General features: G+C 32.8%; 10 protein-coding genes across 20 annotated transcripts; 5 read left to right on the plus strand and 5 right to left on the minus strand.

Moving 5' to 3' along the window:
• Nucleotides 1-1904: 1904 nt before the first annotated feature.
• Nucleotides 1905-19516, minus strand: LOC116771996 (protein Gawky). Of its 3 annotated transcripts, none has more exons than XM_032664016.2 (18): nucleotides 19301-19516; nucleotides 18344-18443; nucleotides 17247-18254; nucleotides 17055-17156; nucleotides 16849-16974; nucleotides 16580-16758; nucleotides 15924-16493; nucleotides 15402-15844; nucleotides 15070-15324; nucleotides 14690-14846; nucleotides 13145-13267; nucleotides 12783-12920; nucleotides 12382-12539; nucleotides 11624-11762; nucleotides 10990-11322; nucleotides 10791-10910; nucleotides 10565-10702; nucleotides 1905-10415 (listed from the first exon to the last, which is right to left on the minus strand). In XM_032664016.2, exons 3-18 carry the CDS (start codon nucleotides 18028-18030, stop codon nucleotides 10299-10301), a joined length of 3882 nt encoding a protein of 1293 aa, XP_032519907.2. In that variant the 5' UTR covers nucleotides 18031-18254; nucleotides 18344-18443; nucleotides 19301-19516; the 3' UTR covers nucleotides 1905-10298. The 3 variants fall into 3 exon arrangements, with proteins under 3 accessions (XP_032519907.2, XP_032519916.2, XP_032519924.2); XM_032664025.2 differs by lacking the exon at nucleotides 19301-19516 and adding an exon at nucleotides 19111-19163; XM_032664033.2 differs by lacking the exon at nucleotides 19301-19516 and adding an exon at nucleotides 18849-18930.
• A 2091-nt stretch (nucleotides 19517-21607) lies between these two features.
• Nucleotides 21608-26761, plus strand: LOC116772027 (transmembrane protein 104 homolog). 2 transcript variants are annotated; one of them, XM_032664053.2, is made up of 6 exons: nucleotides 21608-21751; nucleotides 22063-22206; nucleotides 22530-22742; nucleotides 22951-23204; nucleotides 24718-24923; nucleotides 25167-26761. In XM_032664053.2, the coding sequence occupies exons 2-6, from the start codon at nucleotides 22129-22131 to the stop codon at nucleotides 25922-25924; spliced, it is 1509 nt and encodes a 502-aa protein (XP_032519944.1). In that variant the 5' UTR covers nucleotides 21608-21751; nucleotides 22063-22128; the 3' UTR covers nucleotides 25925-26761. The 2 variants fall into 2 exon arrangements, with proteins under 2 accessions (XP_032519944.1, XP_061377077.1); XM_061521093.1 differs by lacking the exon at nucleotides 21608-21751 and having other exon boundaries at nucleotides 22003-22206; nucleotides 22505-22742.
• A 473-nt stretch (nucleotides 26762-27234) lies between these two features.
• On the minus strand, nucleotides 27235-44230 carry LOC116774042 ((E3-independent) E2 ubiquitin-conjugating enzyme). Of its 5 annotated transcripts, XM_061521091.1 has the most exons (25): nucleotides 43907-44229; nucleotides 41649-41876; nucleotides 40437-40679; nucleotides 39740-39851; nucleotides 39531-39662; nucleotides 39322-39458; nucleotides 38575-38747; nucleotides 38154-38267; nucleotides 37352-37559; nucleotides 36593-36718; nucleotides 36266-36366; nucleotides 35660-35795; nucleotides 34967-35065; nucleotides 34667-34841; nucleotides 34404-34546; nucleotides 34074-34163; nucleotides 33505-33696; nucleotides 32838-32934; nucleotides 32339-32447; nucleotides 31857-31946; nucleotides 30533-30648; nucleotides 29772-29965; nucleotides 29300-29497; nucleotides 28926-29076; nucleotides 27235-28729 (listed from the first exon to the last, which is right to left on the minus strand). In XM_061521091.1, exons 1-25 carry the CDS (start codon nucleotides 44129-44131, stop codon nucleotides 28401-28403), a joined length of 3918 nt encoding a protein of 1305 aa, XP_061377075.1. In that variant the 5' UTR covers nucleotides 44132-44229; the 3' UTR covers nucleotides 27235-28400. The 5 variants fall into 5 exon arrangements, with proteins under 5 accessions (XP_061377075.1, XP_061377073.1, XP_061377072.1 ...); XM_061521089.1 differs by having other exon boundaries at nucleotides 34967-35053; nucleotides 39322-39662; nucleotides 43907-44230; XM_061521088.1 differs by having other exon boundaries at nucleotides 34673-34841; nucleotides 39322-39662; nucleotides 43907-44230.
• Nucleotides 44231-44910: 680 nt separating this feature from the next.
• Nucleotides 44911-55645, plus strand: LOC116772017 (TBC1 domain family member 16). The gene is made up of 7 exons (XM_032664043.2): nucleotides 44911-45973; nucleotides 49861-50057; nucleotides 50928-51429; nucleotides 51709-51853; nucleotides 52542-52648; nucleotides 53485-53666; nucleotides 53964-55645. Exons 1-7 carry the CDS (start codon nucleotides 45108-45110, stop codon nucleotides 54155-54157), a joined length of 2193 nt encoding a protein of 730 aa, XP_032519934.1. The 5' UTR covers nucleotides 44911-45107; the 3' UTR covers nucleotides 54158-55645.
• A 604-nt stretch (nucleotides 55646-56249) lies between these two features.
• Nucleotides 56250-57838, plus strand: LOC116773598 (zinc-type alcohol dehydrogenase-like protein SERP1785). Its single transcript, XM_032666082.2, has one exon. It carries the CDS (start codon nucleotides 56250-56252, stop codon nucleotides 57351-57353), a length of 1104 nt encoding a protein of 367 aa, XP_032521973.2. The 3' UTR covers nucleotides 57354-57838.
• LOC116773608 (nudC domain-containing protein 3) lies at nucleotides 56457-59910 on the minus strand. Its single transcript, XM_032666094.2, has 5 exons — nucleotides 59692-59910; nucleotides 59214-59620; nucleotides 58509-58688; nucleotides 58290-58405; nucleotides 56457-57997 (listed from the first exon to the last, which is right to left on the minus strand). The coding sequence occupies exons 1-5, from the start codon at nucleotides 59802-59804 to the stop codon at nucleotides 57845-57847; spliced, it is 969 nt and encodes a 322-aa protein (XP_032521985.1). The 5' UTR covers nucleotides 59805-59910; the 3' UTR covers nucleotides 56457-57844.
• Nucleotides 59911-60369: 459 nt separating this feature from the next.
• On the plus strand, nucleotides 60370-81585 carry LOC116773230 (uncharacterized). Of its 2 annotated transcripts, none has more exons than XM_032665653.2 (7): nucleotides 60370-60758; nucleotides 68257-68386; nucleotides 77511-77616; nucleotides 78742-78884; nucleotides 79804-79901; nucleotides 80811-80976; nucleotides 81348-81585. In XM_032665653.2, the coding sequence occupies exons 1-7, from the start codon at nucleotides 60633-60635 to the stop codon at nucleotides 81449-81451; spliced, it is 873 nt and encodes a 290-aa protein (XP_032521544.1). In that variant the 5' UTR covers nucleotides 60370-60632; the 3' UTR covers nucleotides 81452-81585. The 2 variants fall into 2 exon arrangements, with proteins under 2 accessions (XP_032521544.1, XP_032521551.1); XM_032665660.2 differs by lacking the exon at nucleotides 80811-80976 and adding an exon at nucleotides 80077-80242 and having other exon boundaries at nucleotides 60372-60758.
• A 730-nt stretch (nucleotides 81586-82315) lies between these two features.
• LOC116775946 (pre-mRNA splicing regulator USH1G) lies at nucleotides 82316-91457 on the minus strand. Its single transcript, XM_032669013.2, has 9 exons — nucleotides 91079-91457; nucleotides 88099-88242; nucleotides 86938-87159; nucleotides 86275-86501; nucleotides 85734-85888; nucleotides 84661-84815; nucleotides 84302-84427; nucleotides 83742-83860; nucleotides 82316-83604 (listed from the first exon to the last, which is right to left on the minus strand). The coding sequence occupies exons 1-9, from the start codon at nucleotides 91099-91101 to the stop codon at nucleotides 83333-83335; spliced, it is 1443 nt and encodes a 480-aa protein (XP_032524904.2). The 5' UTR covers nucleotides 91102-91457; the 3' UTR covers nucleotides 82316-83332.
• Nucleotides 91458-100057: 8600 nt separating this feature from the next.
• Nucleotides 100058-101708, minus strand: LOC116775588 (V-type proton ATPase subunit e-like). Its single transcript, XM_032668501.2, has 5 exons — nucleotides 101618-101708; nucleotides 101118-101319; nucleotides 100995-101042; nucleotides 100781-100868; nucleotides 100058-100322 (listed from the first exon to the last, which is right to left on the minus strand). Exons 1-5 carry the CDS (start codon nucleotides 101637-101639, stop codon nucleotides 100302-100304), a joined length of 381 nt encoding a protein of 126 aa, XP_032524392.1. The 5' UTR covers nucleotides 101640-101708; the 3' UTR covers nucleotides 100058-100301.
• Nucleotides 101709-121335: 19627 nt separating this feature from the next.
• Nucleotides 121336-142371, plus strand: LOC116776608 (homeobox protein unc-4). Of its 3 annotated transcripts, none has more exons than XM_032669843.2 (4): nucleotides 121336-121754; nucleotides 133335-133507; nucleotides 139692-139831; nucleotides 140185-142371. In XM_032669843.2, exons 1-4 carry the CDS (start codon nucleotides 121532-121534, stop codon nucleotides 140699-140701), a joined length of 1053 nt encoding a protein of 350 aa, XP_032525734.1. In that variant the 5' UTR covers nucleotides 121336-121531; the 3' UTR covers nucleotides 140702-142371. The 3 variants fall into 3 exon arrangements, with proteins under 3 accessions (XP_032525734.1, XP_032525741.1, XP_061377347.1); XM_032669850.2 differs by having other exon boundaries at nucleotides 140194-142371; XM_061521363.1 differs by having other exon boundaries at nucleotides 140197-142371.
• The last annotated feature ends 1808 nt before the right edge of the window (nucleotides 142372-144179 follow it).

Below are 144179 nucleotides of genomic sequence, written 5' to 3' on the forward strand. Positions count from 1 at the left end.
AAGATATTAAATTACCTGCAGAAACTTATTTTATTGTTCCTTGTTAAAATGGATTACTTTTTATTGTTAAAATGGATTACATTTTATTACATTATTGATATAATATTATAGTTTATATTTAAATTTATCCGAACAGACGGAAGGCCGAAGAAAACCAAAAAATACTCTAAACCAATAAAAGCAGGGGTTCCTAAACTTATTTTGTCTACTGCCTACTTTGGTAAGAACCCCATTTTTTCATCTACTGAAAAACAACTATAACTTATCCTACCTGAATGAAATTACAAATCACCCCCAGGTCTGTAGCGCCCACATGGGGTTGTCATCGTCCACTTTGGAAAAGTCTTCTCTAAAAACACTTTCTTTTTAAATAAATTTTACCAATTAAACTTAATTTACGACATACTCAATGTAAGTCTATACAATATAATAGTTACTTGTTTATTGAAATTAAACTTGATGCTACTGATTGCTGTACAACTTTACTCATCAATGAAAGCCTCTACAATACAACAGTTTGTAAAGTTACAATACTAAATTTATATAATTCATAAGTAACGTTTCGCATACCCGCTAAATATGTGATATTGATCGGTTTAAGCGAATTTTATATTAGTTAAAATATTGGATTACGGTGAGAAAAAAATATAAGTAACGATATAATTCCAATGTTAATTTATCATTCCTGATAAATGTACCTACATTGCTTCTTTCTGGGAATCTATATAAGCTCTCTTCTATAAATACGTGTCTATGTAACGCACATATAAATCAAACAAACGCATTGTCCGTTAGGGTCCATTTTCATTGGTCGATAAGGCCCGCATTCGGGGTGCGGGAGATTTCTGTAACGCAAGCCATAGGGCCCGCAAAGACTTTATCGTTTTCACTGGTCGTCAGAGCCCGCATACGAGGTGCGGATGATTTCTATAACGCATGCGATAAGACCCGCATGCGGGGAGCCATTTTCACTGGTCGTTAGAGCCTGCATTTGAAGTGCGAGAGAATTAGGTACCTACAGTTTGACAGTGGGTTTTGAGATAAGCAGACGTACTTACCATGGATCAACAATTATTGCTTTGTTAATAAATATATATAAACAGCGTAAATAATATAAATAATGCGCGTAGTATTGATGACGTCTAATAAATGACTGAACGAAGGCGAGTCACCGCATGCTTTGTATCGACCGAGTTATCGACTGACTAGTTTCATTGGTCGTTATCCCGAATGCGGATATCACCCGCACACGTTTAATCGACCGAGTTATCGACCAGTGGATTTCATTGGTTGTTAGCTCGCATGCGGGTACTCCTCACAATCGGGCTAACTACCGACTTATCGACCAATGAAAATTCGCCTTCAGACATCTTTAACGCTTTCAATGCTGCATTCTTAAATTTTATTTCAGTTCACGTTTGCTTCGTATACCCTTCAGAGTATGAAGGAATAGTTATCAATTTTTCCCACACCATGTAAAATTTAACTTTTATCTACAAAAACGCATACTATATACAAAACGTATATCTCGTTCGTTCCTGTCGTAACCTTTTGCTATTACTCGCTCACTGCAACGATAACTTTTTTATAACACTGAAATGGCGAAGGAAAGGTGAGGCGAAATAAAACACACATTTTTTTTATAATTTTTTTATTTTTTTTTTTACAATTAATCAGATAACATACATATCAAACCAGCCGAAGTATGGCTAAACCCATTTATTATCTAAACTTATGAACAATACAAGAAATTGATACATCTCAAATTCACCTTACTTTAAATATATAGATATATTATATATGCATTCACTCTACATATTATCTACAACCTACTTATTCATAATCTAATTTCGCATAAATTCAAAGTAAATATGCCCAAAAGAAATATTGTTGAACTATGAATATACATATAACTTTTTGGCAATTAATTGAGTATCATTTCTGTGCATAGCAAAATTAATTTTTTTTTTTCTTTAACATTGTAACTTAGATCTTATTCATAAAGAGGCCACAAATATAACAGCGTTTCTGTCGTCAGTTCGATTACATAGGGACTTTTGTTAAACATTATTGCCTATACTATAAACATTACTCTTATATGAAATGTAAGAAAAATATCCTTACACAACTGAATTATACTAGCAGTGCTGTGCAGTAAGAGTTCAGGGTTTACGTGAGCACGCCCGCCCCTCCCTTGTGCGTACACATTGCGCTACGTAACGTAAACACGTACGACACGTTACGATACTAGACTTACATAGACAACTTATCATATCATATCATATCATAAATACCATGCAACACTTCACATAATGATCAAAACAACTATCCGTCATCTACATAAAAACTTTCTCCAAATGTTTATATTAAAATATTTCTACTTAAACGTAACTTCTAATTAGTTACAGCCAACTTTACAAATAATTGATACATTAGACTCTCAAATAGATCTCTACTAACTATTATTTAATGGTAAAAAATAAAGAATAAAATACTTCTAAACATTGCATTTCAATCACATAAGGTTATTTTTTTTTTTAATTATACAATAATAACATCTTTTTCTTTTTTTTTTTTATATAAAAAAAAAACCCGAACGTAAGTATTATTACATGAACATTGATATTATCGTTGAGTTCTGGAATGGAAAATAGCACACTTAAATTCACTAACTGTTACACTTACATAATAATTATTGTTCTCCTGTTTGTTAAAATACATTGCTTTAGGTAGTCTCAGAAAATAACGATTAAAATATATATATATATATATATATATATTTATATATATATTAAACATTTGATACGCTGACACAAATTCATGATGATATATCTTAAAATAACTTAAAAAAAAAAATAATAATATTTTATTAAAGACAAATAATAATAATTAAAACAGGTGGGGGGTGTACCAAATAACAGTGCAGTGCGCTTTGTAAGTACGGAAAAATATAAATTATATACGTGAGGTTATTTATATGAGGTAATAAAGACAAGGACGATATGACCGGCGGTGCTATGCTCCTCTTATTTGGTACTAGGAAACGGTTTGTTAGAAGCGAGCTCTGATCTGAACGCCGGCTGTTAGCAAGGCACATGTATCGATCGTGTTTACAATGAGAGGGCTGAAACCTCTCCAGGCGACGCAGCTATACAACAGCTCGCCTCGCACACCCCGACTTACACGAATACAATTTATTATATATATGTGTGTATGTTGAGAATATACGTGTTACAAATAAATGCCGAAAAATATATAAAGAACTTAAGGAACACTACAGAAGCAATCAAATTGCGAACACATTTGTACTACATAAAAATTAATACACAACCCTTTGCGCGAAAAGATCTAAAAAGTTCAACTTTTTGTCACAATGAAACAGGCAACACTTATAGTGAGACGTGGTTACATTATCGCCCCGATGCCCGCCGACTGCGACATCGGGAACGAGCGACGTATAAATATAATATAATTTTCATTTAATCACCTGTTTCATTTACCTGTTAATACTAAATGTTTAGAATTAAATTTCTCTCATCACAGAGACTTACGCAGAGAAATCTTTTAATTTTTTCACTCGTCTAAAGTCTATTGATATTAAAAGTTTAGATTTTTTTTTTTGTATTCGCCTAAAAATACGAGTCATGTACAGAATAACGAGAGGAGTACAAGTTGGTTTAATGAGACCAGCCAGCTTAAAACTATTAACTTATTAATTTAAAAAAAAAAAAACCTATTAGTTATGATATAGTTATGTATTAGGTTACTGAGACACGCTTTAATATAACTACGTTGTACTTTAAATCAAAGGTGGTACCGAAAAATATATTTTATTATACAAAAAGGAAACGAAACGGCAATTATTCATTACTTTAGAGAGAACCAACACTACGAATACTAAAGGCAATCGATTAAGTCCTTCCATTATTATGATAACAAATTAATTAATTTTTTTTTTCCGCAAAATCCACATCCGATATACAACGGATCTTTATGGATACAAAAGAAAAATATATTCGATTAAGAAATGTAGGACGATATGCAACGTTTAAGATCCGAATCCAATAGGTTGAGGGAGAGATTGTTACAAAAACAAATTGCCGGTTATATGACATCCGTCTGCGCGTACAGCGAGTACCTTACAACAAGTTCGCGTCGTAACGATATACACGGAGGTTCTATAGTCTGTCATTCATAAACGATTTGTGAACGAACTCGAAACTATCCGTATGAAGTTTGACGTGGCAAACTTACGTTGTAGGTACAGATGTCACGTATATGACATCTGCTAACAAAAAAAAAAACTTAACGAACGATTTGATTTGTTCATACATCTAAAACTTATTCCAATTTTATTTATTATTAATTTTCTTTTTTAAACTACTAAGTAAAAAAATATGCGAAGCAGTATGTATCGTCATAAACGTGTCGATGGCAGTAGGAAACCTCTATTAAAATAAATATTCCGCATCCGACTCACTGGTTAATATTAAAAATATTCTTCTTAATCACAGCTATCAGTCTGTCATAATTTAAATTAAGTATATTTTTCAGAATTGGATTAGTCGTTCATCACTTACATAGGTTTTTATTTTATTCAAGTACATAAGAAGGTACAAAAGTGACTAATTTTAAGACGGTTGGAGTATTTGTGTACACAAGACACGTCTGTACGTATAGAGATACGGAACAAGGAAAATCATATAGCTATCTGAACGGATCCCATTTGAAGGTAGAAAAGATTGGTCGTAAGAGATAATTTAATTAGTTACGTATATAAAGAACGGCGCGATTCTAGAAATACGCGAAACGTTTAATAATTAAATCATTTTTATTTATTTTTTTTAACATTATTTTTTTTTCTTTTATTCACACAGGTACAACAGAGATCTAGATAAAGAATCATAGGAATAATCTCCCATATAAGGATATGAATAATAATTATGCAGGATAACAAAAGCTCGTTTAAAGCGATGTCCTAATGCTTGGAGACTAGAGCAGTGTGTCGTGTAGTTAGCGAGCAGCAGCGAGTCTACTGCATCAATTAACTGTGGTGGGGGGTTGGCCATCATTCATAAACTAGGAGGAATCAAATGCGATCAGTGACATACTCGTATATATATCAACTAGCTTCATATAATAACATTACATCGACCGGTTAAAAATATCCTCAAGCGATCACATTCATTATAAATTATCATATAGAGAATTTTAGCTTACATTCAACATATTTTTTTTTTTATTCAATGGCCCTCTGTTTACGTGTAAAGTCACCTCAGTACATTATTTTGTATTAAACAGTTGTGTCGTTCAAGAACACCCTTTGTCTTACAGCTATATACCAATAATACAAAAATCCATTTACTATATAATTAAGGTAAATTTTAGATATTTTAAACACTAAAATGTAAAATATGAAACATCCTAAATAAACTCTGATATTCCAATTATCTTTGTTTTTTTTTTCTCTTTTAGACATTAGCTCAATTAATAAAATATATTCTTGAGTGACTATGACGACGAGAAAAAAAATTATAATTACAAACAAAAAAAAAAAATTATAAAGAGGAGTAATAAATGCAATACAATAATACTACCCAACCATGAATTCCCTTGTAACATGAAAATGTTTTATTCCAAGCTGCTCGGGACGCGCTACCTTACAGTTTTACATCCGCTACAACTACATAGAAAGCCCTCGTTAGATTATATTTGGTATTCAATTAAACGCACCACGAAACAAGACTAGAGGAATGATTGCCTCTTGCGCCGACTGACCGCCGATAACCGCGTCGTTAAGGAAGACTAGTTTCATTCAAGATATCACCTACGAATCTATTGTTAGGACATCAACGTACAAAAATATATATAAAAAACAAAGTTAACAAGCGAAAACTACTTTTTTTTTTACATCTTATAAAATAAAAAGGCCATTTTGAATATTGTTTAGTTACAACTATATAAGAGAATAAGCTTACGACAGCGGGGAGTCCCCGTCAATAGCTACAGCTGTCCTGATGTCATCTAGTAAGCATCGTTAAGCGTTGATACGTCAAACAATTAAATATCCATGAAATATTTGGTCCCTATAAGAATTATATATTGAAATAATTATCATGTCCGAGATCACATTCAAATGCATACTAATGAAACTGATGCCACACTTATATGAAACTAGTAGTTAATATATATATATATATATGTATGTATATAAATTATTCTAGATCTCGTTGGAAGTCCAATAAGGCAAATAGTATGGCATCCAATAATATCGAACTAGTTTCAAGAGGGCGGTAGTGTACGCAATACGATGCATTACTTAAAACAACAATGGTCCATTTGTTAAAGATCATCAATTAAAATCTAATGAAAATCACGAACATAATTTGTTTTTCGTTTTTTCTCATTACCGTTAAAACATCGCTCGTGCCACGCGGAGTTTATAATAAGAATAAAATTATAAAAATAATAATAATAATAATAATAACAACAATATGAGCAAACCAGTATATGAAATACTTCAGCTAAATTAACACCAGAGCAGCTTGGATAGGAAGCCGATCACGACGACGGCTGTTATAAAATAAATGGCTCCCGTTTGTACGTTCAATAATTATTGTGATGCCAGAGATCCCGGAGCGATCGTCCAAGGCTATACGACAGGTGTCCGCTAATGGCAATAGAGACATCGACTTTGGCATACAAGTGTTATGGAATATATTATATGTATATGAACGGCCAGCAACACACGCACGACCTCCGACGGATCAGACACGAGATAAATAAAATTATATTAAATATTAATTCGGTTAAACTTCATGGAAACCAAGAAAATTATTATAAATAAATAGATAAAAATATTTACACGTAAGTATATATAAAATGTTGATTGATGTCATAACACTTATAATAAAAGTAAAACATAGCTAAGCTCATTAATGATTACACAAGGCGAGGGAGGCCCCGCTGCTCGCAGCCTTATATTGTCTACGGCTAGTCACGACTCCCTTCACTCGACTTCACCCGACTCCACTCACTCCACTCCGTGCCTAGCGCACGATTCATTAAAATTACTTCAAGGAAACTATTTAACCTGCCATCGCTTACGGTAACGTACCACAGTTCATTGAGGCACAATCATTGGTTTTTTATTAATTGCTTTTTATTTTTTTCATTTTTTTTTTGTATTTTTTTGTATTTTTTTTTTGTATTATTATTATTTCTTACATTTTATATCTATGATAATTATTATAATTACTTTTAGGTACGTAAATTTATTCTAAATAACAGAAACAAGTCACGAAAAAATGTTAGAAGTGAAAGCGTGAAGCGTATTAAAAATCTTTTAAGATTATATAATTCCACAATATATACATATTACAGTATAGGTGTAAGGTATAAATATACAACAACATAATAATAACACAGACTGAATTGCACGTGGCGCAATAGTGTGCAGGATAATAGAATATGCAGTCCTTGAACCGAGAGGAGATTCAATTAGTTGTCACAACCTGGCCGGCCGGCTCACCGACGCACACCGACACACGCCGACACATGCCGACACATGCCGACACAGGCCGGCACGTGCCGACACGACGACACACGCCGACAAACAACCACTACACAACTAAACCACAACACCTATAATATTATGTCTCTTTATAATAACATCATACTCATTACTTAAGTTAAGTACTCTTTACATTATAACTGACTAAAAAACTTCAAGGCATGACTTCATCCGTCTTTATACTATGGACAACGTATTCTAAAGGGCACTGGTTCACTATACATTCGGTTACGGCTCGTCTAGATTCATTAAAAAATGGAAAATTTTTATAAAAAATTAATTTATGAACTTTATTGCTGCAATAAATTCACGTTACCACCAGACTACTGCGTTGAGGCGACATCGGATATCTGTGACGACACTAGACAATAAAATTATTTATCCTATTAAATCGATATCATACAAAAGAGAAAAAAAAAATAAAGAATCAATAAAACAAGAGAATCCTCACATAGATTGAGCTCGAACAACAATAGAATTGACATCTGGCTGTTATGTTAACGTAGCTTCACTATTGTTGGATTTGACAATAACAGTGTCATAGGAACATCAGATCATAAAACCCGTACCGCAAATCAATTTGGAAGATATGTCTAACGATAAGAGGATGCTGTCAATGTACCGCACACCGCGCACATATCTTTGATAAACATTCTTTGGCACCTAACAATAAAATTTGTTTTCATCGTTTTAGATAAGATCCGCAAGGCCTTTCGTCTATTGCATATACCGTGCCTTCAAAAATACTATTCATTATCCAAAATTACTATTAATTTGTATTAAAAATATTCATCGACACATATAGAGTGACATATAGCTGGTCACGCTACACATAGTCGGTGATCCTTCTGTAACAAGCGATTCGAAAAAGGCGTATTTTTTTATCATTAATAATAATAATAATAATAATAATATGCAATCGATAAAGTGGCAATATTAAAAATACCGTACCGATCGGTCCCTATGTGACAATTATATAGTAATGAGAAAAAATGCTAATATTGTTACTAACTGAACACATCATACACCAAACATTAAGAACTAGACACTAAGGATCCGACGCGAGCTGCGGGCGAGGGCGCAGGCTCGCGCTCCGCTGCACGCAGTCACCATTGACTTATTACATTAATTTGTGAAGAGTCCACGAGTCGGGTCTCGATAAGGTACAGCGATCACTTAACGTCTAACTTAGCACTACCATACAATAGTAATGTTTAATTAAAAGATCACTGGAAGATGCTCGAAATACTAATAAATATATACATATATATTGATATATATGTATATATATATATATCATGTACATTATAGAATAGTCAATCGCTTATTGTGACCGAGACAGGTCGAAGCGTGGTGGGTGGGAGCCGCCTCTACTTAGCCATTCCCTTCATATATTGGTAATGATATATTTTGGCAGAGTATCTCTGTGGCACACCATCAATAAATTAAATATTAAATAAAAATAATGTAAATAAACTTTCATCATAACGAACATTTACAAGTGCGATCGTTGCCGTAAAATATCAATAGTACGCTTATCGTAACCTACGATAGGACTTAACGTTAACTTACACCTAGGATGATTTAATACCGAGAGAACTACCGCTACAAGTATATTATTAACAGAATATCTAAAGCATATGTCACTTTGAATAACGTTCAAATTGAGCCTATAGAAAATACCACAAATCTTTTATTAAATAGATATTGATATGGCTAAATTTAAGTTAGAACTTTATTCTTACCTATACACAAAAGTGTAATATTTTAAATTACCGTCAATTATTATAGTACTTTATAACACTTCTCACAAATGTATGCAATATAAAATGATAAAACAATTTTCAATTTAATATATTAGGTTACCCTTACATTAATCGTATAATCTAGATAATCGTTTCATATATTAAACATAAAGTGGCACTTGAATCACAAATACTGGAAAAAATTTGGGGAAACATTAGCATCGGCGGAGGCCGAGCCCGCGGCAAGACTGCGGCCGAGGAGACGCTACGGTGCTAGACGCTACGGCACTACGCGGTACGCACTAAGCACTTCCAATCTCATCCGTTACGAGTTTGTTATATTCGTTACAATTACAACTAATATAATAAAAACTTTCGATTCGGGCGAAATGCACGTAATTTTTTTTATTTTATTGCTGAATAAAAATATCACTATAAGAAAAAACGAAGACTCGTCTCGAGTGAAAATTTAAAAACGGAATAAATAATCATATAATACGACAGCGTATGAGATAAAACCACAAAAAACACGAAAGAAAATCGGAACGCAACAGCTCGAAGACGTAACAGCAACAGCCCTCGAGAGCAACAAAAATAAATACAGACTAACATAAGGCCACGGGACGTGTGACTGAGGTAGCCCGCGACTCAACTACTCTACTCCGACACCTCACGCTATTTGGTTACACGCGGCGCGCCTCGCCGCCCTAACAACGATCATTAATCACACTAAATCTACATGAACACTTACGAAACAGTAGACTATAGTATAGGACAGTCGGCTGAGAGCGCTACGGCGCGACGCGTCCGGCGACGTGACTAGGCGATTAATATAAGTAGTCCTCCCCCGCGGGGACGGTAAAGCGTAATACAACTAGACAGAGTGGCTCCGGTGCTCAGGACACGGACAGGCAGGACTCGGCCAGGCGGACGGCCAGCTCCCGGGGGTCGTCCGAGCCCGTGGGCGCCGGAGTCAGCGCTTAGATGGACTCGCCGCCGAGCAGGTCCGGCGGCAGGAACGAGTTCAGCGACGACGGAGTCGCGCGCTGCTCGTGCTGTTCCTGCCACAGGCCGGGGAAGGCGCCGTTCCAGCCGTCCTGACATCACAACAACACCTTAATACCTTATATACGCAACTTTACATACTACACATTTAGTATTTTTATACATTATAATTTTAACAACCAAAACTAATCGGTCGTAATAGTATTTTTTTATACTTCATAATTAAATTTATCAAGGATACCTTAGAGGCTCCTCCGCGCCAGGCGCCGCCACCGCCAGAGCCCAGGTGTTGCAGTATCAGCTGCACGTCAGACTCGGCCGGCGACTCCGCGAAGATAGTCGTGTTGCTTAGAACGCAGTTGTTTAATGCCATCTGGGCCTAAAACACACACACCGTGTGAAAACCCTATCTAGAAATCTAGGTTTCATTAACTCCTGATTAAAATACAATAGACGTTATTCATTACCTTAGCCGCCTCTTCGCGAGTCGAGTAGCGAGCGAGAGCGAGTCCCTGGTTGAGGTAGAGGTGGAAGTTTTGCAACGGGCCGTGTTGCACACATAAAGTCTTCAAAGTTGATCCGTCGATCTATATAGGAAAAATATTTTTTAGGTTAGATCTTTGGGTGTACAATTATATACATCTTTTGATATTGAACGTGATGTACCTGAGCAGTGAGATTTCTCAAAAGCAGCCAGGTAGATGTCTGCCACGAGGGGGCAGCACGGGAGTTGACGTGGTGCTGTGGCCACTTATTGAGTCCAGGCGGGGCGGGACGGGGCTTAGCCCCCCAAACGTCTAGCGGCTTGAGTCCGCCGGCGCTGGTGGCTGGCGGGGCGTAGCTCCACGTGGCGGAGGATAGCGTCCTCTCGCCGCCGGGCGGCGAAGTCTTTCCTCCGAGCATGTCGCTGTCCTTGATATTGGTCAAAGATATCGGTGAACGTACGACTGATCCAGGTGTCATGGCTGGGTCGTCTTCTACATTCTTCATTTGATTGCCCTAATGGAATGAAGAATCATTTGATGTTGGTATTAACTATTACGTGATCATCAAAACAGATATGAAGTGCTAAATAATTAACCTTCGTTAGACAAAAACCTTTAAGTTTTGATATTCTTCATCATTATACATACATATTTAAAACTAAAGTGCTTTATTTCCTTAACTCTATGGAGGTAGACATTTAGGTAATTTTTCTTTTTTTTTTCACTATAGAAGAAAATCAGACTTAAAGCACGTTATACATACGAGGTCAATTAAAACATACTTAATATCCAACTAAAGATTATATTGTAGTTACCTTCCAAGGCTTCCCAGGTTCGAACTCAGGGACCAGGTCGTATGCGGGCGGATGCGAGGGGTGTGAGGGCCAGGCGTCTTTTCCGTCTGCCACATCTGAACCATCGCCCCAACCTTCCGAGCGACCCATACCCCAGGTACTATAACAATGGCTCATATTATAGAAAATTGTAATTTAAAAAGGCATATTCTCTCAGATAGACTTGAAACTTATCTATACAACTTAAATCCGAGTATTTGATAGCAATGACTACTATTTGCTAAAATATGATTAAGTTCAGCAAAATAAAGTTTCTCAATCATCCAAATGGAAAAGACACTCGAGAATTTTTTTATTGATTATGTCACACAAGACATACATTTTATAAGTCTGGCAATTTTTATAAGTTGGAAAATAGTTTTCTTTTTGATGAGACTTAGTTCAAATCAATTTCCATATTAATATTCATCTATTAATATGTTGTACATTCACATATAACTAATATATACATTTTTTGTATATTAATCAACAATATCTACATATAAGTTGAATTTTATTTTCAAAGTATTTATTTTGGATATCATCTTTTTTGCAGTATCCAATGTTCATTGCAATGTTTTTCTCCTATTAGAATTGTATGTATATTATCGGTAATAACAATTACTCCACTTTGCAAGCCCTGTATTCTTTTTTAGGTTATAAATATATATGATGTAATATCATTTTTATCTGTATACTCTTTTGCATAAAGAACAAATGAATACTATTAATATACTCACGTATCAGGCTGCAAACTAATCTGATTGAGTTGCGGGCTCGTGGTAGACTTGGCGGTGCCGGGGGCGCGGCTGAAGTCGGTACCCTCACCGTCTTTATCCAACGATGGAAGCTTCCACTGGTTCAAGCGGGACTGCTGGTTACCGCTACTACCAAAACCCTACAAGAAAGAATTTACATTTATAGGACTACAATGTATATGGAAGTACAACAATCTACATTTGTAAGAGCATTGTAACCACACCAAACTTGTGAAAAATCTAACAACAATATAATTATCATTGCAATAAAAAATAATATAATTTATTTTTAAGAATTTCTTGACAAATATGGAAAGAGAGAGAGAGCATAAACAAATAAATAACAATTATTTCTGAAGTATATGGTGCACTAATTAACTCACAGACTGAGAATCCTTTGAGATAGCCATCTCGCTAAAGTTTTGCTGCATGTTTGACAAATGGTCATGGGGCTGCTTAAACAGATCTGATGCTGCAGCTTGCTGCTTCATGTACAGCGCTTGTTGAGTTGTGATTTGGTTCTATTTAAAAAAAATCAGAAAGAAAGATTAATAAGTCTTTTGTTAATATAGCATAAAAGGTATTCTCTGTTATAAACTTAAATGTCTATAATATGCTTCTAATTTTTTTTTATATGTGGAAGTTATAAAATAATTTAAAAAAATTATCTGTTCCCACTTACAGACATAAATCTGAATATTTGTAGCAAAAAAGTCAAATTCATTTGATGAACATGTAAACATACCTGTAAGGCTTGAATCTGTTGTTTAGCTTTAGTTATTTGCATGGAATATTGTAACGTCAAAGTGGAGTTCGCTTTCGGTATGGCCAGCTGGTGCTGGTTGACAAGTTGCTGCAGGACTTTTATCTGAAAACATTATCATGTTTGAGTTGCTAGATAATGACTGTCTTAGATATAAATCAGTTATGAACAAAAATTATCAACAGATTTTAATTAAAATTTTACATCACATAGTATAAATTTGAGAGCAAAAAATAATATTAATAAAATTAACAAAAAAAAATACTGAGTCAGTTTTAAGGATTCACAAACAATGATGTTATGTCATACTGCAATAAAATAGTAAAAAAAAAAGATAATTAATTATTACAAACTTATTTCATAAATAAAGGTTATCAGAGTTCAACCAATTTTTTTCTACAATGGAATCTATAATCTATTTGCATACAATAGACAATCGGTATAACAACCATAGACTGGCAATTCATACAGACTTACTTAGTATTCATAAGATTGAATTACATGATAAACAACGAGGTTACTAGCAGGTTCTTTTCAACCATAAAAAGTAACTTTATATTAATACTAACTTAGTTTCTAAGCGATTTGACCTATCTTTGTCAAAAACAACAAAAATTAAAATTTCAATGTATTTCAACTTATCGAGATAACGAGTTGTACAGTTTATTTACTAAGAAAAAGAGGCCGAGTTGTGTAACGGAAACCTAAGAAGCGATGTGCGCAAATAAGGCAGAACAAATCAAACAAATACATGTTTACTGTTATTGTATATCCGGCGTGTAGTCGAGTGCACAATACAGTTACGTACCACGCCCATATCGGAAACACTAAGATCTCACCAGTGGAACACCTTTAATATTACGATAATAGTGACTATGTTACAGTTTAAAGCCATATTTGGTTATTCTGTAAAAATTATAAAACATTTCTCTATGAGAAAATTTTGAATTTCATATTCTTAGCTATTTGCATTAAGTTTTTTATACATTATACTACAAGGAACTTAAAAATATTAGATATGTTATTTTTCTTCCTCTAAAATAAAATTACTTGCGTTATCGCGGAGAATATCACAAGACAAGGATTTTAAATTGAATACACATTAAAACTTTCTCAAATATAAATCGGAGTGAATTTACATTGTATTGTGTGCAATAACTTTAAATACAAAACGGATAGTACTATGTATATGATATATCACGGCAGGTGGAAATGAACCTGAAGGTATTGATAGCACGTCCTAATAAATAAATTTTTCACTTTCATCTTGAAGAGCAACCAAATTATAAGTGGGATGAAATCTAAATAACAGGTAGTTAACCATAATAGCTGTTCCAATCATTGGTTGTGATAATAAGAAAAAGGAAGTTTACGCTTCATCAAAATGTCAGGTCTATAACGAAAGTATTGGGATTGCCATAGGTCTATAAAATAGTAAAAAATTAGTATGCTCTCAGAAGTCTATTCCATAATATAGAGGCTGGTTGCTTATTATTGTTAGAACATATGTCTCATATAACAACTTACTTGCTGCAATAGCTGGTTGAGCAGCACCAGTGTCTGTGGTGCCAACGGCTGGTTCAATATCTGATGGTTTAAGTAACCCGCAGACACTGCCATTTGGATCTGCTGAACCAGCATGCGCAGTTGAGCAGTGCTCGGTTGGCCGCTGCTGCCCGTTCCACTGTAGCAAACAATCCGTTTCAAATATTACATATTGTTTCTTAAACCATGTTCATTGAAGTTTCAGATAATCTTTTTGTATGTATGAAAGATAACATAGTCCATGCTTTATATTAGATGGAAAAAATATGAAGGCATCATAAAGAATTTGTGAGACAAAACAAATATAATATGGCTTTATGTTATGATTTTTAATATATAATAATTGATAGTTTTGTAGCTACCTATTGGGGTTGTACGAAGGGTGATGCTGAACTGCTGGCGGCGGCTGCTGGTTGAGCAGCTTCTGTACCACAGCTGGTGAGACGGCCGGCACGGAGGGCTGCGGCGGGAAACCACCCGAGTGGAAATTGTCATCTCGCCTCCAGCAGTCGCCTCGCGCCGCCGCCAACATGTCCAGTGCCTCTTCCGCGTTCATGTCGCGACTGCGGAGTGCAGCTTCGGCCTCCTCTTTCTTGTAGCCCATCTCGACTAAATATCTATACAAAGAATGGAATTAAATCTTAAAAATTGAGGACCGTTGAGAACGACATTGGTTATTAAGGTTGATATTTACCTGAACTGCTTACTATTCCACACCACTTCCTTGGGCAGTTGTTTACCCAGAGCTCCGCTCGGTGGTGGCTTTGGGCCTCCCCACTCGCCGATGTCGTCAGGCCAGGCTGCCGCCGGGCCGCTGGGCTTCGGTTTGGGTACGGGCCAAAGTGTCGGCCCGCTGGGGTCTTGCCAGGAGCAGTGAACGTCGCGTTCGCCCCAGCCGTGTGATTCTTCCCACGGACCGTTGCGTTGGGCGTGGGCGGCCCACACACCGTCAGGCTTAGTAGGAGCTGGAGCCATGCGCTGAGAAGGCGGCGGGCCCTGAGGCGCTCCGCGAGACATACCACCCATTCCACGCTGGGCCCAGAGAGACGTGCCGTCGTCAAACCCGGTGCCTCCACGACGAGCCGCTGGTGGAGACGGCTCCTCCCAGCCGGCAGATTTAATCGCTTCTTTAGGACCCTATAAACAAAGATTCAATATTGAGAACAAAAAATTATCACTTTAACTATGAAGTAATCCAGATTAAAAATCAACATACCTGTCCGCCCCACTGACTAACGCCTCCGCTGGGCATCATTTTATTGGGTCCAGCAGGGTGTTGATGGTGTTGGCTCCACATGTCGCCGTTCAGACGACCGGATATGCCTCCACGAATGTCATGTCGGGGGTCCGACGGCTGTTGACGTGGGTCTGGTGTGCGGTGCGGATCCAGACGTGGATCTGCCGGCCTATGAGGCTCACCCCAGGCGTTCCAATCATCCTTCTTGGGAACCCCCCACTGCTGGGTGTGTTGTGGAGGACCAGCCGGCCATTGCTGGGCGGGCGGTGGACCGTTCCATACATTAGCAGAATCTGATGCATCGTCGTCTTCTCCCCATGTACCTCCGATATTCGTTGTCGGAGTGTGACCCCATGGGGTCTTCGTCGCCGGAGGTGGTGGAGGCTGACCTCCATTTCTTAAGTTGGCTTCCCATAAATCAGTTCCGAGGAAAGCACCATTATTGACATTTGGTTTCCAAGCAGGTTGCCCGGAAGCTGCTGGTTCCACTTTCGAACCTGGTTCTGGTGATCCAGGTACATCCCAATTTGTATCTTGGTTGACATGTTGCTAGAATAAAAAGTATATGTATTGATTATTATAAATAGATATGCAAAACGTGTCTGTATATTCCATATTACGCTATAAATACTTACACCTCCCCAACCATCCTGGCTAAATAAAGCTTCCCTCATTGAGTTCAATTGCTCAATTTTTGCTGAAGATGTATTGTTGGTACTATTACCATTTCCATTTCCACCACTGGGGCCATTGGAACTTGTAACATTATTTGATGGGTTGCTTCCATTGTTCCCATTGACAGCATTATTTGTACCTAAATAAAAGAAAAAAATATTTATTTATAGGATTAATTAATCACATGTTTAACAAATATGCCAAAAATAATAGTTTTATGTGTACTCACCATTATTTGTAGGTGCACCATTATTATTGGTTTGTGCATTTGGCATATTAGGTGGAGAGCTCTGCCAACTTTGAGATGCTGCACTGGTTGGTGGAATTTGACTACCATTACCCTTGTTGCTGTTCACTGTAAACAGGTTCTATTAAATATCTTGCTAATAACACTAAGTATAATAATTATCATTATTGATTACGCAAGTTACTAACTGTCAGCTTGAGAGGTGGGTGGCCTGTTGGTATTGTTCCACTGTTGAGTATTGTTTGTTCCATTATTGGATTGGCCACTGGAATTACCACTCCAGTTTCCAGCTAGTGACAGTTCAATAAACAAGTTAGAACATACATCAATATATGAGATGAGTTATTTAGACACTTTATTGTCAATTATGGCAGTCTTACCAGTATTGGAAGCAGGTGGGCTACCCCAGCCACTTGCAGCGTTAAGTGAGGTTTCCCCTCCTCCTCGAAGCCTTAATTGACGTGGGACTCCCCATGAATCCATGTCACTCTTATACATTTGCTTGATCTTTTTTCCTTCATTTTGTAATAACTCCAGCATAGCATCCATTGTAAGGTCGCCATTAGCAAAAGTTTTCAATACTGATCGTGTTGGTGACTTGCTGCCAACTTCCAATATCTTATTGTCATGGTTGGCTACAGATTTGTCATAAGTAATCATTCGAGGTTTTGTTTTCGATATCAATTTGTGAGCGTACTTTTCGTTATCTAGTTGCATCTTATCAATGCAAGGCTCATCTTTTAAAATACAAACTGAGGATTTAAAAGCGTAATCAGCCTTGTTCATATACTCTGGCGCTTCTAACGCCATCTTATACTTTAAGTTAAAGCTACTGAAATACGGGTCACTGTAAGAGATACCCTGGACTGTTATGGCGTTATTCTTTAAAGGAATGCAGTAGTTAGGCGTTTCGCCAATCATTTGGTTTTGTTGGATACTATCAACAAATTCTACATTATAAATATTATTATCTACCATTTTTACACTAACTCGCTGACTTTCATTCTTCTCTTCAACTCGCTTATAAGCACCAAAATTTGTGTTCACCACCAACATTGAGGTGGTACAATTACATTGCATTGGTTCGGTAACAGTATCAATATTGGAGTAACAATTATCCTTAATTAAATGTGGAACACATATTATTACAGAAACATTAGACATCAGACAATTATTATAAATAGAATAATTTTCTACAATATCCACCTAGTATTATACTTATTTTCACAGATTGCATATTGTTTCAATTATAAACTAAGTAACAATGGTTCGTAGTGATGCAGTCAATAAAGCAGGTAGCAGTGTTTTGTGCCTCTATGGCAGAGGGCAAGGTGAGATCACCGCTGGAAGCTGCTTCGGACGCGCCTCTAGCCCCGATTGGCCCAGCCCTTGGAAATAATAACAACAGTCAACATGGTACACCTAGATTCGATACATAATTGTCATAACATCAAATGAAATAAGCAAAAGTACACACCTTATAGGACGGACGAGAGGCTGAGCTGTATATCACAGATAATGCGGGCTCGGCAGATCCTAAGAGCAGCTTTGCGGTCGGCTCGATCGTTTCACTTTTTCTACAATAAAATATAAATGAAAAAAGTTTTTACCACAAATAAACTAAATAACGACATCGGAAAAATAATCGATAGTGACACGAATAAGCACTTTTGAGGTTACCTCAAGGACTATGAAAAGTTTTATTATCGGAACCGATCATATTCTAACAAAATATTGTTGACTTTCACAAATTTGTTGTTATTTTATAACGAGAATACTGTAATTGCGTCGCAATACAACTCGATAAGCAATATTGATATTCATATAGGTATGTACTCCGCTTTGCAACACTGAGTATGCCATCCGACAACTGTACCCACTAAACACGGAAAACAGATACACTTCGACAATTAGAACATTTGATTTATTTGTATCTACATTTTTACATCACAAACTAACTATTTTCACAGGTATGTACCTACCATTTAGATACTTGTACATTTCGGCCTTGAGTCTCGATGTTGAATATCTACAGAGTCGTATACATCTATCTACTCTTTATATTTATCTACAGTGCCTATCTATACCTAGAGTGAAAGTCAGTACGACCTATTAGAAGTTAATTCAAGCTAGAATTTTATACCCTATTATCACAAAACATATAATAGACTCATACATATCGAATATGATCAAAATATGAACAATTAATACAAATATACTAGAGAAAATACAAAAAATTCTTACGTGACACGAACGAGCACAACGGTGTTATATTACTAGACGGAATGAGACAGTAAATTTAGTTTCATAGTGACATTCCATAAGCTAGAGAGAGACAAAACATACGCCTGAGAAAGCGATGCCATAAATGCTAAATACGTTTCGGGACGTTCTAACTACATTTAACAAAAAAAGGATATCTCACTAAGCATACCTTCGTTTAATTTAGGTGTTGGCACAATACTATGTAGATTTATACAAAATCACAATCCCAAACCCCCGAGAACACGGCTTCGACGGCTGGATGGAATGATTTCGTCGTCGGGGTTCGCACGAAGAGTTACATTACACGCCCCATTTTAGATGAACACTACTTCGCCACTAACATACGAATGACTCAGTATTTTTACAATGGTCGAGTTATAGCAATTTGCTTTGAATATATACTTATGTCTATATGTATTGTAATATATTGTATAATACATAAATACCGTACACGACTTTAGATGTTCCTATTATATTAGATTATGAACTTTAAGAATGTGATTTCAAAATTGGTTACAATTCTGTTTTACACGTCTTTTTTTCTCGTAAGCAATATGAATTCGAGATGGAAAATACAAACGCCTTATTACTTTATAACCAACCATTTGCAAAAAGCCTAATCAAGTACTGAGCTCTTACCTGTCCATTATTAAGGATTGTGATATATTTACATTAAAACTTATAGAGACGCTTAAAACGTATCATACCTATACAAATATCTAGTTAAGAGGTAGGTATTATATGTGAGCAATATATATTTTGAACGATTTTAGGGTCAGCGTCATTAAGAAACATTTATTTTGTACCGAAAAAATCAAAGAATTTTAGATTCATATAGACATTTCTCTTTTTTTAACTTGGCATATCGCAATGAATTTTATTCTGCAGCTTTTTCTTTACGATTCCAATTTTTTATTGTTTGGAAATATTATAATCATAAAATTCTATATACTATTCTTTTTGCAAAAACTCAAACGCAAATTATTTTCTCAATGCATAGAGTACAATAAAAATAATGTCAATTTTGGGCTATTACCTACTAAAGATTAAAGAATATATGTGGACTATTGTCTAGGTATAAGCCTAATACAAAAACTATTAAATGTGGTATGTTCCTTTTCTTCTTAAAACATGGAAACAATAATTATAAGAGGTGAATGAATTCGTTAAATAACAACATGACTTATCTATATCTTTGGTGTTTTAGTTTATTTTAATCGTTAAAAAAGGATAAATCATAACAATATTAAATCTGATTAGGTAATAAGCCATGGTAAAGATATATTCATTTAAATATATGATAATTATTTATATATAAAACCTAATATTTGTGTTCAGTGCTATCAAAATAAATTAGGGTGTAACCTACGGATGAACTACGAGGTGTCACGAAATCTATTTATAAATTAAATTGTCTTGGTCTTCTCTGTTTGTACATAAACTGTTTTTATTTTTCTACTCCATTCGAAAATAACCTTAGATATATATATAGATACGTATAACAGCGTATCCTTTTTTTTTAACAAATTCAATGACCTAGACGATGGTGATCGGAATTACATAATCTCAAGTATAACAATATCACAATTACATATAAATATATACGATTGTACTTTTAAATAAAATTTGTTGTTTCCGAAAAACATTAATTTCTATAAAAATTGCTTAGTTATGATCTTTAAACGCTTCCTAAAGATTTCATTTATTTATTCTAATAGGATTATAGTATTGTATAATGTACTAAATAGAACGCTTATTACACTTATTATAACGCTATTCGACATTATTTAAATGTTTTCCGAAATTTCTCGGTTTAAAGGATTCTCCTTACTTAACGATTTTCAAGATAGCTTTAATATCTCAAACTAATTAATGACTGTGAATCATCGACTACAGAATTAAATAAAAAAAACTGTAGCGTAGCTATAGATATTATAATAAATTAGTTTACTGTTTTGTCCCAAGCATCCCATGCGTTCCGGAACATAAAAATCGATTAATATTGACACTTGACAGTTTAATACTGACTACCTAAATAATATTTGTATATTATACTGATATTATAAGACCTTTGAGTTGTTTTAAATTCCAAATAAATACATTTATTTCGTAAAAAAACTAATTTATACCTTCATATCATTCTCTATGAATAATAAATGGTGCTGATATTTCGAAAAACTATTTAGAGGTGTCTTGTTTCTTGAATGTAATGCTGAGTTCACACTTTCATAGCTACAACAAACCTTATAAGTACAATAATTTTTGCTGTTTTATTTATTCCATTTTTATGTAAATAACAATAAGCGTAAATTATTTATAAAAGTGTGACTACCTTTAAAAAAGGTAAACTTGAGTTGACACATAGATGACTTTAATTACAAATTGCACTTTTGTACAAAATTTGTAGTGTTCGTGTTTTTTATGTCAATACTTAATTAACTTTTAATAAAACGCATAAAATTTATTGCAATTGTAGCTCGTTCCGTATTAAGTTCAAATCATGTGCAAATTTGTGATTAAGTGCATTTGAAAACTAGTGTTATGATATTATACTCATATTTAGTTTTAAAATACGAGTTTTAAATCAAACAATCAATTTCCGTCAAGTTATTAATACCAAGTGGGTAATTTTTTAAACAATTTTAGTTTTTATAAGCCATTTTTTTATTACAATAAGGATATAACAACATGTAGTTTGTTAAATTATAATGAACTATTTAAAGTTTATAATATTATATAATCTAATAAGTTTTTATTTTTAAAATTTAAGATTTTTTTAAGTTGGGGGGGTTTATTTCTGTTTTGAATGTGAGAACTGTCAGTAATATTTAAGGAAGATAATGTCAAAATATTTCAACATTTGTATACAATCATATCATCGACTTTGTTACGTAGATAATAAAGTGAAACATATTGTTGCCTTGATTTCAGGTATAAAACCAAGAAAACAACAGTTAGATAATTTTTAATAGCAGCTATGTGGATTAAATCGGCATTATGCCGCGTAGACCGTGGATAATAAGAAGAATATTTAGAATGCCTGTTGCAGAGACCAGTGATCAATATTCCGTATGGGTATGTACCCTTTGTTTCTAATATAATGTAAACTTAATTCATGTAAACACTTAGAAGTCTTAGAAATACGGAAATCTTAAGATTTCATGTTAGCTTGCTGCTAAAATAATTTTGTTGAATTAATGACATAGAAATTACACATTGAATAACTTTTTATAACTTTAATTTTGTTATGATTTCGAAAAAGTAACTTTTTGTACATTATTTTCCATTTTTTGATATTTATTTTCCTTTTTTTGTTAAATCTTATAATATAATTTTAATAAGTGTAGTGAAAAACTTTCATTACATTTTCCAGGTTTTCTAATAGTTAAAATTTTCAGGTTGGATTGATATACATATTCAACCTCATTGTGGGGACCGGTGCTCTGACTTTGCCAGCAGCCTTTGCAAGAGCAGGATGGGGACTCAGCACAATATCCCTTGTGTTCTTGGCCTTTATGAGTTTTATGAACGCTACTTATGTGGTTGAAACCATGGCATGTGCCAACGCTGTGTTCAAATGGAAAAGATTGCAATTTATTAAGAGAAACAGTGTGAGATTTATATATTGTTCAGTTTTTTTGTATTATTATGTAGCTGTTTAGTTATCAACATCTAAATTATTTACAATTATAAAACTTTGAGATGGTATAATAGATTATTAAAAGATGTATAAATATCTGGTTATAAATTGAAATTTAACAATGATATCGTTTTAGTATAAAGGATACATTTGTATGTATTTTTAACTTTCATTTAAAGGTTCAAGAAAATGAATCCGATGAGGAAGCTACTTCACAAAACTATGGAGACATGGAGGATCCGTTGGTGTGTGGGGACTCGATACCTTCTCGATACTATAGTCTCGACAATCGGATAGAATTAGGAGAAATGGCCAATTTATTCCTCAACAAAACTGGACGCACAATGTTCTACTGCACACTCTGTGTGTATTTATATGGAGACTTATCTATATATTCAGCTGCGGTATCCAAGTCACTTATGGATGTGATATGGTGAGTAATAGTAAGACATGGATTTATTTCACAAGTAAATTTATAATGTTATCAATATTTGTAAACACTATTGTTTTTTAGCAGGTTGTATAGTGTCTAGCTTCTTTACACAGCCTCAAACATAGACTATGTTAATGCATAGTTAAATAATATCCTTATAACTATACTTAAACATATGAAATTAATGAGAATTATTATAAGACTTTAGTTTGTAACTCAATAACAAGTATACTAAATTTATTAATAATTTAGTATACTATTAATTATATTATTAATATCATATTGATAATATTATAATATTAAATTATAGTGATAATATTAGCGAAACTATATAATATGAATAAATAAAATATATTGCTAAGTGTATTGATAAATATTATGTAATGTCTTATAGACTATTGTAATTTTGTTGTCAATGTTGTTATTGATAGAGAAATGTTATCATAACCTATGATATCAGTTCTGATATAAAAAATATATATATTTGCTTGTAAAATATCTTTATACTCCATTGAATCAATTAAGGTGTAAGTTTCATTATTATATATTTTGTATATTCATATAGATAACATGCTTTTAAATATATCAATGAAACGAAGTATGATTCAATGACTCGATTAAATAAATAATCTATTCATAGATACATTTATAAACAGCAAAATTTAATTTATCCAATGAGGTTTCTATATTATTTAATTTAATTTACCATTATATTCACTGGCAGGAATGTAAATAAAAAAAAGTTTATATTCAGGAGTATAAATTTAAAAATAGAATGTCTTTCTTGTCTCTGATTTCTATGATAATTGATTGATGGCACAGTTTAAGGATACATTGACGCATATAGGTACCTAATATTATATAACAGACACTTGAAATACAGAAATGCTAATACCGACTGGTTTATAAACCCGCTTCAAAATCAAATGTTAATGAATTCTCATTTGCCACCATGCTATTATTAGCTGTGTTTGTTACGTTATTTACATTTTGAAATTAAATTTACGAAGAACGCAATATGAAGCGACAATTTAGTTAATCCTGGTAATCTCAATATTTAGCCAAACAGACATTATTTTAGGAGTAATAGAGGGAAGTTGGATGTAAGAAAATAAATACACATGGGCAGAAGAACATTCATAAGTTATTTTTGATATTCTGTTTGATCATAAATTACTATATACATTTTTTAATTATATACATTTTTTAATTATTAAAAGTCATAGATAATATATAGAAGAGTATAGAACTTGGAAGTTTATACAATTTCCTACTACATTAATAATAATAAAATATTTTGGATGTTCGCAGCTCATTTTTGCAAATAACAATGAAACTTAATAATAATAATATATATCATTCTTTACAATCTGACAAATAATTATTTGTTAAAAATTCCGTGTAAAATTTCCCTAATCGGGAAGTCGATAAATTCTTATTTTTAATGAAATAACACAACATCAATAAATAATACTATCAGAGGCCTGAGGAAGTGTTTTTTTCTTTGATGCAGTACAACAATCCCCTCGAATATGACGAATTCGTCGGATTGGGACGTTCTACCATGCTTCGTATCATCAGGAACAGCTCAGTACACGAGATTCGAGTGCTATAGAATATCGTTACTGACATTCTTTGGAGTCATGGGACCGTTTGTTTTCTTCAATGTGCAGAAGACCAAGTACTTGCAGCTGTTCACGTCTGGGATGAGGTGGCTCGGTGAGTGGTATCCTCGTTAAAGAACTGTATATGTTTGAGATTCCAGGATCAAGCCTAGGGAAAAGGCCGTTTGGAGTGTGTTATTGTCTAAAATCATTAGAAGTCTTACACTTATAATGTCTTTATGCCATCTACCGCATTATTTTTTATGCTAGATTATATGCCTACAGCTTTCAAGTAAGTATAATATAGGACAAAAACAAAATTTCAATGAGATGTTTTATTTCGTGTATGTTGTTCCAGCGTTCGCCATTATGATAACGATGGCGATCCACCTGCTGGTCGTGGACGGTCCTCAGGGCAGGCCGCCGGCGTTTGACTTCACAGGGATGCCGACGTTGTTTGGTGCCTGCGTGTATTCCTTCATGTGTCACCATTCACTGCCAGCTCTCATCAGTCCCATTCGAGGAAAAAGCCGCCTGAACCTCCATCTCTCTCTCGACTACGCACTCATAAGCATCTTCTATCTCCTTCTAGCATTCACAGGAGCATTCGCTTTTGCCAATCTAAACGACCTGTACACTCTAAACTTCGTGCCAACAGATAACGAGAACATATTCCTTGAAATCGTCGAATACTTCCTCGCCCTTTTCCCAGTTTTCACGCTCTCCACCAGTTTTCCAATCATCGCGATCACGCTCAGGAATAACCTGCAAAGCTTATTCCTGGACACCAGTAGATTAGATTCGTACAACTTTGTCCTTAGGAAGCTGGTGTTCCCGGTAGTGGCGGTGGTACCACCGTTGCTACTGACCTACTTCTTAGAAGATATAAGTATACTGATAAAGTTCACCGGCTCTTACGCCGGCACCGGGATACAATACTTGATGCCGACGTTCCTAGTGCTCTCAGCCAGAAGGCATTGCAGCAATCTGTTAGGTCTAGGCGTCGTCAATAAATACAAAAGTCCTTTCTCGAACGTAGCGTGGGCGGCGTTCGTTCTGATGTGGTCCTTCATGTGCATTATATTAGTGTCAGTTAACATGTTCGAGAGACGATGACAATAAAGTAGGAATATATACACTTCAACAATTAAAAGTATGGATAAATAAAACTCTGTTCGTCGATTCTATATCTAACAATAAGCTGTGTTTTGCTCAAAATTTTCTCGTTCAATTTCTAACGTCATTTGTTAATGTGAGAATGTTAATAAATATGTAACTAATATAAAAAAAAAAACTAAACTAATTTTTAAATGATCTCTAATGAAATATATGAGAAAGTTCCATTTATTATTATTATTATTGTATCAGTGACCAAAGCTTCTAAATGTTTTGCTATTTTTTTTTTTACACTTAATATACTATATGAAAGATTATTGAATAAGAATATATTTTTATATTTGTAACAAATTTGTGTTTAGCGTCTGTTATGAATCTTCTGTATGAAAAAGCAATGTTTTTAATTTTTTTTTAATTACTTGATTCTATGTAAGGGCAACATTAGAACAATAATACAAATGTATTTTGAATATAGAACTGTTGATATTAATTACCAAGGAGATTCAAATATGAGATGACTTTTATTTTTAAATATTCAGAGCAGACTTGTTTGTTCAAATGTATAAAATGATAAATTTATATTTTAAAATATTTTTTTTTATTTTTTTATTCTGTTATGCATGTTTTTATATATACCACATGTTGTATACGAGAGTATATAACTTTACAAACCTGTTGTTATGATCAGTATCTATAAAACTGTTATATGAATGCTCCTAATCTAATGTACTGTGTCAACGCTTCCAATGATTATCGAGTAATTGAACTAACTAGTGATAAAAAACCTATTGTTAATGAGCAAAGTATTTTCATAAATAAATTTTTATTTAAAAATTATATATTAGTTTTATTTTAAAGATGTTTGATTTCGTTTTGTTTTCCTAAGAACTGTTTCAAAACTATTTATAATTAAGGAATTAATTTTTAAGCACTTTCTTATGGTAACAGTAAAACAAATATTAATATATTATCTCAAGATTAATAATATAATTAATAATTTTTTTAAAGGGAAAATTTAAGTCAATTCTCTAGTTTTTATTTCGCACCGGGTGATCAACCCCAAGTAATTAATTTATTATTTGGTGTTTCTGCACGAGCTTCTTGTTAATTTCTATAATTAACAATTTTAACCATTTATAAACTATTTACTACATAACATACTATCTTTGTAGATGTAAGTCTTCAAATATATATATATATATATATATATATAAACTATATAAAAAAATAACTATATATATGTTTGAAACATTACACTACATGTTGTAGTACACGGTACTGTAAAAACACATTGAAATAATAATACAATGTAAGGTTGAAGAATTTATTAATTACCATCATTACATTAGGTTGTCACTTATCGCGTACACGAGCGACAGGTAAGCTTTTAATAGCTCAATTGACTTTGGCATGAAGTTACATCGTATTTGTGCAAGTATCAGCGTCACTCACCGAAGGTACTCCTATAAGCACTAATGATAAAATTATATCCCTATAATTTGCAAATAAATAATATCAATTTCGACAAATGCTACATATGAATTACAACAACAACAGATCATCTATTAAATTTAATGTTACACTGATAATGCTTACACATACACATCCATTTAGATAAATGTAATAAAAAAAAACATAGGTAACGCTTGGTATCATTACGATCTAAGTGTCTCGTTCCATCGGCTAACATTTCACATTCGATTAATTTAAATTCATATCTTTCATTACGTATTATTATATTTAAAAAAAAAAAGGAGAAAACAAAACAAAACAAAAAATAAAAATTATAATAACCATAAAAATATGTGAATGTATCATATCATATCATAGCATAGCCACACAATGTTGACACACACAACAATAAAATCCGTTTATAACGCACACACCATCATACACACGCGGAGCGCAAACGCTCGGTTCACGGAGTTCTAGCGCACGCCGTCTTTATCACACAGAGTTATACAAAATTACCGATCGTTAAAAAAAATCGCATCGAGGCGTCGATAATTTTCGATAAGTACGCGTAACCTGAACATTAACGGGTGACGTATCAAAGTAATGCTTTACTTTAAAAAAAAAAATAATAATAATAAAATAAAAATATAATTCTCTATAATTTCAATAAATATTCGCACGGATCGAACATACAAATTACAATTTCATACAATAAATAATAGATCTGGCCGAGAACCGGTTGGCTTCATATTGAATAACAAATATGAATAACAAATTCTAAACACACGCAGAACCATGGAAATGTCGATTAACTATCGAACGATCAATTTTATAATCGAGTAAGTAATAATAAGCCTTGAACCTGTGACTGGCAGGAATCTAACGTGACCTCGGGGCTCGGGAATACATAACAATAAATACTATGACTAAGAGTACTGCAGCGACACATAGAATACGGTTACTGTGTTGAATGTGAAGTTTATATGGAATTTAATAACTACTGTCATGGTAGGGGGGTTTGCTATAACGTGGTGGGGGGGACTGTGATGTCGTTCTTACGGAGCGCGTTGCGGAAGGACTCCAGCGAGGAGCGGAGGGTGAGGCAGAAGCCGCGGGAGGCGGGGATGAGGGGGTAGTCGGGGGGAGGGAGGTCGCACGGCTGGCCGTTGGACAGAGAAACCAGCCCCTCCAGTCGACGGCAGAGACTTGCAGCGGACGCACGCAGGTGCTGCAGGATCTCTTCGCGGAACGGCTCCGGCGGGTTCATAACCATCTTAGTCATCGACTGCACCAATTTTAACAGCACCATCTCGTTGTACATACGCGAGTTCTCCTCACCCTGCTGGGTGCCTGTTCATAACGCGACATTAGTTAATAGCCATCAGGAAAGACGTGATTTTGGTTATTGTTACAAATTAAATAAAAAACTTTAGAAATTTCGAAAAAAAAATCCACTATTAATACAATCTTTTCTTGTCGTAAACAAGAAAGAACCACGGAATTAAATTGAGAATAATGGAGACACGGATATTTAAATTCACCCTACCTTTCTGTTTTTCGTAACCGGCTTCATTAAAGTAGGGCTCTGCGTTCAGTATGAGCCCCTGCAGGGACACGATAACCTGCAGCAAGGAACTATCTTTCCCCCAGACCTCGACTCCGCGACCCGACCAGGTCCCCAGGAGAGATACACACACCTGCAACATTTTTAAACTCGTTAACTGATGATCCTTTGATTTTAATTTTTTTTGCTTTATTTATAAATATTTTTTAATTATATTAAATTTTACAATCTTAAATCTAAATATTGGTGTAAATCTTGTGTAAAATATCATCTCTTAAGAAGTTGAGATCGATCAAAGTGTTACTTGTTCCTACATCAATATAATCTACATCCGGGCCACATGTGAGTATAATTACCTTTCCATCCTCATACAGATTAGGGTTGAGTCTGTCAGAGCAGTATGAGTGGTAGTGACACAGGGGCGGAGCCCTAGGGTACTCCCCGCCGAGCTGAACGTCGAACACAAATAGGCCGCCCTCGTAGGGCGTGCGGGCCGGGCCGGCTATCATCACAGATATAAGGTCTATACGGTCCTCGTAGCCACGAACCCACACCTACAATGTATGGATAACGTTTTAGAGTTTAGACTTTATCGGATGAAGGTCCTGTGAGGTTATACACTAATTGCCTTATTTAACCAACTTCACACGGAGACACAAAGCCTTAATAGACCAAAAAGAACTGATTATTAGTTTCTTATGTTATATTTTTCCTCTAATCAAATGAACATGATCTATTGACCAAAACTTTATCCATTTGATTGTCTGTTTTGACATTTAAGGGGTTAATGAACTGTATGTTATTATTAATTTGCGTGTTTCTAAATACCCCTGGTGGTAGATCGCTCTTCAACAGCTTGATCTCTCTCTTCACAGCGGAGTAAAAGCTCCTCGGCTCCGAGGGTTGTAACATGGACAGTCTGAATCTGTGTGCGGCGGGGGCTGACTCCAACACGCTGAACCCCTCGCCCCCTACACCGCCCTCCCCCTCCCCTTCAGCACACGCTAGAGGCGCTTCTGGACCTGGAGATGAGTTAAAGACTTATATATTTATATGTGATTATTAAATACATATAATTAATATTTTTTTGGCAATAACTATATAAAACATTTTCCGTACTGTCGTTGTTAGCTTTTTATGGTTAATAACGGTTGTTTAGTGTAAGAGTATTCCTTCCGATGGTTTAAGAACCAGCTATGTTTGATGAATATTGGTATACAAGTGTAAGGCTATCAGCTCTTTACCAAGATGATATAATGCAATTTTGGCCTACACTTACTTCCTTAAGTGCTTTGCATGTGAGTATAATTTTTAAAGACAACTTTTTTGAATTTTGTTTTTTTATGAGTTTTGATTTCCTATAGAGGAATGTCTATTCAAATTTTTTTTGATGGACATATAAGTTGTATAAACTGGTCATTATTGGAATATAATCTTTGTGAAATTTGTCATGCCTTATAGAAATCGTTAAAGATATTTGTTTATGAATTTACTATTTTTGTTTTAAGCATAATATTAAAGAGTTATTAGTACATTGATAGTAAGTGCTGGTACAATATACGTTAAGATAGCCTTATATCATCACCAACCAGCAGTTTCCATCTTGGGCGTGTCGGCGACGGGTTCCTTGACCTCATGAGTGGATGCTTTCTCCTCCGCCTTCTCAGCCTGATCGACCATCGACACCACCAGGGCTTCGTATTGACTGGTAACAACCAATTTAAATATATAACAGTGCACATGTAATAAGTGATAGCTTTGTAAGAGATACGTTAAATTCACCAATGTGTAAAAGTTTGAAAAAACTCCGATTTATCCGATTATAAATAACTCCGATTATAAATGAAATTTACAATTTTAATTTATTCATTACTTTTTTGTCTTTTAGTCAAATTTGATTAAACTGTTGAAATACAAAGCACAATGTTTATAACAAACTCATATGTATATATAACGTAAAATATTTTCTAATTCATGTCAAAGGGACAATGCTTTTATACACTCCAACAATATTTAAAGGACACAGGATCGTTAGGCTCTGAACACACTAATCTGTAGTGGTTTGGAAAGAATTTTAAAACAATTAACATTCACAATGATCACAATTGTTATGTTCAATATAAAATTATATATAATTGCGTCTGCCAGACAGTGTGTTGAAGGCCTTAAAATAAAAAAAATCAACGTGTGACATATATCGAATATATCCGACAGTAATTTGATAGCATGCAGCGTCGGGTAACACGCATGACTTACATTAAACAAACTGACACTAGCATCAAAACTAAACTTCATCTCTATAACAACGGAATAGAGAAATTAAGTTACCACCTTTACAGAGCCATCTATGAATAAAAAAAAAAAACAAAATAAAATAATGGAAGGGAATACAATGTGGTGCTGTCTAAATAAAAATATAAAAGAAACTATGACAGATATATATATAATTAATATGTTTGTATTCAACTATCACACCATAAATGTAATATCAATCCAAATGAGACAATTCTATAATTGTATTAACATGCAAATGATATAAATTTGTATTCAGATATCAGTGACTTTATATGATGATGACCGAGTAAGGACACTTCATTCTAATATTGTTTAATATAAGTGATGCGTTCACTGAAACATCAATTAATGTGCAGGTTGTACGAGTGATATAAAATAATACTGTACCTTGCACACAATGGCAACAATGGGCAAGATTTTAATAGCACACATTATAAGGCGAGGCGGAAATTAAAAAAAATAACATAGCTCATAAAAAATAATATGTAAAGGAGCTTGTACATATATAATCACGACAGCAATATTGTATTATTTCGGTTGATTATTATAAATATCGTAATATGTACAAGGTCCACAAATGGAAGGAGGGGATGGGAAAAACAAAAAAAAATGTCTCACACTGAAAAGTGGTAGGGTAACTTCTCCCCGCCCCCTTTTTGCTTTTTCATTAAGCTGTTAAGGAATTCGGCCAACTCTTGCGGCCTTCTCCTGCGAAAATAATGATGCAGACTTATATATTATACAGCCATAACTCTTAACTATTAATTCTGTCTTTTTCTAAACCGATTTGTAAGGGAAACAGTTCGTGTGGTAGAAAAAGGAACACCACTTATAAAATTTTTGAAACAAAAATTTTAAAGAACCAACTGTTATAGATCCCTGGGGTAAGTTTAGGAATCCTGGTTACTTTATCTGTTATCAAAATGTCAATGAGTTAACCAGTGCATTCATTATATTCTTTGTTACCAAATGAATTAGAACATATATATGTATCACCAAGTCTGAGTATATCTATCTGTTACCAAGCGACAATGAGTGTTTCTGTTTGTTACCAAGTGGTTATGAATGTTTTTGTTACCGAGTGTCTATGAGTATGTTACCGGTTGACTTCGGCGTGCGCCTTGACCAGCTGTCGGTGTATGAGAGCGCACAGCTTGTAGCAAACGTTGCGGGAACCGCTATACACAACTTCGCCTTCTGTTTCAGCAGCTGAAACGAACAACGTATTTATTAGTCGAACAATTACAACAAAATGCACTTATGGAATGTATACTTAATCTCAAGAATCTCAATTTTATTAAAATAAACGAGAGAATAGTTATGATATCAGATACATTCGCGGGTATTCGTTTAAATAAAACGAGTGTTTTTTTTATTATTTTATAGGATACTCCCAACGTTGACGACGTCGACGTTGAGACGGGATGAAAATGTCTGAAAATGTTTCAGACATTTTTATCTCGTGTGCCCGGGATCACGGTTGTTGTAAAGTAACCGAAACGTTAGGAGTATATAGTTTAAAAAAAAAAACCCCGTAGTACATACAAAAATATTGATTTTAATTTAATTGAGAGAATAGTGTTTAATAGTCATGCTTACAGTTTTCAATGGGACCTTCAGCGACGTTAGTATCAGAACAAGACGCTGACTGTTCAATGTTCAGATTCAGCGGCTTCTTTGGCGATGAGAATTCTGTCTATAAGAATTAAACAATAATATTAATACAATGAAAACTATCATTGAAAGTGAGACAGAAAGTGAATGAATATATAAGAATTACACTATTATTTTTATGTTTGTCATTCAGAGCATTTTTATAGAATCCTTTAAGCCTTAAGGTACTTGAAATTGATTACTAACGAGTAATAGTCTTGTAAACGTGGTTAACGATATATAATTTAACTTTGGATACTATTACTTACTTTTAATTGATAATTAACGATTTATATTAGATATAAAGAGCAAAGATTTCAAAAAAAAAATATAATACACAAAAATAAAATTAAGTAGCAAAGAACATAATAATACAAATATAAACATGAAAGTTTTATAAGGATATAAATATCTTTTTTGCTTTACCAGTCAAAACCTATACATACAGTTGTCTTATATATGAAGTCACGTGACACAAACTATAGATGTCGCTGCCCGTTTGTGCGATATCATATTTTAGCACAGCATAAATTGTCTGTGGCCAATTTCAAGGTTCACGCGGATATAGTCGCGGTAGAAACCAGTATGTATATAAACATACTAGTGTTCTAACCTCCATGGGTTCCACGGTGACATTAGCTGCTACGATGGGTCTGAGAGTGCGGTCTTCCATCTTCATATCCTCATCGTGTTCCAAGTCAGCGGCGGGCTCGGTGCTGAACAGACGAGCTAGCTGTTCGTGGACACGACGCTCTCCAGCACGAGGGGTGCTTGCCCCACGCTCGCGGACCCGCTCCAATAGACCCTGGAAATAAAACGGATCATTTATTAATAAAACTATCTTTTATTGTGAATACTGAAATCATGTTTTAGTGAGATACGATATATGTTTATACAAAAATTATAAAATATGTACCTTTCCAAACACAATAACCCGAATCCATGACTGAGCTGAGTTATTATTTTTGATGACACAGAATTATTCGCAATTCTTACAATATCTACCTTCATTCAGTGATTTCAAGAGAAGAGTTTTGTATGGCAGAGCAACACAAATCAATTTAGTTCTCATTCAGTTTAGAAACTTTTTTACAACTTTCCAATATAGTTACTGATTATAACTATGTTGCCTTATTCTTTCATACTAATTTTTGGTGTTTATCATCCTAATTGTAAGCTTACCAAAAAGTGATCTTCATGGAAGAAGGTGGTGCCCATCAATCTGTCAAGGAACCGGCAGTCCTTATAGAGATTCAGTAGCTTGCGCATAATCTGAAAGATTATTATTTCAGTTTTGGTTAAATAAAATATAACTATAATTTTCAGACCAGAATTTTTTTATATGTAATAATTAATAAATGATATATTCAGTTAGAAGTGTCCATGAACATATATTCTTACATACTGTGACATTTATAATGTATTTTAGATAAAAAAAAATATTTTGTTTTGCTCGTTATTTTAAACATAACTAACAAGATGATATATCATCTGATTCATTGTTACACTCACCTCCTGGCTCTGTAGTGTTGGTTGTTTAGCGAAGATCTCTTCTAGTTTCCTCATAGCCACTCGTCCTCTCTCGATGTGCGCCGCCACGCGAGGCTCCAACAGCTTCGGCAAAGGACCAGCCTCCTCGCTAGGAGTTGCCACCGCTAGAAGCATACCGATGTATGTATTTGCATATGATGTTCAGACATGTACATATGATTTGTATATGTAACTCCCTTAAGAATTTTTTTTTTTAAGATAAAAATTTTTGATACGTTTTGTACCTGTACCTGATGCAGGTGCGGACCAGGTCGGTGCAGTGGCCGGTGGTGCGGCTACAGGCGCGTCAGGTGTACGTGGGTCCAACTCGTGAGCAGAACTCTGTGTTTCCCACGAATCCTCGGACACAGTGCCCTCGGAGCCCCACAGCTCGCCGTCTTCAGAGTCATATTCACCGACCTTATATTATAATTGTTAATAAAAATAAAGTGTAAACAACTATATGGCATATATTTAAATTTATCAATTCCAAGTTATATCCCACGACTTATTTTCTTGTTATAGTATAATATAGACAAACTTACCTTGTATAAATCCTGTGGCCAGCACATACTGGTGTGTCCATCAACCCACCACACTTTAACACGGCCAGTTGGAAAATTGTCTATAACCTGGGACAACACCTGTACTTTATTCAAAATGACAAAGACTATACATAGAATAGAGTAATACTACAAATCTCAAAATTTTACCCTTGCAAATATTTATTTATACATATGTATAAAAAAAGTTATATATTATTTTTAAGCCTATCTATATAGTGAATATTATATAATGTTGGTTTTGAAAACCTGGATGATTTTGTACAAATGTCGAATTGTTAATTAATTTCAACCTTTTAAACTCGGATCTGATGACAGAAATGCAACTACAACTTAATAACACCATATATAAAATGATTAATCATATATTTTATACTATATAATCTTAGACTATAAGAAGCTAAATTTTATAGTGAATACAAGTATCATAGTTTACAAAAAAAATATCACAGACAAAAATTAAAACCATGTGGAACTGTATAACTGCAGTAAGTGTCTAAAAACATATATATATATATATATATATATATATATATATATATATTATAATCTAAATATATAACAGTATAATTCATTTTGATAAGTCTACAAATATACAACTGTATAATTCATTGTGATAAATGTATAACAGTTTAATATACTGCGTAAAGTGTCCATACAAATATTTATATTTACCTGTCCCGCGGTGCAGTTGGCGTCTTCGCCAGTGAAGTTGGCGACTCTAATGACCACAGTTCCCGGACGATATTGGAAATCAGGGTGATCCTTGAGATCGTATACACTCATCTCACTCTCAAACAACATCTGTGGCCTGGAAACAATAAAAACTTGTTACAGACGCCTGGAAACATTATTACAATGATTAATTCAAAATTTATATAAGAGTTAAGTGAGAAAAGTGGTTATATTGTTTAATTGATGAAAATTTAAATCTTCGGCACTCATTAAGAAAAAAAGTTAAACACTTTTATTTATTATGTCAATAAAACTAAGTCTACTAAAATCCTTATATCTGTCAATAGTATTAGATATGATTTCATGTATTTTTTATGTTACTATAGTTTTATACTATTTATTTTATGCAGGTTTTATAAGGGATTATTTTAACGTAATATGTTATTGTTACAAATGGTTCCACGACGACATATATTTTGGATTTATCTCTAGCATTAACCCGTGCAAGAGATCCCTGTACTTAAAATTGATTATCTTTCTGTATTGTGATGTTAAAAATAAATTATATTACATACAGTAATAATAATAATAAACGTATATACTAACACTGGTTCGTCTACGCTGGTGTATGTCCTATACCAGTGTACAATGGCAGTCCGCCCATGATGATCTACTCGCTGCACCACGCCGTATTCTCTATGCTTCAGCTGGGAAATTGAATACATACAAATTATATATATATATATATATATATATATATATATATATATATATATGATATATTGAGAAACACAAATCCTTTCTTTTATTACAAACTTTTGACATGATGACTACGTTTTCATTAGAGAAGTTTAGTCTAAATCGAATTTTTTTTTTTAAAAAAAAAGGTAAATTAGAATACTTCAAGTAAATACCTTAAATTCTCAAACACACCTGTTGAGTTTCCTCTACACTAGCGGCGCCGTTGATGACGAAGTCTCCTGGGAAACATTCCTGACCATCCAGGTGATGGATAGGATACAACTGTGTCGAGGGTATACCCATTTCAATTGTACCGTCCTGTTATATAAGAAATATAGTTATTAATATAAACTTGCCTGAAAATGTATTAAAAACAAAAAAAAACTGATTTGTAAGAGATGGAACAGCATTTTAGACTAATAATGGCGATGATGTATTTAATAAGTAATTTATTACTGCTATCCATATATTACTTCTTTATTACAAAGCAATGACATGCCTTAGGAGTATCATAGCCCATAGACTTAGATACATAAAGGAGAATAAGTCTTTAAATTGAACTCTTTGGTAAGCTACAATCGACTTATTAGTGTTAGGCGGCCCATACATCTACGGTATAGTTACGGTATATACGGCCGCACAATATAGTTGTTTGTACAATATTATTAGCAGTGTACGGATAATATTGAAAAGTTGCGCAATTGAAGTTTGGGCGAGCTTAAGCTCAGCTTTTTTGTACTGCGTAGGGTTAGTATTGCGATTTTGTTTAGTTCACTTTTCGAGCGGTTGTGATCAGTTCAGTCACGTGAATGGTTTGTCGATCTTATTGCTTAATATTATTAAACGATTGGATTAAAAGAGGGTGTTCAATATTATTGCACAATAAAAATATTGTGCAAAATTATTGTATATGTACGGACCGCGTTATATATAGATATATGTATACCTCACCTGCCAAACGACGTTAGCCCTGCTGGTGGTGTGTAGCGTCTCCACGACGACCCTATCCGTCCGTCGTGGGGGCGGCGCGGGCGGAGCCCTACGGACCGCACGCTTCAGTCTCTTGCCTCGTAGTAAGCGGACAGCCAGCTGCGGGGACCTCGCCCCGCGGACCGAACCGGACGCCGCGGACGAACAGCGAGACGACCACGTGGCGCCGCTGAGAACATGACAGAGAGGCCTTTTAAAAGTTTATATAGTATACAGTTTATATCGGCAGCTAAAAAAAGATTATGGTCAAGGTGTGTTACACTTTCTACAAGTTACAGTTTTAGTGACTGTCTTTACAAATGCATTATATTTTGATATGAAACTCCTCATATAATTTTCGTATACCCAATGAAAATAATAAAAAATATATTTAAAACATAAAATTTATATACATTGTTTATATATTGGTTCATGTGATTTATTGCAGATAAAGTTGAGCATATCTGTTAGTATTAAATAAAATACTTTTCATAAAGACTAAAACATATGCTCAACTTTGTCTGCAAGAAAAGGCACAACACAGAACACATAGCACTTAAAACTAGTTGTTACTTAATTGTTTACTAAACAAAGTTAATGCAGTATTTTATTTAGAGAAAGTCAATGGACTAAGACATAAAACTTGGATAAATTTCCTTGATATCTATTCAGTAGTTTTCTGTGATGATCTTTTATTGCGGAACCTGTTATTCTATTTACAAAGTCAACATACCACAACTTGAGGCTATACATATATACTATATATCATATATATAATAATCACCTGTCTGTATCACTGCCATCGCTGCTGGTGTTCTCCCAGTTATCTGAATCATCGTCCTGGTCTGGCGGGGCTCCATTCAAACCAGCAGGCCTTCGCCCCTCTTGAGGCTCTGGACTGAAAGAACATCATCTTATAGTTAAAAGGCTAGATTTAAAATTCAAAAAGAAAACTAGGACATTCACTATGCTTTGGACAAAGCAAAGACAACAATATTCCAGGGTATTAAAATTGTGTATGTGTCTATGAATTTTTCCATTATATAATTCTGAACATAATTTTAATTTTTGAACAATTGTTAGATGTATACATATATATATTACCTGTTGGTATTAAAAATATTAAAATATTCTTAAACACTTCATATAATATATATGATAATTGAGGTAATTATTTGTTTGTGTTCTACATTACATGATCTCACCTTATACCGGAATCGTTTTTCTCTTCAGTGACAGTATCATCTATGCTACTAACTACTGGTAACGCGACATCTCCACTAGGATCTATTTTAATACTGGGACAGTTTGAATCAGCTTTTAAAGCTTCATCAAGAGATTCCAACTTCTCATTACCGCCGTCTACATCCATATCATTCTGGAAAACAAATAAATTGTTAAATCAGTACTTCATCCTATATTACCTATTGTGAAGTGAAACTACTTATGCGACTTCCAACAAGGTTGCGTGAAACGTTCAACGCTTCTGTGAGGGGGAGGGGGGTAATAAGAGACAGCGAGAGGCAATTCGTGGCAGTCGAACGCATGCGGGCAATCAATTGCGACTTGTAAGTAATGTTAATAAAATTTGTATTAAAGAAACACTTAAAAATTCCTTAACAATCAATTTCTACCAGTTATTGTTTCCATAAAAAATTACGAAGTTTCACTTTAATCGTTCACAGGGACTACACGCACAATTAATTTTTTTATTATTATATTTATTATCTTACATTACTTTTACTTTGCTGTACATTATATTTGCAAACAGATATATAATTTTAATGAAACAATTAACCTTTGGAGAAATTCATATCTATTTTTCTTTCCAACACAAGTTTACAGCCTTACTATTAATGTTTTTCAAAAGCAATCCAACAAACAATATTAAATTATGCCAAAAGTGTGTCGTATATATGTACATGTATATTATTAGGTGTATTTTAACATACATCAATAGTTTTGAGTTTCCTCTGTGATGAGGCTCGCTTTTTAGGCCGCGACGGCACGTGTTCAGTTGAATTGGCATCAGTCTTAGACGGTTTCTTCACTGGTCTAGTCTGTTTACGGAGATTCCTATAGAACTTACCTGGAAACAAAATACAACTATAATAAAATGTTCTAGAATTTTCCATCATTTTTTGATATAATGTGTATTTACTCTGCTGTTTCCTCCACTGTTTCTTGCTGATGAATGTGTCCTCTGGACCGATTGTTAGGAAGTTTCTATCACCGACCTGCAGTGTACAGGGTTCGAATACGTTGAGCAATTTGAGTCTCTTCAGATCTTCACCTGTGTGACAAAAATAAAAAATAAATAAATTATGTTGCATTTTTTCATCAAACCCTATCAAAACAGGTTTATCCAACCTTCCACCAGGAATTTAGGTTGTTGAGGAGTTGCTGCGTCAGGTAGAGTGCAGAGAGCTCTACACTGCCAATGAACGCTGACACTCTCAGTAACAACAGCCTCCACTGTGAACTGAATACATACCAAGATTTTTTTAAAGGCTATTAAAACTATAGGATTAATATTTTTACATTTATAAAAGACTGTAATGCCATTTTACTATATAAGTATATAGCATATCAATTATAAAACATTAAAATTAAACCATATTTTGAAAGACAACTCAAATAATTTTGCATTTAAAGTTGGTATTCGTAATTACTATGAAAGGAAGACAATTTATTTATTATTATTTTTAATGGACTTAAAAAACCTTTAGAGGAAACCATCACACCGAGCTTGTTTTAGTTGACAACATGTAATTTACAGGTTTGTATTATCATGGACATATATTATGGTAATTTTAAAATATTAACAGTTCAGATATCTGGTCAAAAAAAACAACACCAAATTAAATTTCAAGGTGGAATGTGAAATCTATTTTCATTATCAATTTCAGTAACACACACATATATTTATATTACTTTTAAAGCCTTTTACATCCTCCACAATTTTGAATCCTATTAAATGAAGACATTGGCAGACAAAACATAGCACACATCACACAGATTATAACAAAAAAAAAACTACACAATCCTTGAAGAAGGTTTCACTAACCTTATGGTCATGCATCTTATGTTTCCTGGCTGCCTTCATTTCCTTGGTCATGTTCAGCCAGTTGGCGGTGTCGAGGGCTCCCAGTGGCCCGTACACCACCTGCCCCGGGTAAAACTCCGACGAGGAGTACGGCGTTGCACGTCGACGTCTCATCGAGTAGTCCTCCAATGGACACGTGTCCAGATCTGGATATTCCAACCGAGACCCATCCGATGACACTAGACGCAGTTTACTGTGAACCGACTGGAAATAGAATGCGCTTGTCAACGTAGCTATTTAGTACTAATCGTGATTACTTTTTTTTATTATGGTTGTGTATAAGGTAAAGGAACAGCTGATACTTATTTGTACATCGGAAAGTAAAGCGCTAAACTCATACAGCTTTGAAAGAAACAGAAGCTATTTTTCTTATTTCATTTACATGTTTTTCTTCTTTTTACATGTCTTTCTTTTTCTTTTTTCATTTCTTATTCAATCATAAATACATATTACATTTTCATGTAATATGTATTATGTATGTCAGGGTTTATAAAAATTTAAATGAATCCTTTTAATGCTTATATAATTTAAACCGGTCGTCTCCCACAAAACATAACGTCAAGATGATATATATATATATATATATATATATATATATATATATATTTCTAATAATATATATATATATATATATTTCTAATAATATATATATATATATTTCTAATAAAATAAATTTACGTCCGTTTACTTCTAATAAAAAAAATACACAGAATGAATCACTCCATTTCAAGGTCAATAATTGTCTATTATATTTAAATTTAAAGATTTGACAATATTTGATCGTTTTTTTTTAATATTTTCTTCGACTATGTATTACTTAATATTTAACAGAAAATAAAAATCTATATTTAAGTTTTCGCGTTCCACTCTTATTTATATTTTTTATCTTATTTTATATTTGCTGTATTAAATACATAATAACCTATACGTAAGTTTTATTCTACACGAGGACATAAGACGAAATTTGTTCAGTATCTAAGTTTCTTTTCGATAAAATATAATGTCCGTGTGTAGTATACGATAATTAAAAATTTAATAAAATAAACGGAAACTGACACCAATTTTATATAAAAAATTATAAATTAAACAAAAACAAAATTAATTACATTTGTGGATGACCGAAATGGTGGACAAAAATTTGATGGATTAATAAATAAAAAAAGTGCTCTTTACCTTTGACGATCCGACCCAGGAATCAAGACAGACAGCCAGGTCTGGAGTGAATTCCTCCAATGGCTGGAGCCTCTCGCTGGCCACGTTGGGTATGACGTGCTTGGTGCCGACTATCTGGAGCGCCGCTGTCATCACTATATCCCTGCAATAACCCCGCTGCGTGTCCCGCCCGGCTATAAGGCGACGGACAACATCTCCTGGCATCAACGAGCGATCGGCTAAACCAACCTGTTAATTTAATAAACTCTTATACAATTCACGCTCTATTCATATTACAAACATAAATATTATTCATAATTCCCAGATTAAATAAATATTATTATGATATTAAAAATAATGAAAGTATTATTAGTTTATTCCGTATAATAATAAAATATATGCATTTTTAAAACCGATGCCATTATAACTCTTTTCGCTCGTTCCTATTGGACCATTCCTGTTTCCGAAAATAAACGAGATTGTACGAAGTCAATCGATTACCTGCAGTTAGTAACTCATACGTTTTAAAATTACATGAGATAAATAACGTACGTATGAGCATTTAGTTAACAAATTTAAAACTATAAACGGTTGGTTTATTTAAATTCATTTATTCAAATATAAACTGAGAATATATACATTTAAAATATTTTTCTTCTGTTCGATAAATATTGATCGCATGTTATTTTAGCACAACATATTTGCGAGTGCGGAATGAAAAACAAAAAAAGATCACCCAAAAACTAAATAATTAGAGGCATCGTTTAGTTTTTATTCCGCCTTCAATTAAGTATACGTATTAAGGCGCGTACACAGGTACCAAAAGCGCATTTGCATACATTTTCGTCTCGAATAAAATCGTAACTATATATAAAAATATTTGATGTCATATGATTATTTTGACATAAAAAACATGAGGTAATATAGTATTTAACTAAAATAACAATATACATACATAGAAAAGAAATAATTAAGTATGATTATTGTTTCCTTGTTCTGTATTTTATAGGTTTCCAAAGATCGAACCGTTAGATTATGTCTGAGCATTTCCAAGGTGTTGGCTAAACATATAATATATTCCATTTAACTATTCCACAAGCCAAAATAATCTAGATTATGCACATTCTAAAATCTGAATTAATATAATTTGTTGTAAAATTATACACCAATTTGATATTTATATTAATAAATTCAAATAAAAAGTTTTTATATCAATAAAGAATGGAATTCCTGTGAAGAAGACCATTTCCAGAGACTTATTTGTGAACAATTCTTCTCCAGGTCAAGTGTATAGGTGGGATCAATTTCTTAGAGCTTAATTAATTGTTGAGACACAGTTGGAAATCTACTGTAAGTTATGGACTGTTTCTGCCATATTTACTATCTGTATTTGTGTAAATTTGTAAGAAATTTTCTGATATAAGTATAACATAACAATACAACAGACCTGATTAATGTAGCAATATTTGGCAATTATTTAATTGCAATGTAATCATGTTTATGTACATGATAGGTCGTTCCTTAATATATATCTTTTGTAATAATACACATTTATACATATTTTGTATTTAGCTGTATATAAGAATAGATTTTGTAGGTGATAAAGCGAGTTAAATTTTATTTTAATGATCAACCTCAAATATTACTCCTCATATTTCTTAACAGGTTAGAATAAAAAAGTATTTCACACAGTTGACTGTATCACAAATACAAATTTAAAGTGTACTTTATATAATAGTCCCATATCAAACTGTTCTATTGTTAGACTGAATAGAAAATGTTGTTCTGTTGTTAATATTCTAGGACTATATGGAAATGTTAGAAATCTTTGAAAATATCACAGAAGACACATCTACCCCTCTTGGTATAATTACATCTATCATTCATATACTGTTTTGATAAGCGGGGTATTGTATTAATTAGGCAGTGAAAAGATTTTTTCTCTGCTATAAACCTTTTAACTGGTTTTTGCTAACAAGATTATATATATTTGAATAGGTCATTATTTACTAATGATTCCCATATAGTTGTAAGATAATCATAAAAAATAAAAATAACATGTTATTTTTTTCTATATGGAGGGTAGTAGATGGAGCTTACAGAATATAAATTACCCACTTTTTTTATTGTATATGTGTTATTAAAATTATCTAACATTCATCAGTATTTTTTTAAATATTAAAACTGCACTTTTTCTGTATAAGCATTGAGTACAGTTATTGAACGTATATGACATTTAACAGTATTTTTAATTATGTCTATAAAAATTTTAAACTTACCGATTTTTCCGAAATAACACGTTCGGTACCCGAAGGGTGCCAGACAACACGAATTTCGCCTTTTTGTATGGGTGTTTCGATGTCGCTCTCTTGGTCGCTTGAGTTTGCTTCATAATTCTCCAACACCAGACCGAAGACGACTTGGCCACGGTTATTGATTTTGTACACTTCATCCTCGTAAAAATATTGAAAATCGGTAGGCGAACCTGGATTTTGACCCGCCATATTGACGGGAATTATCTGAAGACACAATTAATTTTGTTTTTTACGTGATAATGTTCTTTCTGACAGCTGATTGCAATGTGTGGCGCATGCGTCAATTAATTATGCAACGGAAACGCCATCGCGCGGCAATGCAAAAAAATAATATAGATCGTTCCATTTCACGCTACCTGAAAGCGTATAAAACTGATCTTTGAAGGAATAACAGTAATTTTAAAAACTTTATTTAAGTAACCTATTATAATCTGAATATATCAAGTTTATTCAAGAAATTTCATCATTCATTTTAATTTAAAAGTCTTAATAATGAAATGAAAAAACATTCCATTATCAATTTTCAACCGATGTTTTGTTTTTTTTTCAAGGTTATTTCACACTGACGGCACTGACAGTTAAATATAAAAAAATAAAATATTCGTTATTTCATAATTCCAAATGAATATCTGATATCGTACATCCTTACCTTAAAATTAAATATCCATTATCATTACGTTTAATTCTACTATATTATCTATACTCAATTAAAAACAGATTAAATTATATATTATGTATATAATAGAAACTTAAAGGTGCAAAAGGTAGATTTTTGACCAGCAATTAAAAAGTTAAATCCAGGAACAAAGAAGTAATATTGATTTATCCCATCAAATAAAGAAACGCCTCCTAAATAATAGACTTATATAATATGAAGTCTTTAACTCTATTGATTTCAATGGTTTTGCAAAAAGTAATGTTTTTCCGTAAGCCGGCTATAGGTAAAATGAGTGTCTGCAATGTCGATATTCAAGTTTGTTATGTCACAGCCCCAGCTGACATTTTGTGCGCACCGTTCGTACTTCGTACCGATCAATACCGTATTATCAATATTACTGTGTGGGTGTTTACATGCGCGTAGTACTCTAATCGCGGTCAAATGTGTTTGACGCGAGCGATAACACCGAGTCGTCGTAAAGGATTTATGAGTGAAATGTAAATCAAAATGCCCCTGCCGGATCTCATAAAACGTGCATCGAGTTACTTCCTTGGTCTCGAATTTGATGATAACGAACCGCTGCCGGACTACGTTGATAATGAAATTTTGTTTTGTAAGAATAACGTGTGCGTCCATCCACCGACTGTCGCGAGGCATGAATTGGACGTGGTACATCATCCTGGCTATTTAACTATAACTACCAAGGTTTTTACAGATCAGCACAATAATTCTAAGCGACCAACGCTTTTCCTTAACTGGATCCCTAATTCTACATTGAGGAAATGTCCATCTGCTATAGAGACAAGTCCGAGCGACGAATTAGGTTGTGGTATTAAACCAACTAATCCTCAAGATATACCGATTCAAAAATCGGTACAAGGTAAAAATAGAAAATATAATAACAATGTTTTTTGTGACTCTTTTGAGACAACCAGCCTTAATTCGAATTCCGATAAACAAAGTATTAAATCCAGTGACACGAGATATACTCAAAACGAGACGCAGGAAGATTTATCATCCAGCTCTAAGCATACCATAAAATCTATGGATTCCAGCAAGGACGATGTATTCGTTTCTTTATATAAGGACGAATCCAAGGATTCTATATGTGAAAGTGAGAAACACATCCGTTCTCAGTCTATGACATCAGTAAATATAACAATCGCGAATCCCAACGTGGAAAATATCGATTTGACGCCAGATTCCGTTTCCGGGAGCTTTATGAGATCCTTGTCTATGAGTTCCTGTGACGAAGGGAATCCCAACTGGATGAGCACCCCCGAATTCTTAGCTCTAAAACATAACTTGGCATTCCCAGATAGTATTCACAGTTCCCCCGTACCGCAACGACGACAACCTTTGAAATGTCGAAGGTGAGTGTAAATTTACATAAAATTATAAATTATGTAACTAGCTAGGTAGGAACAGTTGGATTAAGACCTTATTTGCATCCCTATTATCTTTACTGTCAAGTTTTAATGATTTAGTGTAGCGGCCTGTGGCGTTGGAAGCATAATATGGAGATAATTGTAGCCACTTAGAGTTTGACGTTTTACTTCCGAAAACCATTAAAAGCGACCTAGTATTCAGCGTGGTTTGAATTATTCTCATCGTTTAAGTACACCTTTATTTATAAAATATATTAGTTTTTATAAGAGTACAATTCTTAAGTACTGATTTTTTCTATGATTAGTTCGTTATGAATACAAGTAGTAAATAGTATGTATTCTTAAATTGAGTTCACCTAAAAACATTTAGAAAGGTGCGAAAAAATATAAACATATTGTAATATTTTTGCAAACTAGTATAATCGTGATCTGTTATTTAACTTTAAATCAGGGCATACAGCAATGGAAGAAGATTGTTCTAAAAAGTTTGATTGTTAAATACGTAAAATAATAATAACATATTTTTATACGTATTGCTAGTTGTTTACTGCTGGTCCAACGTCAAGACTTCATTATATGTCTGACAGGAATTAATCGTAAAAAAAAAGTATTTTCTCTGATGTGAAAACACCAGCTTTGTCCTTCGAATTCATTCAACTGACAGTTATAATTATCTGTTTAAGAAAATTTGTTTACGGTTCAGTGCATAAGTACTTACGTACGTAGTTACGTATTAATAAGAGGTAGATCATGATATTATTAATAAAAGCTAAATTTAGCTTAAAGTTATTTCCTTCCAGAAAGAGTACTTAAAGTAGGTATTCTGATTTAGATTTTTTTTTTATTTTTGTGATTTCGATGTCTACCTTATATCATATAGCCTTTTTTTATAAATCCATACTAATATTATAAATGCGAAAGTAACTCTGTCTGTCTGTTACGCTTTCACGCCTAAACCAGTGAACCGATTTTGATGAAATTTGGTACAGAGATAGAATAGACCCTGAGGAACAACATAGGTTACTTTTTATCGCAAAAAATGGGGGAGATTGGGTTAAAAGAGGGGATGACTGTTCATATGTAAATTCGTCATTTTTAAAGCTGTAACAGTGAAACTTTGTATTTAGTCACTTTATTAGGAATGAAAGAACATAGGCTATTTTTTATAGCGAAAATTGGGGGAGAAAATTGGGGTAAAAACAGGTGATGAATGTTTGTATGGAAAATCGAAATTTTTGGAAATATAACAGTGAAATTTTGTATTTAGACACTTAATGAGAAACGAAAGAACATAGGCTACTTTTTATAGCGAATAAAAAGGGTAGAAGGCGTAGAATGGTTGATAGAGGAGATTAATGTTTGCTTGAAAATTCGTCATTTTTATTAATACTGTTGCCTGTGGCTTTACTCGCGTTCGATTCGTACCTACCGACTTATTTAAATCGCCAATATCCCTACTACCATTCTAATATTATGAATCCGAAAGTAACCCTGTTTGTCTTGAGGTTACCCTTACACGAATGTTTTTTATGGAATATAACAACGAAACAATGTACTATTTTATTGATAGGCAATACATAGGAAATTAAAGGATAATAATATAGATACTGTGGCTACTTTTCATCCATACTAATATTGTAAATGCGAAAGTAACTCTGTCTATCGGTCTGTTACTCAATCACGCCTAAACTACTGAAACAATTTGCACGAAATTTGGTATGGAGATATTTTGATACCCGAGAAAGGACATAGGCTACTTTTTAGCCCGGGAAAATGACGCATTTTCATGGGAAAATTCAAGTGGGAAGATCGCTTTTACGTCTAAACTCCTGAACAGATTTAAATTAAATTTGGTAAGGAGATAGTTTGAGACTTAAGAAAGGACATGAGTTACTTTTGACCGCGGGAAAACAACGCATTCCCATGGGAAAAATTTCTTTTCTGGCTACGGAAGGAAAAACAAAAAACATCGTATATAAAATTGTATTGCAGTAACTTATCTTCTTCTTAAAATTTATTAAGCTAACCTAACCTATGACAATCACATTTAGTATGGAGTCATCCCATCTCGGCACAATTCAAACATACGTAAAAAAAAGTACAGCTCAGGTTTTTTCATACTACTATACAAAAAAACTATCTAATACAGACGAAGTCACGGGTAAAAGCTATAGATTACTAAATTTGAAATTTACGCGGACGAAGTCGCGGGCAAAAATTAGTGGTCTATAAAATACATAAAGAATTTTCTAAACTGAACAAGTCAATTCTTGAGATGAGTGCTTTCATCGAAACAAACAATCTTTCCATCTTTTTAATATGTACTAAGAAATTTATATAGATGTTAAATTATTTATATTGTATTACTTAAGATTTATTTTTCTCCTCTAGTTTTAGGTAGATGACACATTTTTAATGATACTTACGATTTAAAAAAATTCTATTGGAGTTCGTTCAAATTAACGGCGATTTTTAAACACTTATTACATAAAAATGGGTTCAAGAACTGAGAAAGTATTAATTCGCTCTACCATCTGTTTATTGTTGCCTATCTTATATATTTTATAATTTTATACATATATAATAATGTGGGTCTCACAATATATTCTTATGATTAAGATGTAATGTTTTCGCAAAGATTGTACGAAATTGCCGATAATATTTTGTTTCAAAATTAAAAACAAATTGACGGCTCTTTAAAATATGTAATGTAATTAATTAATTTGAATATATATAATTCAGTCTCGTTTGAAATAGGAATAAAGAAAGAAATTTTATATATTAAATAGCAGTAATTTCCCCTGACATCATCCAATATATTTTTATAGAAATATTTCAATAATATTAAATTCCTGCGAGTAAAGGAATTTCTCCAATTATCACCAAACATTCCCACAGATGTCGACGTGACTTAAGGAACGGTGCCTTGTAAGATCATTTTTGTCATTACTGGAAATATTATTTATATGGCTTATCCTCAATAAGAATTTGGTATTAGTTATTATATTATTTAATTCACTTGAATGTTAATAACTTAAAATGACTTCTAAAAATTTACACACCATCTAGTCCAGTGGCGTGCACACCATATATTCTAATAAGCATTGCTTACCTGACGGCTTACCCATAAAACAACAAAACCCACATTGTTTATTTCAGCCTTACATACTTTTAATCATACTCTACGCAATACTATTGTTTACCGACATTTAATATGTCATAAGAATTATGATTAAGATGATAGAGGAGGAAATTATGATGACAATTGTTTTTTTTTTTTAAATATATATTCTGCTTACCTTTTTTTTTTCTCGGGGGGAAATGCTTAATGCATACTCTCTTGCTTGGGGAGGAAGAAAGAGGAGTTATGTCGGACCCTCGTCCTGATAAGGACGCACTACCGACTAAAACCCCACGGGTTGTCCCACGCGCCGCTCTTCTGCTAAGCCACAGGGCCCGCAAGGCGATTCTGCTGTGGTCAATATTCTGCTTACCCTACCCCAAATATTTGTGCGCGCCCCTGATCTAGTCATATTTTACGTATTCTGTGTATCTTTTTTAAATTGCAATTCGAATGTATGTTCTCACTTTACTTCGATATTATTTCATATTTGGACAGATTTATTTATATAGTTAAATAACAGCTAAATCATTTTCGTTAAAATAGGAATCCTGAGTGAGTTATTGCAGAACATTATAATGTACTGCATACTTATAATGAGTAAACAAAGACCTATCATTTCCTTTTTCTTTAGGAGTTTGTTTTTCTAAGTCTATTCCGACTATTTTATTTGAGTCTATTTTGTAATGAAATCATTCATATTTAATTGCTACATATATATATAATTTTCATTTTCCTTTCACTATTGTAGGTTTTCCGTAGATCTGAGTCAGATGCGTTCGTTGCGTTTGTTCTTTAACGACGACAACTACACCTGCGGACAGCTGGTGGTTGCGTCTCGGGAGTCCCAGTATAAGATACTCCACTTCCACCACGGCGGGTTGGATCATCTGGCTCAAGTGCTGCATCGATGGCATACACTGCTGCACAATATTAAATTAACTCCAGGTAATATTTGTGATAGTAGTCCTAGGATGTTTTTAAGAAGCTTCAAAGATTTAGAAGCAGGCTTAAGTTAGAGACATCCTTGTGATGTGTGATCTTCTGTACCTCCAGGCCTAACATGGGGTTAAAGTACTAGGCTAAAGCCCGTGTGTCTCTTAAAAAGCTAAGGAAGCCTTTCAAAATGTAGTATTAATGCAATCAAAACAATTAATGATAGACCTCTATAAGGTCTTCAGTTGTCTCATCACGACAAAATTAATGAATAAATAAATTTTTCAATGTTTGCTTTTTTATGGGTAATATGGCGATAATTTGTTTTAATATGAAATTTAAGTCATTATATCAAATATTTTATTGTATAAACAACGATTTTTGTATGCACTAAAAGTTCAGTGATCCTTCCTATTGCGCATAGAAAAATTTTTATTACAATATCAAATAGCGCGGATCAAGTCGCGGATTCCACCTACCGACTTATACAAACCTTCTCATAAATATGAGTCGGATGGAGTCGGAAAGATAATGCACTAGTTCCAATGCATGCAATAAAAGTAACATTGACATGCGAGTAACTATTACAACATATTACAGAGCGAATAACCAAATAGCATAATGTACTAACTAATAAGATCGATGTAAAGCGTAATCTGACCTGTGAAGCGTCGTGATTCATTGAGCGTGTTATCATAATACCATAGCATTACATGCATGCTGTAATTAAATTATTCTTTCCGAGTAATCGTTTGAAGAGATATTCAAACGTTTTTTTTTTGGCCGAACTCAATTATTCCTAACTTCGTTTCAGATGGCCAGATGAGTTATGTTAGAATTGATTAATAGCTATCGTATTTATTGTACCCTTTCTGTCTTTAGGATCTGAAGATCCTGAGACGCCGTTACGTCATTTCATGGTTTGTCGACCAGAAGTGCAGAAGTTCGAACAGCATCCCGAAGAAGACAAGGTCCCTAAAATAACACCTGAACTGTTCTATGGGAAGATAATGAACGACAAGGGCATCATAGAGGATGATTTGTTCTTACGGAAATGTGTTTTCTTTGGAGGCCTCGATAAAGAGTTGAGGAGGGAGGTGTGGCGTTTCCTGCTGCACTGCTATCCGTATAACTCAACTTTCGAGGAAAGAGATATGATACTACAAATAAGAACTAGAGAGTACCACGAGATCACGAGGAGGCGCCTGGAGAAGATGACGCCGGAACAGCACGCGGTGTTTTGGAAGACGGTGCAGAGTGTCATAGAGAAGGACGTTGTCAGAACCGACAGAGGGAACCCGTTCTTTGCTGGTGAAAATAACTATAACATAGAAATTATGAAGAACATCTTACTCAACTACGCCGTGTACAACCCGGCGCTGGGGTGAGTTGGGTGTTATAAAGTTAATATTATACACAAACCTCTATTACTATTGTTATTATGTAATTTATAGTTATAATTTGTTTCATAACTTAAAATTATGAGCATCTTTTGTAATACCAATAATTTTTTTATGATTATATGGTCTGAATTCATAAATGTGGTCCCAAATAAATACGAGAATTTTAGGGAGTTTTAAGATAAATTTTAAAAAGTATTAAGTAAAACTAACATAAAAATATATGTTTATAATTAATACTTTGTGAGACACAATTATTACAGATATTCTCAAGGCATGAGCGATCTGTTGGCGCCTGTTTTGTGTGAGATCAAATGTGAATCTGAGGCGTTCTGGTGCTTCGTGGGTCTGATGCAGCGAGCGATCTTCGTGTGTACACCCACAGACAATGATATGGACAATAACTTGGTAAGAATACCACGGACTGTCGACTAACAAACATTACCTTATACATAAAAAAAGTCGTGGTAATTTCAACATTTATAACTCAAGAACGGCTGTACGGATTTGCCTGAAAATTGGTGAAGGAGATAGTTTAGAATCGGGACACGGACATAGGATTTTCAACCCGCTCGATAGAAAAAGAAAAAACTTAATTCTATACAAAATCTACTTACTTACTGCCTTCAATACAGAACAGAGTTCGCCTGGTGACATTTCTAAATCTGAAATTGACGCAGACGAAGTCGCGGGCAAAAAATAGTATATTTATAATCAAACCAAACAAACACAGCTTATTTGTTTGTTTTGTTTATTTGCTGTCCACTTGGGTTTGCTAAATACCTATTGATAAAACGGTCAAGTACTAATTGTTTGATATTAAAACCATAGAGTATTAAATATAGGGATGGACCGTTATTGAAAAAATTAAATCGTAAAAAACCAAAAACAAATCGTAATACCCAAATTTCTTATCTCTTTAGGCATTCATACTGATTTTACAAAATTCCAGTATCCTCGCTAGGTTATATAATGATGTTATATGATGATGAATGGATGAATCGATGACTTTATCCAAAATAATCCACTTGTCTGACTTTCATAAAGCCTTGAAGTTATGGTAGATACAAAAATATTATTAAATATTTAATTTCAGAGCTATCTTCGGGAGCTGATACGGATAATGTTGCCACACTTTTACAAACACCTCGAGAAACACGTGGACGCTATGGAATTACTATTCTGTCACCGATGGATTTTACTGTAAGAAGGTTTTACTTATTAAATATGGCAGTTTATGGCAGGAATACAAAATATATATGTTTGACACTTTCATTGACGTATAAATCTTAATAATATTTATTTTTCTAACTAATGTAGAATAAAGGAATATTTTATAAGGTTTTATGTTCTAAAGGATAATAATTATTTCTATTAATTTTCCTAAACATTAAAATTACCAAAAAAAAAAAAAATTAAAACTACCATGTTTAAAATTATGACTCTCATTATTTTTTATTACTGTTTCAGGACTTAAGTTAGTGGTTCGCTACAGTCAAATAGTATTATATATTATAAAATGTTTTCATATAACTTTCTTTCCAACCAGCAACACTGATTTCAATAATAATACTACAATCTTGTGTTTGATCACGAAATATGTAGATTTCTTTTTAGGCTAAAAAACCTCCTCGTCTGCCCGTGATCACGGTTGCTGCAAAGTAACCGAAACGTCGGGATTATGTAGTTTTTAAATAATAAAATCCGCGTAGTAAATCCGAACAATACTAGTTTCATTTAAAAAACGATTCAAATGAAACCGGTCCCGTTGTTTTTAACACGTTACTTATTCTCACTCATGACACGTGTCCAACAATGAAAATAATAAAAAATGTTTAGGATACCGAACCTCTGAAAATAGTGTATTGATTAAATATATATTATAACACTTTATGTACATACCATCCAAACAAACATGTCGTTTCAAGTATAAAGACCATAATAAAACTGGTCCTGTTATAGTAGTAGCTATGACTACCCACAAGCTAGGGTTGCCAGCACGAAATATACCAAGAAAAATCATTATTAAACTCCAACAGGTGCTTCAAGCGTGAGTTTACTGAGGCGGTTGCCCTGCGCATGTGGGAGGCCTGCTGGTCCAACTATCAGACCGACTACTTCCACTTGTTCCTCTGTCTCGCCATACTAGCGGTGTACGCGGATGACGTCATCGCTCAGGACCTCAACACAGACGAGATGCTGTTACACTTCAGCTCACTGGGTTAGTGGAGGAAAAAGTACTAGAAATGTTATATAGTTACCAAAAATACTTTGCAAAAAAATACATAAATAAATAAGATGTCCATTCGCATTTTAATACACGAGAATCCTTAAAGTGATCTACTTTGACTATTCAATATACTTTATCAGAAAATCTTCCAGTCTATAAGTCTCTTGATAAAAGTTCCTCAACTGTCTGCATTATATATTTTTAATCGTGTACCGCCTTTTATTTGTTTTTTTAAGCCATCAAATCATAAATAGAATAACTGAACTTTAAATTATGTCATATAAACAGCGATGTACATGAACGGTCGTGACATTCTCCGCAAGGCCCGTGGTCTCCTCCATCAGTTCCGCCAACTAGTCCGCATACCCTGCACTCTGGCTGGTATGTGCCAGCGCTGCGGCCCCGGGATATGGGACTCCACACACCGCCCCAGCATCGAATGCACCGGCGCGCACGACCTTTGCCAATACGTAGTGCAGTGAATAAAAAAATTAGCTATAATATGATAGCATTCGAAATTTAAATTTGAATGCGTTCAAGCTTCAAATTTTGTTAAACAGGTTTTTATAACATTCCAAATTTGAAAAGGGTTAAAAATGATAATATGTTTTAATTTATTTCAACGCGGACTTTTATCGAGTCATTTAGTTCAGGTTTATAAAAAAAATATTCATACATTCAACTAACGTATTTGTACATACGTTATTTTCGGATACTTACGGCTTTTACTTCAAGCATTATATGAAAAAGTATTACTGAGCAATTGATGATAAAAACTATTAGTAACCATTACATTTTCGTTGTGTTATATAATTTATTAAATATAAAATATACCCAACTGTTAAATATTTTATGGGTATATTATTGTTAAATTAATCTATCATATAAGGAAGAAAATTTCATAGGTTGATTATCATTCAATATTATCAGAGAAAAGCATTTGTTACAAATTTAAAAAACAAGTAAACTCTGAGAGCTAAGATATTTAATAGGTGGTTATTATAAACTAGTCAAATTATTCGATTATAATACGCTACAAAATATAATTTAAGTTTTAAACAAAACTAGTATTGTTATTGACATAGGTGTTGGATGTATTGAATTTCTTGTATCAAAACGGTCGTAGGTAAATAAAATATTTAAAAATATTACCTATTATTCACTGATATCTGTATCCCAAAAGTCATTTATAAAATGTTGCCATATACACGTCACGTCGCGTCACGTCACGCCATATACATATGTAATTAAAAATGGCCAGTATGTGTTTGATATAGTTTTTCTGTTTGTTGTATAAAAAATAATTGAAATTATTTCTAAAAATGTTGAACTGATATTTTTTTGGTTATTGTAAATTTAACATATCAGGAAAGTTATCCGATGTGTTCAAAACATATTAAAATATATATTTGTCAAAATGCGAAACATTGTACCTGCCTAATTATTCATGTAACATAGTTTAAGTACCTGGGCGGCTTAAGACCCATCGTGGTAGAAAATATATTAAATGGAATGTTATCCAGAATTATTTTATCTAATTATAATAAGTCGACCGGCTACTGGAGTATCCTCTTTTAATTCAATTTAGGCCTTGCATGTATCAAACATCCATTAATGCGGATAAATGTTAAATATTAATAATTGACATAACTTTGTTAATGTTATAGAAGGTGTTAGATAAAACAAATTTAAATATGTTCTGTTATTGGAAAAAGGATCAGTTGCATTTAAACCTATCTGTATTTATTGTATAGTTTTAAGATTGAGCTTATTTTATATTCATTTGCGTTAGACCCTTTGTATAAAATTATAAGGCCAAAGCGATGGTACATATTTTTGTGGCACCGTGTGAATTGTTATATTCTGTGATATATATTGATCTGCTTGAAAATAAAATAACAGCGATATTGATATACCATCATAGTCGTATTTATAGATATATGGAAATGTAATTAAATCGAATCTGCAGATTTACTTTTTTTATTTTCCAAAAATCGGATCTTATTAGTATTAGTTATATAAATTAACGTCAAACACTAAAAATCCTTTTTTTTTATTGTCTTGATCATCGCCTTCAGTTAATGTTATTTGTAAGCACTAACTTAGTACTTCACATGCCGTCATGAAAAAAAAAGTATTTTTTGCATTATTTTTTATCTGTGGCCATATTCCTTATTTAATAAAATCTATTTTATTTTTGGTGACTGTAACCACTAACAATATTTTACACATTATTTTTCCTTTTAATGATTTAGAATCTTGCCTAAAAAATCATTTTGATTAATTTTGTCATGGGCTACTAACTGTTTATCACGTAGATTTTTACTTTACTTTTGTAAATGTCATTTCATAAGTGACATTTTATCATTTATTTCATTATTTGTTACTACTCAGTATTCCGATTAGCAGTTCGTTACATATATTCTTCTTTGAAGTGGAATTATATAATCGTAAATAAGATATAAAATACTTCTTTTATAGATATTTTTCATTTATTGCATATACAGAATTTGATAATTTTATCTGTAAAAGATAATAAAGTTTAAATATTATTTCATTAACTGTTCGATACGAATGCTCGTAAGTTCTTTTATAGTATACAGTGTTCTTATCTTAATTACTTCGGAATATTCACCATTTTTTACTATGGCTAAAAATTTACCGAAAACTATGAAAGCCGTAGGCTTATATAAATATCTGCCTCTGACTGACCCAAACTGTTTGTTGGATTTAGAATTAAATCTTCCCATGATTAAAAAAGACGAGGTTTTGGTGGAAGTGAAAGCGATCTCGGTGAATCCTATTGACACAAAACTACGATCCCCGAAACCCATTATTGAAACTAGCCCTCGAATATTAGGTTGGGATGGTTCAGGCACTGTTGTTGGAAGAGGTGACGGTTGTAAAATATTTAATATTGGTGACCCTGTATTTTTCACTGGAGATTTAAGGAAAAATGGTTCCAATGCACAATATGTTGCACTTAATGAGATCATGGTAGGTTCAAAACCCAAAAATCTGACATTTGAAGAAGCAGCAGCCATGCCTTTAACAGCTGTCACAGCTTACGAGTCATTGTTTGATCGTCTAATGTTGTCCAAAAATGATGCCGGTAAATCTTTGTTAATCATCAATAGTGCAGGAGGGGTTGGAGCTGTAGCTTCACAATTGGCTAATAATTTAGGTCTTAAAGTGATTGGCACTGCATCAAGAAATGAGACAGAAATGTATACCTTGGAACATGGTTCCCATTTTGTTCTCAACCATACTAAAGATTTATTACCACAGCTAGAAGAGAAGGGTTTTAAAGAGGTCGACTTCATTATGGTTAATTATGATCCTTACCCATACTGGGACACAATGATGAAAGCTATTAAGCCGCAAGGTAAAATTTGCTTGATTGTCGATAGCAGCGGCCTGATTGATTTGAAACCTTTGAAAGACAAAAGCATCACACTGGTTTCTGAAATGATGTTAACTAGAATTAAATATGAAACGGAGGATATGTTCAGGCATCATGAGATCTTGCAGGAGGTGTCAAAGATGTTAGACAGTGGAATCTTAAAAAGTACTGTTACCAAAGTGCTTTCACCAATTAATGCTGACAATCTAAAAGAGGCACATAAATTATTGGAAAGTAAACGAATGATTGGTAAAGTTGTGCTTTCCGGATTCTAATCAGCCATCAGTGAAAATTGAAGCAAACTATTAGATAAAAAACATTTTATTTACTACCAAAATTTTTTTAATCAATATTCTGGATTCCTCCCTATTTTTAACTACAGTCACTTAACAAAATCAAAACTAGTTTAACAACTACAACTATGTACTTCAAAAACATTTCATTAACTTATTAGTTCTCAATCGGAAAAGTTTAAATATTCTAGTTGTAGATTTCCACTTAATAAGTTAAAAATTAGTCCTCGGTTGACTTTATATAAAACATTGTGTTACTGAGAATTTATGGAAATACCGAGGACAAAGCTTGTTATGTTAGTATATAATAACAACAGATATTCAGATTACTATAATAACTAGAAAATGCTTGAGCTACAGCTTAAAAAGGGATGTAGAAGCTTGGAAAGATATTTTTTATTTTAGGAAGTAAATATAATAATTATATCGTAGCAAATAAATGCTATCAGTATTATTATATCAGCTAATATAGTTTATTTTTTGAGTACATTAGGGTTAAATTCTGTTCCTTTGAAGGGAGATCCCTCTGCATTCCAGGCCTTTTTGAGGATTTCAATATTTCTTATTTCATCACTAGTCGGAAGGCCTTTCATCTTTTGCTCCTGATTCCATTGCAGTTCTCTTACCTATTTGAAAAAAATGAAATAATAGTTAGTTGATCACAATAAAAAAAATATTATTGCGGTATGACTTCAAAGGTTAGTTACTATCTTGAAAGGTAAATAAAATAAACAAAATAAATAATTATATTGAAATGAGACTAAGTTTTACTATGGTTTTTTTTATTAGTATTTTATATCTACAGACTACCAATATTTTGGTGATCAGATAATATGATAACAGGTGGATGAGACAAAATCAGAGACAAAAAATATAATAATTATTGCATTATTTTATTCATACAAAATTATACAATACCTTGGCGACATGATCTTCTGGCAGATCATCCAAAGGTCTTGAACAATCAATTTTAGATAGGTCTATCTCCTCTTCTCCGGCAAGAAATTTGTTCCACCATCTCTCTTGTACCTTTTCTGGATGAATAGTTTTAAAAAATATCTCTTATTATGAAAAATCTTCATAAATTATAATATTTGGTTAATAAATTACCAAAAACTTAATAAAAAATGTATTTACCTAAATGAATTAACATCTTCCCTTCACTCACACTCCAAAAGCTCTCCATAGTCTTAATCTTATATGGGAGAGAATCTTTGATGATTACATTATTGCCGTAAGAAACGGAAACATCTCCAGGATTTATTGTAACTTTTAATCCTTTTGGCTTTATATCTGGTGGTAATTTGAGTGTTACATCTGTGAATGAAATGTTTAACTTGTGTTATATTAACATACTCTAAGTAGTTCGTCTAGAGATACTTCATCTAGGGCAGACTTTCCCAAAGTGGGTGATAAAGCCCCCTTGTGGGTACTGCAGTTCTAAAAAACAGGAACCCAGAAAAATAATGGGGGTGTTGTGTAGAGGCCTGGGGGTCGCAATTTCATTTAGCTAGGATAAGTAATAGTGGTTTTTCAGTAGGTTTCAAAATGGGGGTGCTAAAAAATAATTTATTCTCAAAGTGGACAGTAAACATAATAATTTTGGGAATCCCTGATTTAGTGTTACCAGTTTTTCATTCATAAATCTTCTTACATCATATTATCAACATAAGTGAGAAATCCAAAACTAGAAATACCACATATTTTGGGTGATAATATACTACTATTGAATACATTGAAGTTGGAATAGTTATAATGAAGTATTTTAGTGATAATTGTGTATAGTAATGTGCATAAAACTCTCCTGATATATATATCCAATGAAATCATAATCACTCTTACCTAAATCAGCAATAGTCTGTGCCCAGGAGTATTTTTCTTGTATAGCTCCATTATAAGACTCACTGCTCTTTTGTACTGGAATGTATGGTGGTTCATAGTCTTCTGGGAAGACAGATCTGTCATCTTTTGATCCGACTATGTTATCTCCTTGATTCATTTCCCCAAGTTGTGATTCTGAATCAGGCTTATTAGACTCCTGTGATGAGTCATCCTCTTCCGCAGCAATTTCTACTTCCTGGGCAACCGTTGAACACATGATTTCGTTGTTAATATCTGCAGATTTAGTGCTGTCAGTCCACCCTTTTGGATCACATTTACGCACCACCTTAAGCACCAGTTCTTCAGCTACACCTGGTGGAAAGCCCATATTCTCGTAAGGTCCTTCAGGAACATAATAAAAATCAGTTCTGTAATAAAAGATTTATTAGTTTGTTAACAAAAAGTTGTAATATTAATAAAATTAACAATAAATAAATACCGTCTTGCTAGGAAATTAAATATTGCAGATAAAAATCCTAATATTGACTTCTCATTTACTAATATTGATGTCAAAACATCGTCATATTTACTAAATTCATTCACTTCTGACATTGTGTCGTTTATAACAATTAAACAATATGAATTATTATTTATTATTCTCAAAAGTTCACAACAAAACCGGTGTAACAATCATTCTTCTATTGACAACTGTCTACCAAGATATGAGTAGTGACATAAGAATAAGTTCATAAATATAGACAGTGACAGAAGAAGCAGACAATAACATATTAAAATTTAAATCAATAAAAAAATAATATCTTTCACACCATTTATCTTTAATACTTTTAGAGCAAAAATTATTTTGATTTTTCTTACTCTTAATGGATACTAATGTACCCTCCAATCGACCTGAAAAATGATAGTAACATCATCATAATACAACAAAAAGATTTAGGAATTATGTGCAAAATCTAATATATCGAAATCCCCCTTCAAATCTCGATTGAAAGAACATGTATAGAGATAAGAACCAAATAATATTTTGAACATTATAATATTCGTAGACGACATGTGCTATGATTTATAAGTTCTTTATTTTTTATTTTCTAAACTGGTATCACCAAAACTGGTTTTTTTAATTTGCATTCTGGCCACTTGAGGGAGCTCATTCGCTTTCGAAAGTTTCACATCCGTAAGAGAGCGGCAAGGCAAGACGGTGCGAAGTAGGCGAAGAAGTCTCGCGCGCGAACTCGGTACGCTGCAGGCGATGACCGCAATCGTATGAGTTTTTATTTTACTGTGAGAGTGCTGTCGTGTTTCCCGTCCCGTTAAGTGTTTACGAAAATGCTGCATACATAAACTTTACCAAATAAACTGTGTTGTGATTGTGTTTATACATATTTTTATCTTCTATCTATTGTTATCTCAAAGGTTGTAAGAATGCCTTGCTCAGCGGTAACTTTGTCTATAGCGACCATTACAGCAATCATTGCTGCTGCTCTTATGGCAATAGCATTTACAACAGACAACTGGCTTTATGTCGAAGTTAAGCGTAGTAACATACAGGTAAAGTAGTTTCAAGTTATTTTAAATTATTTTCTCTATTGTATTCATTTATCAAATGAAAAATTTCGAACTTTTAATAATGGAGGGTATTTCAAAAAAAAAGTTAGTCTGTTAGATTTTAAATATGTTTTATAAATAACTCATTTCTTGAAACAAAATTTATAAAGAAATATATTTTGACGAATTTATAAACAAGTAAACGTTCGTAAATGAGACCTAATTTTTAATGTATGTAGCGTTATTAATTTTTGTAACACATGAAGTCCTTGCTTATACACCGTTATGAGACACGATGCGCATAAATATGCAAGTATTTAATAGCACGAACATGTGTGTAACTGTACTGTTCCGTGAGCGACTCCTGCGCATCTACTCGTGCAGATAAACCAACAAGCGATAAAGGCCGTCACGAACTACCATAGAATCCCGGTTATTTTAAACATACATATAATAGCTTCACTTGCATGTCTTTATAGTTTAAAAACACAATTTAACTTACAATATACATATATACGTATTAATATTTTTAAACACACACACATACCTACATAATATATTTACTCATACTGCCGATTGATAATCGAAGTTGTTTTCGTGCAAATATAAAACAATGTCTGAATATACCAACTTCCTGTTGTCGTTGAAACAATGAACCATTAGACGTTTGGCTCGTTTTGTGATAGGTTTTGTCTTTATTGAATAGAATTTTCTAGTATTCAGTTTTCATTAATATGTGAAGGCATCAACGTATTTATGTGAACGAAGAACAGGATTCTGTCTGTATAGTTCTAATGCAATTTCGTATCAAGAGGTACAGGTTAAATTGACTCCGATTATGAAATCTAATCACGTTATAATAAGAGTGGTACTTTTAAAAGGATGTTAAAATTTTGCCTTATAATTCACAGCAAATGAATGTGGAAACAAAAAACGATTTCTACCTGATCGTAACTTTCTACCTGCTCATCCCTTTTCAAAATTGTGGATTAAATATGGTATGACTTTGAGATGTTTCGGAAATACAAAAAAGTTAGCTAATAGCTGAGGCATAACTACGATAAACACACAAGTCTGCTCCTTCTACATTATTTTTTAAATATAACTGCGGCCTTTTCGCCAAGAAATTAAGGTTGGAGGTTTTATTTTTCATAAATCTAAAGTTCCTTTGTTCTTAACTATCTTCTTCGACGATATAAAGCTACCAGTTTTTCAGTCATTCAATCCCGCACATATTGCTTTTAAGACACTCCATACATAGCTTGCAGAGTATTTAAACTCGTGCTAAGAATTTTTTTCTATTCAATATATATATATATCTGTGATACAATAAATGTTCGACACATTTTTTACGCACCTACCTCCATTCACTTGACATCAGGTAAACATGTGTTATGCAAAGAAGAAAGTTACTCAAGCAAACTAATATTATTCGAGTCGAAAGCGGCACTTTCTGCATAATAGCACTGAAAGGCATTGAGTAACCTGTCTGCGACACTCAAATTATGAATACCTTTTAAAAATTCAGATATAATTTTATAATAAGTCATCATTTTTATATTACTTTGTGTAGAACAACCTTAACATTATATGTATACTCCAATGTATATTTTTGTTTATCCGAGGTTGAATCTAAGCCCAAGGTCACTAAAATAGCAAATTAAATAATTTTTTTGCTACTCTACTCATATTCGATACCTTTTTTGTTAGCAGCTATTTATAATATGTTCGTTTGATATTAATCCACAGAGTCAGCAAAATATTGTTTATTTTCAATGTCTCAATACCGATGTACAAGTTATAACAATTATTATATACAACCTGCTTTCTTGTCTTCTCACGACTTCCGATTGAGGTTGCCCGTACTCCGCTTTCTTGACGTTATCTGTACTATTAGGCGTAGGAAAATACTTTTTCTCATGTACGCTATTAATTGTTACCTTCTTAGCTTTGAGTACTTTCTAAATGGTCAAGAGATCTTCGTTCCTATGATAATGTTATGCAAAAAGAAAATTTATACATATTTTTCTCATTTAAGAAACCAACTACGAGTATAGTATATAACATTACTATTTCATGTTAATTTCGTACAAATTGGTTGATTTTTTAATTGTTGACTGGATAAAAAGATACGCATTTTCAATAGCATTCCAATATATTTTTAATTATAATTTAAATAATCTATAAAAGTTTTAATGCTTTGAACGTGTGTCTAATTCCCCGACGTTTTGACGATCACCACCTTTCGCGATTGAAGTTATGACATACCCATAGTGTATTTGCCTTTCACTGAACGTGTATATATATGAGAGACGTTTTATTATACATACATACATATAACATAATGCAGATGCAGATTATATCAATGAGCAATAATTTCCTAACAGCGACCTTAATTCGCGTGTCTTAATCAACAAATCAAACAATTGCACCTGCAAAAAGAATCCGATGAAAATTGCATTACACTTTCTCAGCTGCAATCTGACATACTGAGGTTACGAAACAAAATTGTGCAACGCTCACAATAGGGTCGGCTATACCGGTTAGTTAAGGGCCAGTTCATTAATTCTACATAATTTCATTGAAATTCAATTTATTAAGTTTTTTTTTTTTGATCATTAATAATGAAAGTCTTTCGTTACTCAACGAGATAACGTTTTTGTATCCGTCGAAATGTAATTCTTAGTAATTGTTAGTGTTTAGGTGTAATTTGTGCACATTAACGCCAATTTGTATTTCATAATGACCTTCTAAGGAATCCTTAATATACTAATTTGATGAGGATTCCAATAATTGAATGTTAGCCATGTTAATGTGATTCCATTGACGTAATATTTCATAGAATTTGTATCTAAATACGTTTAATTACTAGCTTTATTTCGGATAAGCAAAACCGCGACAAAAACCTAGTTATAATTAACTAAATTTATGTAGGTCTTGCATTGCTCTCCCATGATTGTGCGTTAGTAGTTTAGGACCTTTCGTAATTTCATTGTTATGTAAAATATTTTAATACGACGACGGTTAATTATGTATTTTTTTATTGTATTACTTTTAAAATAACTTAAACGTCCTAAAAATTTAAAAGTTTGCTTTTTGTTTAAAATACCAGGTGTACAGTATTCATCGGAATTGGATCTGTTGTTGATCAATAAATTTGTATGTGACATGTTTTTAAAGACGCAACTTTTCTATTTGCATAGTTTTGAAGTTTGAGAGACTGTTTCTTGTTCAAAGAATTTGTCTTATAGATTTAATAATCTGTGGTATGATAGATAAATACAAATAGAACCTCTTTTCATCCATACGTTGTAATATCGACACAAAAATATAGCAAAATAAAATACAAAACAGAACACGTACGGCTGAAAACACTTGTATAGTTTGACTTTAATATAATAAATTATCATATCTTAATAATAAAAAAGGCTTAATGTATACTTAATAAGTAACACACATTCTAACACAAAGCCACCTGTAATCTTTTGAACCTGTCATTTACTTGTCGAGGTGTTCAGTATGATATCTGATGGCAGGTTGAAACCCAATTCCTACACATTAATAGCAGATGTTGCTTGGAATGTTGAGGTCGGTTCTCTCTTGAATTATTTTATATGTAGGCTTTTATGTTCTTTGTCACTAACGTATTACCAATAATAGTTTCAAATAAACATATTGTTATATAACTTATTTATTTATAATAAGTCATATAACTAAAAAAATTGTTAGATTAAAAATTAACTCCAAATTATCGTAATTAAATTCATTGTCACGCTCACGAACTTATCTTTCAATATTTTTATTTAATTTTGAAAACAAATATCAGCACAAAATAACTTAAATATTATATATATTCGGAAACAGTACTTATTATAAGTAATATCCATTGTCAGACTAAATTTAATAAAAATGTATAATCTTGAAAATATTAGTGCTATTATTTGATCGTATTAATATCTTTGTAATATTTGTTAACCATATCTGAACTCAGTATAGTTACTTAGATCAACTTCTGAAATAGTTAAATTCATAACTAGAAGGAATTAAACAAATTGTCCACTCACCATGGAGTTTGTATTCATAAGAAAAAAAAAATAACAACTATATATTGATATAATATTACAAAATATAAAATTATCTGAAGGTTCTGTTACCGGATGCAATGACACCTGAGGTAAAATATAAAACCTCAGTTTTAAACACAATAGCAAAGGTTTCTGAACTTGATATCGCCATAAGGGCTCTTTGTATGTGTGAGTGTGTTAAATGTGTGTGTAGCGGCATTGCAAGGTTATCGGGTGCGCACGCGCATGCCTCACAGACAAAGTACTTACATTACTAACTACTAACAATCATGGCAGCATTGAACGTAACTTGCTTTGGAATTCTAAATGTTTTGAGTATCTGGAATTAATGATAAGTATATATATTATTTTATGTTATTTAATACAACAAATACTTATATCAATATTGGTTAATATAACGTTATATATGTGCAAATAATTTAAGATATGATCAGTAACATAAAAAGGTTCCATTAACGTGTACGTGAGCTATCAGCAGTCATCTCGTCACAATGTTATCAACATGATGATTAAGGATCTTGTCTATCGATTCATCTTATAATGATTCCCGTCTTCATAGTAACTGTTTCACATACCTTCTACCAGATTTTCATATATGATGCATTTAATAGTCATTGTGATAGTATGTGTGTATGTTTGCTCCGGCTTTTTCCATAAAGCTATGCTAATACTAACGTACGTCATATATATGATAGTATGATCTAACGTCCCGGCCGTGTATAATACAATCGAAGGAGATTGTATATCAATATGTCATAGTTAAGATTTCAACGCGCTCAGAACCAGAAGTATTTCGTTGGGGCGTTTTGCTTACAAATTAGCTATACGCACTGATTATCAATGTAAAGCAATGCAAGTGTTAGATATATTTTATGTTAGTATCATGAATTAATAATACAAACATGCCGGACATTATAATATTGGTTGGCCAAAATCGACCGGATGTCACTGTTTTCTGAGTGAAAGTGCACATAGACAATGGCCAGCAGCTGTTTTAATTGCAAACGAAAGTCAATTTTTGATTTCCGTGTCACATAGAGACTACGGCCCGACGTGTTCGACTCTCACCACACTAGCAAATATTAAATGAAAATACTCTGAATACTTTATATATAAATACTTTTTTTTTTTATTAAATATATATATTTCTATGTAATATTTATGTGTGTCTCGTGTTATAGGTATTATTATAAACAATGTTTATAAAGAAGTTATCTAAGATTTTCGGTTCCATCTCGTCTGTCGGTGATCACGTTTGCTGTAAACTGTAAAAAAACCGAAACGTCGGTATTATGCAGATATAAAATAACATAAACCGATTAATATGAGAAAACTTTTTTTTCATTTAAATAAATACTTATATTGAATTTGTTTTAAATAGAATAATATTGCATTCACGTTTGTATAACTTTTTATCAACAGCAAACAAACCACTGTTGAACTCAGGCCTCCATATTAAACTTAACACTTAGATAAAATACGAAATATTTTAATAGTAATATGTCATACATGTAATAAACAAAACTTTAATATTGTTTTAGATGATTTAAAACAATCGGGTAATCAAAAACAATCGGCCCTAAGTTGAAAGAACTTCCCGGTCGGATGATTACAGACGATCAGAAAAACATTACTCGTCCGCCTATTACCGTCACCCTTATCATAAGTTCTCATAGACAAACTGCAGACGTAGAGTTTTTAGTATATAGACATTATTAGTGTTCGTTTATGGATAACACTTAAATGTATTAAGATCCACACTTTTGAAAATAGTTATTACTTATACATATTTATTTATACATAGCAGTGTCGTATTATAAGAATAGTAATATCCTTCCTGTATAATATATTTATAGTATGATAGTGCATTAAGGATGTGCTTTGCAATAAAGTCTAGCAATAGTTGTTTAAATCTCTCATTTCTTAAATCTCTTACACATTATATTATATATGAATTGGTGATTAAACTTAATTTTATCTATATACTACGAAATCTACATATATATTCAACAAACATAATTTATATTAATAATTTTCCTGTTTACTGTATGCTCATTTAAATAATCTGAATTACTCACTTACTAGCAGTATATTTAATTACCAGTTTAGGCCTGATAGTGTAACGGACATGCAGACATACAATATATTGTAATATATGAAATGTATAATGATTCTTGCTACCGGTTAGTTCATGTACTAGAGATATTAGTTTTTGCACCCTCAGTCGACTCATGCTCCAACGAACCAGTTTTTACCACAGAACGTCTTTGGCGTAATAGAAATTGAATTATTTATACATACATGTTTATCCACCTGTCTTGTGTCAGCTACTTTCATTTCCACATATAGCAGTGACGTGTGCAATGTTCTGTATATTATTGTACATCAATACTGGCTTTTGCAACGGCTTCGTTTGGATTTGTTTGACGATATAGCGTTCAGTCATAAATATATGTTAAAAACTATGCCGTGTCATGTGACTTAACTTGAAACAACATAGCAGTTTTTTTTCTGTTATTTATATTATTATTATTAGTAATAACTCGATACAAACTTCAGTATAATTTATTTATATATATTATAGTTATATATAGAAAGTGAAAAAAATTCATAGCTATGTTTAATATATAATAAAAACTATTATTTTAGTACAGACATTTCATGTTCAGTTTGTAAGTTTCATTCTTAAGAATTTTTGTAATATAACACGTTTCCTTGGACAGATGAATGAATTTAAATTAAGAATACAAAAAAAGATGATATTTTTGGTCTGTGTTAACTGATGTCAATTACTTATTTTAAAACGATTTTAATGGTATCAATATTAAAAATATTCTCTTATAATTTAGTTCGTATATTATGAAGGGTTAAAGTAATTTCGGAGAACTCTTAATAGTGAATTATGTCCGCCCTTGAGGATCACCTCGAGTCTGGAATGAGACCGGTTATGTTTACCCCACGCTTCACTACTCCGCCATCTTAGTTACAAATTATTGTTAATAGTTTAGTTAATTCTACGTATTAGGTATTAACAATAAAAAATTATAACTCTAATAATGAAATGAAGAAATTTGTTTCGTTTAACATTGGAAAGATTCTATATTTGAAATGTAAAAAAAGATTAAACGTTCAGAAACTACTATGAATTATTGAAACATTTCAAACTAATTCATTGTATTTTATAATTAATGTAAACAATGGAAGTTTTTCTACTATGAATGTTTATTTAAATTTTATAACATATTTGTATTTAAGTTAGCACAATATGCACTATACGAGTGTAAAATAAGGAAATTGTTAATGTGTCTGTATATCGAACACATTATTGCCTAGTTTATTTCCGTATTGATTTACGTCATCGCTTATATTTTGTATATTTTCATTTGGATGTTTCTTTTAAATGGTATTCTTTACAGACGTACGTGACAGAGAACACTGACATCAATTCACAAGCGATCCTGGACAGTTTAAACACCAAGTACTACTTCTTCACAAGGACGCGGGGTTTGTTCCGTATCTGCTACCCCAAGGAGCGACCGAATACTGGTATGTTCCAGAATATGTTACATTCACACACTACACACATCTAAAATACTACAATAGCGATTATAGGTGCGAAAACATCACAATGACGCGTTCGGAAACGTAAAATTTAAAAGCTGAATATTTTTTATTTCCTTATTTAATTGATATGATTCGTTGTTATAAAATTAAAATCAATTATATTATTAAATAAGCCAGAGTATTACAAATATGATCGTTATTAGGAAGCGGCTATTATCAAAGAGACTTTTTGTATGTCCAGAACTAGTTCAAAGCGTTTTTCTATTACACTTATCCCAATTACGCATATTTCCATGTATGTAGTTATTAAGAACTATTGGAGCAAGGCGTCATTGTTTTACGAATTTGACACAAATTAATATTAGAATAGAGGTGATATTGGCTTGTATGTTATGTAGCGTGTGTAGCACGAAGACATGTCTAACTGCACAATTTTGCATAAGTTAATGTTGTGTTTTGTGTTTGACCTTATTACCTTCCATTAATATTACGGTGTTTCATTTGTATGAAGATTTTAATTGTAACATTTTTTTTATAATTGATTTAAAACATTCAATATTTACGTTTTTGAACCACAATTTAATTATAAATTTAATATTATTTTGATTTATCATATGTTCAAGATAACTGTTATTTATTAATATATGAATATATTTTGTACCGCGTCCACACAAAGATAACATATCATTAAAAGATCGCTTTATTTTTCAAGAAGATTAATTTTGTGTCATGCAAAATTTCTAATGGAACCGGTGTGAAAGCCACCGTAGTCAGCCTGCAGTCAACTTAGCCTAGAAAATTACTAAGAGCATAGATAATTCATTATTTTTAAAATGTTATGCGTCTCATTCAACTGTCCGGTGTTAAATATTACAAATGGCCGACACTAACGACGGTTAGTGAACCAATTTTGAAGAATTCTGGTCTTGACTCCAGTGGAATTTGTATTCAGCACATGTAATATGGAAACAATGTAATCAATATGTTAACTATATTATTTTTATTATAAATGTATAAAGTGTCTGTTGTTTTAGAACATATGTGTTGTTATGTATATGGTACGTATATGTATATCCTAATTACAGTCTGTTCGTTCATTCGCGAAGGACCTTTCATTTATAACTAATGAATATTTTCTTTACATTCGATACCAATTCGAAAGTAAGGCCTTACGACCCTCTTACATCGCAATCGGTAGTGTTAACACGTAGTACGACCAGCACACGTTTGTATAATGTAGGACAATTTGAATATAATTTTAACGTGTCGCCGAAGGTCTGAGCTGTACGTGATAGGCTGAATGCCGTCCGATTTTAGCCGTATACAAAGTGACACTATAAAAAAAAAAAATAAGTACCTACATTCCCGCCTTTTTTAATGTTGTTTTAAAATATGGTTCATATAAAGTAGAAATCGAAAACAACATCTTAATTATAGTACAATTAAGCATGTTAAATTTGTTATCTTATACGGAAATACAATCATATATTGTATCGCTTCAACAATGTGTACTAGGCTTGATAGGACACGTTCATATACTTATGTGACTTATGCCTAATGTGTATAATGTCACAGTGACGTCACTACTGTGAACGGTTTCCTGACCCCAATTATAATATACAGCTTTATATCGTAGAAGTTCCAAATTCTATATATTTGCAGTTAATTTGAGATTCTCAATAATTGAAACATAATTTTCTATAAAACAACAATCGGGATTTACTTGTGTAAATATATTTTTAAGTCGTCGTATATTGGTGAGCCAAATTCGGTTTAAAACAATTTGTTTACTTTTTATTTTTACGTACATATATATAAGTTTACCTGAAGTATTCATTTATATGTATAGTATACCTAGTACAATAATATTTCAATAAGTGACGTAATGAATCCTAATTATATTAATATTGTCTTAGTTTTTGAAGAATATTTTTATTTAATCAATATAATTGATAAATAAATCAATATTTGTGTTATTGTTCAAGCTAAAAGGTTACAACTAAATTTATAAATGAAATCGGATGTACGGAAACAATTTATACGGATTGTTAGTTACGACAAGATTCATTCATTGTTTTTTTTTTACGGCGACAAGCTTGCTCGTTTCCGATTGATTAACCTTGACCACTTGTCCTCAGTTTTAAATTTCGTTTTCAATGCAGAAAACAATGAGTTTATTAGAACAATATATAAATAACATATAATATTAAAATTCAATTGTAATACAATAAGAGAATAGAAATGTAACCATTGCCTAATATAACCTAAATACAAACATCGACACTGAGCAGGTTAGTGAGGCAACACCTCGATTTTGTTAGCGAATTAATTCACACAAGTCATGCAACTGAATTGAATGTAACTTTTACACACCTTATAAACATAACAAAATGTTAATAAGGACAGATATTTTTTTTTTAATAATTACATTAATACCAGTTCGTGTTAATACGGCAGCAATATTTTTTTTGTCATATGTAATTAACATCGGCTGTATGTGTGAAAATCGTTGTACGTAAGATTGTGAGTTAAAGCAAAAAGGTTTTAATACCTAGTGAACTAAAAATGTATTCGATGGAATTTATGTATTTAACATAAAACGTCAGGTGAAATCGTCGGTCTACAAACCGAGTGGCGACCGGTCGTGCGAGAATAACGCTGAGAAAAGATGAGTCGCTCTCAGTGGAGTTTGAAAGGTCGCATCTTGAAACAACTGGTTTTGTTGATGATATATGAAAGGAATATTTAAGATTTCCTCATCACTATATATATTTAGAATCTATGCCGTTACTACGAACCGACAGTTAGTAGAATATGTATCATAATACACGTAGAAATCATAATACGTCAATATACGTAATAACGGTTTTATTATTCACAATATAAATTATTTAATGAGAAGCAAACGGCTCTAAGGTATACCTAATTGTAAATTCTATAGATAAGTTGTCTGTGGTATTTAGAACGCCTTAGACTCTTTGGATAGATTCTTGTCTATGCATATACATTTGGTCAACTATTAAACAGTCTGTGTTTAATTTAAATTATTTAATATTAAATGTTGGACATATAAGTAAAATAAAGAATAATTTATTTCAATAAGGGTATTTACATATTTAAAACACGCAATTATAAATAGTTATTACCGTATAAAAGGTTTTTTATGCTCTTATATATTTTGTCAAATAAATTTCCAGTGTGAATGTGTCCTAAATAAACTTGGTAAACTTAGATTTAGCTAGAGGTCAACCAGTAGAACGAATCGAATTCTTAATACATGACTTATTGGGACTTAAAATCTAAACCTTATATACAGTTATATACTTAGTTAAATTGAAAGTCTAGCTTATAAGATCTGGTTCTCGTGTTTATATATATGCGTGTATATATGTATGTATATTCCTCTTAAAATGTACTACTGAAAATATTTTATGTGAAGTCGTGTTGTATAACTTATAATATACTTAAATTGTGCGTCATTATTAGTTCTAATTGGTTTGGTCATTTGGTTAGCAATAAACAGAATTTAACAGGGAAGAAGTGAATAACTACGGATAACATTAGCCGTTCGAAATTACCCTAAGTATCCAATACATATATATATATATAAATACATGAAATATGTGTGTGTGTGTGTGTGTGTGTGTGTGTGTGTGCGTGTGCGTGTGTATATAATGCATATATTGACAACCTTTTTAATTACGTTACTGATTTATACAATCTTGTTTATTTGCTTTCAGAAATCATATCCATCACGTACAATTTTTGTACCTGGTATATCAGTATTCACTAATACCATAATTATCCTATATAATGTCATTACTTATCAAATAACGAAATTATCAACGCGACAAAATTCGTAGACAGAACTAGTTCATAGAATTTGGTGAGCATATCTAGGATTTGCCAGACATCTCCAAATCCCTTAATCTCAAAATGGTGTCATACTGAGATCATTAGATGAGCTCATGATGAGCCAAGTTTTATACCACCCATAAAACTATGACGTGGTTACATTTTTTTTTAATAAAAAACACAACATGTAGCACTAAACTGAAATTTAACAGAACTCAAAATAAATATGGACCTATAGGTAGCTGGATGGTTGGATAAATACATGGCTCGTTCTTTGGATGAATCTATCAATAGTTAGATGATTGTTGGTTCAGGAAATGTATATGTATTTACTATTAGGTTAGATATTGTTTTTTGCATTGCTTATTCAATGGGTGGATGATATTTGTTGTCATAGCAAGTGAAACTATGTAAGGTAATTAATATTTTCTTAATTTTTTAAAATTAATACATATATTTAAAATACCAAATAAGCTTATATTATAAACATAATCTATACATATTACTCGTGTTATTAAACGAAAATCATATGATTGTCTATTATCGTATTAATAGAAACCTTATATATAATAACATAATAACCCGTTTGTAAACAATGTAAAAATAACATTAATAACAACATCCAACAAGGTTAGTTTCGGCAAACCGTTTAGGGTTTCGTAAACGAATTAACCATACTGTGTTGTAACAACTATGTACCGTGAACAGATTCCGGCCTCTCAAGGAAACGTGAGTACATCAAATTTAATAATTATAATACAATCTTAACAGCTGTGTGAACAATTTAAATATAGTTCTTAGTCATTAATAAATAATTATAGTATTGTAAAATGCTTTGGTCGTTAACGTCATATTAGTACTTTAATACTATATATGATAGAAAATTAAAAAAAATGGATAACGCATGCTCATTATGCACGTCCAATTTAACGTGATAATTAATGATAACATTTAAAGAAACTAAGGGTAGTACAATATACGATCGTCACGAACGCTACTAACAATGGTCGCATGACTTCATTCTGAATATCAGCCTCGTGAACAACTATTCAATGTTGATTATACTGACGACATACTTAGTTTTGATTTCTATTGTATTTAAACTAACTATGTCTTATCAAAAATATATAAAAGTATAAATCTGTATAGAAAAATGCGTCCGGCCTCCCACTCGCGGGTTATAACGGCTGATTTCGGGATCGGGATAAAAAGTAGTCTAAGGTACTCTTTATTAAATCAGCTACCTACCAATAAAAGTCCCTTCAAAATCGGTCCAGCCATTTCAGAGTTTAGCCAGAACCAACAGACATACAAAAATTGTAAAAAAATATTTATACATGAATATATGATATATATATTCATATGCATGTAGAAAAAAAAATATTATTTCAATATTACAAACGGAAATTCCAATTTTATTTATATATGTACAGTAGAGATTAATTTTTGGAAGTACTTTTTAAAAGTTCCTATATAATATATAATATATGTATATACTAATAGATCAGTTCGTAAAAATTCTTCATGTCCTCAATCTATTAGTTAGTTTTTTAACCAATGAATATTTTATGAATCTACTCTCCGTATTCAGACAGCACGTTTGTCGTAACCTGAACCAATCTTAATTAGTAACCGCCGCCTTTTAAACGACAGAAAAGCGAGAAAGTGAAAACTCGCCTGGAAAACTAACGCCGACCGCTTCTAACGTTTTCTTTTCCGTCTCTTTAATATTAAATGTGTTATAAAAATTTCATTATAACTTTCTATTGCACTGTAACTTGTCACGGTTTAGGATTTAGTAAATATTATAGTATTACAATCAGTCAGTCAGTAGTATTACGAAGCATATCAGTGATTTGTAACTCGAGGTTTCATTTCAATGAATTTAAAATATATGATTAAGGTGCCAAGGTACATGAAAGTCAAACTTACATATGTAACTAATACTACGCAACGTGAATTTTGTAAGAAAAATGTCTTAAATCAAAATAAACATGTTCGCAGGGCACGCAAGAAAGTTTTCCTTTTAACGGAACTGCAATTCTTATGTATAACCGTTTGAGTTATTATAACAGCTCAAATATAATAATGTTAATGTGTATGTTTAATTACGTAAGTGTTACACGTTTATATTTACGTAAAGGCAGTTTTTAATTATCTGACTTTCCACCAGATAACTATGATTTCCTTGCTAAATACCGTGTGAAATTTGCTCTCGTATGTTTTACTGAATACTATTGTTACAGTTTTACTTATGATCGTAAAAAAATTGAGATTTCAACAAACATTGTTACATTATGAAATTTGTAATCTAATTTCTCAATTTTCGTTCCAATTGCCTACTTCATATATTTTGTGAATATCTTTAATGTGTGTATATTAATTTAGATACTAGTTAATATCCGTGTTTTCGTCTGCATTGTTTCATCATAGTGTCATTACGTACAAGGAAATGGAATCACTTTACACGTAGTGCCCGTGCTAAACGTCATTTGTCCAAACCTTAATAATTTTATATGAGTATGAAGTGTCTAAAAAGTGACCGTTAAATTTATTTTAAAACCATACCCGTCATTTCATCGTGTTATTTGTATAACGTCAGACATCAGTATATTTATATATAGAAGATTAAATTTAATTTATACCACTTATTTATTATTGCTTTAAAGCTAAATAACTCTTTAAATCGTCATTATACCAGCGGGCTGATCATTATTTATGTCCACATTTGTCTATGAAGGTCGAAATATAATTTTAAACTTAAACATATTCTGTAATGTCTCCTGTTATATACATTTTAAATTGTATTTAAAATTATTTATATATTTTACGTAAAATTTTTGTGATTCTCGTATTCATAATGCTTAGCGCAATTGATTCAAAATATGTATATATTAAAAAATACAACTATTGTAATATAATCGATTATCTCAGTCTTATTGGTTAGTATTGGTTTGTCCATGAAGAAGATATTGACAATCATACAATTTAAACGATTCCGCGACTTTCTAACCGCACCTTGGTAGATCTACGGCCGACCGGGTTACCCATTTGGATACAGCCGAACATACGTGAGGAAATTTGAAATTAATCGATAATATATCGATATGTTTTTTTAATAAGCCATCGTTAAATTATGATGTGAGTGATTGAGTCAGTATAGCTGTTTTCTAATATATATGTTTATCAATTTTCAAAATCTTTTTTTACTCCGTTTCTTCACGTACCTCTACAAATATAAATTGATGGACAGGTTTTGAGGGGAATATTGCAATGTAAATTTACTTTCAGACACGTTATCAATTCTCCTAGTCACAGTCGTGAATGAAAACAATATAAAAATGCCTAAAAGAGCTCGTAGTATTGTATTACACTTCTCTTCTATAAATATAGAAAATCGGTACGTTTGTGAGGATGTTTGTTGTTATTCCCCTCAAAAACTACTTATCGGGATTCAGAGGAAACATTACAATACTGTAGCTCAAACAGGAATAACATTTATCCCGGAATTCCGTATAGTTATCGCAGGATCAAGATATAACAGTTCTATTGTGTATGAAGTCACGTGAAATAGACAACAGATGTCTGTCTATTAGTTACCATATATATAATATATCGTACAATTCACATTATAAATATTTTCTCTCAGCACAAACCCGCAGGTCACGCGAACGAAACAGCGGACTACAGCTAGTCCTTCAAATCAAAGCAATAGATGTGCTTAATCTTTATCTGATATAAAACATTAATATTAATTAATAATTAAGCTTTTAAAGAAGTATTCGATATATGAATAATAACTTGACTTTCACTCGTAAAAGTATTAGAAATTTTTAATATTCGTGAGATTTCATCTCGGCTGTTAACTTTCTTATACTTCATTATTATATTTATCTGTGTTATTAATATCCGAGCTAATTGTATTGACAGTCGTTTAAATGATTTTACCGATGTTATTTGAATTACTTACTGTTTACAACTAATCTTGGTGTTATTCAGGCCTGTTTGGAGCTGGAATCTCAATGTGGGTCGAACTTTAACTATTATAAATTATTGGACATTAATTCGTTGAGTTTACCTTGCTTTGTGTTCGACTATAACCGTTAATAGCGAGGACTGGTAAACAAAAAAAAAATCACAGCATGTTCTAAATTCAAATTAGAAAATAGGGAATGAAAAATTTATCGACACGAACAGGAATCGAATCTGTAACCCCCGTAATACATCGATATGGTAGCTAAACGATGATTTTTTTTTAATTTAACTATAAGCTCAATATGTTTTTAATGTTGGTAAAATAATTATTATATTTGCATAATGTGTGTGTTATGATTTATTGTCAATAAAAATCTTATATAAATATTTCGTTTTGACTTGCAATTGATCTTGTAATGCTTTCATCATTGCTTCTGTTTCGGACGACACAATTTGCCTGTGATTTAAATGATTTACGATCATTGGTTTCTAAGTAATATTTTTTTGTTCGGAGTTTTGAATTACGATCGTTATTTTAAGTTATAACACCAAATAAAATCTACGGTATTGAACTATATTGTACGCATGTAAAGGCTTCCACTCACTAAACTATGAAGTGAAAACTTATCTTCTGATAGTAACATTTTTCTAAGAAACCAACAATGTGAACATATCATTCGCCGTAACTATGGGAAGCTTTTAAAATAGGAAGCGAGAAACAATGGCACAATGCATTTAAAAATTAAGGTAGACGTTTCTGGTAGGCTTACGACGAAAAATATTTTGACATATGTATTAATAATTAAATATTTTATATAATATATTTAATGCTTGTTAAATGACGTAGCTGATCTTAATCATAAAAACTTTTTGTTGACGAACAATTAAAAAATAAGATCGAATAGTATACTAAAGAGGTTTTATAAAGATTTCCTTCTAACTTTATTACACGGATTCAAAATTTCCACGCACAAGGATGTATAACATTCTTGTAAGTTATTATTTTGCAGACGGAAACGGTTGCCGGTTCGAATGAGTCAATTTATTGGAATTTCATAGTAATCAGCGTCTTGTATATCTTGATATTTGTATTACACGTGAATGTATAATGTATTTTAGTTGTGGGTAGTGAGAAAGTTAAATCGGAAAGGTCAAGTCCGACTGGATTTTGATGACGAAAGAGATTGTAGTATGGGACATATGTATGGTCCTAAATATAATGGTTATGTTTGTGGTTATCAAATGAATTATAATGTGAATATTATGTTGTTTCCAGTTGAAATTTACCTGTCGCCTGTCGAGACTCACTGCAGTAATGTCGACTACTTCGTGCCAGATGAGAACAACGAAACCAAAGGACTTTCAGACGACGCTATGAACAGGTTAATGATATATTGTTATAGAAATTTAAATCAACACACAAACAGACTGTCCCACTTACAAACAAGAGTGTTCTCTCTTACATTTACGTTTGTATGTTAACTATTTACTCAAAAACTACAGATGTAAACTCGCTACATTATATATCAACGAAAAATAAGGTTAAAAAAGTCTGAGTATTAATATAGCAACCGTCTAATTAACTTTTTCGTAGCTACGTAACGAATTTTTAATGTGTTTATTATGAAGAAAATAGATTTATTCATTAATTATAAGTTCGAACCCAGAACGCTAAGAAAGTAACCGTCACACACAAAGACCTTGATATGCTGTTTTTAATCTTAATCTGATCGAAGCAAGCTTGTTTAAGTATTGTTTAATACGTATTTATTAAATATTTCTCAATAACATTGTGTCTGATATCTTTGCATTGATATTTCTCGGTTTGACTGCGATAAATCTGAACTTAACATATTTTTTTTCAACCACATTTAATATAATTACAACTACGAAACTCTGTTCAATGAATACGTAACTATTATCATCTTTATTAATATAGGCATTGACATATTGTATTAAAAATATTATTTCTCTATACATACACTTTATATATATATATATATATATATACACGTATAATGTATTCAGTAGACTTTTTTTTAAGTTTAATTTAAGTCAAGCTTAAGTTACATAACTGTGAATTTTATGACACATAACAAAATTTGTCGAAATCCCCATGAATTAGCATTCTGATGATACCGTAACGAACTTATAGTTGTAATTCGTAGTAGAGACCTGGTTTGGATCCAGTCTAATCTTGATTTGACCTGGACTCTGGACCCTACCTCCTCGCCATCATAAATCAATGATACTATAATTTATAGACCAGGTGTTCACAAACTTTTTTGTAAAGTAAATAATTTTGTAAGCACCCCTTTTTCACCTACTAAAAACTCGTTATTACTTAGCCTAGCTAAATAAAATTACAAATCACCCCCCCACCCAGGTCTCAACAGAACGTAACTATTTTTTCTGAGTGTCTTACTGAAGCGGGGGGCGCTATCGTCCAGTTTGAGAATGGCTCCAATAATTTGAAGTCCTTTTTGATTCCAAAATATCTGAACCAGGCTGCACATGGCTCGCTCCACGGTGGCGCTGTTCATAGTGGCGTTCCTCTTCCTCTTCATCGCCTTCTGGACAGGGGTCGTGGGCTGCTGGAAGAGAAGCCCTGGGAACATCACCGCCACCGCCATACTTATGCTCGTCACCTGTGAGTATGACTGTTTACTAAGCTGTTACATCAGGCTGGAAAAATAACACTGTGTGTACATATACGGTTCATTTCCGTATGTTATGTTTGTATTGGAGACTTAAAAATATATTTTTGTCTTCAATTTCAAATTATAAATAACAATTTCTTTAATAACAGTCTCCGCCAGAAAAAAAAAATCTTTAAGAAAATGCGTCAATAACTAGAATATGTACAAACGAACAGTAATTTTATTATGTAAAAAGCAAAAAAAAATAAACATAACTGAGGGAATTTTTAATTATATTTAAATGAACATAATTAAATTGCATTACGTATAATATAATCAAATGAAAAAATGAAGTATTTTTTCAAATCTAATTATTTTTGTATAATAAATTAAAAACAACAATGCGCTTCTCCTCCGGGTGGAAGTGTACAGATTATAAATATTTAATGTATTTACGTACGAGTGACGTTTATTAAATATAACCTTCTGACGACGGCCTTCTAGAAGGTGGCTGTCAAAATGGTCGATCGAGAATATTATGAATTAATTCTCAATGTATTTTTATTAAACGCGTGTCCAAGTTTATCGTCACTACATACGGAGCGTTTACACTTTTTCATTCCTAAATATTCACACGTAGTACTAATGTATGTCGTTGATTTCGAGACGCCAAACGTTTCGTTGCAGCGACGATGAAAACTTGTGCTAAGCGTACACTACAGTATTTGAGGAGCTGTACTGATACTTTTGCACCAATTATCGTTTCCATACCCTATACTTATAACTTATTCTTCTTTCCTTAAAATTTAATCTATTCGTCTTTATCTTGTTTTTTTTTCAATTATTCTTGTTTCTAATGTTTAATGATTGATTTTATTTCATATAAATATTATATAACTTTAATTCATATAAGTCACGTCATCTTTACAGGTTTATTGTCAGCCGGGGCTATGGCGTTATGGCATGCTGTTGAATTTTACGAGAAGGAGAAAGTTGTAGGAGAAGAATACTATCAGCAGTGGCCCAATGTAAGTTATTTAGTGACACCAGAAAAATTAGGGTAATTCTAGGGTTGACATTTCATAGTTTTACGACTGTTTTGTTTTGAATCAAACTTCGTCTCGGAATTTATGAAGTGACAGCCCTGTAAAGGCCTATAAGGTATCCTACAGTCACATGAAAGATATCTGATCCCCAACACAGGTATTAAAAGACAACTCCTCAATATGGTACGACTGGTCGTACATTCTCGCCTGGTTGTCTGTAGCTGTGTCCTTCGGCAGCTCTGTATTATTCTTCTCAGCCGCCATTTGTCTAAGCAAAGAGAAGAGACGCGAACAACAGAATAACGTGCAGTACATAATGCCAGGTTAGACGCCATCTTGGACTGGGTCGACGCCATCTTGGTGTTACTGAATAACGCTTGACGGTTACGGATTAGGTTACAGGTTATAAATGGTTTATGTGCCTTCATATACACTTAAATACGTCTTCGAAATGCATCTGTCATATAAATCAACATCCATGTATATAAACAATGCGGATATGAAGCACATTTAAGTTAAGGATGATCAGGTAAGTATCTGATACTAACAAAAGGCTTTCTTTTCTTTTCATGTTTCTCTGAAACGTGGCTACTTCGTTAACGACGGATTTGCGACCAAATAACGCATAACAAACGCGCTATCCTAATATCTGGTTTAAAACGCCATACTAACCTGCTTTATATTAATACATGGGAATTGTATATATACCTAATAAATATCCCGGACGTCCTTCCATTCCTATACGAATTCATTGCATCGGTGAAAACAAAAATACATGCAACATGTTCAAACACGCAATACATAACAATATATTGTCAAACTTCAATTCAATATACAAAATCCTCGTTATCCAACAACGCCCTCCTACCACGGCATCCATCAATAAACCAGATATTGCGTGATAACGCTCGCGTGTGGTACGACTGGTCGTACATGGTAGCGTGGTGCGGCGTCGGCCTGTCGCTGATGTCCGCCATCTTGTTCTCGTCGGCCGCCATCTGTCTGCGCGGTGAACGCGAGCGAGAGGAGGCGCTTAACATGCAGTACCTCATGCCGGGTAACGAATCCCATTCATTGAAACAAGCAAAACATTCGGTCTATAGATCGTGCACTCGATGGGGTACATATAGAAGACTTTGTACCTTCGATCAAAAGGGAAGGAATTTGGAACGCAAAATTTCCGTCATAAAATCATTCATTCATTCATTCATTCCCGTTATTGTTTTATATTTTTCCAAATTCGAATCTTTAATGAATAAAGATTTAACTGTTGTATATAAGCTACTCTGATATTATAATTCTTGGGTGCATGTTGTTTCGATATAATACGGTGTCCAAGGTGTGGTATAAGTTCAGATTTGTAATATTTGATCCAAAAAATAATTTGCGACGAATAAAGTAAATATAATGTCATGTAAACATTTCCAGTGTACCCCCAAAAGCAGCAATACGCGTACGCGGGCTACCCTCCGCCCCAGGCGTACCCCGGGCCGTACTACCACGGCTCTCAATACGGACCTTACAACTACTGAGCAAGCGACCAGATGAGGGACTTAGTGGCGGCTCACAACGTCCCCGCCCCGCAGGCACCAGCGCGCAACACACGACTCACACACCAACCATCCGTCAACATGGACACATTCAACTCACACGCGAGAATCAAACGACCGAAACTCGGCGACAAGAAAGTCTACCGTCCAGTGCGAAGAGCGACCTTATCCAGGATAGACGAGACTCCGACCAATAGGAGCTTCCAGACGTCCATGGACTTCTCGTCCACACGCCCCATGATCAGGTCCAGATCGAACGTCTCCGCGGACACGAGCCGCAGCGTGCCCGTCTGCAATCAGAGTCAAGACATCCAAAACCCTGAATACAGCAGTTTGAACTACGACACGAAAGCTTACGACTCGTCCGAGGATGTGCCGGCGTCTATGACGGATTTGCCGATCATGGTGCCCCTGGATCGCTCCACGGGCTCGTACATCCCGTACCCGGAGTATTCGTACTACGACAGCTGTCGGGTCGGTCGTTACAGGTGGAAGTCTAAGAGCAACAACCTGTTCCTAGCGTTCATGTACTAGCCGCTGGCTGCCTGGTTACGAGTTTCAAATGCCGTACAACTGAAGCCACACCCATTACGTCCAAATTACCAAGTCTTCCTCCGCAATCATCACCTCCCTTTGACATGGGTGGCCCGAATCTGGTGATAACATACATTTCATTGGCACCAATCTGTTGAAGATGTGATCTTATCCAAGTTACACGACGGAGCATTCAGATTACAATACATATCTGATATAAAACTATCAGTTCTATATTTCTGTTGTATTAAAAAAATTTAATGACAGGATAATTCTGAACGTTTGCTGTGAAATGTCATTTTGTTAAACTACAAACATTAAAATACAATCTATCACATATAAATATCTGCCAACACGCCGCTGTGTCGTATCACTGAACGGTAATAGTAACTTTGATAACATCGCCGCTTCGTCTCTGAGCACGGCTTTACGAAACTCCGACACAACAAAGACAACGCTTCAATTATTTTCGAACAAAATATATAACGAATTTAGCATAATATATGTAAGGTTAGATGTAACGTAGGGAGTAAGTCGACAGCCGACTCCGCCATAAGTATGCAAACAAACCTTTAGTTTAGTATCTTATACTTCAGAGGTATACCTATGCTCATTCTATATACGGAACCATTTTAATGTATAGGTTTTTTAAATTTCGCGTACAACGAACTATGACTGAAATTCTCTTCGATCCGTCCGGATGTTACACGTAATTTAATTTTTTTTTGTATTATTATTATATATATAATTATATTAGTCACTCTTTAAATATTCAAATTAGTTAAGCGATACTGTAAATTAATCTATTAGGTGTGTCCTGGTAACATTATTTTATTGATGATTTTTTTTTTTAAGAATATTTCGTACTTGAATTTGTATTTAAAATTTCAAATATAAAAATTACAAAAATTTTTAACCGTATTTTTATTTCTGAATGTAACGAATAAATAAACATAAAATTTATGACAAAAATATATTTATTTGGTTTATATAAAAAAAAAATATATTCTTAATATGGCTAAGGGATGGAATGTTAAGTTGCAGTATCACATCACAGGAGGCTTTATAAGAATATGACTTAAAATATTGACATAATATAAACAAAACTACAATATAGATAATACATACGGAACACACGACAGAAGAACTTGAAATGTCACAAATACAAAAAAAAAATTGACAAACGATGAATCTATAGAACTATTATATAATGTAATTAAAAATATATGCCACTTGTTAAATTTTAATAAAATGGGCATACATTTAAACGCCATCTTTGAAGTTCTTTAAAATGTTTAGCATGATTATAGCACACAGATTATAAAAGATTTATATAGCGGTATCTATCATGGGGCCCGGTTGGGACAGAGCCTGCTTCCTCTCCTGAACAGCTGTGACCAACTTTCGGTACGGTCCCAGCGGCAGCCCGAGGCTCTTCATGTCGCTCTCGGTGAGTAGCATCAGCGCGTCAAGGTCGATCTGCTCGTCCTTGAACTTCTGGATGTACTGCGACAGACCCCACGCCGTCAAGAAGCGTTCGAGTGACGAGTATCCCGTGTCATCCGCCTCGGGTTCCTCGTCGGATGTTATAGTGGAACTCCCTGGTGATTGATGGGATTTGTTAGAAACATTACTTTGATTTTAGGCGGTACAAAGTTAGGAAACAATATTCCATAGAGAAATTAGACGTGAATAGATTAAAAAATGTATATGTATATGTTATATATAGTCTATGTACCTGACTGTGTAGAGGCCCACTCAGCTGGTTGGTAAGCGTGTCTGGCAAGGGAGCCCGCGGATCCTATGGACAACTCCTCGCTGGCCGGCATCGCGCTCAGTGTGGCTGTTATGGAACGTCTGAAATGATACACATATAGGAATAAATAAATACATGAAACACGATTACTAACTGAAAAAAACTTCGAATACACATAATTATAAAGATAATAAATGAACCATTTCGTAAAATTAAATGTTTTCTGTCAGCACCCATCAAAACTTGGTGGGAGAAAATAACAATAAGTTATCTATCTGTACATAAATATATAATTTTGGTAATTTTTTATAAAAAAACGGCAAAATCATTTTCGATAATGTATACCGGACCACCACAAACGTGAACAAACAAATGAATCGTCTAAACTGATTTATGCTTTATAGAATTGTAGCATAAAAAAAAAACAGTCCATTCAAAAATCTGGTTTTAAAAATGGTTAAAATTAAATATTATTTTTGTAATCTATTCCTCATATCGTATACAATGACATAAACGATAAAATAATATTAACAATATATCACCTAAACGCAACACTACCAAACCCGGGTCTGTCAAATATACTGGCCGGTTCCTGCAGCAGCACTTCCTGTCCGATGCCGCTGTCTTCCCCCTGTTGCGCCGCCAAGAAGTCGGGTTGACTCGCTGATCTACATTAACGTTAATACGAGCCAAATCAAAATTACTCAATTATCTACAATTACCAACTACATGGCAGTAATTTTCAAGGCTAGCTTAATTTGATAGTCCTAAGAAAACAACAATTCTTCTAAGTAGCTGCTATAAAAAATCTCAAGCAAAAATCAAACTTCAAAGCTATGATGATAATTTCATCAACCATACTGTCTAGTTGACATAGAGTCGCCATTTTGGATCCCCCTACCTGGTGAGTAATGGTTTATCAGTGAAGACATCAGCGACGGGCGCCCTTTGTTGAGGACCGGCTCCGAAGGTGCCGACGTACATGACCTCTGAGTCGCGACGCACTCCGCTCAATGACGTCACCGAGCGACGACCTGTCGTCTCTACCTCGCCTACCTAACACATTAATAGACTACTAAGCTCTCCGAAATAATGTTACATAATTTTTTTTATAATTTCAATAAACGTAAAATAAAAGTAGGTTTGCGGGGTTTTGAGAGAATCACCACAGTGTAGAAATTTTTTTTAGGAACTGAAAACCAGAAGTCGAATTTTCAGAAGTCACTGTTTCGATTCTCCTTGAAGACTTCATTCTATATACCATAAAATATTTCAATTCAAGTACTCAGCTTAACATCGTTTTAATTATTATTTATCTATCCATCATTATATTAGGGTCCAAGCCATGGTTTTTAAAAAGAGTGACGTCAGTATAACTGACGTCACCGAGGGCTATTCTTGACTGTCATCAGGCTCTGAGGTATTTAAGGTAACCCCATAGACGGTTTGACGAATCCCTAACTTCGAAGAGGTCCTATCCCTGCTACGGCTCGAGCGAGACTCCGTAATTTATACTCACGCCTCTATTTATAACAACGCAGGTGGTTATGCGGGTGACACCTGATAATTTCAACTACCCTCATTTATTAGTCATTCAAATATATATATATATATATTTATATAAAAATTGGCATGAATGGTTTAAGATCTAAACATCAAAAGAAAATGGTCAAAGTGGCATCACGCACAAAAGAGTGAATTTTTTTTATAAATATGCTAACAAGACAAATGTGATCAACGCGAATCCGCAGTTGAATGATGATATGTAAAAAATATGGGAAATATACAAGTTTTGAGTCTGCTTGCTTCGATTAAATCCAAAAATGTGATATTCCATCACGTATTTATATATTGTCCACGTTCTTAACATTTATTTGGGAAGGGAATTTTATTGAAATAAAATAGACGGATACTATAGAGACTTTTTGACCACCTTGTACCTAAGGAGATGAAAACTTTCTATCCGTCACCAACCTTGAAGTCGTCTCTAGCGCTGGTTTTCCCAAGGGTGCCGTTCTTGAGTTTGCTGGCGAGAGCTTTCTTGTAGACGGCGCCTCGGCCTCGAGCCCCTGACGACACCGTGCCCACTAGCGCGCTGTACGTCGGACGAGGATCGTCCAGAAGATTACCTGATGATGTACAGATAAGGACTTATATCTAGTCTTCCAGACAATTAATACTCATAGTAGTATTGATTAGCTACAAAATTTACAAGACATAGATCTCAAATCCTGTTCTTGATTAGACTTAATGTTGTTTTAATTCATTAAGTTTATAAACGCTGTCATTTATACTTTTACTTCTGATAACATTCACTGACTATAAATTAAAAAAGTACACATAATTGTCGCACAACGACGTTCTTTTGGCTGATGTGAAGAAGGCTTCATCAGGAAGCTTAAGTCTATAGTGTGTGTTAATCAAAGCCTTTATATTACGAATTAAGCTGCCAATAAATATTTTGAGACAAGCTCTGGGCTAACTCTATGTTATTTAATATTTAACCTAAATGCACCTTGACTCGAGGAGCGTGTCATTTTCTGTTTCAGAGCCAGCAACACGTTGCTTGGTCTATGCGGCATGGTCGTTATTTCTTCGTTGTATCCGTGGTCCCATTCCTTGGCTAGTTTCTTTAATTCTTTGTCCGCCATCACCTCCGCCTTACTCTGCCTCTTAGTGTACTGCTTTTGAAGTTTCTCGTGATCCTTCTTCGCCTTTTCTTTGAGGGACTTCGCCTTTTTTCTACAGTTATCATAGAATTAAATGTTAAAATTAATTGGACTTTTAAATCTCTATTTATGTTGATATGTATAGTTTTGGTATGACGACTAAAGTGTGTAATTTGTATAACTTTATAATTTATACAAATAATCAGGGTAAATGTATTGTGCGTTTGCTTTGGTATTTTTAACAATCGTTAATGGCAATGCACGCGTTTGGTGTTCTTTTGTTTATTTATAAAAAATATTTATTAAATTGAATAAAAAAAAGGTTTACAATGATTGAATGAATGAATGTTTTGTTTATATACACACAAACACACACACGAACGCACGCACGCACTCACACACACACACACACACACAAGCGGAGTTAAGGTAAGACGAAATGGAAGAGATGAGCTTTATAGACATGATACGTAAATGTTAGTTTTAAAGCCGTCACATTTATTACACACTTGTCGTTATTTTCCAGTTTGCCGATAGTTTGGTCGAGGAAACGCAGTATATCATCTCTTCCGTTGATGGCGGCCAGCTCCTGGGCCGTGTGACCGTCTACGTCCATGGCGTACAGGTTAGCACCGAAGTTTACCAAAAACGTCACGCATTCCTTATGACCGCGTGCAGCTGCTAGGTGGAGGGCTGTGTTGCCGAAGTAATCATATTTATCAGGTTCACCCCTGGAAAATATTGTCCTGATATATTTTTTTAAGGCTAAATAAAACTTCATTTCTATTAATTATTTATAAGTTGTAATGTGTCTAATATGTTTTTTATACTATACTGTATCTTGTATAGGCAGGCTAAGTTTTCACACGAAATGAGTGCTAGGATTTCAATCGAACTATATAGCTTTTAAATTTAATATTAGAACGAAAAAAAAAACAACAAGGAAATGAATACATTATAATCAGCCATCATTCAGTAAAACCTTATTTAATATAACTCATAGGTCTTATCTTTTATATATACGTCATTAATTACGATTTATAGATTTTATTTGATAATGTACATTTTAATATATTTTTTTAAATTTTATATTGCATGTTATCAATGTTTTGCTGTGAGTAATGTTTTATATGTAGACACATCTTTATACGTGCACATTTTTATATGTTAATATAAATGTATATATGTGGTAAGTAATGACGAATAGAGCAGCTCAACGTCGAGGTAAGGCTTTGAGGGATTATTAAAGTAAAATTTTCTAATATCGATACCTGATGAGTAAATATTTCTATATTAGTTAGTTTTATTTAACATTTTTACTATCCATACAGTTTGACGGAAATCTGAGGTGAGATATGTTGTTTATAAAGACAAAAACCGAGTATAGTTTTAATTTTCTAACATTTTGTTTGTCATTATTATTAGTTTGTTATTTTTCGAATATAAAAAGGAATTCCATTAATTGTTTTAACTCACAGGAAATCTTTTTGATACCCTTCTTGTCTGTAAACAATATCTCGTTTCAGAAACTCGAGAGTTAATAAAAAGAACAGTGATATTGTGTTAAGGTAATGTGTTAAAATTTAATCTTCTCAAATGTTTATAGTTACCTATAATTGTATAGGTAATGTTTTGTGTATAAATGTATGTTGTAAGTCATGTCATGTTACCCTCTGCCACAGAGTAGTCGTAGTGCCTCTATGTGACCTTCAAAGGCAGCCCACAAGGTCGGAGTCATGCCTGATTCATCCTTGTTGTTGCACTCCTTCCTCGTCGCTTCCCTAAGCACTTCCAGGAGACCATCTTTAGCTGCTCTGAAATTTTTCATAGAACATTTACATCTCACAACTCGTATTCTATTTAAGATGAATCGATTGTCATCGTATATACACGCGTTAATTTTTTCAACTGCCACTTTATTTATATGTATTTTTATTACTATTTATTTCGTTCGTATATTATTATTCAATTAATTAATTAATCTATGTATTCGTTAATAATAGGTAAGTGCGTGTATTAAAATCGTCGGAATTAATGATAGTGACATCTCAGTGACACGCATATATGGAATAGTGTTTAGTTAAATAAGTTTTAGCAAACGAAAATGAAATGACTATATAGTTAGTGATGACGCGCAAAAAACAAAAGTCACAGCGTATCCGGAAGCAGTATAATGTGAACCGTGATACGTTCATCACAATAGAGGGGTGACTTTCACCCACATGTCACCGTGAGAACTAACTTATTAGGCGTCAATGGTTACTAAACGCGATACACTTACTCTACGAGACGACTTTCACTCATCTTATAATGAGTTATAGACCATTACAACCATTGTATTAATTAATATTTTTTGTTTTAGTAACTATTACATTTGTTTTTAATAAACAGCTGTTAGTCCTCGTGTATCCTTAGAATACTCTCACCGTCTTCAAATATTGGGTATTGGAGTATCCTCAAACCTTAACTTTGGGCGGTTCATTGAGTCCAAAGCTAAGCTAAGCACGGAAACTGCCCTAGCAAAAGAGCAGCAGTACTTCACCCAGAGACAGCTTCTTTGTTTATACAAGGCACAGGTCCATTCGTATGGAGAATACTGCTGTTGCAACTGGGCGGGTGCTGGTAAATGTCTCTCCACTAGCCCAAACTTCGTCCAGACTCGTACAAAAGGGCTTTTTATTGACCATAACTTAGTCAAATTACATCTACGCAGCCTAGAGCATAGGGAAAAGTAGCCAACCGCTTTAATTTTTGCATCCACTTTCTATCGTCGGAACAGCAGAGGCAGGCTAGGCCTCCATCAGTTCCTTGTAGACCTTCCTCGCATCCGCACGAAGCAATACGTTTCGTCCTTCCTGATATGAACAGCAAACGTTGCCTTCGAGTTATAATTTGCCTGTCTTCAGGAAAACGGTGAATAGGCTGTTTCTAAGACAGTGCGTTCACCACCTACTTCATTTCCACCTTCCAACCGGAAAATGACAGGCAAGGAGTATTCAGTTTTAGTTTTAGAATTGTTTTGAATTAATTATTGTGTTGTATTTTTAGTCGTTTTTTGTTCCGTGGTGGGTATACCTTTGGTAACCACGGTAACGTGACACCTGCGAAGCTGCTCGATAAGCTGATAACGTATCATTTTAAACAAAATAGGACTCTACATGTCTGCGTTAAAGTCGTTAATGGTGTGTAAAACATTCCCTCATATCTGTTGGACCGTAAAAGTGCGGGGTGAAAAACGATAAACCACCTTCAAATTATAACAATAGTGTTTTTATCTGTATTTTAGAGGTTGCCAGGTGTTAGATCGAACTGTGCTTACAATGGCTGCGGAAGTAACGTTGTAGGAGACACGCTCCGAGTATCAGGAGTTCATTAACCGAAATTAGAGTTAAATGAAAAAATCATATCAAAAAAATTATACTTCTTTTTTATAATTTATTAAAAAACAATTGCTAAACATATAGTATTTAGTGAGATCTAAGACTTTCGCGAGTATTATTCATTTAAATTAATTTAAACTAATTTTTTTAAGTTTTAAAATAATAAAATCCGCATTGTATATCCGAAAATATACTAGTTTCATTTAGTATTTAGAATTTGTATAGCGTTATTACAATTTCGAATAAAGATATTCTTCTGGTGGGTACTTATTTTACGATGATTTAATTTAATTGTATTGCTTTTGTGAACCAGTGTTAACGAAAGGTATTTTTTACCGCTCTCAACCTGTTTCATGTGAGTCGGAACTAGTTGTTAAACAGAAATTGTATGTCACTTCCAGTTACCGACGTAGAATATCAGATTTCTAAGTAACCTGATTAAATTCTGTTTTGGAATTCAATCTCAGCCTGTCCTGTTGGGTTTTCTATATGACTGTCTTTTGAATAAATAAAAGTATTGATAAAGAACGATTGAAGTTCAGAATCTTTTTGGCCAACGTAGCTGCATATATTTGTTTTTAGAACTTAAAATTTACATTTGAATAATATTTTATCTGTATACTTATGGTTATGTGTTATTAAGTAAATGAAAAACATGTAGAAATATACATTGATTAAGATGGGGCTAAAGTCAAGTTACGCTTGTGCCTCGCGTGTTGAAAATATTTTAATGAACTCGACTTCACTTCACATCTTATTATCATTTAAATATCGACGTTTGCAATGTTAATTACATATTTTCTAATACTAATGATTTTACGTTTAATTTTCATTTATTATCTAGTAGTATTGTCCTTATACATTAATGATTTAACAGAAAATAAAGACATTCTTCTTCGTGTATTGTGAATTTGTTTTGTATGTCTAAGCTGTACAATAGGTACACTTAAAGAAAATAAAGACGTAACTCGAGGATTAAGAGCAAATTTGCTTCAAATAATTCAGGTTAGGTACTAGAAATTTTGTTTAAATATGAAATACCTACTCTCATAATACCTACGGTTACCTTACATACCAATACGAGATAGTTAGAATAAATGCATTAACACTGAAAACAACAGTAGTTTTTAGTTTCAATAAGGAAGTTCTAAAGATATTGTAATCGATTAACGTGAAATATATAATTATTACCAGAATTATCGATATATTATCGTCTGAAGAATGAAAAGATAGCATCTAATAAAAATACAAAAGATATGAAGGTACTTACTTATGGAACCTATCTGTTGTCATTTTGAAAGGATTTATAACTTCAAGATGATACAGTAACTAGTTTATAAGTTTGTTCAACTCATTTTCGTGGAATACCACAAAATTGATAATGCTAGAAAGTAGAAAACTTTGTCACACTTTACACTTTGATCATCTGAATTAGTTTGTTTTTGTTTTTTTTTTTAATTTCACCACAGTCGTTATTATAAAATATGTGCTAAAATACTGAACACGATATTGCACTAACAATAAGTAATATTAGTTATGAACACAGGTGCAACTGTTATCAAAATGTCAATAATATATTATATTTCAGACAATTGTTATCAAAAGTATATATACGACAAGCGATATAAACCTTACTACACCTGGTTCGTGGGAAAATGCGAAATTACTGAACAACTGTGAACATAGCAACAATATGTTTCAATGACCTTTTGGTGGACAGTGCCATCTTGTTGATATTGGTAATACTAAATCGATTGTATAGCAGTTGGGTCAACAGAATACTGGTAGCTCCATCTATGAATGAATAGCTAGCTTAAAGATTTCATTCAACGCTAGATGGTGCTAGTATACTTTTGAAGTATGTCTAATAGTTTTACATTTTGATATTCTTAAAGATACTTTTATAAATTAATTCTTCGAGTTATCCTTCTGAACAGTATGTCATTTTATATTGAATAAATAAAATATAAATAATAAAAGAAAAATATTATTATTGTGCATTTAAAATAATTTTAATGGCTCTTTCATCATAAGTTTAAAAATTAATCAAATAAGATTAAATATTTAAATAAGAATTTCACCTTACACTATGTTGTAACTGTTTTTTAACAAATAGTTTTTATAATTTTAAGGTATAATTGGCAAGTGAGCTGGTTTTAATTATGCCTTAAAATTTTGTTTGTTCAAAATTGTTCATGATCTATAGTGTAACATATTATTTTCAATAAATTAAGAACTAAACACTATTACATATAAATACAATGGATGGGTTTGCTTGTGATTTTAAAGTTATTTACTTTTCTTAATTGCTTGGGGTTTCAGTATATTGGATCATATGAATTTATTTATATTTGTCTGTATGTCTGTCTTCGTAAACTTTGGTAATGCTGAACCGTTTTTAACGAGGGTTTTACTTTGTAATAGAGTATGTAGGGATATATAAAGGCTACATAAAATCACGCTGCGACCCTCGGGGGCCGCCCAAAAAGAGCAAAACGGGGCGAAGTCGTAGGGGATAGCTAGTATTTAGGTATATAAGTGCAATGATTCGTTATATCTGCTTCCAGAAATTTCTATTCCAGTTTCAATAACGCACAGTGCAGATCAAACATTAGGCTGGAGTTGTAAAAATATTGGACAGCAAAAAAAAATAATACATAATTTAATAATTTGTAATGCATTGGAATTCTACAAAAAAAATGTTTTGTTGTCTATGATTTGTCTCTGAGTTTACTGATAGCGTTCATAATGTGTCGTATAGATGATACTATTAAAAGGCTTATTACGGCTTATGGCTACATTAAAACCATCGAAAGTGCTCAGAGATATTCAGAACAAATATTTGCTATCCATTAATCGATATCATCTAATGCGTTTAGTGTGTAGCCCTTCATACGTGACGGCAATACTCGTGATTAGCTCCACTTATATTATCTTTGGACATTTTTATTACACAGATATTATATATTGGACGGTCGACTGTCGATTTGTAAAGCTTTAGGACAGCAGAGTTTTTTTTTTTTAATCTACATTTGTTTCTGTCAAAGGTTTATATCTGTCAGACTTTTGATGAAAATCATGGAAATGTTAAATTATATAATAGCTTGTTTGATTTTTTTTGCATTAACTTATATAGTCTGTTTCATTAGTTCTAAAAGTATGTGAGTATTGGTATTATTTTTATCTGTCCAGTGGCTTAAAATTAAAGTGTTATTTTTTTACAAATATTTTTCACGGCAGATTATGAATATTCATCTAGACCTTGTTATAATAAACGCTTATGATTTGTAAAACTAACTGAGGAATCTACTTATATAGTAACGGAGATATAGATGAGTTACTAAGTTCTTAATTAGTATAGATATCTATTAGTCCAGGAAACTACAAAACATTTAAAAGTATCGTAATATACAATATAAATAAAATGTAAAATTACCAACAAATCATTTTTTATGTCGATAGGTGTTATAATGAGACAAGTCCGCGGTATATTCTATGTATGAATCCGACACCCGGCATCGAAAATCAAATTAAAATGATTAGTTTAAATAAACCAATAAAGCGGTCTTAATGCTCCGTGGAGATGATTGCCGCAGCGATATATCTGTTTTTTTTTTTAATGTTCGTTTATCGCCTGATAATATAATAATCATATCATCACAGTAATGGCATGCCAAATAAAATATACCTACCCTTTATTACACGTGGCATCCGAATATTGTTACGGATAAATAAAAATATACAAACTAATCTATGACTTATTTTTGTAACCATAAGGTCGATTCTAGCTTGCGTGTAGATATTCGTGTCTGACGTTTTCGATTAACAAAAATGCCGGAGCTCGAAAACGGAACATGTACAAATTGGGTGAAGTTCGGAGCGCGCGGGAAAGCAATATGTTTTTATTTCTTTTTAATTTCCGGTCCGCTTTTAATGGCGTCGAAATCAATATAATGGTGAAGCGGCCAGCGCCATTTTAGCGTTTTGTGGTTTTGCTCATTTAACGTCATTGAGCTTAAACCGAACACTACAATTAATGCTCGTATTATTTTCTGTTTATTTTAAACTTACCACATATTTTATAAATCATTTCAATCACGTTTCATGTATTCATAAATTTTATTAGACGGTTGTTAGTTAAATAATATCATTAAGATTTAAATATTTGTACGACTAGACAATTTGCTTTATAAAATGTTTAAGGAAAACAATGTATCTTGCCGTCTTTTATTATCTTTTATACTGGATTTTAGTTTATTATAATTAAATTAATAGTTTTAATATATTATATATACGTCCACACATACTGAGTACTTAGAAAAGAAAGTTAAAAATGAATTACTTTCATATCGCTCTTAAAAATCCAAATTAATTATTGACTGTTAAAATTAAGACAGTACAACTATCTTATAGAAAACACGTTGACAAGTTCATATAAACCATATATATATTCCGTAAGTCATAAAAAAACTTGTGTGATAACACAAAACCATAACTGATTTTATATATTTTCATTATAACTATCACCTCCAGCGTAACATGCATAGCTTACAGAACAGTCCTATAATAATACATATAAAATCAAATCCGCCCAAGCCTAGTTCACCGGATGAAAAAAAATGAGAATAAAATGAAGCATCACGGGCCCAATCGGCCGCAGCGTCGCTGGGAACGGAATTTTAAAACTGTACAGTTTGTGCACAAGCCTTTTGGTTATTTGAATGAAAAAAATAATAATAATATAGCGGATCCACTAACTGTCAATGTCAGAATTATTACTGTCTTGTTAGATTTTAAAACAAAATACGATACCAGGCTGTTTTATGCCTTACTGGAAATATTTGTGACAAGAAAATATGAAAATAATAATAACATATAAATATATGCATGTACGTTTAATGAAACATCTAGATAATTTTGTTTGTTTTAATTACACCTTATTATTACAACTATACGTAATTTACGATGTATTTACATATGTAAAATTACCAATTATAAGAGAAAAATATTATCATAAACAAAATTTTACTTGTCAATAACACACTATAAAAATTTTATTACCATTGATAATTTTTACAACATTGAAAGATAAATAAAACAAAAAAACATATGTTTATTATGTTTTGTAACAATGATACGAAAACTTTCGAAAAGACACCATAGATAAGCTATTAAAATATAAAAGCTGTATAAAGATGTTCCGTTGCGTGAATAAATTGTGTTAACACAATGTATTACAGATTGTATTAAAATAAGCTGGAAGATCGTTTACAAGTCATCCTTAGCGATCGATCGATGTTCGAGCATAGACCAAACAAAACCAGAGACAACATTAAGTATAAGTAAAAGAAAATAACACACTACATAAATCCAAAATAAAAAAAATACACAATAATAATAAAATATTGGAGTATTAATATTGTTTATATTCGAAACGTTATAATAATAAGATGTAACAGTGATTATATATTATAAATATATTTTATAATAATATCTGTATGATATATCAGCTACATATAATTTCTGAACGCAAGTCACGTGGGGTAATCGATATCGCCTGCTTCCGCCACTTAGTGCTGTTTGTTGGACGACCATTAGTTCGAGGAACGTCATCGCAATGTTTTATATTAAGATGTTGCATGATAAATACATTTTATATTATTCATATCATCCTTGCTATATAACACGTTAATATTCACAAATTAATACCAAGATGGCGGAACGGTTTTATATATCTTTTTTTTTAATTTTTATATCGTATTAACAGAGTATACTATGAAGTTACAGGCGTATACATTTCTGACTTTTATTTTTTCAACGGTTTTTTTTTTAAGTAAAACCTTTCTATTTTTTGCTTCTTAATTCAATGTGCATTGTTAGAAAAAAATGTCCCAAAAGATTTTCATGTTTTTCAGTTGACGTAACTTTAATTTAATGGACAGTACTCCATTCAGCCATTTGTATTATTTTATTATATACAAGTATGACAGTACAATTTTATATTAAAAAAGATCGCATATGTTATACTCACTAATTATGTATTACATATTAAATTTCATATAAAAATAAATAAATCTTATAATAAAAAGCTAACCCTCTTACATTATCTACAATAAAGGCTTGAATGTTTTATATAATGTATTTATAATGTTTATAATTTTATAACGCAACAAGATAAATAGCTCTATTTATTAGAAAGCGCTACAATGGCGCCGTTTAACAGGAAGCTGGCAGGAAATAGCCACTAATGGCGGCGGCGGAAGTAACACCATTACGGTTAGTGATGTTCAAATAATTACTCGCTTTTATTTACTTTGAAAGTATACACTTTGCCGAGTTCAAAAACCATTAACTATTACATGAAGATTTTATCTTAACAGAATTATTTTTATGTTCATAATAAAATTATATATATATATATATATATATATATATATAACTTAGAAAATCATTAACCCATATGATAACAGTCTAAGTAGATTATACATGTAATGTAAATACAGTCTCAATTTTTTTATTTTCATCACGAAAAAGTTTTCACGGATTGGAGGTTTCATGAAATTGGAAGAAAAAAAGAATCTTCGCTCAAAACTAACAAGAACCAAATAAAAAAAAAAAGATTTATGTTTCGAAAAAATAATTATTTACTCTATCCTTACAACTGATATAAAGTTGTATCCAAATACTGGCATGTTCGAATAAGTTTAAAAAAAAAAAAATATAACCCGTATTATTTTGTGTCAATAAATGTCGTATTTACATCATCTGTTTTAGTTTTTTTTTATAATTGTATATTAACCTTTTCAAAGGCATCATAATAAATAAAGGTTGCCGACAACTTTCATCCGTCTCCGAGTTCAGTGGAGTTCACCAATAAATTGTCGGTCGGGTTCAAGTGAAAAGATAAAACGCTGTTTATATTACACGATTTACAACTTACAATATATTATTATTATTTGGATAAACTACACGTATTCAACGGGTCGAATCGTTTAAGCATATATAAATAAGATACATATTTATATCTTTTTTTTTATAGAATATGGCCATAGACAATCGATAAAATTTTCAAGGTTTCCTACTGATTTAAACATTTAATAGTTTCGTATTTGTCACTCATATATATATATCTTATGGTTTACCCTAGTTCATGATGTTTCTTGAGTATTGTGAACCTTCTTGCAGAATAACCAAGTTATGATCAACTGTATACAGCCAATTTGCAAAACAAACGGAAGAATGGATATTAGTTGTCAGTAATCAAAAATCAGCGTATTTGTTATATCCTTTATCAAAATATTCTTTAAATATCCATTAAGTTCATTATTTTTGCAAGAAAACTATGATTTAAATTTTCTGCTCACAATACAAATGTAAAATAATATTAAATCAATATATTAATCTTCTTCCAAACTCGTTAGGTGTTATACAAAAAGGTTATATATATCAAAGGAATTGTAATTTTTCCTTGTAACATAGCTGGGAGTAAATAAATAGATTAGAAGTAAACAGATTAAAAATAAGGGAATTAAAAAAATTTTCTCTCAATAATTTTAGATTATTGAAGTTATTAATCTCAGACCTATCTGTGTACGTACAGGTATAAAACAAACAATTTTCTTTCAGCTAAACAGAGCTGGTTAGAAGATACAATATTTTTCCTGTATTTTACAATATTCATACTTTTTAGATACAGAATATAAATAAAAAATCTTTGTTCTTTTAATAATTACGTAATTATTCTTTTGAAAAATATGGTATAGGGTACTACAGAGAGTACAGTGTTTTCTTATCTGAATATATTATAGGTGGCGTGAAAGATTTTTAATAGCAAATAGAATATCATAATATATTAAAAACATGTTCGTATAATGTTAAAAGACTATTTTTGCTACAGATGACGTATCTAAGTTTTTAAGATATATGTAATGACTTACAAAATCTTTATATTTTTAGACGTGTCTCTATCGTGTCGTCGCTTGTGAATGCGTTCAGAATCGGGAAACTTTTCCTGTTGTAACGAGTTTCAAATTTGGAAAATCTACTTAGAGACTAACTTTGCAACTTGGCGCTTGTTTTTCCAATTTTCTCCTCTCCACAAATCCGTGAAGAGCTAACCTTATCTAACGTCTTAGCGAAAATGACTTTATGGGGAAAAAAAGCTTGTTTTGATAACATTGAAATGATTAAGAAGTCTTAATACAGGATATATTATAGAAACAATACATTTTTTTTATTTAAATTTACAAAGTTTTACGCGAACTTGTCTAAGACGAATTTATGAACCACAAAATGGAAGAGTACATTTGTAATTTAATAATCAATTGATGTTTCAAATAAATCAATTGCGAGCATTAAATGACTGGCGACATACATGCACGATAGGTATTAAAAAAATATCATTCGGAATAATAAAGAAGTTATCGTCTGTGAGATCTGATGGCTAGCGAATGGAAAAATGTAAAAAGGCGGCAACTTGATTCATAATGGAAGCAAACATGGCGGCACTGATTGAGATCTGAAAGGGAGATAACAGTGGGGTGGCTAGCTTTGTCTTGTGATGACGTCTATTATAAGTAAACATCTGCTAGCAATCAAGATTATTTGCATTGTTTGAAGGTGCTAATATGTGTTTAAGTACGACACTCATTTTAAAGTAATTAAGAACAGCCACCGCTACGTAATTAAACGTCAGGGCTGGGAGTACTAAAATAAATTATATTCCTATTTTAAACATTTCAAACAAAATATTTAATTATCGTTATTTATATATCTTCCATTTCTTTTCAATTCCATCAATCAATTTCAATGTGAACTATTAATGATGATGAAATTATGATAAATTCAATGATTTATGCTAAACTTCAGTTTAGAAACGAGTAGAGGCAACGAAATAAAACCTCACCTACATTGAATGGCGATAAATAATTTGTTCATACAAATATTTCATACGCATACGAAATTAGATTATTTTTTTTCTGGAAAAGGAAAAATAAATCTATTCAAAACTAAAGGCGAACAATGACAAAACAGAACAATTTGCTTTCCACATTTTTACTACACTTTCTCTGGGGTGTATATTTTAGGAGGTAACGTAGAAATGAGAAAATGCGATGTGGTCTCGGGATATTTGAATACAATAAAAAGTGTAATAAAATAAACTGGCCGCAATAATTTTTATTGTAAGAAGAACCCTCGAATTATCATTTAGATGGCTAGCCAGCAATATGGCGCGAATTCGGGGGGAAAAATAGATGAGAGGCCGGCATTGTTGATACGCGTTTAAGAATATACATTTATTAAATAAATTATATTGTGAAAAGATTTCAAGATTTATCATATTATTGATAATTATTAAATTATATCAATGTTTGTGTAACAAATAACATCGAAAATATATTTCTGAACGCAACTAGTTAAGTATTCATTGCGAGTGTCGTGATTTAATACAGATATTAAAATTTAATCTGAATGTCGTCACCAACGAGTATTAATGACGATCTCCCCACAAGAAACCATTCCCTGGAAACACATTAGTGTGATGTTATTCTGTTACAGCCAACGCGTTGCACGAGCGGTGGCGGGGCTTCTATATATACGCGTAATAATTATATTTATATAGTATTTTTAACAAAAAAAAAACAATGTTACAAGTGGTGCCACCCGTCCCGTACTAATTATAATATATCATAACCCTGGATTACGATTGATTGCAATTAGTTATAATACTGAACCATTGTAATTTTGTAATGGCAACATTTAAGTGTCAACATGTATTTGAAAACTGTAAATACTTCAGCCATTTTGTAAGACATTACTGGGAGTGACGCTGAACATTAAAGCTAGAGTCTGTAACTGTACATCAAATACTTTACTTCAATTAATGTAACCTATTAAATTGTTTTAATGAAATTGCGATATAAAATATATTATATTGTAGTTTTATATTATTTAGCAGTGTTAAACGCTCCGTCAAGTACAATGTCCTCTCCCTTAGTATTGGGCTGAGTGTGTCGGGGGATAAAATGGAAACAGAATCAGTCTGATAAATGATTTCGTTACAAATGTTATTTTGATCTTTAGCGATATCCCGGGATTTGTGCAGTGGGCTACCCGACTTTTGATTGCATTGCGCGCAATCCCGCAATTAATTGAGGTTATATTATTACTAAGTTGTAAATTTTTATCAACACGTAAAAATTTACGTATTAACGACTATTATTATATCGATAAAACTGAAAGTAAACAAGGTTTTTATGATAAACTACTTTATATACAAATGAAATTAACAATTCTGCTTATAGTATCTCTAAATTAACAATCTGCTTATACATGTCCACATAACACAATAAATCAGACGGCGCCTTATTTAAAAAAAACATTAACATTCAGTGATAATACAAATCGAGTTTATGTAAAAAAATATATTCTATTCAATAAAAAAAATGAAAAATAAATGCAACTTATATATAAAATTAAAACTACTAGCCTCTTTATGTTTCGACAGAGTTGCCCTGTGAACAATAAGATATTTCAGTGACAATCATATTTAGCTAGATAAAACTATCCCAAGATACAGACTATATTAAATTTCAACATAATACAGTGCACACGCTTACATGTATTCAGCTAACATAATTTAGAATGTATAGATAATTTAGAAAAAAGTCCTTAGTATAACTTATAACGCGTCAGTAAATTTAAATCTATACAAATAAAGCCTAGTTGTAACCAGTAACAGACAGCTAGAAGTTAGATTTCTTTGATTAATTTTTTACACCTGGGTCTGAGAGTTACTAGATTTTTCAATACATTTTTATTTCACACAACTACACTTACGCCATTTCCCTTCTCCGTGACTAATCCTCAAGTATATGGACATGTTCAGCTTAACATATCGTCTTTCTGAATCTGCAGCTGAATGGCGTCCCTCCCTATACATATTTTTAACTAAAGGATTTATAATTCTCACCAGTTTGTAGGCGATCCATGCGACTGTGGTGTTGTCTAACCGAGGTCCCATGAGCGGATTCATTTGTCCAAAGTAAATTGTAAACCAACTGTAACATCACATAAACATAATGTGTGCAAATTTATATTATAATTTCCCGTAAGTTTTAATATGTGGAATCGAAGAATAATAAATGTTAAATAATCTATTATATTAATATCAAAATTCTACTCACAAAATCCACATACAGAATGCTGCCAACATAATACTGCTTTGGATGATTCTAACAAAAAGCAAACATTATAGTATATTATTCAGCAAGAAGATTGTATTGTTGAAAAAATTATAATAAACACACCCTCTAAGTGGGCCTCTTCTTACAAAGAACGGTCCTATAAACATCATCACAGCGAAGAATCCTGTAATAGCATATAATGGAACCAGGAAATACTCCTTCGTTTCCGTTTCCGACTCCGGAGGTTCCTGTCTTCTGAAGCGATTTATTTCAGAGTCCCAGTCATCGTAAAAGCTATCGTCCACCTCAATTTCAGTTTTTTCATCTTCGAAGAGAACAGAGATGACGTTAATAAGTTGAAAATTATCCGATGTATATAAAAAAATGTATATTTATCACAACTGATCGATTTAGAAACAAAGCGTTATAAAAGTTCCCGTTAGTCATTTTAAAATTAAGTTTTTTCGGATGTGCAATTAGATTTTATTTGTTTGTTTAAAATATGGCCTTCGTCCGTGCAAAGACTTGCACAGTATATTCTGCCAGGCAATTAGATTTTCAACGACCATTGTATATTCTGCCAATGTAACATTTCTGAACTAACAAAAAAATCCAGTACCCACCTTCCAAGAGCGCCCTGACCATATTAATCTTTTATTTTTACAAAATTTATATATAGGTAAATTAAAATCAAACACCCACTGACAGCGACTGATAGGTCATTCTATATATTTTTTGATTATATTCAATATAAAGGTTTTATGCTAACTGCTTCATCATATTGATGGAAAAAAAGTACCAATATTTCCTGTGTATTGCCAATATTAATGATTATAATGTAATAAAAATGTTAGATAAATAATAATAAGGCTGGTACATGAGACAGCTCGTTCTCATTTCCCCAGGCTGTATCAATATCAGATCTGATCGATGGAGGCAAGCCTGCCCTGTAATGACTCAATTATCCGCTTAGAGGGGGCGTGGATCACTACACTATGTCTTCATTACAAAAGAACACTAGTTATGGAGATCGTTTTAATATTATTTTCTTAACTCAAAATAATATTCCACACATCTTACGTTGTCCAAACTCTAAACATTACTAGGTATTATATTTGACTGAACTTTAAATGATGAAACTCTTAAACTTCTATATCGCGTCTTAGCTTCAGTTACTCGTGTGTTAAAAATGTATTTAAATCGTAAAGTATACGCATTTTGTGTATGAAGTTCTATTAAATAGAATTCCTTTATAATATATTTCCATGTTCATATAATGTAGCTCGTTGCGCACACGCAGCGTTGTTCTAGCACGCTATCTATGTGCGGGGAAATACTGCAAAGAATTTATTGGCGATACCGATAGTCGTGATGAGCATTTATGGTGCATTTCCAGCGTCTAACCATAGTTTACTAAATGTTATCTCCAACCATCACAGCTCCGACTAACCCACGGGGTCATGAATTGATTTTTAGGCTTCAATTTTGTATATCCGATAATCAGCGCAGTAGTCTTTTTTTAAACAAAATGGCCCACCGTAATATGAGAATAGGAAAATAAAGATCAACAATACGTCGAGATAGAAAATCAATAATTGTGAATATAAATTGTATCGTCATTTGCTTAGTAAGTTATCGAAATGGATTTTTGTTTATAATTTGATGTATATGTCAACGTGAGGAAACTTTATTATTCTCCATAATAGAAGTTTGTAAACTTATAAGTAACGTAACGTCTCGCTAAAAAGTTTTTATTTTATGGAATCTCATACTAAACGATTTTATATCGATAAAGGAAAATTAAATATATTAATTTTGGCGGAATCTTGATGATTATTTATCGAAAACTTTAGTTTCTCGTAACTAAGTTTCGTATTCAATATTTTAATATATAGTAATGGTTCTCTTAGGTGTTAACATTGTGTTGTCAAAAAGCGAACCAAAATGGCGGAACGTTTTGACAGATGTCAGTCTAAGGGTCGGGTCAAGCCGGTCTGAGTTCAATTTCCGGACCAAAAAGGATGTTTTATGATATGAATTTTGATATTCCATCAGTTTAAAACTATCAAGTAGGCGTAAGTTGGATTGATGGCATTCATGTCAATGTTGCAAGCATACAATATTAAAAGATATTTGTAAATAATACAATAAAAACAATTAATGTATTTCAGTATATTGATTTCCATACAATATTTTTATTTTATATTATATTTATATTTTGCTACTAAGGAATTCTAGTATTATGTAAACTATTATTCTATAAAATATTTAGACCAGGCGCAATTCTCGTCGCCTACAAAATCGTTGCTTACATACAAGTATAATCGATTGAAAAATAATTGATTTCAACTAATAAACTTCCTTTTTTTAAAGCATCGGAAAGATATTAATAGAGAGTAATATAAAATTACATTATAGAACATACAATATTGCCTATAGTTATAATTTTTCGAGATAGATTCTTTATATGTAACACCTTGGCCGGGCTTGCCAGTGTAAAAAAAAAAAAAAATAAACTGTCAAAAATTTCGCCAAATAATAAGAGGAATAGCATCTTATATCACAATATTCCGGTATTTATAAGACCGCTCGGCGTCATACATTCCGCTGCGGCGATCGTCCGGAACAAGTCTGTTTGAATAAATCACTAGTGATTTATATACATTCGAGATTTTCTGTTTCTGAACACTTACAGCGCTGGAGCGTTTTTACTATTTAAAATTATTGTCGTCATATCTCACGGCCCTTGTTGGTAAATTATTGTAATACAACTTCAATTATAATGTTAGAGTCGGATTGGAATTGTCGTTAGTATCGTGTTATTAATAATTTAATATTACATCTGTGAAACAAAGACAGTTTTAAAACTTTATTATTTATTCATTTAAATTACATCTGAACTTTGGGCGTTATAATACGCATAAAAAAATTTGTTTGTTTTTAAAAAAAATATTCTATCGGAATTGATGCTTGAGTTGGATAATAATAAATATTTTATTTAATATAAATAAAATATATCTTTGAAGTTTAAACTTAAATAAAAAAATTGCACATGAATGACATTGTGATTTAAAATTATATTACAAACAAGAAATATTACATTATAAGATGTTGTAATAGAGTTTTATTGTGTTTTAATAATAGACTTGCATACTTACAGTTACGATTAATTACAGTATCCTAAGTATGAGTTTGAACCGACAAACAAAATTCGGATAGTTTCATTCATACAAATAATATAAATGTTATTACTGTTATATAAGAATATTGAAGTATGAAAGACGGCAAACATTGTGTGTTTAGTTTGACGATGGGGGCTCATGGTAAGGTTTGAGTGATGAATGGATTATTTGGCTGAAATGTGTTGCAAATACACAAAATAATGCGTTCGTAAAAATTATATATACTAATCATTATTATGAAAGAAGTCTTTATATATGTATATTAGAATAAAAAGACAAAAGATAAAAAAATGTTGTCAGTAAATATAAAGAAAAAAAAACTTGTGAGCTAAAATAATCTATACATATAATCATAATAATAAGTGTAACATGTATATATATATAGATTAAACTTTAATAATTTGGTTAGTATTTTCATTACGCTAAGAATATTGTCAATTTGTGAATATAGATCTTTGGCTGAATACATATTCGGATATAGAAAAAAAACAAGTGTCAAATCAATCAAGTAAACGTCAAGGCGCAGAAAATCTTGTATGACGTTTAATTTTGGTAAAATTAAAATCTTTTCACGTTTATTACCTTTGTGAACTATGTTTTGATAATGAGACTTAACAGATATTTAGAATAAAATAGGCCATACCTTTTTTACAGTATTTTTTTTTGTTATAAGATTACAATTTTTTTTTTTTTGCTAAGGTACCAACGTCTTCATCCGTAATGGCATTGTGAAATATTATGTCAATGTCAATATTCTTATTTAATGAATTATAATATAATGATATCTATGACTTTCGCGAGTATTCATTTACATTACACTAACATTTTAGAATTAACTACGCGTTTTTTATCGTTTTATATCTATATACTAACGACGTTTCGGTTAATTTGCAGGAACTGTGATCACGGGCGGGCGAGATGAAAACGTCGACGACGAGAACGAGACATAATTAATATATAAATATAATGTTAAATACTGAGTGGAGAAAAGACGGAGGAGTTTGTGATAATTCTGGCGATTTTTTAAATATTCCAGATTATATTTTAACAGCGTCTAGAACAACACAAATAACACATAAAGTATAATTTAAGCAACTTAGTATTTATTAAATTGTAAAAAAAAAAATAAAGTTTTTCGATACTATACTTTATTTAATGATATATTTTCGGAGCACTTTCGTTTTACGATCAATTGTTGTGTTTGGCAGTATTGTAACAAAGTTTTATTTAATATTCGGCAAAAGGTAACCTTGTACATATGTATATATGTGATGAATTAAAACCTCTTTCTATTTTGAAAAAAAAAAACCAGCGAAGTATAAACGTAAATTTCAATAAAAATTAAATAAACGGCCAACAAACAAACTTATGAAATACATTTCGAAGTATTGACTTCTTGAAATATAGAATTAACTTGTTGTTATTGATGTAACAATGTATTTAAGTTTCTGGAAAGTAAACAAATCAACACGGGTGCTAACGTCTAACAATGGCGGACAACAATGGCTGACAACAAAGGCTACAAATCTTACTGGTAGTACCTTGTTGTTAGTTGTTATATAACATAACATGTTCAATTTAATATTAACGTTGAAGTATCGCTTGGACTACTATCGGAAGATTGGAAACTAAATAAAACAATATCACATTTTCATTTGTAACCTAACACAATCTCATTTATTCAGCCGCTTAGATTATTAAAGTAAAGATTATAAATATTTTTTAATGTTTGCAACACCAAAGGCTAAGGTCAAACGTTCACATTACAAAACGGAATGACAGATGACAAATAGCGCCCTAAAAACAAGTACAGCGTCTAATTGCGTCAAGATAGTTATTAATATTCAATAAACATATTTATCAGCGGCGGCGACGAACACAAAGGGAACCTAATAATTTAGTGAATATACAGTTTCCGATAACCTTTTGCCTTTGTAACGTTACCGCATACTTTGGCACGTCTCGTTGCTTGTTGTCTATACAGTCATGGACCCTGGAACAACTATTATATATTTTAATCTCGTACTAAACGACTTTTAATGTAATTTTTTTAAATATCATAAGTCTATTTCATCTGTATTTTTTTACACCAGTATTTTATTTACTAATATCCTCTGCAAGGAGTTTTTATTCTCGTGAACAGATTAGAGCAATAATGTAGGTTATTTCGAAATAGCTTATACTGAATGTTTGATATGTGATATTAAATTTATATGAATTAATATGGTGAATATTTAATATTACGACATAATAAGTCAAGGGATACTATATATAGTTACTTACATGCAGTTAAAAACGATCGGCAAATTAATACAAGATGCTTATCACGACCTTTGCCTCTTGTTTTGGTTGTAACATCACCGAACACGATTTACTTTATCTCCCGTTCGTTTCATTGGCTGTTCCATTATATATCTGTATTATTAATTTACTCTGATAATAATTTAATATTATAGAAAATATTAATTCATTATATTTATTTAATATCCACAAAAAAGAAAGATTAGAAATCACCTTGTCTTTACGAATACGAACAGTTGTTAACCATCACGATGTTTGTTTTTTCAATAATTCATCTTTACTGTATTAATGTTTCTTTTTAGTTTCATCAAAAGTTGTTAAGCATTATTTCGCTTCTAACACGATCTTAAAAGTCGTCTCAAACAATGACACTTTAAGCTCATCTTCGTAAATCAATGGAGCAAAATAAAACTAAATTATTTGTTGATAATGTTTAAATTTGATTGTCATAATTACACGGATTACTACAAAAGAATCACACAAGTGACGTTAATAACTTGATATCTATTAATATAATATTAAATAATGTCGCGCCACATGAGAATGTCTTATCAGCCGACATTAAAGTGTTATAAAGTTACAGTAATTAATACTTAGCGATAAAAAAAATACTCGCTCCAAAAATATCACTGATAATATGTACGTTTTAAATATGTGTGATTTCTTGAGGCGATACAGAAATCTTATTATGTTGAGACAATTAATTTGAAGCAGACTCCCTCAAACCGGAACGTATCTCATGCTATATATTAAAACTATTGGTCTATTCCTTGGCTGTGTGTCATCTTTATGGGCCATTTTCGTCGTATATTTCGGCAATCCCGTGAAATATACCGCCTGGTAGGGTCTCAAGACGCTACTGTATTGCGTCTCGTGTTTATTACGACAAACTGTTAAATATACTCCGTTTCTTTTTATGTTTCAACTTGTAATTATTATTGAAATAGACTATATTAGGAATATATATTTTGTTATATATTCTAATCAATCGCCTCTAAAACATTAATCAATAATAAGTCAAGTAAATAGGTAAGTTAAATTTGTATTTTTATGTAAAGAGTTGTTTGCGATTAACTGAAAGAAACTCAGTCAGATACCTACAATGGATTGGACAGCGAACGACGCAAGTGAACACAGCATGTATCAGGCTGGACAGCCACCAGGGGCTCATAACTTAAGCGGACGTGCCAGATCAAAAGAGCCTCCAGCAATCGACGCTCCGATTTATACATAGCGCGATACTACGGCATAGTGAAAAATTATGGACCCAGTTTATTGCTATCTAGAACCCGTATTTTGATGTATGAGGATTTAATTCGATTTATTTATAACCAAAAAATATATATCTATGGTTGAAGATAGAATTATTGAGAAACTCATTATGGAGTTAACTATTCTAGTAGATAATATAATAGAAATATCAAATATTACGTTATTACATGATAAAAATCGTTTAAATATTTAATTTAATTCATTTATTTTATTTTATTTAAAATCTAAAAGCTCAAACTGAATATTATATAAAAAAAAAAACGTTTTCAAAAAAGTGTTTACGCGAAAGGAGTTTCTATATATCTATTCCCTTATATAATCTCTCTTGTATATCATCTGTGCCGCGATGTCTCAATAGTTGTCAGATGTCCTGATTATTGTATCGTCAAACGGATGTGTTCAATTGATGTATTTATTGGCAATTGGATCGCCGATAACCTATGGCGGTCGAAATTATATTCGCTTTATTTGGCCGCCACGTATGTTTTTGATTAAAAGTTTGTTTACGATTTAATATGCTATATATATATATTTTCCAGAAATAGTTCGTAAATAACGTGATACATAGTCATATTATTGATATTTCAAATGAAATCATTAACAACTTGTTTTATGTTTTTTAAGTTTTTTTTTTGGCATCAAATGTTGTAAATTTTGTAGTTTTACTTATTTTATTAAGATAATTAATATTAATAATACTTATTTTATCAATACAGTTTGGTTTATAATGTCAATTAAAGAATTCAGACGTTTTTTAACAAAAACAAAGACTCCAGCGAGGCTTTAGCATAAAAAAGCACACTCATATTTGCTCAAAGAAGAGTTGTATAATTTAGAAAACATATTTATTAAATTTAACTTCATTTTTGGTATGTCTAAATGCGTTTTAATCGATTTCAAAAATATGTCATAAACTAAAGATCTTTAATAAAAAGATCTATGGTATTGATTGCGTTATGCAATAGTTATACAGACAAAAAAAAATATTATATACATTTAAATATTAAAAACGACAGTATTGTATAATGTGGTCCAGTGTTAATTGGACAACGAACAGTAGGAACGTGATTTGTGAGTGGAATTATTATTAATTATGAAACGCTCATTGAATAACATCGTTATAGTTGTTATCACTGTTATCAGCGCCATTGAAGCTGCATCTGTTCAGCACAGATCTAAATTAATATTCATTAATTTATACCGCATTATAAATTGTCTATGGAAAAAAAATTCAATCCTGTGTGGTTTACCGCTTAACTTGTTGTCTTAGGTTTTCGAACGAGTATCTAATTGTTTTAATTTTATAATAAGTCAAATTATCTTTGTAATAAAAGCAGTAATAAACAAAAACATATTTAGAAAATTTATAAGCAATGGTTGTTATGAAAAATCATCGAAACAACACTATTGACATTCTCAAATGACTTTTTCAAAAAGAATGGTATTGACCCAACAAAGAAAGCCACTGACAAAAACAAAATTTTCCTTTTAAAATAAATCATCCCAATTAAACATTACGAAATCATATTTACAAATGGCGTTACAGACGTGCGAGGAGAAATGAATTAATTATCATTTATAAACATCCCAAACAACTGGTTGTCGTTTAATTAACAACAGATAAAGACAAACTTGCTCGATCAATTCGCGCCAAAAACGACTCGTGCTAAGACATAAATTATCTGTGTATTTCACGCATTATTTATATGATCGTTCAATTATTTAAAAAAGTCAAAAGATACTTTATAACGTATGTAGGCGTGAAACAGATATATGATCTGTTAAATGACCCTTTTCATTTCTGTTCAAGTGTCGAATTTATTTTGATATGAAACGGAGATATATAAAAGTACATGTGTCGGAAAGAGATGGAACGCCTGTTACAAAAGATGGCCGTAGCGTCCGGTAATTTGCATATTATCTTCAAGAATCATATTTTTAATTAATAGTGCGAATGTGTTTTCGAGTGTAAGTTAATTAACTATTGATTAATGATGCCACTACTGACTGATGGTTTTGTAATAAAACCTTTTTTTACCGCTGCCGGTTGCTTCTTGACATTTTGTTGGGAGCCATTTTGTTTTTTTTCGTACGTTTTAAAATGTATTGTAGGCATTATATTAATAATGATTCCCACATTATATTTACATTCGCCGGTGTCGCGACACATGACCCAACTCATTTCCGTTCCATTGACTCAAGACTATCTCTTTGACGGCAATTCATTCAATCTTGTTTATGTTCGAGTTAATTTATTTGTTATAATTATTTGAATTGTTTTATCAAACAGTAAGTTGTATGTTTTTAAAGATATACAGATTATAGATACCTAGTTAAACTAACGGCGTTATTTAAGCGGATTTTTAACTTCTAATATACCAAGCGGATTTATTACGAGCAAAATATACATTTGTTTTCTTGTATTTTTTTTATTAAGATATAGGTATATGTATATATTCTCAGCTTTATTAGTAAAACCATTACGGCTATGTTCGTACAAAAAACAACATTTATTGCGTTACTATGCCTCTACACTAAAACTTCCACCTTTATCAGTCACATAATTTTAATAAAAAGTCTTTCTATAAAATGTCTCATATTAAAAGATTTTTTTGATATTATTCCATTTCAAAGATAGTTTTAAATTAAAAAGTTAAATACAAATAGTGGAATGACTGTCAGAAATATCCTTAAATAAAATAAATGAATGCAACTCACAGAAGGACCTCATTTGATACGGATTAATTATAATGAAATCAATTTGTCTGACGCAAACGATGTCCTTAAAACACGCTAAAGCGCATATATTTTGATATATTTATTTATTATAAGAAACATAATTATTTTAATATGAAGATGGGTCTTTGTGAAAAAACTGAAGCTTAGAAACTGTACTGTAATGTAGCTCATGTTAGTTTAACTGAAATATTTATTGCTTTCACATTTAACTTCCAAACTACGTTTAAATTCGTTCAAACTGTCGTTGATTCGTTGACGAGAATTAACACCAATGGTAAGGGAAACACGGAGTCCAAACTATTGATTAATTTTCTATATAACCATATTTGATTATATGTTTATAAGTACGAGTGAATATTGTTACATAATATTGGTTGTTGAGCGTTTTACTAAACATTATGGTCACACTAGTCACAAGGACGTCCAAATCTATTAAAGTTTGGAGACCACATACTGGGCTAAGGACCAAACTCGGTAGGAACTCGATTTTAATTAATAGTTTCAACAGCTCACTACTGTCCGGGTCTCCATCAGGGTTCATGAGCGACTCCATCCATCACGTTATAAACAATTTATCGATCCCAATTTATTATTATGATAAAAATATTATTCAACAACTATTCCTTTTGATTACATGCGATTTTTCATAATGATAGGACTGATAGGTACTCATAGGTAGATGTTGGTAGTTATTAGTTAATTCTAATTGTATTAAAACTTGTACCTACGTCACAAATTTTTTTTTTCAAATATTTCCAAATGTAAGTATTTTATATTTCTTTATTTTATAACATGTTCTTACGAACTGCGGTGTCACGAATTTATTTCATTACAGAGTCATAGATCCATTGAGCTATTCTATGAGAGATCGTTTTGTATGAATCGATAGGAATGCGAGTAATTGATCTTTCACGGCATTGATAAATAACAGAATAAAGAAAACGAACGGAAATGATATCCGTCCGATCAAAATGGCTGACGAAATTGAATAAGAATTGAAACATTCTTGAGAAAAAAAACATTTACCTATCACCGACCAGCTTCGGTTAGCGTTGGGACTGTGAACAATCTATCTTAGTGATGTACTTGTACATACCATTTATTGATACTCAAAAAGATATATCTCGATATTTTTATTTAATATTACATTAGTGACAGCAAACAAACATCGATTAGTCCAGTGCATTCGACGACTATCGATTATTTTGATATCTCATGTGTGTGAATAAAAAAATATCGAAAAGCCGTCGATTTATAGGAATATCGATATCGATAAATTGTTACGTAGCAATCATCAGGTGGAACCGTAAATGCCATTTCAAACGGTAGTCGCCTGCCCAGCGGGGGGCGGTGCTTCGTCAGCCATCTTTATTTTATTATTTTTAGCCCGTTTATCCAGAGTGCGTCGCGGCTCACTGGACGGAGCAATCAATAAAAGATAAAACGCTGTGAACCTTAAACCGAGACCGAATTAAACGCGTTACCTCCAGATCTAAATAATCGGGGCGTCATCCATCAACGACGGCCCGACGGACCAAAACAAACGCATGCATCAAGTCTAACAAACAACGCTCAGTAATGACATCCGCGACGTCTTACACGTAATCCCATTCGAAAGGCACAAATAAAACAGGCTTACATAAATTGCGAGGGGCTCTAAAAAGACTAATAAGAAAATTATAACAAACACGGCCCGCCGGTAGCAATTTCACACTTTATTAATGCAAGTATTAAGGGCTAATTCCATCGGTTGACACGTGCCGAATTCGCAGTTCCCATAAAACCAGAACCCTCCAGTCAAATGTACAGCGGACCGTTCGATTCTAACCTCTATACGTATACCTGCAAATGTCACGCTATAACAAACACCACAATTCAGCAGAAACTAAACGGACAGTGTAATATGTGTCTTAGACGTAACCGATACGGCTTAGAATCGAATGTCGGAAGTTAAGTTGCATTGAAAACGTTTTTATTTCCCTCCAATTCCGACAAACAAGGAGGCGATTCATAGATAAAATTGCACAGTCAGAATCCGCGGGGCATAGATCACAGAGTAATGCGGTCACGCTGTATGGTATTAAGTGTCAGTTATCGTCTCCACGGGGCTCACTCCCCGGGTAATACATTTTTATGTTTATACGGAACCCCTTGTTGTAATAACATGAATGAGCCTCACTCGGATTGAATACGGCATTATAATGAAATGATTCATATTTAAGTGAGTCCTCCCCTCGCCCGCTATATTTGATGTGTCTGTCGCGAGTTATGTTTCTTAATAAAGAGCGTCACTTCTTTAAGCTTTCTGCCGTACAGAAGTTTATTGGATTACAAATGGCGCTGGTTTTTGACAGTTCTCAGTTGACTCACTAGATCCATTTTGTTATATAAAGTAAATTTATTATTCATTACGAACTGTGATAAAGGGCGAATCGGTATCTTGAGTGCATCTTTTTGTTTTTTATGTGAAATTCAGATTAGTAGTGTTCATAATGAATGTAAATATTTTCAGTAAAACCTAATCCCCGATGAGATTGTATTGATACAGTGATAAAAGCCATTCATATACGGTCTAATGTGTAAGCGATGTCGCGTCACGTGACCAGCGCGTGCCGGCCCGTGCGGTGGTGTTTGTGATGCTGTCTTCCCGGGATCAGCACTCAGCTAGCCGGCTCTGATAGCGTGTTATACGGTTTTAATTACAGATAGATCCCGCAGATACAGCCGTCTGTAAATTACAATAGGATTACGGTATTTAAATACAATTGTATGGGTTTTTTGGTCGCGTGGTAATCGGAGTGATTTATGTCAGTGTAGAATTATTGGTGTCCTGTTTTTGAGATTCCTTCTCATTTTGTTGCTGATTTTTTTAAAGTATCTCGTCTATTTTGACGTTTGACGTAAACAAGATGGCGGACACGGAATGGGGCATTACGAATTATTTTTATTTTTGCTTATTAAATCTTAATGATTATTCATTTCAAAAAAAATTACTGGTACAATTTTACGTAAACATGAGCATAATTATTTGTTTATTTGTTAAATAAACTAAAAATTACTATCCGTACATAGATATAACAGATCAGACATTATCGAAACCGAACAAATAATAGCAAACTAAACATTCACAGCGCGCTCTCAGCGAACCTGAGTCCAATTTTGTTTTATGTGCTCTGTGCACAGAATCGAAAAACCGTATGTCTTTTATTTAGCTTTTTTTTTATCTGACGGTTTTTTGTTACATCTTCCTTGTTTCGAAGCTGATTGTGTGAATATTCTATATTCTTGTTCCTGTTAAATATCTTTGATTTGGACATTATATATTAAGGTTTATAATATATTCTTTATGAATCTAAGGTTCATTAGTTAAAAAATACACCTCACTTATAAATAATAATATTTGGAATTTTGGTATAATATTTTTTTTATTTTGATGGATCTAAGACTCATTAATTAAAAAAAAACACGGCACGTATTATCGTATAAAATCTTATCATTTATTTTTATAGTGGTTACATATGTTTGTATTGTATTGTATCAAGTTATATGTTATTTTATTTCCTGCCTTTAACTTGCAACAGCTTCTTATTTTTAAGCGACTGGTTTGAATGAGATTTTTACGAGGGCTAATGACACTGTCCGAACGAGGCGCGAATTGGAAGGGGCGGCCATATTTCATCGTTTTCGCGCGGTTTTTAGCTCAATAAATTATTATTTTTTCTTCTTTGCCGTCTAGTCCCGGCACTTGGGGTATAGAATCGTGATATGAATATTTATGTTTTACGTTTCAACTAATTACATTGTCACTGTTAATTTAACATTTGCTGTACATTTCCAGTTATAATTCGTAGTGCAAGTGAATGTTTTTGATCTTTCAACATTAAGTCCTTTAAGTTCGATTTAAGTTTCGAATAATAAAAAAAAAAGAATTTTGGTTATCTATGGGAATAAAAGAAAATATCTGTTAATATTTTATTTTTTAAATTTTTATTCTAAGAACGTTGTTTTAAACATAAAATATATTGAAAAATATAATATTATTTTCATATAAACCACTACAGAAAGTTAACCCTTGACATACGCTGTTAGAACCCTCGTCCCAACAAAGGGAGCGTATATTTTGGCAGATGTGACAATTACAACAAAAGTTGGTTTCGATTGCGGCTGAATGCGAACAGATAATATTATAAATGATATTTTTTTAATTCGTCTTCATCTTAACAATTATTAATGCTGTATATTTTGAGCCTTTACTTTTAGACGATGAACGTTCTGGAATCTTATTGAGTTATTATTATCTCTTATTGAGACTTTTTGTATTGATAAAAGGTTATACGTTATAAGTTTTTAATGGATATTTAGAAAAATATTTATTACGATTATTAATTGTAATGACGAACTATAGTATCATTGTGAAGCGAAAATCTGTCTGTTGGTTACATTTTGCTTTTGAACGATTCACATTAAATTAGGAACAGATAGGTATCTCGACGGATGATGTAAGCTAGGTCTAATAGCATTTTGGGATACAATTAATAAAGAAGACGAAGCAGCCGACTAAAAATATCGATAAAACTTTTGTATCTCAGTAAACAATCAAAAAGATCCAATATATTTATCGGCTCCAGATCACATTTAACTCGTAGATAATAAAGCCCCATCCTTTTATTACAATAACGGGATGTGAGATAAGAGATAAATATAATTGAAACATGTGTCATGTTTCTCTCAACTTTGCTTACACTAACTGTCAAAAAAAAAATGTCACGGACAGGTGTGAAAAGACATTTTTTTTTTTAAATCTAAACCCACAGATTCATTCGTCGATCCACATTTTACAGCCCAAAAAAGAGTCCGGTGGAATAAAATGCCTTTATATTATTTATGATACTGTAATAGCGTTGCTAATAAAAAAATGCGTTTTGTATTCCCTTTTTTTTTTCAGGAGTTCGATGAGTACATAAATGTTGCTAGTTTATAAAAATATGTCACGGAATTAATTTTATTGCTACTATACTTCGATGTGGATATTAATTTTGGTAAAGGAAGCTACGAAAACTTACTAACTCATTATAAATAATAGTTTTTTATTCATAAATGTATCGAGGCAGTTATTTGAAATAAAAACCAACCTTATATTAAATGAATTTAAATTAAATATATATGTTGGTGTGTTGTGAATATTTGTTAGTAGTGTGATGAGTCGTCGAGTATCTCGCGGGGTCCTATCCCCGGGGTGTCATATTCTTAACTAGCGCATCTGGCCACTTGTTATCCGCCATATATCATCTTCACTAGGAAACTTCACCATGAACTTTGAGCTACGGCAATCGGGATTAACTAAACTTAAACACAATACATATATATATAAGGGATTGATAAGATAAATAGATTAATAAGACAGTGTTTAGTACGTAATGCATTAGTGTTATTGCAATATAATTGCTAATAGCAGTTTTGGGTAAAAGCTTCCTTGAAAAATTAGTTTAAAAAGAACTCTAAGTAAATATATAATAAAAATTACATCATGCAAACGTTCTACTGTGATTACGTGTGTATTGAAGTTATATACATGATTTAAAACTTAAATAATAACAAAAAGGTTCTTTGTAATAAACCGAAATAAAAAAAAGTATTAAAAATCACAATCAATGAACCTATTAACGTATCATTATAAGTACATAAAAAAAATTATGATATTTGGGTTTAGAAACTGGCAACACTTGCAGCTTGAGCAAAACTTCATGTGACTAAAATTTTAAACAAATGTTGTTTTTAATTTATATAAACAGACTAAGCGAACGAAGCCTCAGCATATACAACTAAGATTTAATATATTAAGCGATAATAAAATACACATCGTGAATTCGACGAAGATTATAATATAAAAATATTATATTAGAACACACAGACATACAGTAAAATGACACGAAAGTCTGTTTTATATATATAATATAAGTTTTTAACTGCGCCGCCTTCTGTGACGCCGGTCGCTGGTAAAGCCAGTGAGATGCATTCGTTATGTTCGGGATGCGGGACTTGCGAGTATTAATACAAGCGTTTATATTAAATAAACTTATTCATATAAATAACACATATTTTATAAATTTCATTCGTCTTTTCTTTTACTTTCGTTTTCTACAGGCTTTACGTCTGAATAAGGTCGCTTAATACGTGATAATTTAAATTATATAACGGACTGGCTTTAGTCTGAATATAAGACTACCTCGATTACTAGCGATTGATAAATAATGTAAAGATAAAGATAATAAGGGTCATTAAACGTCAGCACATGTTTAGTATAAAGGACGGTGTTTAAAACAACACTAATAATTTCGGGACGATCTCATTCCGTCTCCTCGCCGTTAGTCTGACGAGGGAGTATTCTGGTTCCGCACGACAAACTATACGTTACATTTGTTTTTTTTTAATATTTATATATATATAATATTTCCGAACGTATGTCTGATATTATTTTATTGATTTAATTAATATAATAGGTTATTTATATATAAAATATAAAATTTTTGACAATTAATTTGAATAATTACGAGGCTAGTTATCACATAACGTTGTTAGGTGTAACTGAGTCGTCGGTTGTTGTGGCACTTTGTATGTTTTATATTTTTCGGAATACTTCCCTGGGAGTGGGCCGTCAACCCACAACCACCAACCCCCAACCCCCAGCCTCTCCCCAGTGGGGGGAAGCTATTAAGCCAAGCCAAAACTAATTTAAATTAAATCCTAGTGAATTACCAGAAGGGGAAATTGTCGAGCGTACCCTCGCTCTCAGAAATGTACAGACGGATGGAGAAGTGTTAAACATGCATTCATTATTATAACATTAAAAATATACTCTAACAGTAATATAAGTAATGACAGGTTTAGTTTTTAGTTATTACGAGTCAAACATACTATGAAATTGCTATTTTCTAAATCGATGGGGTCTAAGAGCTTGTATTTAAATTTCAACGAAGTAATCGTTTATAAGGCTATTGTCTGATAATGTTGTTGTTTGGTATATGCACTAATGAGTTGTGTGAGCGACTGTACAGCGTATATTGCTTGCGGGCGACGCGGCCGGGGTCGGGGCGCGTCGTTATGTGTACCATTTGAATATTATCTAAGTCTCGGCGCGCGGAGGCTGCGAGTTTAGAGGAACCTCGACCTTAATTAATGCAAATTTGAGTGCTAACAAGATTATGAATCCCACAGCTTTTTGAGAACACTTAACCGCGTCGCTTAAACAGCTGTATATGAACATGATGTACTCTTACATAGCGTAACATAAACCGCCATGTTTAAATGAGAATTATGTTTGTTGACAAAAATGTGGGTAGGTAGGTTTTATTTGAATATGTAAACATCTTGCGGGCGGTTATTATTATGTACATTAACTTGGCTTCCTTTGTTATTTCTACTTTATACTTTGTCTAGATGTTCTTTAATACAGTATGAGTTTTTTTTAGGATTTCAGTAACGTGATTTTCGTGATTGTAGACGTCTTTGTTGTGCGCCTCGAGACCTCAATAAACGTATCAACTGTTCCGATAACCAAGTGAGAACAAACAAAAGGAGTACAACTTTCGCGAGTGTTCGTCTAAATGAAACTAATGACTTTCGGATCGCTTCGCGTATTTTATTATTTTAAAAACTACACACTACATACGTTTCGGTTGCTGCAAAATAATCCTTAAAATATTAGTTTCGTTTAAACTTAATATAACTTTTTAAAACAGATCAAATTATCGTCTTTTACTTATACTCTGTCCAAACTCATATTTTTAGGTGATAGCGATCAAAAATTTAATGATTATAATCAATTCCCGTAGACGCTGATAAGGAATAGCTTGTGTGACCTGTTTGTGATGGCGAGATGTAAAGCTTTCGCGAGCATTCCTTCAAATAAAACTAATGTATTCGTTTAAAAAAATCTCTTTCTTTCTCGTAGCTGAGAATTTAAAAAATACTATTTCATCTATTTATAATATAACAACATAGTACACTCTGTGTTCTGTGTGAGACGTGTGCACTGTGCTCTGTGCTCTGTGCACAGCGAGCAACCCTTCAGGGCGTGACATCGTCACATCAATCACACATTTTAATTTTAAATCAATTCCTAGCGCGTGTCCGTCATCCATCTTTTTTTTTATCGAATAAATGTAAATCAGAAAAGGATTAAATCTGACGGAAAAGTTTCAACAATTCATTATTAGTGTTAGTATATTGTAAAAAATATATTTGTTGGTTTATTTTTGAAAAAATAATATTTTAATAGATTTTAATATTTCTGACGGAATATTTTGAATTTATTTTTACTATGAAAATATTTAATTTAATATATATATTTATATATTTATATTTTAATGTATACATATAAGTAGCATTTTTAAGACAGGCACCTCTAGTGTGCTAACGAAGTGCGTCCAACTGTAACTATTTATTCGGATGTTATCAGTTCAAGGAAATCTATATTTGTATCATCAATCACGACGCCATCAACGGAAGTCGGGTCTATTTCCGTATTGAAATTGCGCAACCTATTAAAATTTATCGCTCGTTTTTTGTCAGATATCTTAAAGCATGTGTTTAGGCTGCCATTAATATTTTGTATTATCTATATATAAAAACGATCGAGATATAACAATGTATGTCTTGTAATTGTCTGTGAATTTTGACTAAGCTGACAATTAAATCATGAAAATCTTTTCATAAAAGTGCCTAGGTGAGTAGATTTAACTTATAAAATAATATATATATATATATATATATGTGTGTGTGTGTGTGTGTGTGTGTAATATTTATCGTCAATAAAACAAACTGTACAGCCATTCTTGGCAGACGATGGCTGTGAGCTCTCTAATGAGAAGGAACGACCAGCTCGTGATGTGATCTAATGTGGTGCAAGAGAGGGACGGACATATATAACAAACATCGTGCTGGACAAGGATAGGTATACATACAAACTGAATACCAGACTTATGTTTGTATGTGGATCAGATGCTAGCATTAGATACATTATAATATATAATAAGCCCTCGTTATATATAAGGCTCCATCCATACTGGGATATGGTTACTTGAATTTAATAATACTTTCTCAGCAATAAGGTTCAACACACACTGTCATTGATCGTTAAATGTGAAATAACAGTCTTTAATAAGGTAATATATACAAATAATTAATTTAATTAAAACAATCACAGTTCAGAATTAATGCTATTTACATATAATATATATAGAACTTAAAAAAATCTAATCTTATTATGTAGAGCAAGCCGATATCTATATAGAATTAAAGGAGAGCATTGTTACGAAAAAAATGTTTTGTTTCAACAAATAATATTACGTAATGTGAATTTGTATGAATAAGTTTTTTTTTTAATATTAACTTGGATGTTGGAAGTCACATACGTATATTTGATATATAATTTTGCGTTGGAACCTTTTGTAAGATGTATATAAAATAATTTTATTTTTTTAACCGAAAAATAAGAACTATCATTAAACTGAATATACCTAAACCAAAAAAAAAATCTATACACACAACAGAAAACAAAGGAGAGCCAGCATCCCGCCGATCTCATTAAGCCGGCTCTAATTAAACAGTAATTAAATTGTAGAGAAAAACACTCGCCATTTAACTGATACTAATAACATCGTCAAACAATTACGTCGTGCGAGCGGGACGGCTGCTGGCTCTCTATATATACATCCGTCTCTGTCCCACAGTCTATTTAACTTTTAATTTATACTGATTCCTTTATATCTTTTATTGCTTCGCCCATCGCGGCTCCTAATGCGCCCGAGGTGCTCGCGCTAATTAAATTCATGCAACACTAAGCTCTCCGGACACCCTGTATAGGGCACGCCCACTTCCTTCCCCCACCACCGGACGCCGGCCAATCGGCTGGCGCAGCGGCATGTGTTATGTCACAAAGGGCGTGTAGAGCCGGTAGAGTCAGTGTGAGATCTCCGATAGAGCTGTCAGGTCGCGTCCCGGCTTATTGTTACCGTCTTGACACATTATATTATTATTTATGTCAAATTAATTTATTTTATTTACGTCAATATGATTGTTATTTTAATTTTCTTATATATATTACATACATATGTTTAGTATTCCTCATGATGTAAGCTATCTCTGCTGCCGCTCGCCTCTGGCTCCTTATTTATCTGTCACACAACTCAACTCGTTAATTTCGTATGATTGATTACATCTGGCGTATTTTAAGGAGGCTCTATATAACACAACAAATTATTGACTGTCACGTTACAAATATATAGAAAATATCTAAACACGTAGAGTATGGATGTGTAGTAATGAATAGCTGATTGTCTTGTAGCTGTGTGCACAATGAGAAGGAGAGAGAAACAAATGTATATCACATGAAAGTGTGATAGAAGTATTAATTAATTAATTAGCGAATAAAACAATTAATAAAATGTATAGACAATAATGTTACATGTTAAATATAATGTTCATTATCTCTATGTTGTGGACTCTACATGAGGTTAAAAAAGATTATGACATCCCCACAGCCCTCAGACGTACGACGGCCTTATAAATACACTGGAACATGACTGAGGCGGGCGAAACACGACCTTATATATGATACCGTAGAGCATGTATCGCATTACGCCAGCGTAGGACGCGATATCGTTAATTCCACGTATGGCAAGCCTATACACACATCCTACAATGATCCTTACTCAATATGCATAAGGTTGACTATCGTGTGAGGACGGAGAGAGCAAATAAATCTATAATATGAAAGAGGCGTGGAATTAATTCCGTAGACAGGTGGGGGTCTGGGGGTCCGGGGGTCTGGGGTTCAGAGGCCGGGGACGCTCCGCCCTCAGCGGAGCGCCATCTCAGTGAGTCGACTGACTTCGCTGGCACAGCTAGTGAGTGACGGAGTGCATGAGGTAGAGTCAGTGACATGGTACAGTGATACAGTGAGTCGGAGGCTCGGTTGACTAACTCTATGATGAACGCGAGCCACTAGAGTCGAGGGTACAGTGATCACTGACTGTATGATGAATGAGCGGGAGTAGAGTCAAGATAGCGGGTCGCATGGTGCTGGAGGGCGGGCTGCCGGCGCCGCTGCAGCTGTACGCGGCGGCTGCGGCGCTGCCCCGCCCGGCCTGGCCGCCTTTCCTGCCCTTCTTCGGGGTCCCGCCGCCCTTCCTCCAGCGGCCGAGACATCCGCCGCCTCACGGACCCCCGAGCGAGGACTCCAACGAAGACGCCGCGAGCACTAAAGGTATTTAAAACTTACACCGCTCACCGCACTAACTAGACCGGACGAGCGGATCATGACTCCATGTTTAATTAATATAACATTATTAATCGGATTTCCGTATAAAGAAACATGAACACCCAAAAATACCCAAACAGAATCTTGTCAGATTTGTTATATTACTGTCTCGCATCTGATACTATCAACATATCCCTGCGCGCCGCCTTACTCTACATTCCTTGTAGCGTATTCCATATATTTCTTTCCAATTGATCTCACGCCGCAGTCGTGTGTCAATAGCAAATGATAATAATTAAAATCACAAAACTAATATCAGAACAAAAAATAAACACGCTGGGAATATTTAGACACTTTACTTTATTTGATTTAAACGGATATATATTTGATTTATATAACATTAGCATGCATACAATTTAATTAATAAATTATACATATATATGTATATATATATATATATATATATATATATATAGTTTCATTCTAACCGTCGCGCTTTAAATATCACCCTGTTATAAAGGGTCTATCGTTAAGTTCCTATCGTAGTAATTAATTTTATAATATATATTATAATTTAAGTAACGAAAACTGATTAATATTGAAAAATTATATTTTTGATCGACATTTAATACGACACCGTCGGCACAACACTATTGTATGTGAAACACGGAACATTATGAAGTAAAAAAAAATTAATTATTATTATTATTTTACTTAATTATTTAAAATTAATAATTGAATGTGAATTAATTTCATTTTATTCATTTGATATTTTAATAGGATTTATTTGAAGAAAAACATTTTAAAACATAACAGTTATTAATATTATTTTAATATATTTTCATTTTAATAAAACACAATGCATTGAGATTTATGTCTCGTTTTTTTTGTTACCATAATTATTTAAAATCAGAATGTTATTATTTATCAAATGAATAGGAATTTATTAATTCATTTTTATTCAGTTTATTTCATGGAGATATTTTTTTTATATTTAAAAATAATGTTTAGGTATTAGTTAATATATTTTGAAGATATATAAAGTAATGAATGATGAAAATCTTTCAACTTGATATTACAAAAATATACATATGTAAATATTCAAAACTGGAAACTGCCTGTCCTTAGTTTGACTTCACAAAACTCATACTAAGGATTCCGTTTAAGATCTTCAAGTAACTGCGGTTGAGATCGGATGAGTTGAGTCATAGAAAAATATTACCTAGCTGATAAGCGGTTCGCGAGCGAAATGACCTAATTAAATTCATTAGATCAATTAACTTATAATATCATTTTTACTTCTGATAAAACAAAAAAAAATTTAAGGTTTTTTGCATTTATTTTTGAGATAAACGGTATATATATTGCTAAATGTAAGATAATCTTTGATTACCATAATTTTATTGTTACTAACGAAAAATATCTAGGCGTAATTCATCGCGGGCTATCCGTCTTATATCTTAATTGTAAATTTATTTTTAAATTTTAATTAGATTTACATCAACAATCTGTAAGTATCGAACAAGATTATTGCCTGTCGGTTTTTGTTGAATAAACAAACTGTCATACATAGTATAGTTATAATGAGGATCCCTAATGTATGTATGACTTATCACAGCCAAGGTGCGAACGCAGACGAGCATACACTCGTGAGTTATCAGACCCAGCTCCCCGCTGCGCCGCTCGGCCCGAGTCTTTGTCGGCGTCTCGTCGGTATTAGGATGTTAAGTGTTACGTCGAAGCGTGACACCGGCTTTGTTATATATATTTTTTAAGCTATTCTGATGATTTATAAATGTCTTTGTGTTAAGTAAGCTGTTTTTTAACATCCGATACCACTGACCCCTTGATTTATTGCGATCCGGCTTGTTTTATTTTATTTCACAATAAATGCATCAAGTAACATACTAATGTTTATGATAGATCATTAATACGTCATTTTACAGGCTCCATGTTGACTCTGTACATTGTAACCAAGGAGTTTTTATTGTAAATGTCGGATGAATATTCGTTATCTTGTGTTGCGATTTAATTTTTTTAATTCGTAAACGCCCGTGAGAGGCTCATTGGTATTTATATTACATATATAGTGTTGAAGCCATAAAAATATTTTAATACAATAAACGCCTATTAAAATAGTATCGATAATAATATTAATAGAAATAAATAGAAAATAAAATTTTATAATTCAATTACATACGCTTGAAGTATTTTCTATTTAATTTTCAATGTTAATTGTTTTAGGAATGTTGTTTAGAATTTTTCTCATATATATATTTTATTATAGACGTCAGTAACGAATTAAATCAATTTGTTTGTTCGCCAAAAAACACTGTGATTCATTCGTTTACAGAGCGTGTCGTGAACTTTAAGGTTTTAGTTAACACACGTTTTTCGACGTAATTTGGCAATGAATCATTGTTTCATTGATTGAATTTTTAAATCGTTTATATGAATTAATTACGACAGTTGCTTTTGATTGAATGTATCTCGTAAATAATGAAATTCAACCACAGAGTATTAGAGATCGGTCGTATTGCTAAAAAAAAAATATATATAAACTGTATTATAAATATCTTCGTGTTCATCTCATTTAAGTATTATTGTTTTTTAAGTCAATTAATTGTTTAGACAGAACCAGAAACAAGGCAGAATGTCTTAAACTGCTGCCGTATTTTTTATAGAATATAAATTGATTACACTGTTTGTCGTTGGAAGTAATTGTTGACATTTAAAAAAATCCTTAAAGAGAATAAATAATAAACGCCTTCATTCCAATGGACAAACTCCATAGTGTTTCCTCCACAACGTACTCAAGATTATAATACGACTAAGAAATAAAAACGTTGACATTGTCAAAACATATGGAGTCATAGCATAAAAAAAGTATGGCTTAGATATTGCACAGTACAAGAACATTTATTATAACATATACTATGTAAATATACGTCTATAATAATAGACGATATGACATACAATGAAACATCACTATTCGCTACTCCAGTAATACGTCTTATAACAAAAATCTTTCCGAAAAACCAATATATCCTAATCGTTTATCGCCCTCCCCCAACCAGCGATCAAACCGGCTAACAAAAGACTTAACGGTTTTATAAACAGAAATCAAAACCATCCAAAGGAGCATCGACAGAGGGGCGAGTGATGGCCGCCCTCGCGCAGGCTCAACATTTATATCAGCATATTGTGAATATCGTAATGACGTATATTACACAGATCGTAATTAGCACTCAATACTGAGCTTACATTACGCAGATGCGATTTTTTTGCTCAATATCATTAACAGCGGGTGCGGCTGATAAAATATTGTTTGAAACGCGAGGCGCTGGTAGCCGTGGACTCAATTTCAAGGGCCATTTCCTCTCACCAGCGAACTCCGGAGTAAGATTTTTATGAATGGATGTACGGAAATAAATCCTGTTATATATAAGTAATGTAATGTTATTTAGGATAAAGTTATTTATGAATCACAGTGAGAAGGAATGTAATGATAATCAATTTATTAATGCTGGGAGTTAGTTATGTAGCCATTGTGGTGGGAAAAATTATGTATTTTTCAGTTTTATATTATGTTTATTTGATATTGTTGGTGTATTTTTTTTTTTGGATATTTCCGGATTATGTGTTTGACAGTTATGACACACGTCTCGTCTGCAGTGATCACGGTTGCCGTGGAGTAACCAGAAATCGGTGAAATGTAAAATATAATCCTAGAGCCTTTAATTATGTATATCGGAAAAAGTAGTTACATTTATATTTCTCCCACTATTTAAAACAAGGAAATAATTTTATTTGGATTTTTCGTATGATAAAACGTTTTAAAATCCGTAATTATAAAAAAGAACATATTTTTTCTTATAATTCCGATTAGAGTATTAAACACTTTATTAATATTGCGTTTAAAAATTCGCATCACATGGTCTAGTTTGAAAAATAATATGTGACGTTTAAGTAATGATATCTTTATTAATTAATAAATATGTCAAACAAAAAAGTTTAAAATAATACGATAGTTCTAATATGTCGATATATATCGTATGTAATACATCACTACTAACGACATTGAAACATATCCATCATTGTGTGGCGCCAAAAACACTCTGAAAAATCAATGAGACAAACAAGAACTTGTAAAATATTAAAAAAATCATTGACATTGTTTATAACACTACCGGTTATATTTTTACGAGGATCATAACGTATCAAAGCATTCCCAGAGCTGAATATCTCACGCTGTATTAAAAACCGATATCGGCGTCCCGGATCGCGGCGTGCCGGATCGCTTGTCGCGTGCCCCAAAACAGGCATTAGTTAAATTCGTGACGCTTTCAACTATTTACACAGTCACCTTCACCCTTTTCTGGGATTGGTCGCGGGAGACTGTTCGATTTTCCGCCAATATGTCCATAGTTTAGTTCACGGCACACCGAAATTGGACTCCAGGGTGTCGGCACCGAGTCGCAGGAAGTGTATTGGAGCAGATGTTATCTTGTTTAGTAACTATAGTTGCGAACTAACGACTTATGTTTATATTGCAGTTTTTTTTTTAATTTATTACACACAATATGCAAAGATCGAAGTTTATTCAGCCAACGTTAGCATACGGTATCTGTTGCGAGAGAGTCGTAACAGTATAAATTTCTAACTAATTTTTTTTTAAAACTCGCTTAATATTCTTCGTTCGGAACTTTGCATGTATACAAATTTAATTTCCGATCAGGAACGGAAGTGATGTTGTAATTAATTTATTTTTTATTTTAAAACGGCCTTATAAAAAATGACAAATATTTGACATCGTGAACGTGGCGGAAAAAATTACGTCTGAATTAATATTTCAATGTTCCCTTGCGATTGCTCCACACACTACTCAATATTATAACATCCGTCAAAAAAAACTTTGACTTCGGCAAAGTGTTCAACGATTCCAGTGCGAAGGAGGCCATAGCATTAAAAAATATTACACTGTAAAATAATTGTTTTGTATGCTTCATTTTTAATTGCAAATGCATCATAAATATATTATATATATTTTTTTCGTGGGACGATATAAAAAATCCTTACCCTAAACTACATCAAACGAAGTTTATTACACGCATTCGTACAAGGAAATTGTTTTAGAAAAAACTGTTATTTGTATATTGTTACACTTAAAAAAAACCGACCCCACATCACTTGGTATGACTAATTAAAAATTAAATTAGGTTTCGTATTTTTTTTGCACGTATGACTAATGTGATTTGTTTGAGATAGGAATATTTAGAGCGAATTACATACGAAATTTCTCTTAAAAGTTGATGTTTATGTTAAATTATTCAACAGAAATAACCGAGACGTATAAAATATGCATGCGCATCACAAATGATTACAATAACAGATCCGCGTCTGAAACACTATTAACGCTATAAACAAATAGATTACGCAAACAAACTTAATAATCCTATTTGATCCGAGCTAATGTGTAACCCTGAGAACGGCGAGGGTCTCCGAGACCTCGCACCATAACTAACCCCATTAAAAAGTGGCTTCAACCCTCCAATATTAATGTAGCATAAAATTAACCCGTACGTCACGCCCGGTGCTCGCAATATTTAAGTACGTCGGGGTCTAAGAAGCCCGGGGCTCCGGGGCTCGGCCACTTTTTCTTTATGGTGTTTCATTAACGAACTAAAATCGTTCACATCGCTTGTATTCGAACTTACTCTGAACCGAATAAGCGAATGTACTATCAGGGACATGTGATAACGAATGTGTTTGGTACGCCGATATGGCGATGGCGGGGTCTTTGTGCTTAACATTTAAGGCGTCCCAGAGGGCAGGCGATAATAAGTTAATAAATCTGAACGAATAGTCGCATGATAACGCGCCTCGCGGAAGACGCCGCGTCCCAGTGTGCTCTACACGCCAACAACCGAACTATAATAGATGAACAGCTATTGTGTAATCTAAAACGACCAACAGCGGCACGTTTTGATTATAACAAACGAGGGCACTTCAAGAATAAGCATTAAGTAATTGTTTGAGGAAAGAGTTATATTAATAAACTTATGTTAGTGATTTTTGTATAATATTTACGGATTGGACTAATAGACATTAGGTGTTGTGAAGCAAAGTACTGAACAGATTCCGATGAAACTTCAGATTAATGTACTCGCTTGTCATGACGTTAGTACATTAAAGTACTGGAATAACCAATCCATACACGATCATGGAACAAAAACGTAAATTACTTAACTATTTTACACCAACCATTTAGATGCTATCAATGTTAACTTTATTTCAATGCTTGTAATATCTTAATTCGATATATAAAACGTTTGAAACCAGCTACACGGATCAAGCTTGGATCACATGTGACGCATGTCCCCCGAGGGAGTCATAGCCGGGCTGCGCGGAGGAAGAGTTATGTGCACTTCATTTGGATAACATATTAATTGCTTGTACCGGGGTTCATTATTAGATCATCTGTTCCTCTGATAACGCTCCTGTTATCTTTGTTATACTTAAAAACGGACTTTCACATCGAAGTGATAGACAGTTAGTAGTTACTTGATCGATCAACACAGTGTTACACAATGAGTTGGTGGTAGGAAGAGAACTAGCACTAATATTATTACATACAATTATATATATATATATATATATACGATGTACTTAAGATATAGCTGAAAACTTCGAAACGTATTTTGCAAAGCTCTGTCGTTTCTAAGATCGTGTTTAAGACCTACAAAACTAATACATAATATATTATATAAAATAAATATTTACAAACAACACAATACAATAATCGGTTTGTAAATCAAAATGTTGAAGTTTGTAAAACTTAAGTTAGCAAAAGATGAATCAGATCCCGCAGCTTCGAGAGACTTATGGCCCTCATGGGAGGGAGGAGAAGCCATGCAGTCGGAACAGTCATTTTATAAACTGAATTTGGGGAAGATCACTATATTAACGGAGATACTATTAATGTACCGACTTTTGTTATAAAGCTCTTTATAACGAGCTTTTTATAAAGCTTTTTGTACCAAACTACCTTATACACATTCAAGTAATTAATACAACAGTTATCTCATAGTTAATTTTAACTTTGAATAAGGTTTTTAATATAGTAAATGTTCTAGCCAGCTTTTGTCCACACAGAAACATTATTTCCATCTCGCCTCTGTATAGCCTTATGTCAATTTATTGGACTGGAATCAAACACAAACCAAACCCAAAATATATAAAATATAATATAATGAGATCTAAGATTTTCGCGAGTTTTATTCATTTCAATGAAACTGGTATTTTTCGGATAAACTACGCGTGATTTATTTTTGTAAAAAACTACATACTCCCGACGTTTCGGTTACTTTTCAGCAGCCGTGACCACGGGCAGACGAGATGTCACATCATTTTCATTTAAATATAATATGAATGTGATAAACGATATCTATGTACATATTTACATTACAGCCTTCCGCTGACCAACAATTTAATAGCCAAAAACCAGCCCCAACATACTGTAGACAGTAATAACCCACGCGAATATTCCGTCGGCGTGTTAAAGTTTTGTTAGAACCTATTTTGTTCTGGAAGGCTGTTAAGAAGGCTTGTGTAATGTGTAGTGTAATTTATCAAGTTTCAATCTCCCGAGCTCCGGGCGGCGATGGCCCGCGAAATCATTCGCTAAATATAGTAGGCGCTTTGGGTCTCTGTTTGTACTGTGATTTATTTTATTTTACCGTTCCGTATATAAAATACTGTTTGAAGGATAATGGCTATTAATGCGGGGACTATAGATAGAGAAACGCCATGGACGCGTTCGTCTTAATTAATATAAACACCTACCTGCTGATATTTATATTCAAGTGTTCAATTAAATCAGTATCATTAATATATGATACGTTCTGAAACTTCGTCTAATTGTTATTTGTATCTCAACCAAGCTATTGTTATTACAAGTCTTGAAACTATTTCCATTATTCGAGTTAAGGTAAACACTAAAAAAAAAACCTCGTCCGATTCCCGTCCAACGTCACCGATCGTGCAGCCACATGTTTAGATTATAAATTATTACTTTATTACGGCTGAATCCAAAAATTAATTTCCCGGGATCGATACGAAATGATTGGCGTAATGATTGCACGCGGCGATCTGCCCCGGGCGTTATATTTTTAAATAAACTTTATAGTTAAATAAATGTTATATAAAAAATATATATATATATATTTTTACATATATTTTATGTAACACAAATTACCAATCTCTGTATACTCTGTGAAAAATATTTCGTCTAAAACCTTGTTAAAATTCGATCGTAAATAACCGAGTGTTTAATAACATACGGTTAATTTTAAATATAACTTCAGAATGCAGTCAAATCAAAGAGAATATGAATGAGGTCGGTGAAACGGCGAGAGGCGTTTACCGAGAGCAATTTAAAAAAAAAATATATTGAGTAAATACTAAACAGCATCATATAATCAGATTGATAATATTATAATGTCTTTATGAACGGGAATCGGTATCGGGAGTAATTGGAGCAATTACCCAATTGCTTCAACCCACAGGCAATTACAACACTTGGATGCTGGATCGATTTTAATGCGATTCTCAAAAAACCGCTTTCCATTTAGTGTGAACACGGACTTTATCAATTATTGACCGATGCATCGTTTTTGAAGTACGGTTCGGAAATTAATGATGTCGTTTGTCCCGCGTATCACGACTCTCTTTCTACCAATGAATTTAACACATAATAAGTGTGTATATTTAAATGGCTGTACAGGAAACATTTTAGTTTTATTTATAAAAAAAAGATAAAAAAAGGCCTTAATGTTATCAGATATAAAATCCTTCAAATGTATCATTATTAATTTTCACGGTGCGGACGTTATTACGAAATGACATTTTTTTTTTTTGCGAACCCTCCGGATACATTCGGACGTATGATTACAAGAAAAAACGGCGCATGATCATACACGGTAATTGATTCCAGGAAATGAAATTACAAAGACGGGCGATATCTTTATAACGTGGCTCTTAGCGCTTCAGGTTTTTTTTATACGGACGGAATTCCTCTGATACGTAATAAATAGAATTACGTATTTACGGCGCTCGGAAAAGAGATTTATACCTACTGTCATTGTCAAATATCAATTTGACAGATAGTATAATCTTTTATTATCTGTGATATGATTGAATACGTGTATTTTTAGAATGGTAGCAATGCTTTAAATACTAAAACGTTTGCAAATTTTAACTTCACTATCACATCTAGCGTACTGCTTACATACTGGAGTCACAAGTAATTAAAATTCAATAAAAGTACGTGAAAAAAATCAATATCTATGTTGAACAACAAACATTAAGCCAATATTCACTTCACACGGGTGCATCTTGTTATTTTACTGTATAAGAATTGCAAAAGTGTAGAAACGCTGGCGAGCTGCGCCAGTAGAACGGAAAATAATTGGATTACGGCCATTACAGATATTTTCTATTAAGCATGAAGCGATGGAGCCATAACTTGGTATCTGCTGGATCTGGACCCGCAAAGAATGTACTTAATATTTCTATTGAGTGGGGTTGCTTGTCATTGATGGATTTACTGTTTATAACCTGATCTTATCTACGAGTATTCCTATATAGCGAGGTCATGGATAATCCTTGATTATACAGCAGCCTCTATAGATATATCTGCGTATACGTTTCGATAGTCCTATAGATACTGATACAATTACCTTAATTGATTTAATTATATTCTTAATCTGTTTTCTTCTGAATACATAATTTAAATTATTTCAAAATTTAATGAAAATACGTTTTTTATATTTGGCCTGATATTAATCTATATATGTACATATTTAATGTAAAAATATATGTTTATATATATATCATACTTATAGGAAGGATGAACAGAAAATCCTTTAAAGTGATTTAATTGTTTTAAATATATTCTTAGCAAAGATTTAAAATCTCAATGACAATTATAGTCTGTTGTTTATTATTTTGCTGGGATTGTGAATAATACATGAAAAATATATTATAACAAATGTTCTATCGTCTCGAATATGATTAAATTAGGAATGGGTTAAATCAAATATTTACCCAACGATTATGTTTATTGCTTGAAAAAAACTCGTCTATGATGTTTTAATTTTATATTAATATTCTTCAAAGCATCGACCGCAGCGATGAATCCGAATGTACATAGTGCATACAATAAATACCTTAATTTTCGGTCACAAACCTCAAACCAACAAGATTAGCGAACCCTTCCCCAACACTTTGCATCTACAACATTATTTATAACTGAACAACGGAACAAAGTAGAATTATTAACTCTAAGAATTTATTAACCGTTGTATACAGCCCTCAAATAGATACTTAGTAACCACCTACCTCCACTCCCTGGCGACGCTAAAACATTGAGGAGACGAAATTAAAGCGCGCCAAAACTGTTCGCTCGGTGCCCAGGACGCTCGTTTGTTTTAATACAATAACAGATTACATCTCTTTCACTCCTCTCATTAGATGCCGCTGTCTCGCTCACACATTTAGCCTATCCGTTAAAGCCTTAAGCCACCGTTTTAATCATTGATCTATCAAGCCGTGCTGCAGATCGACCAGTTCTTTGTATTTCATAAATCGAAATGTCGATCGTTGATATTTTTACATAGATACAGATAAAAAATGTGATATTGGCGGACAGAGTAATATCATTTATGTCAACAAATGTTGCCAGCCTCAATAATTTGTGTAGTTCAGGGTTAGATAAATGTATTAATATGTAATTAAAACTTATGTATTGATATTTAAGTGGCAATCAAATCGCTTTGATGAATTAAATACTACGAATAACGAAAACATTGCAACAGAAGCGTACACCTCTTAATCACTTCTAATTTATTTAGATTTAAAGGCAGAGCGGTTAATTTATGGAGGTCCCTCGCCATCCAGCTCCGAGCTTCTCCGGGGACCATTTTTAATTAAAATCACCGGGAGAAAATTAGAAATTATATTCTATTTCCAGAAACTTGTTCTGAAGCTCCGTTTGTGATTATATCATGTTTACGAGCCCCGGGCCGCGCTTTTATTTTAACTGTTGTTGGATTGTCCAAACGGGCGGTGCCGTAGCTGCCGACGCCGATGCCTTTTATTGTGATGTCTTATTCATTCCTCTTACACGACGCTGATTGGAAATATTTTCGCTTTAGTGACGGTGTAACAGAGCAATAAAAAACAGAGCTTTATCGCTTTCATAAAAGATGGTATTGAGTTTAAAAGTTCCATCGCTTCGGTTTAAAAAGGCTGTGGCTTATGGTTGTGAGATACGGTACATTTGGGCCCGGGTTATAGGTCATTACATGACCTATAAACCTGGAGACTTTAAACGTTCACTGAATAATAGATCTTAAAGCTGGTATCAAAGCCAAATCTATACCGTTAAACGGTTCGTCAATATCTTAACGAATTAATGTGTCGACTAAGGTTCTAACAGCCAGCGTTTATGAACATGATCCAGGTTAAATACTGGAGATGTACCACCTGGAAACTGTGAAAAGTCTAAGTTCTCTTAATTTCCAGGTGGTCTCGCTGATGATGATGGCGATAGCGGCAAGCGACGCCGCTCCCGCACCAACTTCAACTCCTGGCAGCTGGAGGAGCTGGAGAGAGCGTTCCTTGCGTCCCACTACCCGGATGTATTCATGAGGGAGGCGCTGGCGATGCGCCTTGACCTCAAGGAGAGTAGAGTTGCCGTGAGTACCGTTTGAGTTTAAACTTATGATATCTTTATACAGATCTGATAGACTAGGATTTATTTTACGCCTAAAAGAACAGTTCTGTGTTCGACCAGAACATGAATAGTGTGAGTGTTTATTTTACTGTTTCATATTTAAAAAAAATATCAAGCATTTCCTTAAAAAAAGGTTTCTGTATAGAGATTTCCATTCACGGAAATCGTATTGTACATTGTTCTGTATCTATCGATATTTAAATTATTAAAAAGATAAATATATCTAAGTTTATTGTGATAAATACGTTGGTCACCTCCTTTGTAACCCGTCTCGGTTGAATGCTGTAAGTTTAAATTTAGAACAGGAATACATAAAATATGGCAATCAAAATGGCGGACATATTAGCTTGATCACCGTCGCGTCGGATATAAACAGCAAGTAACACCGCGTGACAGAGCAGTTAACGCCGTAATACGAACATATTTAGCTACAAACAAACTAACATTGGACTTATGTCTTAATTCTTCACACCTTCCTTGTACTTTACGACTTCTTTTAATAGAAAATGAAATTAAAATTGCCTATTAATTTATAATTAAATGTCTGTTATTGTGATAATTATAGCTTTATGGTCGTTTGTGGATTTAGAGTTGGTCTGAGTTTTTAGCTTGTGAGCTGAGTATTTTTCAGTGCTATTTTAAATTTTTTGTAAAAAGAATATTAGGATGTTTGGGTGCATATAAATAAGTCCGTTGTAAACGTCACAGAAAGGTCCAAAAACGCTTGATCCGTCCAATGAACCGTGAAATTCGGGTACGGAAGACTGTTGCGGAAACATTAGAAAATAATGCAAAGATTAATACCATTATAAATTTGACCATAAAAATATATCGATATCGACATATTAGAATACTGACCGACATTATAAGCTTCGTTAAACATCCTTTTAATTTCCGACGTGGAATTCGTGTGTAGTATTAGTTCTCTTAACTAAGTACCGATAGTTTGAACGTTTTTTTATAAACTTTTGTTGATTAATAATGTTAAGGTATAAAATTCATGTCAAATACACGGATATAAATATTTCGTTTGTTGAAAGAAAATGTGCAAAATAATTTCTTTCATAGTAAAATAAACAATCTATGTTCATATACTGGATAGAATTTGTTAAAATATTAAAATTTAACTCTAATAGAAAAAAAAATTGGTTTAATTTGACTGGTGTTCTAAATTTGAAATTATCGCAGTCCCTTAGTGTTGAAGGGAATTACACGTATTTGTCCATTTAGTAAAAGTATCCGAACACGGATTCGTTCAATATAAATGAGCGGCTATCTTCCTTATTTCGTGAACTGATCTAAGTGAGCTCTTGGGACGTGCGCATGCCACTTACGTTAGTTGGCGGTTAGCTGATAAAACATATTATTAAATGATTTGAAGACTATTTTATAACATCACATTTTATTTTTTTATAACATAGAAAAAAGGTAACACAAATTGTCAAGTATTGTGAACTGAAAGTTTGGATACTTGTCTAGGAATTAATTTAAATAGTTGACATGAAACAGCCTTTTCTGTTTTCATGATAAAATATAAATATAGCAAAACTAGTACTCATATACCACAGAATATCCATAGACTATCTAATATTGTGGCCACGAACTAATTTATCAACGGCGCGTAGTGGCGGCTGTTCTACATCCTTTTATAAATTTAATATAAAATATAAGCTAACCTTACTCCTTATTAGGTTGAAAACAAAATAAATCCATATAATCAGTACTAAGGTCGATTGTATTCGTAGTTTATCGCAACGAATCTCTCACAAAGACGTACTGGCCGGGCGCTCCTAATAGTTGGTATAAATCAAAAGATTGCCATCTCGGCGGCACCCCTGGGACGCGAGCGAGACGGCACGATTGAATAGCATAGATTTAAATGGTCGCGTATGATAAGGACGGCTATATATTCAAGAGCTACGGACCGAAACGCGACGCAGGGATGTCACAATTCGATTACGGCTCAATAAAGTTTAAGTGACTTGTTTGTGTCTGTAAAGTGGATTTTTTCTTTCTTTGATTTCCCTATTTGAGTTTGTCGGGTTACGTTCGTTTTGTACGGGACTTGTAATCGACGTACCATTGTATATTATACAATTTGGGGTTTCCTTTTTGGTATATTTTTACATTGTAACTTATATAATTTGTATGAGTGCATATACTGTTAGCAATTAGTTTATCATGTTTTGCTTAATTTAATTATTCAATATTTAAAAGCTTATTGCTTTAACAGTAACACATAATAGCACAATATTTCAACACCAATACTCAAAACACCGAAAGGAGCGAACGTATCACGCAAAGCATTAAAAGGCCATTTTTTACCCAAAATACCAAATTCTAATCTAATTTCACCCCGCAAAACGTAAAACTTGCGAAAATGGCTCACCCGCGCCGAGGTAAGCGAGGAAGTATCGACTTCATTTTAAAATTCATAGCATAAAATTTACATTTATATGCCAATTTCATTCCCAAACTGAGCCGCAGGACGCACACATCAGCATTCCGAACACATCCGCCGCCCTCAAGTAACAGAAAAATATATATAGAAAATAGCGCTACATTCTGCGCTCCGTTGAGGAAAAAAAAAAGAAAAAGCGCGAAGTTTAAATATGGAACACTAAATGGAACGCTTAGGCGACAAAATGTGGATAGAATATAAAATTTAAGGACCTCTCCCCGTCCCTTTCTCGCCGTCATAAAGCGTATCTGCCATCTCGCTCTCCATATCTAACACGAGCCGCCTTTACCGCCCTGGGCTTAGCGGTAAAAGATAGACACGGAAATATCCCGAAGCCTCAGATATATAGCCCGTAAATAATGTTACAGCACTAAACATGCAAATGATTTAGTGTAATTAGCGTGATAAATAAGACGTTAAAGATAACGCGGATTTAATAAGAAGGTTCTATATGTTTACAATGAATTTTATTCTATATTATAAATATGACTTGTAACGTAACAGATTAAGCGACGTATAATATTTCAAATAAAGTTATTCGCATAAAAAGTAATATGAGATGAATATAAATAAAATGATGGTGACGAAAAACATCCTTGTCCAGCCAGAGGGAGATAGACGTCATCTGACAAACTGGAAATCGGGAAAAATCCCCACAAGGGAAGCTACCTAAACGTATTTATTCTTATTTACACGAGGGCTGGGGCGAAGGCGCCAATTGCAGACACAATGGAATGCCAACGAATGGTTCCTTATGAATTTCGTTACATTCTTTAAGTAGGCTGCACACAGGGGAGGACCTACTTACTCCGCACGATCCAACTACAGTTGGGGTGAATCTGATGTTTGATGAAACAATGAATATATTTAGACGCTTTATTTAAAACCACAGATAACAAAGATTTTGACTTTTTGATCAATCTGACAGCCTATTTAAAATGACATATAGTATTTTTTTTAATGTTTTGATTTTGACAGATTGTCATGAATAACAGATTAAAAACGTTATTTTCGTGCTTCGATCGCTGGAAATATTTTATCTGTGCCCTCCTCTGTGAGGTGTTCAGGGGGAGGGTCATTAAGTGGGTACAGGCCATTACAGCGCGTTCACATTCTATTCCCTAATCAATGTATTTCGATTAGGAACAGACTGGCTTTAATTAAAAGTTAGATTGTTTGTGTTCGGATCTTTTTTGCTGTACGATTATATATAACAGGATGACACAGTAATTATAGAAATAACACTTAATAAAAGAATATTAAATAAATATCCTTATAAATATACATTTTTAATAATGTACCTATTTGCAATCAAATAGACTAACTGGGAAACTAGAAAGTAATTAATTTTATATACTTGTTATTACTATCGCTATAATAATTTTATTGCTTATAATAATAGTTGGTGAAAAGTAAACATTAAATTAATACATTTAAGTGTTGTCCAAATTATGTTTAATATGAATCGCTGCGTCGCAATAAAAGTAATGTTTGAGTTATTTTATTTCAGTTCTAATAACGTCTAGCAATGTGAAACTTCTTTTAGGATGTTTTATATTACATACTAGTTTCTGCCCGCGACTTCGTCCGTGTGAACATCGGTATTGGGTTAAAAGAAAATCTTTTAAAGTGTATTTAAACAATAGACACGTCGACCAGACGCTAGCGACATCTAGAGCCTGTATCACGTAACTTTATTCAATGTTATAAGATAAAGATAATTTATAGTTTACTTGTCTCATTGTGAAATCTAAGCTAAATTACAGTAAAGTGTAGTCAAAATACATCCTCACGAACTTAAGCATTTATTATATAAGTAGTATTATAAATTGTTCCACATTTTTCTAATTCCTTTTTTTATTCCTCACCGAAAGCTATAAACTAATTATATACATCCTCATTACCCAATAAATACAACATCTTAAGTAAATAAGTATTTATTTATTTCATTGTTATTTCGTCTCAGTTATTGTTTAGTATTTGCGCACTTACCTCATTATCGGTACTCGCCGACCGTAACTACACGTGGGGGGATTTAATAAATTAAATTTCGTTATATTTATTATAATGCTAATAAATATGGTCATGATAATAATTGTCAGGTTTTCGCCTTCTGGGACGGACGTTTAATTTTGTCGGCTGTTAAATATAATGTTATATTTTATTGAATTAATCCGTTGTCGGACGGTCTCCGTAAATGCTTTCGTTCGGAATGACACGGGTCAGTCGTAAAACTCTTCAAACACATGTCGTCCCACCACAATATGTTTGAAATATAATAATCCTTTATTAAGTATCCTTTTAGGTTTTATAGACTAACGGATACGAATTATAACTTTCAAATGTGTTAGGTTAAAATTTTTAGGGGTTGTTTTTTTTCCGTGTCACTTTTTTTTTTTAATTTACGGCCTTCGTGTATGCTAAATGAATAGTATATTCTGCCAAGGTCATATAAAATATTTGATTGTTAAATTCTTCGTTAATAATTGTCTGACTTAGTCTATACTATGTTTCTTATATTATATATATTATATAGGTATGTGTGTGTGTATTTTTTGTCGTTCTAGGTTCTGTAAAACCGTAAAACGTATTGTCTTATTCCAGTAGATAAACTCAAAAATAAAGCTAAATTTAAAATTAAAATTCGTTCAATAAAAAAACGTTGACATTGGCATTATACACCACAATTTCAGAATGAATGAATGAAGCCATGACATAAAATTTAAAAAAAATGGCTGGCAGTCCTTTTGCTTATCTATGTTTTCTATAGTATTATAAAAAATGCTTTATAATATAATGAAAATCTTTTTATAAAAATAAACTTAATTAAGTTAATTGAATCGAATAAACTTTATTATCTCAATCTATTGAACGTCGCTATCCATGGAATGTCGACATTAAGATCCAAGGTTCTTAACAAATTAAAAATACATTGCGACTTTATAATTAATCCCAAAGAATTTTCAATAATAATAAAATATGCGATCAGCTCTCATGTTTCGCGTCGTTATTACGAAATCCTAAATTGTTAATTTAATTTCAAATATTTTGGAACTTATACAAGTATATTAAAATTATAGAAGCAGACGACCGTTGATGACACCACTTAAATAATAACACAATTCCGATGAAAAACGATTCTTTTATATAATTTAACTAACATATTATATTTCATTGAACGTATATCTGACTGCAGGGACCTGTGTGAGAGATAGCCGCGGATTGAGACATTAAATATCGATGGGCACACGTTTATGGTAATGCGAGCGTGCCGGCGCATGCGCCCGCGCACTAACAGACATTACCCAGCCATTACATACCTGGATTTGACATTAAAAATTCGCATGCAATTTTATTTTATTAATAGAAATGTTCTCGTATGTGATAAAGACGTAATGACGTACGTTGTGATCAGTCGGTGTTGTCAGTAGTGGTGTTAATTCATTACATAAAAACGTGAATAAGATTTGATTAGGTTTCGGCGAATATTGTTTTGGTATAAGAAAATATATTTTTTTTTTGTTCTCAATAATAAATTTTAATTCTATTTAGTCTTACCGTTTCAGCATCTTTGTCAGTGATCATAACTAATAAGTATGCCAATTTTTTTTATTCGACACATAAATCGTAGATATCCAGATTGGGACATAAAAGGAATTCTTTACCTATTATATTTTGTTGATAGGTATGGTTCCAAAACCGCCGCGCGAAGTGGCGTAAGAAGGAGCACACGAAGAAGGGTCCAGGTCGACCAGCTCACAACGCTCATCCTCAGAGCTGTTCCGGGGAACCGATCCCACCCCACGAGCTGCGAGCCAGGGAGAGGTGAGCGGGTTACAGGACGTTATATTACAGTCCATGATGAAAATCATACTCTAACTTACATTACAATCCAAACACCTCTTGAAGTCCTATATTTATATAGGCTAGTTGAAGTACTTCAAGATTAGGTTTTGTCTCTGAAATCTTTTTAAACATTGTTAACTTATCTTAAGAGGTTGCCGTACATGCCGTACTAGATATATGTTAATGTTCTTTCTCATAATTTGGTATGAGTTCAGTTTGCAATAGAATTTATATTTGATCTGATTTATATTTTTAATAAAAGACATGTATATTCGCCTACACTGGAGATACAATTAGGTTCTATACTAATTAGGCCCTACAATTTCCAACAGGGCGAGAAGAAGAAAGAAGCTGGCAAAAGCTCTTGAGAGACAGGCGAGGAAGCTTCGAGCCAAAGGCATCGCGGTAGATCTCGAGGCCTTGAAGGCCGAATATTTAGCACAGCACAGAAACAGCGGTTTGTACTCCGACTCGGACGGAGACATAGATGGAGAAGAATGTATGATAGATGTAGTCGGCGGGGACTCCTGCCACGACTCAGGTCCCGAGGACTTCTCACTATCAGGACGTCTCCGAGCCCCGCCCGGAGCGGACGCTATCAATCATTCAGACAGCTCCACATCGGATGGCCACTCGGCGCGTAACTTCAGCCCGCTGCCGGACCCGCAGACATCATTCTTCAAACAGTTCACATCAGCCGCCACAAACTTCGACAAATTCGACTTCGACTCCGGCCGAGCCGTTTCCTTAGACCTCAGCGGTAGTTCCAACACGGAACAGGGTTTATCCAAGAGCGGGGGCGCGAGGAAGCACAATCCGTTCAGTATAGAATCTCTCCTTAACACGTGAAAATGACTTTAGAGCGGCCCACAGAGGCTACCGGATGTTGATTTTTCTCTTAAACCGGCGTCAAGTGAAATGTTCCTTTGCTTTAATGTAACTGATTATTGTTAGTCCTAATCTTCGTTTAAGACTTAAAATTTTACATATCTCTTTGTGAATATTAGTCGGTATATGTATTATATAGATTATAGTGTAGTGTAAATAGTTATTATATTTATTCCTTCATTTCGATTTTTATATCTCACAAACTCTGGGGCAATATCATTTTATTATTGTTTGTTGATTATTCGGTATTTTATTTTTTTTCATATTAAATAATTGTCTATACTTTTTTTATATATATGATATCTTAATAACAAACCAATGGCAACTAACTGTCCATGATATATGGGGATAGTCGAGTGGTTTGGAACACCATGGCTTATATGTAAAGGTTAGCGCGTATCGTTTCGTGTTCCGAGTAATGCCAATACTAGGTACCTTCCATAAGAGGATGGTAAATTTTATTAGCTGGTGCAATATACAAGACTTTCCCTTACTTAATATTAAATTAATTTAATATATATTTTTAAAGCAGTTCGTCTGAACATTTACAAATATTTTAATTGTTCTCGTAATCGAATATAATTAATACCACATTAAATACACTAACACAGACGACGACAGATATATATATATATATATATATATATATATATATATATATATATATATATATATATATTCCATACATTCAACTACATACATACTAATAAGTATTTAAATGACTCGTAATAGCTTTCATCCCGGTTTCTAAGAAAATTCGCTTTTATTAAATTATTTGGAATGAGAATAAACACAATACACTCAAGAATCGTAAAAGGGTAATTAGTTTCTGGACGGAATGAACGCTCGATAACAGCCAATTAGCGCAACACGACCGCGTTATAACGATTTTTGTGCAACTTAAACAACCGCAGAGACTTCCAATAATATAATACTATATAAGAACTATTGTGACTTTATTTTATTATATAAATATTCATATTTATATATGTTTGGTATTATTTAGGAAGGATTTATTTATAGGTGTTCTGTCTGATCTTTCAAAGCAACTTGATGAAACATAATCTCATAGCTGGCTTAAGGCATATTATAGGTACGCGTGCGGCATTTTAACAATATATTTTTTTTATTTAATAGTTAGTTCAATAGAGGTATTTACAAAAAACTGTTACACAATAAAGAGAATTATTAACAAACGAAATAATATTCTCCGGAAAAAGAAAAACTATTTATGTTATTCATATTATGGTATGTACAACGTATTTTTTTTTTTTTTATAAAAACTTTACAAAGAACCGTTCAACGGAATATTTTATTCTGCCACAGGATTTCGTAAGACAGATCAATAGCTTTTCAAATATTTTGTTTCGCGTGGAGCAACTGTATATTATATTAAAATAAGATATTTGTATGCGTTTTGGTAATGGATTTATATAATAGAAATAGACGTAGGAAACACTAATGTATATTTTGTAGCAGAAAAAAATATATTAGGTACAAAATAATTAAGTTAATTTATATCAATAGTTGTAAAAGACGTGATACGTGGAATTGTAAATGATCACATTGGATAAGATGTAAAAAGTTATGTGAGTAATTTATTGAATCAAAATATAACATTATTAAACACATTTTCATTGTTTCATTTCATTTAATTACTTATTAATATTTTTTTTTATAACTCTTCCTTCGTACATTTATTACGACTTAAACAAAAACATCTACAAATATAAGTGTTGGAAGAATTTAACTTATATTTAAAAAAAACGTTAGCCTAAAAAATAGTTTGTCCAATATTTATTAAAACTATAGAATAATTCCAAGTTGTTTTTCCGTCAATAACACAGTCAGCTGTTATCACGTACCGCCATATTGATTCTGTTGTTCAATCCTACTTCCTTACCCCTCCTTCGCCGTCGGCTGTAATGTAACATGCGATAGACGGTTTAAAAAAATTACAAGTATCTCTTAAAAAAAATAACAACCTTTAAAAAATAATAACCTTTTATGAAATAGTTCAGTATTCTAGTAATTTCATAAGACATACCTGGCATTATTAATTAGTAACTTTGTGACGATGTATGTACATCGGTAAGAACTCTGTAAAAACCTTGTAACAATATACATTTTATATCGGGATAAATTTTTGCAGCAACTTTAGTCCAAATTTTTTTCCAAGTTATAAGAAGCCACTGTATAATATAGCCGAGGACTTATTTTATAAAACATTTGATACTTGGTGGCTGGTGTACATTAATGTCCACGAAAGAACATTCTTAAATATAGATTAATAGTGTTCGATCTGCGGGTGGTGAATAATAAAAACTCCGTAGCCACAAATCCAGGTCTCAGATCTTCGGAGAAATTCTAAAATACGTGATCCCTCCGTCTTGACTTTATTCTTGTGATTGGAGGCAGGCCTCCCAACAATACGACCGATAACGTTTTTCTGTATTTTAATTTTGATGTTATATTGTAAGTATATTGTTTAAGCGGTTAATAAACTAAACCACAGCTAATATTTACATAAGTCACATAGAAGATATAAATATAAATAAGACGTTCATACAAAAAACTACTTCAAGCTCTCTAATATTTTGATACTACAAGTTGTAGTTTAAAGAAAATACAAAGCATCCGTCTAAGATTCAGAAGTGTTTGTCAAAATTGCTTCCTTATCAGATCTTATCGATGCTTTTTATGAAAATCATTTGACAAACTATACAATGGACTAACTAATGACGCGAACAACGAATTTATCCTCGTAAAGCTCACACAAACAGAGCCAAATTAGTAACGTTCTTTCCAAAAAGAATTCAAACGCTGTATCGACTGCAGATTTCAGAGTTTAAAATGTGCAAGATTTTATTATCCTGCATCCCGGACCGTGGCTAAAGGGTGCATGGAGCAAATAATTTTAAATACTCAAATTATTTGCCAAACGTCTGCCGGAGAGAAACGCCGCCTTTGTCATTCAATCCCCGGTCGTTATGGCAACGCGTGACTTACCAAAGAATCGAATGAAAAATGGCGACATCACGAGAATGTTGCTCATTTTCCGCGTATTTGTTTTACGGTTTCGTTCACTACCTTCAAGGATAAAATGTTAATATGTCCGCTGACACACAATATGTTCGTCCAATTAATACAATTATAATTAATCATTGTATATTGCTCTGTCAAATACGTATTCGATTCTCAATTACTAGAAATTCGCCAATAAATAACATGTGTCAACGAGTTTGTACATTGAAATATATTTAGCAATTTTTTTGCTCGTACATAACAAATACGACACCAACACGAGGATAATTAATAGTGAGTTATGTGTGAAATTACTTAATGTCCGATTATATCAATAGATCTCGCGTTGTTAGATTCGACGGGCGTGATGACGAATGGGTGCATTGATATAGGTACAACACAACAGCTTTTAGCA

Source organism: Danaus plexippus, chromosome 8 (genome assembly GCF_018135715.1).
Source record: "Danaus plexippus chromosome 8, MEX_DaPlex, whole genome shotgun sequence".
Classification (NCBI taxonomy): domain Eukaryota; kingdom Metazoa; phylum Arthropoda; class Insecta; order Lepidoptera; family Nymphalidae; genus Danaus; species Danaus plexippus.

Excerpts from the sequence above, each read along its gene's own strand:
- LOC116771996 (XM_032664016.2), bottom strand. The coding sequence starts at position 18,030 with ATGTCTAATGTTTCTGTAATAATATGTGTTCCACATTTAATTAAGGAT. Across the intron at positions 16,975-17,054 it reads ACCCACCTCTCAAGCTGACA|TGAACAGCAACAAGGGTAAT; the intron begins GTTAGTAACTTG and ends ACCTGTTTACAG. Across the intron at positions 10,911-10,989 it reads TGAGAAATCTCACTGCTCAG|ATCGACGGATCAACTTTGAA; the intron begins GTACATCACGTT and ends TTTCCTATATAG.
- LOC116772027 (XM_032664053.2), top strand. The coding sequence starts at position 22,129 with ATGCCGCGTAGACCGTGGATAATAAGAAGAATATTTAGAATGCCTGTT. Across the intron at positions 22,743-22,950 it reads AATTTATTAAGAGAAACAGT|GTTCAAGAAAATGAATCCGA; the intron begins GTGAGATTTATA and ends TTTCATTTAAAG. Across the intron at positions 24,924-25,166 it reads GTCTGGGATGAGGTGGCTCG|CGTTCGCCATTATGATAACG; the intron begins GTGAGTGGTATC and ends ATGTTGTTCCAG.
- LOC116774042 (XM_061521087.1), bottom strand. The coding sequence starts at position 44,131 with ATGGCGGGTCAAAATCCAGGTTCGCCTACCGATTTTCAATATTTTTAC. Across the intron at positions 33,697-34,073 it reads TCCATGAAGATCACTTTTTG|GGTCTATTGGAGCGGGTCCG; the intron begins GTAAGCTTACAA and ends TTTTATTTCCAG. Across the intron at positions 32,935-33,504 it reads TCACCGTGGAACCCATGGAG|ACAGAATTCTCATCGCCAAA; the intron begins GTTAGAACACTA and ends TAATTCTTATAG.
- LOC116772017 (XM_032664043.2), top strand. The coding sequence starts at position 45,108 with ATGCCCCTGCCGGATCTCATAAAACGTGCATCGAGTTACTTCCTTGGT. Across the intron at positions 45,974-49,860 it reads CAACCTTTGAAATGTCGAAG|GTTTTCCGTAGATCTGAGTC; the intron begins GTGAGTGTAAAT and ends TCACTATTGTAG. Across the intron at positions 53,667-53,963 it reads GTTACACTTCAGCTCACTGG|CGATGTACATGAACGGTCGT; the intron begins GTTAGTGGAGGA and ends TCATATAAACAG.
- LOC116773598 (XM_032666082.2), top strand. The coding sequence starts at position 56,250 with ATGCTCGTAAGTTCTTTTATAGTATACAGTGTTCTTATCTTAATTACT.
- LOC116773608 (XM_032666094.2), bottom strand. The coding sequence starts at position 59,804 with ATGTCAGAAGTGAATGAATTTAGTAAATATGACGATGTTTTGACATCA. Across the intron at positions 59,621-59,691 it reads TTTAATTTCCTAGCAAGACG|AACTGATTTTTATTATGTTC; the intron begins GTATTTATTTAT and ends CTTTTATTACAG. Across the intron at positions 58,689-59,213 it reads ACAGACTATTGCTGATTTAG|ATGTAACACTCAAATTACCA; the intron begins GTAAGAGTGATT and ends TTTCATTCACAG.
- LOC116773230 (XM_032665653.2), top strand. The coding sequence starts at position 60,633 with ATGCCTTGCTCAGCGGTAACTTTGTCTATAGCGACCATTACAGCAATC. Across the intron at positions 78,885-79,803 it reads CATACTTATGCTCGTCACCT|GTTTATTGTCAGCCGGGGCT; the intron begins GTGAGTATGACT and ends TCATCTTTACAG. Across the intron at positions 79,902-80,810 it reads ACTATCAGCAGTGGCCCAAT|ATATTGCGTGATAACGCTCG; the intron begins GTAAGTTATTTA and ends TCAATAAACCAG.
- LOC116775946 (XM_032669013.2), bottom strand. The coding sequence starts at position 91,101 with ATGACAACAGATAGGTTCCATAA. Across the intron at positions 86,502-86,937 it reads AAACTGGAAAATAACGACAA|AAAAAAGGCGAAGTCCCTCA; the intron begins GTGTGTAATAAA and ends TGATAACTGTAG. Across the intron at positions 83,861-84,301 it reads TTTGGTAGTGTTGCGTTTAG|ACGTTCCATAACAGCCACAC; the intron begins GTGATATATTGT and ends GTATCATTTCAG.
- LOC116775588 (XM_032668501.2), bottom strand. The coding sequence starts at position 101,639 with ATGGTCAGGGCGCTCTTGGAAG. Across the intron at positions 101,320-101,617 it reads GGTCAGGGCGCTCTTGGAAG|ATGAAAAAACTGAAATTGAG; the intron begins GTGGGTACTGGA and ends TTCTCTTCGAAG. Across the intron at positions 100,323-100,780 it reads CATGGATCGCCTACAAACTG|GGCAACTCTGTCGAAACATA; the intron begins GTGAGAATTATA and ends TATTGTTCACAG.
- LOC116776608 (XM_032669843.2), top strand. The coding sequence starts at position 121,532 with ATGAGCGGGAGTAGAGTCAAGATAGCGGGTCGCATGGTGCTGGAGGGC. Across the intron at positions 121,755-133,334 it reads AGACGCCGCGAGCACTAAAG|GTGGTCTCGCTGATGATGAT; the intron begins GTATTTAAAACT and ends CTTAATTTCCAG. Across the intron at positions 139,832-140,184 it reads GAGCTGCGAGCCAGGGAGAG|GGCGAGAAGAAGAAAGAAGC; the intron begins GTGAGCGGGTTA and ends AATTTCCAACAG.